Here is a 113027-nt window from a genome sequence, read left to right as displayed (position 1 = left end):
GCCCATTAAAACAAATGGCTGCCATAGCCAATGAGAGCGCAATTTTCAATTGCCCAATATCTGGATTCATTTTGGATATAATTTCCCGCTTGTTTGCAATAAAAAAGAAAGAAAAAAATGGCTTTCCCTTCTGAAATTTGCAATTTTCAACAAAAAACGCATTTACGGCGGCCATTTTGAACAAAATGGCTACCATGGCCGTTGAGGGCTCAATTTCCGATGGCCCAACATCTAGACTTATTTTGAATGTAATTAACATTTATGGGCAAAATCTTATTAATTTTTCCCTTCTGAAATTTGCAAAATCATCGAAAAAGTGGCACATTAGACAGCCATCTTGAAAAATGGCTGTCATGGACGTTGAGGGCGCAATTAACAATGGCCAAATATCTAAATTCATTTTAAATGTAATTTTCCACTTGCTTGCAAAATCTTACTGGCTTTCCATTCTGAAACTAGCAAATTTTTTGAAAAAATGACATTTATGGTGGCCATTTTGAAAAAATGGCTGCCATGGCCGTTGAGGGCGCTATTTCCGATGGCCCGTTATCTAGATTTAATTTGAATGTAATTTCCCATTTGTAACCAAAATCTTATTGACTTTTCTTTCCTAAAATTAGCAAATTTTACGAAAACATGGCATTTATGGCAACTATTTTGAAAAATGGCTGCCATGGACGTTGAGAGCGCTATTTACGATGGCCCAATATCTAAATTTAATCTGAACGTGATTGTCAACCTGTGTGCGAAATTTGGTGCTTTTATCACAAAATGCACAATTGTTCGGCTATGCCGCTCCACTAATATATATATATATATATATATATATATATATATATATAAAACATATATGACTGTTATGATAATGTGGGTGTGCACAATTCATCATTTGTTTACGTTGAACATTGAGTCGCTGTGGTAACAGTATACAAATTAATTGTTATTAATTGTTTGATGGGGGTATTAATCACATTGAGTGATAGTTTTAGTTTTGATTTGTACACATGTGGTTTGAGTTTTAGTTTTAGTTTTGATTGTACACATGTGGTAACAGTATACAAATTAATGAGTTTACATTCTCCGTGTTTGATGGGGTATTAATCACATTGAGTGATAGTTTTAGTTTTGATTTGTACACATGTGCTTCATTTTCATTTTTACGCTGACGACAATGATGATTATGTTCTAAGAGGTTAGAGGCTTAGGGTTGGGGGTCGGGTGGAAATCCAGGAATCTCCTACATTTATGTTGACGTATTTTTTTTTTTCAGTTTTTGAAATTAATGTATGAATATATTTATAAATGAAGTCAAGGGTTGGATGATTATATTAGATTTGTACAGTGTTTTTTATGTTTTGAAGTTTGATAAGGATTATGGAGTTAAAGGGGGGGGGGAATCAGGGGTTGAGTGATAATTTTTTAATGATTGTTAAATGTTTCTTAGGGGCAACATGTGTGGGTTCACATGCCTACGGGCAATAGTAAATGTATTTACTTTTGTGTGCCCCGACCCTCATGTAGTCTCCATTCATTTCATTTTCACATTGTGTAACGTGTACAGTACAGTGTATCCTTTGTAATGTTCATTCTGGTTTTTGTTTCATGTTTGTGATGTTAATGATAATTTTATGTATCCTATATTCTTTACTTGGTCGAATAAATAATGATAATAATAATAATAACTAAATTGAACATGGAATTTGTATCAATACTAGTGTAGTTAAACGTAGTTCTGAGAATGTCTGCGCTAAAATGTGGCAATGTGCATGTGCTATGTCTATGGTGCAACATAGGTAGCCATCTCTGTCAACTTACCATGAGACAAACACTCTCCCAGGCCCATCCCACCTCCATTGAACAAAATTACGCACAAACAAGCTCTGTCCACTTGGCCTGTCAATAAAATATTAAAGCAGCGATTGGTTGACCAAGGAGTTCTGGCTTGACATGGATAAAGTATGGATGTGCTGTGTGTATGGATAAAGTATGGATCGATGTGCTGTGTGTATACATGTATACATGTGTGTATTCGACATGAGTGCGGAGCGGAACGGTGAGTGTGCATGCTTACCTGCAGCAGGTCAGGGACGGGGTTCTGCGACATGCCGATTTTTTGTTCTCCTCTAAATGTAATAATGCCAGAGAAATCTTCTTCGACTCAAGTGATGTAAACTACGTGTAATTTGTACAAAAGGGACTGAATGTTTTACTTCGACACAGCCGAAATTCGACTCTCGTACTTCGGCTTATCCAAATATTTCTTAGAGAAAATGCATAGGGAAAAATCGGGACTTTTTATTTTGCTTCGTGTTTAGTGATATTCGACTCACTCGACGTCGACTTATCCGAGGTTTACTGTATATATATATTATATATTCTGTGTTTTATGGCAACCAAGAGCAAATAAAAAAAAAAAAAAAAATATTTATCAGGTAAAAAAAAAAAAAAAAAAAAAAAAAAAAAATTATCAAGTGACCAGTCCACCACATATTGTTTGCTGCATGGCGGTGCCCCCAAAGCGAAATGTACATATAATATATGTGTATTATTACGTCACAATCATCAACTGTCAGACACCGCGCCCTTTCTTTATGTTGCCCAAAGCTCATGCGCACCAGTGACCCAAACTTCGAGAAATTTAGCCGCCATAGAGTATACTCTTCGGCCGGCCACTATATGGAGGGACGAGCAAACTTCGCGAAGACTTCTCCGAGTTAAACTTCGCGATGTTTTGCCAGGTGTGAAAGAGAGAATGCTGTCAAGTGATGCATAATGTTTAGATATAGCTGATATGGTTATCATTTACCAAGTAAAACTGAATACAATCTCTCTTCCCCTCCTTCTGTCTGCTCTGCCATGATCGTTGGCGATCGTTGGCGATCGCTGATGCAGTATAGCCTCTTCTAGCTTCCTCTGTCGTCGCATGAGTGGAGCGATGTGGATGCTCTTTCTCCAGTTATCCCAGCCATTATGGACAGGAAAGTGAGGCGTTGTCGACCGCGTGATCTTTTGTGGTACTTTACAAATCCAGTCAGGACCACAACTCCGTTTGCTTTTCCATACAACTAGACGCAAAGTTCCCGGAACGCCGAAGGCGCCCCCATTCGTCGAAAACTCTATCGAAACACTGCAAATGCTTTCATAAGGAAATGACAGGTTATGACTTGGCCTGATGTGATAACACTATCGGCAATTTATAAGCGATGTATAAGCCATTGTCTATTTATAAGCCATTATCCCGAGTGCGATTTTTTGGCGAGTTATATCCCAAATAATACATGTATTTGTCTTAAGCATTACTTGGTGTGATTTGATAACGGTATTGGCGATTTATAAGAGACTTATAAGCCATTGGCAATTCATAGACCATTATTCTTTGTGCGATTTTTTGGCGATTTATAATATCTTGACTTTGTGCGATTTTCTGGTGATTTATAGGGCTCACACCTGTAAATAAAATGGAATGTCCCACACCCCTTCACAAATTCGTACCAAAGATGCCAAAATAAATGAAGACAAAAATTGATAATAAATCAATGATGCAGTTTGGCAAAAAACTGAATAGCTGTAGATATTGAGTATGAATACCATTCCTCTTCAAACTGCATTTTGGTTGGAAGATAAAGCTTTTCTGATGGAATTTGAGGGGACTATATTTCATTGGGTACGTGTACGGAAAATAGGTGATTTTTTGAGTGACAAGAACTCGTAGTCTGGTTTTGCGGACCCTTGGACAGATATGAGCAGAAGAACCCAGCCTGAAAATTTGATGGATGAAAGAGTATATCTCACTTATCCAGGTTAGTGAAGCTGAAACACCTCATTTCTCCCAGCTATTTTAAAGAATTTTTTGAAATTTGAATTTTAACACACGTCTCTATAAATGGGGAATTATTTACCCGTGTGAGCCCTATAGAGAATGCACGCAATGCACACAAGTCTAGATGGGAAGTATTCATCCCATACAAGCTCTGCTGGTTTCTGTTGATCTATTGTGTCAGATCTCTTCCTCCCTCCCCCTTCTCCTTCCTACCCCCCCCCCCCCTCCCTTCTCCTCTCCTCTACCCCCCCCCCCCCCCACTCTGCTTGGCTACAATTTGTTTTCTTATTATGTTGTTGTGGCATACTAGATCTTTGTACATAGCAGCCATCAGTATCACACAACTGTGAATGACTGTGTTATTTCAATGTATTCCTTTGTTTTGGCTACCACTGAAACAGCTCGAAATACATAAAGTTAGTCTATTTGACAAAACAAAGTCTTTAAAGTACTTTGTAGGCAGTAAGGTGATGATGACACCCCCATAATCAAGTATAACTGCCTGCATCTATGTATTCATCATATGAAGAACTGATCAACACTGCAAGATTTATTTTTGAAAAAAAAAAACCAAAAAAAAAAACCCCCAAAGGGCATGATTTTCAAAAGTGTCCCTTTGGGAAGCTTTGTAACCCTTGAATATGTAATTTCCCATATGATGTAGGGGCAAATATCATCAAAAACACATTTATGATGTTAAAAAGTCAAATGAGAAATATAACCTCCACTATATAGATAATGCACGCAATGCACACAAAACTATGGGAAGTATTCATCCCAGACAAGCTCTGCTGGTTTATGTTGATCTACTGTGTCAGATCTCTTCCTCCCTCCCCCTTCTCCTTCCTACCCCCCCCCCCTCTTCTACCCCTCTCCTCTACCCCCCCCCCCAAAAAAAAAAAACTCTGCTTGACTATACAATTTGTTTTCTTATTAAAATAAATAATAGTGAGACTCTTATAGAGCGCACATTTCTACCTAAAAAAAGATACTCAAGGCGCTATAGAACAGTTCATATTGTGTCACGTTACAACAGTATCACAGAAAATAATAAGATAATAAACCAACAAACAATAGTCCTATATACGTACACATACTATACATACAGATATACAATATTTTCAATTCAAATTAAAAATATATGTCTTGAGATTCTTTTTGAAACTATCAATGGAAGATGTTTCTCTAAGAGATTTTGGTAGGCCATTCCATAGTTTTGGGCCCATATATGAAAAAGCCCGATCCCCCCAATTATGCTTGATTCGAGGTACCTGTAATTTTAGCAAGTTTGATGAACGGAGATTACGTGGTGGTTGGTGAAGATGAAGAGTATTATGTTGTTGTGGCATACTAGATCTTTGTACATAGCAGCCATCAGTATCACACAACTGTAAATGACTGTGTTACTTTTAATGTATTCCTTTGTTTTGGCTACCACTGAAACAGCTCAAAATACATAAAGTTAGTCTGTTTGACAAAGCAGTCTTTTAAAGTACTTTGTAGGCAATAAGGTGATGATGACTCCCCCATAATCAAGGATAACTGCCTGCATCTATATGTATTAATTTAATCTTATGAAGAACTGATCAACACAGCAAGATTTATTTTTGAAAAAAAAAACCTCAAATGGCATGATTTTCAAAAGTGTCCCGTTGAGAAGCTTTATAACCCTTGAATGTGTAATTTCCCATATGATGTTGGGGCAAATATCATCAAAAACACATTTATGATGTTAAAAAGTCAAATGAGAAAATAATATGACCTCCACTATATAGAGAATGCACGCAATGCACACAAGTCTATGGGAAGTATTCATCCCAGACAAGCACTGCTGGTTTATATGTTGATCTATTGTGTCAGATCTCTTCCTCCCTCCCCCCTTCTCCTTCCTACCCCTCCCCCCAAAAAAACTCTGCTTGGCTACAATTTGTTTTCTTATTATGCTGTTGTGGTACTAGATCTTTGTACATAGCAGCCATCAGTATTTTACGTATTACACAACTTTGAATAACTGTGTTATTTTAATGTATTCCTTTGTTTTGGCTACCACTGAACCTGTAGCTCAAAATACATAAAGTTAGTCTGTTTGACAAGACAAAGTCTTTTAAAATACTTTGTAGGCAATAAGGTGATGATGACACCCCCATAATCAAGGATAACTGCATGCATTTATGTATTCATCTTATATCGAAGAACTGATAACGCTGCAAGATTTATTTTTGAAAAAAAAAACCCAAATGGCATGATTTTCAAAAGTGTCCTTTTGAGAAGCTTTATAACCCTTGAATGTGTAATTTCCCATATGATGTAGGGGCAGATATCATCAAAAACACATTTATGATGTTAAAAAGTCAAATGAGAATTATGACCTCCACTATAGGGCTCACACCTGTAAATAAAATGGAATGCCCCAAATTAAATGAAGAAAAAATAATAATTATAAATCAATGATGCAGTTTGGCAAAAAAAACTGAATAGCTGTAGATATTGAGTATGAATCCCTCTACAAACTGCATTTTGGTTGGAAGATGAAAGCTTTTCTGATGGAATTTGAGGGGACTATATATTTCATTGGGCATGTGTACGGAAAATAGGTGATTTTTTTTTTTGAGTGACAAGAACTCGTAGCAACTGGCTTTGCGGTACGGACCCTTGAACAGAATTTGAGCAGAAGAACCCACCCTAAAAATTTGATGGATGAAAGGGTATACATGGGCGTCACCAGGGGGGGGGGGGGTGCGTTGGGTGCGAACGCACCCCCCTTCAGACCCTTAAAAAAAAAAAAAAAAAAAAAAAAAAAAAAAAAGGAAGAAGAAAAAAAAAAAAACACTTCAGTCTGCGAGCGACCTCAACGCCGGACACTAAATGATTATTATTTTTTATCTATTTATTTTTTTTGTTGTTGAAATTTTGCATCAAGGACAAAAAAAAAAAAAAAAAAAAAAAAAAAAAGCAATTCGCACCCCTGGTTCTGGCAGCACTGATTTTATACATAATTATCTACTAATGCAAGTGTATTCTATACAGTGTTGACTATATACGTAGATTTTGGACATCCTTCCCATACTTGGTCACTTCGACGCCACCTCGCTGGTCATACCTCCCCCAGTCATGAACATAAACCGACACCCTTGACTACCAGTGGCGGATCCAGGGGGAGGGGCGCACCGGGCGTCCCCCCCCCCCCCGCCCCCTCTTAATTTCCAAAGCGAAAAAGTATAGCTACAAACGGCAGTTTTTGGACTGTAAAAATGTCAAAATTTTCAAGCTCGCTCGCTGGCATTTAGTCGTAATGCCATTCTCCTGAAGTTGCTGCCAGTAATTGCCGGCAGTTCCGCCCGGTGCGCCCCCCCCCCCCTTACTGCAAAAAATATAGCTACAAACGGCAGTTTTGGGACTGTAAAATGTCACAATTTTCAAGCTCGCTCGCATCTAAATTCTCATAATATTGCTGCCAGTAATTGCCAGCAGTTGCGCCCGGTGCGCCCCCTCAATTTCGAAAGCAAAAAAAGATATAGCATCAAACGGCAGTTTTGGGACTGTAAAATGTCAAAATTTTCAAGCTCGCTCGCATTTAATCGTTATGCAATTCACCTGATGTTGCTGCCACTAATTGCCAGCAGTTCCGCCCGGTGCGCCCCCTCCCTTAATTTCCAAAGCGAAAAAGTATGGCTAAGAACGGCAGTTTTTGGACTGTAAAATGTCAAAATTTTCAAGCTCGCTCGCATTTAATCGTTATGCAATTCACCTGATGTTGCTGCCAGTAATTGCCAGCAGTTCCGCCCGATGCGCCCCTCCCTTAATTTCCAAAGCGAAAAAGTATGGCTAAGAACGGCAGTTTTTGGACTGTAAAATGTAAAATTTTCAAGCTCGCTCGCATTTAATCTTTATGCAATTCCCCTGATATGTTACTGCCAGTAATTGTCTGCAGTTGCGCCAGGTGCGCCCCCCCCCTTAATTTCCAAAGCGAAAAAATATAGCTACAAACGGCAGTTTTTCTACTGTAAAATGTCAAAATTTTCAAGCTCGCTCTCTTCGCTCGCTCGCATTGAATCGTTATGCAATTCACCTGATGTTGCTGCCAGTAATTGCCAGCAGTTGCGCCCGGTGGCATGCGCTCCACCCCCTTAATTTCCAAAGCGAAAAAATATGGCTAAGAACGGCAGTTTTTGGACTGTAAAATGTAAAATTTTCAAGCTCGCTCGCATTTAATCGTTATGCAATTCACCTGATGTTGCTGCCAGTAATTGCCAGCAGTTCCGCCCGGTGCGCCCCCTCCCTTAATTTCCAAAGCGTAAAAAATATGGCTAAGAACGGCAGTTTTTGGACTGTAAAATGTACAATTTTCGAGCTCGCTCTCTTCGCTCGCTCGCATTTAATCTTTACGCAATCCCCCTGATGTTACTGCCAGTAATTGTCTGCAGTTGCGCCCGGTGCGCCCCCCCCCCCCCCTTAATTTCCAAAGCGAAAAAGTATTTCTACAAACGGCAGTTTTTCTACTGTAAAATGTCAAAATTTTCAAGCTCGCTCTCTTCGCTCGCTCGCATTGGATCGTTATGCAATTCACCTGATGTTGTTGCCAGTGCCAGTATAATTGCCAGCAGTTGCGCCCGGTGGCATGCGCCCCCCCCCCCCCCTTAAATTTCAAAGCGAAAAAATATGGCTAAGAACGGCAGTTTTTGGACTGTAAAATGTAAAATATTCAAGCTCGCTCGCATTTAATCGTTATGCAATTCACCTGATGTTGCTGCCAGTAATTGCCAGCAGTTCCGCCCGGTGCGCCCCCTCCCTTAATTTCCAAAGCGTAAAAAATATGGCTAAGAACGGCAGTTTTTGGACTGTAAAATGTACAATTTTCAAGCTCGCTCTCTTCGCTCGCTCGCATTTAATCTTTACGCAATCCCCCTGATGTAGTTACTGCCAGTAATTGTCTGCAGTTGCGCCCGGTGCGCCCCCCCCCCCTTAATTTCCAAAGCGAAAAAGTATTTCTACAAACGGCAGTTTTTCTACTGTAAAATGTCAAAATTTTCAAGCTCGCTCTCTTCGCTCGCTCGCATTGGATCGTTATGCAATTCACCTGATGTTGTTGCCAGTGCCAGTATAATTGCCAGCAGTTGCGCCCGGTGGCATGCGCCCCCCCCCCCCCTTAAATTTCAAAGCGAAAAAATATGGCTAAGAACGGCAGTTTTTGGACTGTAAAATGTAAAATATTCAAGCTCGCTCGCATTTAATCGTTATGCAATTCACCTGATGTTGCTGCCAGTAATTGCCAGCAGTTCCGCCCGGTGCGCCCCTCCCTTAATTTCCAAAGCGTAAAAAATATGGCTAAGAACGGCAGTTTTTGGACTGTAAAATGCAAAATTTTCAAGCTCGCTCTCTTCGCTCGATCGCATTTAATCTTTATGCAATTCCCCTGATGTTACTGCCAGTAATTGTCTGCAGTTGCGCCCGGTGCGCCCCCCCCCCCTTAATTTCCAAAGCGAAAAAATGTAGCTACAAACGGCAGTTTTTCTACTGTGAAATGTCAAAATTTTCAAGCTCGCTCTCTTCCCTCGCTCGCATTTAATCTTTATGCAATTCCCCTGATGTTACTGCCAGTATATTGTCTGCAGTTGCGCCCGGTGCACCCCCACCCCCTTAATTTCCAGAGCGATAAAATATTTCTACAAACGGCAGTTTTTCTACTGTAAAATGTCAAAATTTCAAGCTCGCTCTCTTCGCTCGCTCGCATTGAATCGTTATGCAATTCACCGGATGTTGCTGCCAGTAATTGCCAGCAGTTGCGCCCGGTGGCATGCGCTCCCCCCTTAATTTCCAAAGCGAAAAAATATGGCTAAGAACGGCAGCTTTTGGACTGTAAAATGTACAATTTTCAAGCTCGCTCGCATTTAATCGTTATGCAATTCACCTGATGTTGCTGCCAGTAATTGCCAGCAGTTCCGCCCGGTGCGCCCCCTGCCTTTATTTGCAAAGCGAAAAAATATAGCAACAAGCGGCAGGGTTTTTTTTTTTTTTTTTACTGTAAAATGTCAAAATATTCAAGCTCGCTCGCATTTAATTGTTACGCCTTTCTCCTGATGTTGCTGCCAGTAATTGCCGGCAGCTGCGCCCGGTGCGCCCTCCCCCTTTTATTTCCACAGCGAAAAAAATATAGCTCCAAATGGTAGTTGTTTTTTTTACTGTAAAAGATGAAATCCTAGCTACGCCGGTGCCCTTTCCCCGCTTGGTTTCCCTCAACAACAGTAAAAGTCTAGGGATTGAGAGCTTCCTGTATTCCAAATGTCTGTCAAAAAAAAAAATCTCGTTACATTAGGGTCATAACGCACCCCCCTTGAAAAAAAGCTGGTGACGTCCCTGGTATATCTCACTTATCCAGGTTAATGAAGCTGAAACACCTCATTTCTCCCAGCTATTTTAAAGAATTTTTTGAAATTTGAATTTTAACACACGTCTCTATGGGGAATTATTTACCCGAGTGAACCCTATACGCAAACGAATGTCAACTTGAACCAAGGAGGTACTATAGGGCTCACACCTGTAAATAAAATGGACTGTCCCAGACCCCTTCACAAATTCGTACCAAAGATACCAAAATAAATGAAGAAAAAAATTAATTAAAAATCAATGATGTAGTTTGGCAAAAAACTGAATAGCTGTAGATATTGAGTATGAATTCCTCTACAAACGGCATTTTGGTTGGAAGATGAAAGCTTTTCTGATGGAATTCGAGGGGACTATATTTCATTGGGTACGTGTACGGAAAATAGGTGATTTTTTGAGTGACAAGAACTCGTAGTCTGGCTTTGCGGACCCCTGGACAGAATTAGAGCAGAAGAACCCACCATGGAAATCTGATGGATGAAAGGTAATATCTCACTTATTCAGGTTAGTGAAGATCAAACACCTCATTTCTCCCAGCTATTTTACATAATTTTTTGAAATTCGAATTTTAACACACGTCTCTATGGGGAATTATTTACCCGTGTGAGCCCTATAGAGAATGCACAAGCTCTGCTGGTTTATGTTGATCTTGTATTGTGTCAGATCTCTCTTCCTCCCTCCCCCTTCTCCTCCCTACTCCCCCCCCCCCCCCCCCTCCCTCTACCTCTCTCCCCTACTCCCCCCCCCCCCCCAACTCTATCTTGCTACAATTTCTTTTCTTTTTTTATATTATGTTCTTGTGGTACTAGATCTTAGTAAATAACAGTCATCAGTATCACACAACTTTGAATGACTTCTTGTATTGTGTATCTTGTACTGTGTCAGATCTCTCTTCCTCCCTCCCCCTTCTCCTCCCTACTCCCCCCTCTACCTCTCTCCTCTACTCCCCCCCCCCCCCAACTCTATCTTGCTACAATTTCTTTTCTTTTTTTATATTATGTTCTTGTGGTACTAGATCTTAGTAAATAGCAGTCATCAGTATCACACAACTTTGAATGACTTCTTGTATTGTGTATCTTGTATTGTGTCAGATCTCTTCCTCCCTCCCCCCTTCTGCTCCCTACCCCCCTCTCTCTCTACCTCTCTCCTCTGCTCCCCCCCCCCACTCTCCCTTGCTACAATTTCTTTTCTTAATATTATGTTCTTGTGGTACTAGATCTTAGTAAATAGCAGTCATCAGTATCACAACTTTGAATGACTGTGTTAATCTTGTAGTGTGTATCTTGTATTGTGTCAGATCTCTTCCTCCCTCCCCTTCCCCTCCCTACCCCCCCCCCCCTCTCTCTCTACCTCTCTCCTCTACTCCCTCCTCCTCCCCTCCCCAACTCTGCCTTGCTACTATTTCTTTTCTTAATATTATGTTCTTGTCACTAGATCTTGGTACATAGCAGTCAGTCATCAGTATCACACAACTTTGAATGACTGTGTTATTTTAAATTTCATGTATTTCTTTGTTTTGGCTACCACTGAAACAGCTCAAAATAAAGTTAGTCTGTTTGACAAAACAAAGCCTTATCAAGTACTTTGTAGGCTATAAGGTGATGATGACACCCCCACAATCAAGGATAACTGCCTGGATCCATGTATTGATCTTATGAAGAACTGATCAAAACTGCAAGATTTATTTTAAAAAAACCTAAAGGGCATGATTTTCTAAAAGTGTCCCTTTGAGAAGCTTTATAAAACCTTGAAAGTGTAATTTCTCATATGATGTAGGGGCAAATATCATAAAAAACACATTTATGATGTTTAAAAGTCAAATAAGAAATATGACCTCCACTATAGTACCAGGTACCTCCTTGCTTGAACGCGCTTCAAGACCATCGATGCATGCCATCGCATCGCGTGTTAATCGTCATCGCATGTGTATCATGGACGTGGGACCTGCGTAGGTTCATGGTTACATGTACATTCGACAGGAATCCAGCAAGGACAAAGTTCATGAGCAGTGAGAAATGAAAGTAATCTGGTGTGTTTGTAAGTAAACTGAAGTTTTTTTTAATCATTATTTGTAATGTCACGCTGTCGCACATACACTATATACAGTACAAAATCAACGCCGATTTCGTGGTTTAGGTCCCCACTCGCTGAAAGTGAGAGCGCACGCCAGGCAGTCCTTTACAATTTGTGCTGCGTCCTACTACTGGTCCTACGGCTGTTGTCCCACACATAAACATCTGTGTTGCCTAGTAAGCGTTCAACTCTTTCAACCTGTACCGCTGTGGTTCTAGACCTAACTGTATTATCAACTCTTCTTCGTGGAAGCATGGCTTACGCTGGGCTCGACACTAACGGTGGCCCGGTGGCCCGGGGCCACCAAAAACGCACGTCGGGCCACCAAAAAAAGTCGGATGATTGCCTTTACTTTTGGAAATGGACAGCGGTAACAATCGGCTTCCTCCGTTAAGATGCTAAAAAAATAAATGTCAGATGTTTGCTTTTAATTTTGGAAATGAATAACGGTAATATTCGTCGGATGTCTGCTTATACTTTTGGAAATGAATAACGGTAAGATTCAGCTCCGTATGGAGCTAGAATTAATATCAGATATTTGATTTTGCGTTCGGAAATGAATATAAGGATAACAGTCGGCTCCGGAAGATGCTGAAATAAATGTCGAATGTTTGCTTTGACGTTCGGAAATGAAGACTAATAATATTCAACTCCGTACGATGATAAAATAAATGCCGGATGTTTGCTTTTACGTTCGAAAGTAAATAGCAATAAAATTCAGCTCCGGAAGATGCTAAAGTAAATGTCGAATGATCCCTTTTTTGACGTTCGGAAACGAATAAAAATAATATTCAACTCCGTACGATGATTAGATAGATGTCTGATGATTGCTTTTATTTTCGAATGTAAATAGCATTTTAGCAATAACATTCAGCTCCGGAAGATGCTAAAATAAATGTCGGATATTTGCTTTAACGTTCGGAAATGAATGATAATATTCAACTCCGTACGATGATAAAATAAATGCCGGATGTTCGCTTTCATATTCGAAAGTAAATACATGTACATTGTAGCAATAACATTCAGCTCCGGAAGATGCTAAAATGAATGTCGAATGATCCCTTTGACGTTCGGAAATGAATAACAATAATATTCAACTCCCTACGATGATTAAATAAATGTCGGATGTTTGCTTTTACTTTCAAAAGTAAATAGCAATAACATTCGGCTCCGGAAGATGCTAACATAACTGTCAGATGATTGCTTTTACGTTCGGAAGTGAATAGCAGTAATATTCTGCAGCATACGATGCTAAAATGAATGTCGGATATTTGCTATATTTCGAAATGAATAACAGTAACATTCAGCTGCGTTTGATGGTAAAGTAAATGTCTGATGTCCGCCTTGATGTTCAAAACTGAAAAACAGTAACATTCGGCTCCGTACGATGCTAAGATAATTGTCAGATGATTAATTTCACTTTCGGAAGTGGACAGCAATAACAGTCGGCTCCGTACGATAATAAAATAAATGTCGGATGTTTGCTTTTAAATTTGGAAATGAATAACGGTAATATTCTGCTCCGTACGATGCTAAAATAAATAACAGATTGTTGTCTACTACTTTTACATTTGGAAATGATTAACGGTATCAATCGGCTCAGATGCTAAAATAAATAGCGGATGCTTGCTTTCACGTTCGGAAATGAATAAAGATAACATTCAGCTCCGTAAGATGCTAAAATGAATGTCAGTTGTTTGCTTTTACATTTGAAAATGATTAATGGTAACATTCGGCTCCTAAGGTGTTAAAATACATGTACTAGTAAATGTTGAATGATTGCTTTTACAATCAGAAATGAATAACGGTAACTTTCGGCTCTTTAAAATGCCAAAACAAATGTCGGATGTTTACAAATGTCTGCAAATGCTCCCACTTTATCATTTCAAACGTAAGTTTTGACCACCTAAATAGGCATCAACTTTTATAATAACTCTATTCATTTATTTTAGACATGGGTACCTGTATCACGTCAGTAATACTTGATATTTATTTTTCTATGTTTAGTAGGACCGATTTAGTTTTTCTTATGTTTTACTTGATTTTTTTTTTTCGGGCCACCAGATTTTACTTTCGGGCCACCAAAAAATAAAAATCAGTGATTTCGGTGGCCGGATCGGGCCACCAAAAATAAAAGTTAGTGTGGAGCCCTGGCTAACGCAAAGTCAATGGAGGTGGATTGAAGTCCCCATTGCGTACACTGAATAAAGCGATAGTGTTAGTGTGCGAGGTGAGTGAGGGCGACCCAAGGCCTAAACCACGATTAGGGCCTAAGCCAAATCAACATGTTCATTAAAGTAATAGCCTAGTAACTTCACTCTAAAGTTATAATACCGAAGAAAGACTAAGGCTGAACGCTTTGGAAAAAAGGAGAGAGGAGACATAGTCTACTCTAATCATACAGAACATCGAACATGCAGAACATGGCAGAATATTCAAAAACATTGTCATTGACAATTCAAAACCTGAGATTGAGAACTATTTTGAACTTGCCACTCGTGGTTATCACAGAACAAGAGGCCATTCCATGAAACTAGCCAAAGCAAGGAGTCGCCTGGACATCAGGAAAAACTTTTATAGCCAAAGAGTATAGGCCTTGTAAATGAGTGGAACAAGCTTCCACAATCAGCTGTTGATGCCCCCACACTCATTAACCTGAAGAAGCCACTATCCAACTTGGGTTTTTAAATGGGCCCCATATACCCATATGGGACCCCCTTAACCCTGCCACACCGTGCTACATTTAGTGTTTATAGATGATATCCTATCGCCAAGAACGACTACATGTAGGTGTGGCCTTCAATAAAATTCAAGGTAGAAATTTTGTGTCACGTCGTAGCTGTAGCCACTCTGCACCACTTGCACTGTTTACCTCCCTCGCGAAGGGGCTTGGGCCAGGCTTGGGAAAGAGTTGCGTGCACGTGTATTTTCTTCAGCATTACTGCAGTTAGTACTTTTAAATGGAGTTTGGGGTTCCTTCAAAGTATATAAATATCTCCAGTTTAGTTAGGGGGCATAAATGGTACGAGTTCCAAATATTCTTCAGGTTAAAAAAAAAAAATTAAGTTTAACTTCACAGGAAACAAATGTCAATTTAAAAATTAAAATACTTGATTAGGGAGCCCAAAATAAATGCATGTTCGTAGCCCAGTGGAGGACAGTGAAATCTGGTTATTTTGAAATTATATCTGTCAGTACACAAAAATTTCCTATTGAATATTTTTCTAGTTTTTGTCAAATTTGGAATGGGATATGAAGGACTTAAAAAAAAAAACATATGGAAGTGGTATCACATGAAAGCTTGAAGAATGGGGATCATTTTCCAATCATTTATTTTACTGCTAGACTTGTTTTAGAGGGTCCGATTTTGCAGCAGAATTTTCAAATGTAATTTTTAAGTTAAAAGATCGTAACTTCACCAATTTTATATCGATTTAGCTGATTTTAACACCATTGTCTTTTCTCTTGGCAAGACCTTTCCAGTGATACCAAACTTGTCTGGTTTTTATAAAAGAAACCAAAAGTCATTGTCCTCCCTATTTTTGGCTTTTTGCTTTCCTGCCACCGTGTGGGCCATATATTGCCATAAGAAAAACTTTTTAAAATGTCCAGGAATACACTATTTCTAATCAAAAACAGGTATGAATACGAAAAAGGTTTTTTTTTTTTTTTCTTTAAATGAGTTCTTTATGCGGGAGCCTTCTCTGCTGCTCAAAAATTTTAAATGGATATTCAGGTCCCTTCAAACTCATCCCTCTCGTCCACACTATATTCTTATCATCTCCACATTAGAATTTCACATTGAACTTAGGAATATTTCTGGGTGGCTCCCACAAAAAGAATTTGTGCTGTTGCTGTATTACTTTTACCAGAATCTGGTAACTCTTATTAAAAAATACCCTAAAGAACAATGTGTCCACATCCGCCTATAATCGCAGTTTTACTGTTTCCAATAATTTCAAGTTTCAAGTCAATAGGTGAGAGGATGCATTTCCTTTGGGCAGCATTTCCGATGCTCATGTACACATTTGCAAATATCCAATCATTTCACATTTGAAGTCAATAGGTGAGAGGGTGCATTCCCTTAGGTAATGCATCCTCTCACCTCCAAACAACCAGGAACATAGTCATCCCCATGTTTCCAATTTTCAAATTGTCGAAAAGAAACATTCCCACATTCTGTGTAATTTTTAACTACATCATAGCAAGTTTCACTCTACCTCAAAGCCCACTGCAATATTCATCTTGTGCACCCATAACATACATTCATTTGAAGCCAATACCTCAATTTAAATTCAATTTGTTCACTTTTATAATTGCATGATTCTGGCATACAACTCGTCAACTGCCCTGCAGAAGGGCCTTACCTGATGCGTTATACACACAAAAAAAGTACTTTTTTAGATAATCACATTTTTGATTTTCGAATGTCTCTGTAAAATGGAGTTCTTAATTTTCTGGGCTAGAAATTTATCTCCATTTAGTCAATATTGTTGTACACTGTTCTTCAGAATTTGAATTAATAATCTTTGATAGTTTTTACGCTACACTCACTTTTATGCTAAGACCTTTCTACAGGGAACATTACCTAAGCTAAGGCCCTTCTGCAGGGCAACCGACGAACTGTGCCCGTCTCATTTAAAGTGCTCATTCAGAGCATACATGCTTTTCTTAGACAACATAAAAAAATGACAGCATCTATGACCACCAAAGACAGGAGATTTCTCATTGGCATTTGATTATATTAAACTCATTTCCACTAAAGATATATTATTACCTTTCACTTTCTAGCAATATCAGGATGGAACTTCACTAATGCAATTCAACTGTCTGAACATTTGGCCCAATAATCATTCTCATGAAATTTCATAGTCATTTAAATGCCCACTCACCTCAAAATTATTGTGCCATAACTGAGCAAGAACCAAGACGCAAACTAATGCGGTGTACTCAAAGCACTTTGTCGGAAACTTGAAAGGATATCTTCTTATCAGTCCACCAATCTACTCTCTTTATACCAATACCCAACCCTAGTTCCGACACCTCTGGATCAAAAATATGCGTCTGTCGTTTCCTGGCGGTCGAGAGCAGCATACGTGACGCCGATACCTTTACTAGCACTTGCGTTTGATATTCTTTCAATAAATAAAGCGAGCATCGGAGCCTATAGGAATATTAGACTAGCAAGTTCCTTTGTACTCGGGGCCAGTCAATGTCAAAAGTGTACCGACAGATATCAGTGTCACAGCAAGACACGTGCTTTTGCTAACAAAAAAAAAAAAGTCACGAAACCCACGAAGAATGCCCAAGTGTGCAAATGTGAAAGGCACAATGGATCTCGTTTTACACTATACAGTAGACGGTGAGCGAGACAAAGGTAATGTCATGTAATGCATGACGTCAGAAATCACTGACGGTAACCATGGCTGCAGGGTTACCAAAATGCAACGAGGCTCCACAAGTGTCGAAACTCGGAGGGAGGGTTAGGGGGTTTACCCCCCCCCCCCCCCCCCCTTACCAATTGGGCTGTAATGCGGTTATTTGTCGGTAGAACGATTTGCTTTTTCAGCCGGTTTGTAGAGAGAAGGGGCAGTAAACTATATGAAGTCAAAGAATTTAACTAAGTCAATCTTAACTTTTAAGTTGGACTTAAATTATTCGTGAAACACCCCAGGTCGCGAATTGTCGAACTCGACAATATAGTCCTTTATAACATTTAGGGCCTAAGTTTTGCGCTTACATTGTCGTTAGACCAGATACTGCCTAAGTAATTGAAGAATGAAGCCAAATTTGAATGATTATCTTTTATTTCATACGAATAGTATGTCCTCAGTACTCAGCAGTATAAGTAACACTCGGCTAACCTTCGTTCTGGCCACAAAAACGGAATTAAATCGAACATCGACCAAGTAACACTTACCTATAACACTGGCATTCCCTATCGATGAGGGCACATCTTTCTGTTGTTTCTATTCTTCATACGCATAATGACATACAGCACTCCATATTCATTTTCTCCCGTGGAAAGTATAAATGTAACCATTTTTAATGCGCAATTCTGATCATTCATTCATATTTGTTTTATTTTATCATTATCATTTTTTTTTTTTTTTGTGGGGGTAAAAACCTTAGCAGAGGCTTTCGCCGTCTTGTTTTTCCCACAATAAAGCTCGTCATCTGTAGGATACTGCTTGCATTATGTCCAAAGTTTGATTTTCTTATAGGGCGTATAGGTCTAATATAGCTAACCCTACAACTTTGTTTGTTTGACTTGAGTACATGTACTTTAAATTGAGTAATAGAATCTTTGATCGACAATAATCTGGACCAGTTAAAGTTAGTCTGAAAAGAACAGTAAATTATAGAATCACAATGGTGAAAGTTTAATCAAAATTGGATGAAAATTAAGAAAGTTAAAAAATTGAAATTGCTGTGAAGCTTCGCTAATTGTCACAAGACAGTTTTGGACAACAATAATTATGAATGTGCAAATAATAAGTTGATGATGTCATGGCATCGCCTCACAACTCAGGCCCGTAACTAGGATTTTTATGGGGGGGGGGGGTTCAAGATTTGAAATAGTGGACCTTTCTGAGGGAGTTAAGCAACCAAGCGGGATAGGGTCTCACTCTGGGAGGGGTATATTTTCAAACGTAAAAACAATCAATTCTTCACCTTTAATAGTTCGGTTTGACACATGTATCAGCTATGAAGAAAAGTCTCTGATCATCTCCGTGCCTATATACTGCGTTATCTATACCAAGTTCAGCATCATCCTTCTTGGATTTGTGTTGCTGAAGATATCAACCACCTCTTCCAGGTTGATCACTAAATCTTTGTGGTAGTGAAAATGGAGAAGCGCAAGAGACGTTAGTCGAGTTTGGGTCATGATGGCTCTCAAGTATGTGCAAGCGCGCCGGAACACTTTTAGTTTTTGTGTTTTTTGTGCTTGTTTGTTTGTTTTGTTTTGTTTTCTTTTCTTTTCTTTTCTTTTTCTTTTTTTTTTTTTTGGGGGGGGGGCAAAATCTCGACGGGGGCACATTATGTGATGGTATGATATCATTGGTGAGGGAGCGAAGCGACCGAGCGGGGGGTACCACGGTAGGGACTTTTTGTAAAAACAGAGTACAAAAGTCGCATTTATAGAGCATTTAAAAGCAAATTTCTAGGAAATTCCACATAGTGGAAAAATTTTAGTGCGAAGGACTATGATTATAACATACGAGGTTACATTTATGTGACGGTGTAAGATCCTCGGCGAGGGAGTGAAGCGACCGAGCAGGGGGACTCCTCCTACGGTGTATGGATTTTTGTAAAAACAGTACAAAAATCGCGTTTATAGAGCATTCAGAGCAAATTTCTTGGAAATTAAACATAGTGAAAAAATAGTGCGAAGGACTATGTTTGTAACATACGAGGGTACATTTACGTGACGGTGTGAGATCCTCGGCGAGGGTGTGGGAGGGGCGATACCCCCCTCCCACGGTAGGGACTTTTTGTAAAAACAGAGTACAAAAGTCGCGTTTATAGAGCATTTACAAGCAAATTTCTAGGGAATTAAACATGGTGAAAAAATGGTGTGAAGGACTACGATTATGACATACTGGGGTACATTAGGCGGTGTGAGATCCTCGGCGAGGGTGTTGGAGGGCGGTATCATGGTAGGGACTTTTGGTAAAAACAGAATGTAAAAGTCGCATTTACAGAACATTTTCATTCAAATTTCCAGGGAATTAAACGTAAAACAAACATCACTGCGAAAGACTATCATCATAACCCACGAAAACTGTTCATTTTGTTATATAGTATTGGCAGAGCGAGGGAGCCACTTTCACTTTGCCATTCGTCTGGAATGTATTAACGTGATCGCATACATTGTTCGAGCAATAAAAATTATTCTTATATTGCTAGAAAGCATAGAATAAAGGGAAAATGTAAGGATTACTAAAGATATGATTCAAGGGGCACACGAGGACGCGAGGCTACAATCTATACACTAAATTTACTTATTAGTAAATACTAGTGTATAGATATCATAATGTATATTAATAATGCATTATTATTTTCGCCCGTCCCGTTAGGGGCGAAAATTTTGAATTTTCAGTTATGAAATTGACAACTTTTAGACAAGTTCTGTTTTATCTTTAAAAATCATTCTTCTGTCGTATTTGGAGCTTTGGGAAGAAGTTTTCACCTTTTTTTTCGTTCAAGCGGACCCTGCTCACTAGCGGGGGGAGGGGGGGGGGGAGGGATTCGTTCGAACTCCCTGAACACCCCCCTAGTTACGGGCGTGGGTCCATCCGTTTAGCAAAAGCGCGATGAGGGACTATGCGTGACAATAGCACACGAACGATAAACGAACGATTACAGCAGACTAAATAAGAGATGCAAATTCAAGCAAATGACAGACGATTTTTCAATTCGTCGGGAAATTTTAAACATGTTCAAAAATCCCGTGCGAATTGGAATAATCGCAACTGTTAATTCAGAAGGTGTACGAACCCTTACATGAAGGGTAAATATGATTTACTATCAATTACCGTTGAAAACGATTTTTCAAAAAATGCCTTTCGCCAGCCATAGCAAGTCATATTTCAGGCAATTTGCTCAGGTGTGAGGGGGCCTTTAGCGATGCTGCAGCCACATGTCCACGCGCTTCCGCAATAGCGAGTCTTCCGTCGACTAATGAATGGCACATTACGATTTGCATGTGTGTGAAAAAAAAAAAATCGGAATCGCCTCAGCACAGACAGACGGACACTAACCACAAACAGGGGCACGCGCGCACACACACACACACACACATACAAAGAGAGCACACAGGCATATACGTGCTCACTATAACACATCCACTGATACACATAATTCATCTTTTCATGAAAAGAGCCATCTCACTATTAAAAGGGAGAATCCAATCCAAATAAAAGTTATTCTGATAACAGACAGTAAAATATGGGTTCAAATATTTTGCTCAAAATCTGGTGAAAAATAAGGAGGTCATGACATTTGAAGTTTCGCAAAGTTTTCAGGAAACAGTTCATGATCGGTCACTATGAATATGCAAATAGCAAAGTGAGCATGTCATGCCCTCACAAATTGTCATATAGTTTGTACATACACGTTTGAATTTTTTAATTTTTCATTCAAACGCAATTATGCCCGAGGCTCAAATTCTGGTATATCCACCAATCACTATTCTGAGGTTATTCAACCAGGAATAACATCATTTTCAGACTTCAATGACAAAAGCATTTTGAATTTTTGCCATTTTTTCGTACACGATCACTGGGAAATTGTGAGGTTTTGACAGGGTTAGCTCACTCATTTGCATAGTCATATCCACTGTACAAGAACTGTTTTGCAGAAATTAGCAAAACTTCCAAAGTGTCTTAACTTCCTTATTTTTCAGTTTTCAGTCAATTTTTTTTTTTTTTTTTGCCATTGGATTCGTAAGATTTTTTTTTCTAATCAAACTAACTTACATTCGGACTGCATTTTCCCCATTAAGAATCTTTTCGTGGCGAAACTTCTCACTTAAACTAGGAAAATTACCCAAATCTCCACCAATCTCGAAGTCTGTGGAGTCTGAACACTCGCAACTGAAAATACGCGAAGTTTGCAACGTGACCACCACCTGTTTGCGGCGCACTCGGTACCTCCGAAGCGCGCAGTCATTGGGATACTGTACCCTGTGCTCATTGTTACGTCACAATCGATCGTCAGCTGTCAGACGACGCGCGCTGCCTTACGTGAAATTGCGCGTGCGCTCCAGTGACCCAAACTTCGCGAATTGAAACTTCGAGAAGTTTGGCCGCCATTGTGAACGGACGAGCAAACTCCACGACATTGCTAGTGTGTTGCTATAGTATGACCGCCGCCAGAGAGAATGTCATATGCATGATGTCATAAATCACTGATGGTTACCATTTACAATATAAGCAAAAATAAAATCCGGTACAATGCCAATAAATGAAACCAGCATCGAAGCGTAGAAATAATATTAGACTGGCAAGTTCTTTTGTGCTCAGAGAAACCAATATCACACGTACTGGCAGATAGCCAAGGTCACATCGACGTATTGGTGAAACGTACTTAGTGTTTAAACAGAGGAAAGAAAGAAAGATCACGAAACAAATATGAGAATTAACGTCTTGGAATGATAGTACAGTTTCGGTTGAGATGGGACTTCAGGTTCCCAATGTTTTTTGATAATGATTTTTTTTTTTTTTAAGATAATGAGAAACCTGTCGTGAAATATAAAAGAGCATATATTCATTGTAAAAGGAATTCAAAGTTTGTGTTTGATGAAAATTGGTTTTGAAATAGCTGAGATATCCCAAACTAATAAAAGTTGGGACCCACCTTTTACTATAGGATTGCTTTGTTTTACTTTGTTTTGGGATATCTCGGTCATTTCAAAACTGATTTTCATCAAAAAAAAAAGTGTGAATTTCTCTAAGAATTGTAAGCGCTTTAACATTCATGAAGTGTATGGTTTCTAAACATCTCGCAAAAAGTTAAAAGCTGCTGAATCCGCACCATCCCTTTAAGCACAATGGATCTCATTTTACGTCAGAAGGTGAGCGAGACAGAAAAAAAAAATGTCATGTAATTCATAGTGACAAAAATTACTGACGGTTTACATTGCAGAGTTACCTTTTAATGCAACGGGGCTCTTATATTCACGAAGCCCGGTCACGAGGGTCACGAGGTTAATTTATGAATCCGGCAACACGCACACAATACAAATTTGTACTCGCACAGACAAAAAGACTACCCGGGCCGGTACCCTACGCAATACGTACGCTCAAGGGTTCACCCGACCGACTCTCAAGACTGAGAAGTCGATGTTCTGCTGTAACATATAACGACGACATCAAACGTCGGTTTCATACGTAGTACTTGTAGTTCCCATAGAGAAAAAAGTGCACATTTTTTTTTTCTTTTAGATCAATGCAAACTGTAACTTCTCGAGTGACTTGTCGGAAGAACACGGTGTCTCTACTATTAGAGGTGCAATGGAAGCACACAGGCCAGGAACCGAATGTACATCAGATACGGCTGAAGTCGTCTCCCAGCATGGTGCCCGAAAGTACTTCGTTCTGGCCGCGGCCTTCCTCGTTCTCCTGCTCGTTGCTGGATTCCTAAAAGGTATGGGAATCTTCATCTTGGAATGGCAGCAGTATTTCGACGTTGATGCTACCACTGCGAGCGGCATCACTGTTGGCATTTCCTTCGTTTTACCTTTCACGTGTAAGTAAAGACAAGATTGTGTTGTGTATTTATCTGCTTCGATGATAATTTTGAATTAATTTGGGCTTGTAATGATTTTGCTTCTCTGCTGCAAAACTTACTTTGTATTAAAAGCTAGCTAGCACATAAATTAATTTGAAATCACCATGTCGCCTAACATATTTTTATTACGACTTCAGAACCTGTCGATTTTCACATAAGAAATATGTGAAATAACACTATATATGATAACATGATTTCAGAGAGGGTAAAATGACAAAAAAAAAAACGCGAAATATTACCCGAAAAGGTACACCGGTTGCAGTCGCAGTTTCATAGCATTCCTGATCGTGGTTAACGACATGTTTTATAGTCGATTACATCGATTACAATGTATCGGACCACATATAGCAGCAGCAGTATCCGTTGCGAGAGAATGAATTGCATTTCACGCAGCTGGTTAGTTGCATGCGATTCAATACTTTATACATTGTAGCACGTTTTGATACCATGGTTGCGGGAACGAAACGTCGATCTTCCTATCCACATCTGAACGGGAATGGCGCTTTACAAATAAAAGTTGGGTGCACCGACTTTTATCGTTTCACAATTGTTATCTCAAAATACTCTAGAACGACCGGGCTCATTATCCTTGCAAAGGCCGTAAGCCATCGTCAAGCTTCTCTTTTATTTGAAGCGAATTCTAAATGTTGGAAGATGGTTTTGATACCCTTTTGAGATTTATGGTTTAGCTCATTCTTTTATTTCATTAAAAGATGGTTTCTTTTCCTTTTGTTTTCAGATGTATTAACTTCGTTTTAAGACAGGCTGTCGCTCGCTTGTGTTTCGCGACGATATGCATGAATACATCATTGATTATAATCTTAATTATTGCAAAATTGTTCGGTTTTATAGACCAATCCACTGCTACTGCGGTGTCCCACTCGGGCAGTATTTTTTTTTTTGACAAGATATTGAAAAAAAAAAAACGTTTTGCCATTAACAGTCAGCAGTCATAATCATGTAGGCTCCTAATTCTAGTTAGATACCAATCACAGAACCAACTCTGTTGCGTTTTGAAATCATAAGGTCGCTTTTAATCAAACACTTGAATACTGTCGAAGTTAACTGTAATTCTACTTTTTCTATGCAATCTGCATAAAACACTGTGACGTCAGAATTCTTGTTGATCTATACATGCGTATTGAAGAGGATTAAATGGAGCGTAGGCCTATAGTTTTGGTTGAGACCTAACTTCAGGTTTCTAATATTTTTGGTGAGATAATGAGAAATCTCTCATGAAATATGAAAAAAAAAAATGAAAAAGCATGTAATTCCGAGAGGGATTCAATGTTTATTTGACGAAAATTGGTTTTGAATTGGCTGAGATATCCCCCCCCCAAAAAAAAAAAAGAGTCTTCCTAATAAAAAGCGGGACCCATGTTTTATTAGGATTGCTTTGTTTTACTTTGTTTTTGGATGTCTCAGCAATTCCAAAACCGATTTTCATCTAATAAACTTTGAATTCCTCTTCAAATGGTATAGTCTGTACTATTTCATAGGTGGTTTCTTGGTATCTCACAAAAAGTTAAAAGCCCAAATCGCATCTCCACCAATACTGTACAATCCCTTTAAACTTGAAAGTCTCGTCTTAACTAGCAGTGATCACAGTACACAGTATAAGCAATTAGCCTACCAAATGACACAGACTGGATCCCAATCTGAGTTTGGCTTCCTTTCCACAAATTATGTGATGTATAGATGTAAACCTTCAAAAAACGAAACACTGTACAGAAGTGTGGTGTAGTGCATACATTGATTACATTTACGTCCATCCATTGGTCTTGCTTTCCAGCACCTATGGCCGGCGCGCTAACACATCGTTTTGGATGCCGGTGCATCGCCATTACTGGGGGCCTCATAACAGCAGTCACCATGCTCACAGCGTCTTTTATTTCCAGTATTGGAGTTCTTCTTCTCTTCCTTTGTATTATAGGTAAGTCCAGCTTTAATAATTTCACATTCCCGGCCAGGGTTTAGCGGGAAGAATGCTATTCAGCTCTTGGATCACAACGGAACGGAGCATAACATGACTAGAGAGTATAACTCTCTCATCATTTCTAATCTTCTGCTCTCCCGCTCCAGCTTGAATTTCGCCCTTTGTAGCTGTGTGTCTCCCGCTTAAGATGTACGTTTCCACTTAAAATTTACCTTTCTCCCCCGCCCAACTTGAGTTTGTCATAAGAGTACATGTTCAAAAAAGTTTTGGGCGGTTTAAAAAATATCTGCGATCAACGCAATCGCCACGACTGATGTCAAGATCTGATAAGATCTGATTAGATCACCATGATTACCATACGATCAAGACCACAAAATTCTACCATCAGCTTCTAAGGGCCGATAGTGGCTGTGTGGCGGATCGCACGACAATGGGAAGCCTGCATAATGTTGGAGATGTAGAAAAGAAAATCAAACCTGAAGGCATGGTATAGTATTGACTGAGATGAGGATTGAGCTTCTAACCGTTTTCCGAGATACCGAGAAACCACGTATGAAATATTACTGAGCATACAATTCTTAGCGGAATTAAAAGTTTATTTGATGAAAATCGGTTTTTGAATTACTAAAATATCTTAAAACAACGCGATCCTGACAAGAGGTGCGTCTTACCTTTTATTAGGATCCCTTTGTTTTGGATATCTCAGCCAATTCAAAACCCATTTTCATCAAATAAACTTTGAATCCCTCTTAGAATTAAACCCTCTTTCATATTTCTTTAGAACTTTCTCATTATCTCACAAAAGATGGAAACCTGAAGTCCCATGTCAACCAGACCATGATATTATAATCCCTTTAAACTTGAACTTGAATGTTTTTTTTTCTTTCCATTGTCCTTTGAAGTGCCAGAGGAAAAGTCTATATATCACTCTACTTGTGTAAAGATTCTTCTTTTTTCTTTTCTTTTCTTTTTTTTTGGAGGGGGGGGGGAGGGGACATTGGAGGGAGATTTCGATGAGACGTGTTTTCATAATGTGTCATCCAGACAGTCGAAACTACTCTAGAATTTTGTTCAGTTTCTAAGGTGACAGTCGGGACACATGGTGTATATTAGGACAGGTATCTTTAGAGTGCCACGTTAGATTGATTTCGAATTGTTGACTAATTTCAAGCGTGTAATTCAGTCACGAACTTGGTTACCTTTACGTCATTATACCAATGCGTATACAAGAAAGCTGTCAGTGCAGCGGCAGTAGAATATCAAAAGGGTGTGATTCTTCTTTGAATATTTATCCGGCATCCCAATGTTCCGTCCAGTGCGATCAACATATTTCCCTGACAGTCTTTTGTCCATCTGTTTTTTTATTCTCACGCAGGATTTGGACAGAGCCTTGCCTTCTCTCCTTGCGTTGTAATCGTTGGCTACTTCTTCGACCGCCATCTGTCTTTCGCCAGTGGCTTCGTAATGTCCGGTATTGGAGCGGGGATTCTAGTGATGCCACCACTGAGCCAGTGGTTGTGCGGCTTATACGGCTGGAGAGGCGCCTTTCTGGTATTGTCCGCTCTCTTCTCCAACGTGATCGTTTGTGGCATGATATTTGTACCCACACCTGCTGAGTTGGCGGCTATTGGTAGACGAAAAGCTGAACTTTCGACGGGTGCGCGGACAACGAGTGGACGCGATGGGAGTCCTTGTGAGCGAGTTGGCGACGACGATGCTCGCGCAACCTTCATAGGTGGCAGTACCCTGAAACGTCACGAGGAGCATACTCTAACAGACCGGCCGACAACGTCCCGCGACTCGAATAGTGAAAATCTGCAAGTCGTGAATGCCACATCAACTCTAACGCGCATCTGCGATGTAATCAAGTCAGTAGTTCTTTTCTTAAATCTTCGCCTGATCTGGACAAACAGGCGGATGGGCTGCATGTGCGTGGTAGGCACTTTTCAGGCATTGGGCTATTATTCAACACTACTGTATATCCCATCACGTGCTTTCCATGATCTTGGACTACCGAAGCAGACTGCGTCATTCATCATGTCAACAGTTGGCATCAGCAGCATGTTTGGCCGTGCTGTTCATGGACCGTTGATAGACAGTGGTATTATATCGGTCTTCACACTGGCACCCATTGCCTTAGTCATCAGCTCAGCCAGCTCACTGCTAAACCCACTTGCCAACACCTTTGTCCTCCAGGAAATTCTCGCTGTGACCTTTGGCTTTAGCACTGGGGTGTTCTTCGGGTTGCTTCCAATTAGCTGTAGGAAAATAGTGGGTGCAGACCTTGTAGCCTGTGGCTATGGACTCTTTGGCACGTTCTGCAGTTTTGGGCATCTCATCGGAGCGTTCCTGCTCGGTAATGTCGTAGCATCCGAACTGTTAAGACTATGAATGTTATAAAGATTATACAGTATGTGATATATCGGACACGAAATTGAGGTGTTAACGACGGCCATCAATATAGTATCCATGACTTCCAGCTAAAAGTGTAAATTAAGTTCGATCGTAGTTTTGTTCTAGTGGCGACCTATCCCTTCAGCAGTTGGTTGATAGATTGTTAGTAGTAAAGTATGTGATGATTGAATCGTGTCCAAGCAATAGTATTGAACCGCATGAAGCTTAATAAGGCTACCTTACGCTCTACAACATTCGGTCGCATAACTGACCAACTTCGGATCCGAAAGAAATCACAATAGCCTCAGAATAAACACACGTTTATTTCAGATCCAACGTCTGTCAGTCATTCGACGGAAATTCGTATAGTGTGCGGCGGCCCTCATGCGCCAGCTGCATGAGATTCAACCTAGCGCCTCGATAGTTACTGCTATAAGGTTCGACATTAGCGATGGACCGGGGGCCACTAAAACTTGATGTGGAGCCACCAAATTTCAAAAATGGTGATCTTTTGATGGCCCGATTTGTCAACTATAATTGAAACATCGAAGTGGATTTTTCACGTTTGCTTTTATTTTGGGCCTCTATATTTCTTCCGCGGGCCACCAAAATTTCAGAACTAAAGATTTTAGTGGCCCGAACAGAAAAAAAAAGATAGTGTCAAGCCCTACCTATATTATGGCCCGATGTATTGTAATTGTTGTAATCGAATATTAACATCACGAAGCAACCTTGATCGGGTATTCTCTAGGATAAAAATACTTGGGGTGTACCTTTTTGAGTAATATTTTCCATTTTCGTCATAACCAAACTGAAATCGTGTTATCACAGCATTATTCCACACATTGCGTATGCATATGTTTCAAGATAAGAGTGAAATTCAATGGTTTCTACGGACTTACGAGAAGTGTGTTTTGCCTTTAAATTAGTCTTACTCTATGCATAACAACGAAAGGTTGTGGTACATTTCTTTTGTCTCCCTCTACTGAACTTTGGCCCCATTTCATTAAAAAAAAAAGTTGATGTGATAACAACTCTTGCTGGAATAGCAGTTGTCATGGTAATTACAAGAATCCAGCTGCCTGGTTGGCTGTTGCTATGAGAAGTACAATGTAACTATTCCAGCAAAAGTTGCTATACATCCTAGCATCTTTTATGAAATGAAGCCATCCACAACATGTTGAATTTGCCATGATACATACTCATTCGTTGACAAAGTGTGTATACATGTGTTCTTAATGCGTTTCCCTCAAGCTTGCTTCTTATTTTTTTTTTTTTCATGACTGGCTTTCAGGCGCCCTCTACGATTCCACGGGAGATTATTCAGCGTCCTTCTTTGTTGCTGGGTCCTCAACTTTCGTCGGTGTTGTTGTGACTGGTATCATGGCCTTCTTTCCACCCCGAACGCCCCCACGCGGTCATCTGGAAGAAGTCGGTTGTGATGAAGAACTAGCGAATCTGCGCGGTTTGGAAACACCGGGTTCTTCAAGAGGAAACCCATCCTAAAAATCAATAAGCCTAAACCCCAAAAGAAAGAGGAAAAAAATTCCCTAGAAAGCGTTCCAAAAATGGCAAAAATCGGACAAGAAATAAGGAAAATATGACATTTTTTTGAAAAACCATTTCTTGACCAATATTATGAACATTCAACTGAGCGAGTTGATAATGTCATGCCCTTACAATTTTTCATGTATATTATTTATGAAATTCGGAAAAACTGGCATTTTTAGCTCGTACAGGCAAAAGCATACTCCCATTACACCAAGATATATCAGAGTTAACATTTGTTTGTTTGTTTTTATTTTGGGTGGGTTTTAAGGGAAGTTTTATATTTACACAGCTGAAATACCAGATTTTTGTCATTTCTGCACATGAAATAAATAAGAAATTGTGAGAGCAGGACACCATCAACTCACTAATTTGAAAATTCATAACGACTGGTCTAGAAGTGAATAAATTTATTTATGATCTTATTTGGAGAGGCCCAGATAGAATAAGGCGTGATGTTTTAGTAATAGATTATGAGGAGGGAGGTTTGAAAATGCGCTGTTTAAAGTCCATGATGCAAGCTCAAAAAAATGAAATGGGGGCAGAGGCCATTTGCGTCATGTTCAATAGGGTGGAAATGCATTCGTTAGAATTTTTTAGCATCTGTAGGAGCAGAATTTTTGTTCTTCTGCAACTTTGATGTTTCAAAGTTAATGATTGATGTTTCATGCTGGTTATTAGAGGTATTAGAAACGTGGTCCTTCCTTCAGAGAATTAAGCATACCCAATCAAATAATTTGGAATAATAACTATATTTTGTTTCATGGGAAGTCTATGTTTAATACACATGATAGTAGAAAAGTTTTTTTTTTAAGGTAATCGATATAGGCCATGGGCTGGTAGGGGTCAACGTGCACCCCCTCTGCACCTAACAATCATTGTTGTTTCCATGTAGCCCTTGGTCTGGAGAGTCAGAAAAGTGATGTGAACAAAAAAAAAAGTTGGGTCCCAAGACCCGCCCCGTGACGTTTTGTGACGTCACTTCCGGAAAGACCTCTTCGCGAATACTGAGTATGGGGGGAATAGCATTTGGGTATTATCCTAATAAAGTGGTTCCCATGCCTTTATTTTTTTAATGATAACCAAAGATTTTGGTATTTCCAGATTCCTCAGAAGATGGGAAATATGATGCAAAGCAAAGTTTGGCAATATAAGCCCTCAGTTTGTCGTCATCGACAACGAAATGGGCAACGATGTCGACAAAATGCAACAAAATTTTACAAAATTTGTGCAATTTTTCAAGTTTCACCCTTTAAGTTTGTATATTTTTGTGAAAAACTTGTTAAATGACTTGAAATTTGGTCTGGATATTAAATGAATATCCCTTTTTACGAAAACAAAAGATTTTGGCCTAATTTTAATCCGATCTTCTTCTGTAGACATTCAAGTGCGCATGCGCGGTGTCTGGAAATCAGCCTTCGAAATGCCTTTTTTTATGTCCAGTATAAAAAATGAGTTACAACGAATCTTTTTATCATGTAAATTCACAACTTTAATCAATTTTTGCAACCAGCAATCACCTGATTGAATAAAAAAGTTGCCTTAAAATGAGAAATCAAAGGTGACCATGGTTCTTTTTTATTATGACGTTGGTCACGACATCGAAGATGAAGACGACGTCAAAGACTAGAATTACGACATAGCAGATTATTTTAGATATCTTTTAATCTCTTTTAAAATTTCGTAAAATATTGTAAGTCATGTTTGGAATTGGGTCAGTCAAATATGTTCATTTCCTCGTTGGTAATGATTTTATCAACGTCAATATCTGATTGTTTATTCCGTTGATTTCACTGAATTGATATTCATTTGATTAATACGCAGTATGACCTAAACTATTTTGATTTTTTTTTTTACTATTTTCTTTCGAAAATTTGGAAATAGAGACTTGCAGGTCATCAACAACGAAATGGCCATTAGTGAGGTCGACAAACTAAGTCAGCACAAGTTCTTATGCTAATTTAGAAATTCATTACTTTGTGGTTAATTCACTATGTTAATTGGAATTTAGTCTGGATGTTAAAGGATAAGTACAGTTTCGTGTACATAGGTGAAGTAAATGCGGCAATATTCCACGTCAGTAAATGTTTGGGGAAAGCGGACAATCCATTCAAAAGTTTTGAATTTTTAAAGTATCTGCACTGTCACTGCTGGATGAGAAGACTACTACAGTGTGTAATGTCACATGCGTAGAACGATATATACAATGTAAGGAAAATATAAAGAGAATTATACAAAATCTTATTTTTTGAAAAACGTGCATATTTCTTCGACATGTCAGTGACTTATATTAAGGATATTATTCTTCCTGCCTTCTGACAGAGACAAGTCAAGTGTCCTTTATTTTGTAAGAAAAGTGAAAATATGTTGAATTTAATTTTTATTTTCTTTATATCGTTCTACACATGACAGTGACATCACAAGCTGTATTAGTCTTCTCATCCAGCAGTGAGCGAGCAGAAACTTAAAAAATTCATAACTTTTGAACAGATTGTCTGATTTTCCTCAAACTCTCACTGATGTGTTCTACTAATATTGCTGTATTCACTCAATCCACATGTCACATGTATGTCAAGTTGAACTTGTCTTTTACATGAACAGACATCTTTCATTAAAAAAAGAACAAATGAGCCATTATTGTAATCCTGGCCTCTTCTGTAGACTTTCAAGAGGGCAGGAGGAGTGCGAAATAAGAACCAACGAAATGTCCCCTTTGGTGACCAGTAAATTGATATATTAACTCGTATATTTCACGTAAAATCGGAACTTTAATCATTTACACCTGCTGAAATACATTTGACTTCAGTGATGACGGCAAAGACAGCGGCGTCGATGACAAAATTCACATTGGAGTTTCGTCTTAATACCAAATTCAACTGAATTTAGCAATTACTTTAAGACGACCCTTAAAGATTAACACCATTAGCTATGAGGAAAAGAAGATTTTGATTACATCTGCATTTTGCCTTCTCAACAAACTCGAATCCTTTAAAGAGAATGTAGTATTTTTTTATAATCCTGAAGTCTTTAAGATGTTTAGTGTGCATGCAAGGTGTGTGAAACAAGCCGCCGTAAGTTCTTTTCTGCTGTCTAGCAATCAGTTTCTCGTCAAAGATCAGAAATTTCAAGTATTGTAATTTGTATTAAAGAAAATATAAAAGAAAATAACTAAGAGAAATTTGGCTTAAAATGAGAAATTGGAGGCAAATATACAGTTCTCTTGTCGCCATTTCTGATGATCACAATGACAACATAATTCTATCATAATTTACCACGACAAATCATTTAATGTGACTGTAAAGGCATGTTTATCATAAGCAATTCCCCAATTCATGGGATATTATCTGAAATGGTTATTAGACAATGATAGTTCAGTAAAAAGAGTTTGATTTCAGATCATATGAGGCGTATAATACATTCATTCTTTGCTAAAAGTTGGTTGCTGTTAGATACTCAAATTGCAATAGCCTTTTTTTCAAGAGTATTTTTTTTAGTCAGGTTTCAATTCAATTTAATTCAATTCAATTCAATTTTATTGTCCGTTTCTGGAAATTTGTTTTGTTTGCATGCATATCCGATTACATCGATACCTTACACATATACAAAGCACACTATGCATTGTAACATAGATACATAGACATGATAGACGTACAAAAGATATACATCAATACAATATCACTATCATTGTCATAAATATATAACATCAACGAAGTATTAATCTGTATAAGTCAACATTGTATTGGATGTGGTGTGCATGATTGATATATACTGGTGTATAAATAATATGTGTCAATTGATAATTGGTATGTTTGCATGCATATCCGGTTACATCGATACATTATACATATTATACAAAGCACACACATACATTGTATAGCATAGATACATAGACATGATAGACGTACAAAAGATATACAGCGATACAATATCACTATCATTGTCATAGATATATAACATCAAAGAAGTACTAATCTGTATGAGTCAACATTGTATTGGATGTGGTGTGCACATAATATATGCCGGTGTATGAATATGTGTCAATTAGTAATAACTATATAAGAAATATAAACAATACAAATGAATGCATGTTTATATGTAAATAATGATTGTATAAAGATCTTGAAGGTTACATACGTAAGTGTGTGTGTGTGTGTGTGTGTGCATGTGTGTGAAGGTACACAAATATGGATCTATGTGTTTTTGACCCCCCCCCCCCCAAAAAAAAAAAAAAAAAAAATACACACATCACACCACGGTCATAATCATTCTATACTCCTGAATTAATATTTTCACTTGACTTTAACCTTTGGCCTTTGACCAAATAGACCAGAACTTGCCCTGCAAAATTTTTGTCGAATGACAAGATTATACACTGAATTTAAAACATAAGAGCAAACAAGCCACCCTTGGGGCAATTGATAAACACAGCTTCATCCACTCATACATAATAATGATACACATATATCTGATGTTTGATATGATACAGATTTGATTATAACACAAAAACACAATCAAAATATTAAAATCTGAGCAATGTCCCTCCGTTCAACATTCTAATGGAGCTAGGCACAAAGGAGTCCAGGAACCTACTTTTTCTACATCGAAGCGATCTCAGCCTGTTCCCTGACCTCAACACTACATAATTATCATTTAGAGGATGAAGCCCATTATCCATGATTGATTTGGCCTTTTCAACAATTTTACTCCTACAAAGATCTTCGAAATGTAATTGTACCCCTAGGATCTTCTCCGCCTGTCTGACTATCTTTTTGATCAAAGAGAAATCTACCTTTCGGCAGGAGGTTTCGTAACTTATGCTTTGAAAATATCATTAGCATTCATATACTTAGTCAACACTAACCAATATATTTGTGATACCTCTTTTTAAATTTTTTTTTATTCCATCTGAAAGTATAAAGAAACTTTTTAAATGTATTTATTGTTCAGAGTAGAATTGGTTATATGATGTTTCATGAAAATAATTTGCTAATTATCATATATTTTTTCCAGCATGATTTACTTCCGATGAAATTATTGAGGGTCCAACATCGAAATGCTTCAAATGATTACCACTGGCTTAATACCGATATGTCGAAATTGATGGAGTCATCTACCAGCTCTAAGTTATCCTTTCAAAGTCTGACACTCGTTTGCCCATGAACATTGTAAAATTCCGATGTCACTATCATTGTAACTCTGTGATTCTATTGGTTAAATGAATTCATTTTCACTACTTTCACTGTCACTATCAGTATCGGGCTACGATTCATAAGTCATGGTGCCTAATAAGATGTCCCCAAGCTGATGCGGAATCATCTCCCCATCCTGTCAGTGTCTGATATTCATTTGCGCATGAGCTCTTAACCAAATCAAATTCCAATGTCCATAATGGTCATTTTGTGAGTGCGGTATAAGTTGAATTAATCTATTTTTACTCATGTCACTGTTGCCATACCAGTATCTGCTCCGATTCATCAGCCACAGTGACTTCCAGGATGCATGTCCCCAGGCTGACGCGGCAGCACCTCCCTTGAGGTCCACAGAGGTCGCATTAGATCTTCATCCTTTGTCCATCCATGTCTTTCGTTTGGGTTTGTTGCTAGCTTTCATATTCTTGTTTGATAATTGCATAGGACATGCTGCTCTAAAACCTTTCAGCAGGGCGGTATCATAGCCAGATCAAATTTTTTTTGCCTTTGTGACATTAGCCATTTCACCGCACTTGGACTGTAAAGAGTTTGGAGGGCATTCACCTTCCTAATTCTTCTGTTACCATACAAGGCACAGGTAAATCGTTCCAGTTCATCATCTCAGCTATAACATTTCAAGATTCACCATGCTTCGGAAATACAGCATGAAATGACTCATCAGCCTCGACATTGTTTTTACCTTCCCCTTACCTATAAGGCACTAGTGGTATTGCAGTCAGTAAATACGTGGAGTCCTAGAAATTATGTACATACAAGGGCTGAATCATGAAATGGGACAGCTGAGGTGATGGATGAACTGAAAATATTTTGCTGTGCTTTGCATGGTAACAGAAGAATTCGGAGGTGAATGCTCTGCGATTCTTGACAATACAGTCTAAGTGCGGTAAAATGATTTATGTCACAAAGGCAAAAACTTTTGATCTGGCTTCTCAGAGACGTCTCTGAACAGCATGTCCTCCGTAGCAATTATCAAACTAAGAATATCGTGAATATGGAAGCTAGCAACGGACCAAAGATCATGGATAGACGAAGGATGAAGATCTAATGCGACCTCTATTGGTTTCACCTCAGGGGAGGTGATGCCGTATCAGTTTGTTGACGTTCTGAAGGCACCATGGCTGATGTATCAAAGCCCGATACTGGCATAGAAGCAGTGACAGGAGCAAAAATGAATTCATTAAACCTATACACTCAGAAAATGACAATGATGGTGAGATTGGAATTCGATTCAGAGCTCAAAACAATTTCAGACTTTGAAAGGATGGCAAAGTGATTCGTTGTCATCCCACGAGTTCGACATCCACAAATTATACAACAAACGAGTCGTACAGCCCATGACTTCGACAGCAGGCAAATAAGGCCCAGGAGTCCGACAGTATACAAACAAGGCCCGCAAGTTTGACACTAGGCAAACAAGGTCCACGAGTTTGACACTTTTCTAAGCAACAACCCCCAAACAAAAAACAAAAAACAAACAAACAAACAAACAAACCTCACCAGTTAAAAACGATCCACGAGTTCGATATTACATCGCAGGGCCGTAAATATATTTTTTTCTCGTGGGTCTTGTTTATTACGTGTCAAACTCGTGGGCCTGGCTTGCCTGGTGTCAGACTCAAGGGTGTCGAACTCATGGGCTGTAGGACTCACAGGCAGTGTTGCCAGATGGTGATTTCGGTAACCAAAAAGGGTGAAATTTGGTGATTTTTGAAGTTGTTTGGTGACAAAATTTTAGCCTGGTAACCAAATCAAAATTTTGTGATTTTTGGTAATTTTTGGTGATTTTTTAGACCAATGGAAAACAATCACTCCAATTGAAAACGAAAATGCATTTTGCCCAAAGGTTTTCCATTATTTCCTGTAGAAGCAGAACATGTGCCCCCTTTTTGTCACTCAGCACCACTGACCACACACAGATACTCATCCATACACATCGTGCACATTTTGCATTTAGTGTGTGTGACTACGGCACGCCGTAAATTGCACCGAGACTAGCGCAGAGTGTTTGATAAAGGTTTATTTACATCATTGAAACCTTACCTGGCGTTTCTGAATTTGGTGATCTTTTTATGGTTTTGGTGATTTTTCACAAGCCTTTTGGTGATTTTGCTCTGTTGGGACCTGGCAACGCTGCTCACAGGCTGTATATTTCGCGGGCTCTATGACTCATGGGTTGTATGATTCGTGGGTGTCGAACTCGTGAAGTGTACCCGGTGAATCAGCGTCAGCTTCTTGACATCCATAGGGCACCATGGCTGATCTAACAAAAGTGTTGACTTTAAGTTAAATGTCTACAGAAAATGCCTGAATTAAGATAATGCCTTATTTGTTTTTTGTTTTTTGTTGAATATGGTTATATATCTAATATCCAGACTAGATTTAATTTCATTCAATGATATTACCACAAATAATGGATATTTAGATGTTTTAGCGTGAGAACTTGCAAAAAACTGCGTGGACTTTTAAGTTTGTCAACCTCATGTATGCCAACTTCATTGTCGATGACCTGCAAGTCCATATTCCCAAATTTTCGAAATAAAATGAAAATGATGTTAATATAATCATTACCATCGAGAAATTGTACATCGTGATTGATTCGTGTCTCGAACTCGGGTCCTCCGATCGGGAGTCGAAAGTTTTACCCACTATGCCACAGAACCGCCGAGAACCCACAAGTTAGCATTCCCCTGTTAAAAAAACAAACAAACATCAAAGTAATTTAGGCCTCTAAAAGTCCATTGTCTCGATTATGCATCATGTATAGTGTCATTTCAGTGACAAGTTCAATGTAGATGCAATTTCTGAAGAAAATAGAGGAAATATCATGTCAAAATATTATCCATGCCTGATACAGTATTATAGAAATGTGCCAGTGAATGCAGCGTAGTTGAGATAAGTGTTTTAATTGTGAAACTAGTTATACGCCTTTATCTAAAGGGGAAATCCAGTCCAAATAAAAGTTAGTCCGATAAGAAAAAGTAAAATATTACTAGTTCAATGGTAAAATTGTGATCGAAATTGCATGAAAAATATGGAAGTTATATGACATTTTGAAGTTTCGCTATTTTTTTGAGGAAATAGCTCTTGAACGGTCAATATGAAATGACATGGTGAGCATGTCATCCCCTCACATCTTGCCATATAGTTTGTACATACAATTTTGACATTTCCAGTTTTTCATTCAAACGCAATTATGCTCGAGGCTCAAATCATGATATATGTAACATCACCATTACCAAGTTATGCAACCAGGAATTACATCATTTGTCAGACTTCAATGACTGAAACATTGATTTTTTTTTGTTATTTTTTGTACACGATCAATGGAAAATTGTGAGATTATGACATGGTCAGGTTACTCATTTGCATATTCTTATCCACTGTACAAGAAATGTTTTTGCAGAAATTAGCAAAAAATAGTAACTTCTTTATTTTTCATCAGATTACAGCCAAATTCTTACCGTTGATTTCGTAAGATTTTACTCTTTTTTATCAGACTAACTTATTTTTAGACTGGATTTCCCCTTTAAGCAGGATTTGAGTTTATTGCAAAAAAAAATGCCAGTAGAATTGAGAATTCATTATCTTGATTTCCTTTACTGTAAATTTATCACTAAAATCAATCAATTGAAAAGGAGATTTGTAAACGAATCCCTGCTATGTCGTATTTCTAGTCTTTGACGTCGTCTTCATCTTCGATGTCGTGACCAACGTCATCATCAAAAAGAACCATAGTCATCTTTGATTTCTCATTTTAAGGCAACTTTTATTCAATCAGGTGATTGCTGATTACAAAAATTGATTAAAGTTGTGAATTTACATGATAAAAAGATTCGTTGTAACTCATTTTTGATACTGGACATCAAAAAAAGGCATTTCGGAGGCTAATTTCCAGACAACGCGCATGCGCACTCGAATGTCTACAGAAGAAGATCGGATTACAATTAGGCCAAAATCTTTTGCTTTTGTTTTCGTAAAAAGAGATATTCATTTAATATCCAGACCAAATTTCAAGTCATTTAACAAATTTTTCACAAAATATACAGACTGCAGCATGTCGTTTCCCAGGTTTTGATGAAGTATCAGAGCAAGAGGTACTTCAGATTCTTTCAAAATCCCCAGGAAAGTGTTGTGATTTAGGCCCAGTTCCTGCATCATTGATGAAGAAGTGCGCCACTGCAGTAGTTCCAGCTATGACATCTATCATCAATAACTCTCTGAAATTGGGTGAGGTTCCTCCTGTGCTAAAGGTTGCTAAGATCTGCCCTGTGCTGAAGAAGGCAAATTTGGATTCAAATGTGATGAGCAATTTCCGTCCTGTGTCAAACCTCTGTTTTCTGAGCAAAACCTTAGAGAGAGTAGTATCCAAGCAGCTCACAACATTCTTACAAGAAAACAGCTTATATGATGATTTCCAGTCGGCTTATCGTGCTCACCACAGTGTGGAGACTGCTGTACTTAGAATTCAGAATGATCTCCTTCAAGCTATGAATGTTGGGAAAATATCTCTCCTGGTCCTTTTGGACATGTCTGCAGCCTTTGATACTGTAGATCATGGAGTTCTTCTTACTCGCTTGGAAAGCCTCTTTGGTGTAACTGAAATTGCGCTTCACTGGTTCCGTTCTTATCTCACTCAGAGAACACACTTTGTGAGCATGCATGGTGCTAGCTCTGACAGATTGCCTTTGCAATATGGACTTCCTCAAGAATCTGTCCTGGGCCCAGTGCTCTTCTGCATGTACTGCTTGCCACTTGGAGATATCATCAAGAGTCATGGCCTTAGTTATCATTGCTACGCTGATGATATCCAGATATATTTATCAGTGAATCCTGTCCATTCTGAAGTAATCCAAGCAATACAGCGTATTGAGGCTTGTGTTGATGAGTTGCATAAGTGGGTGATTTCAAACTTTCTGAAGCTTAATGAAGGGAAGACGGAGTTTATGATCATTGGGTCTAAGCATCAAAGACCAAAGGTAGGCCCTAAACGTCACTGGGATCAGAGTGGGTGGAAAATTCATCCCTCCTTCAGATACTGCCAGGAATCTTGGAATCATTTTTGACTCTAATCTTTCCATGGAAAGCCACATCTTGGCTGTATCCAGAGCAGCTTTCTTAGCTCTCAGAAACATTGGCTTGATCCACAAGTACATCAATAACCATGTTGCAGAACTTCTGGTGCATGCATACATCACATCGAGGCTTGACATGGGAAATTCAGTATTGTATTATCTGAATAAATCACAAATACACAGACTTCAGCGCCTGCAGAATAGCGCAGCTAGAGTTGTCACCATGTCCAGGAAGAGTACAAGCATCAACTCTCTTCTGAAAAAGCTACATTGGCTATGTGTTGAACAGAGGATTGAGTATAAGATCAGTTTGGTTGTGTACAAGGCACTGAATGGCAGTTCTGCATCATATATATGTGATCTACTAGAGCCGTATGTCCCAGCAAGAGAAAATCTACGTTCTGCAGACAAGTACCTGCTGGTGGAACACAGAGCACACAACTCTTGGGGAGCTCGTTCATTCCGCGAGGCTGCTGCAAAGATATGGAATGGCCTTCCACAGTCTATCCGCAGAGCTCTTACCACAGAATCTTTTAAAACAGCCCTCAAGACCCATCTCTTCAAATTGGAAAACTAGCCAATGTTTAAGAATGTATGTTTACACATTTGGAGACAATTGCTTCCTGGAACTATTTCTTTTTATTTTAACTGTCATATCACAAGCGGTGCACCCATGAAATCTAAGCTGAATTATGTATTTATTTTGGAGCAAGCGCTATGAGCGCCTGATTTGGCGGATACCGGCGCTATACAAGACTTCATCATTATCATTTACTTAAAGGGTGGAACTTGAAAAATTTCACAAATTTTGTAAAATTTTGTTGAATTTTGTCGACATCGTTGCCCATTTCGTTGTCGATGACAACAAACTGAGGGCTTATATTGCCAAACTTTGCCTTGCATCATATTTCCCAGCTTCTGAGGAAACTAGAAATACCAAAATCTTTGGTTATCAATGAAAAATAAAGGCATGGGGACCACTTTATGAGGATAATACCCAAATGCTATTCCCCCGTATTCGTGAAAAGGTCGTTCCGGAAGTGACGTCACAAAACGTCACTGGCATTGGATTTGACGATGTTCAATCTTTTTTCAAATTACCTGCCAGCCTGAGAATTGATACAAAATTAAGAATAACGCAATATAAGATATTGAATAATTTGATTCCCGTTAATTCGTGGCTTGTTCGAATACGGAAAAAAGATGACTCAAGATGTTCCTTTTTGTAAAAGTGAACCGGAAACAACATAACATTTATTTTTTGATTGCCGGAGGGTGTCAGTATTCTGGGAGTCATTGTTTAACGAGGAAAAAAGGAAAATTGATTCCTTGCAATTGCTTTCATGTAAAAAGGTGTTATTGTCCCCGCCGAACGAGTTCGAGCAGGGGACTATGAAACGGGCTCCGTACGTGTGTGTGTCCGTGTGTGTGTGTGTGTGTGTGTGCGTCTGTGTGTTATCAAAATGTTCAATTTGCTACTTCTCTGTCATTTATGAGCCAATCTTGATTCTGTTAGCTTTATATGATAGCACTACATGGGAGCTTGAAACATCTACACAGAATTTCAGTTGTGACCTTTGACCTTGACCTTTGACCTATATTGTACATTTTGCTACAAAATGCTACTCCTTCGCCATTTCTAACCCGATTTTGATTCCGTTTACTTTATATGATGGCACTAGGTGAGGGCTTCAAAACTTCTACACAGAATTTTGACCTTTGACTTCTTTGACCTTTGACCTTGATTTTTGACCTGTATTTTACATTTGCTACAAAATGCTACTCCTTCGCCATTTCTAACCCGATTTCGATTCCGTTTGCTTTATGTGATGGCACTAGATGAGGGCTTCAAAACCTCTACGCAGAATTTTGACCTTTGACTTCTTTGACCTTTGACCTTGATTTTTGACCAATATTGTACATATTGCTACAAAATGCTACTTCCGGCGGGGACATATATTACGCACCGCGTAATTTCTTCTTTTCCTTGTATTATGGTGTTATACATCCGAGGAACGGTTTTGTGTTTTCGTGCAATTAAGCTATAATTATATATATATATAACTATATAACTATATATAATCAAGTATAAAAGTTTATGTGCTCAACGGCAACATTTTGTGCAATATGTAAAAAAAATACAGTTTGATTGATGAAGAAATAGCTAAAAGCAAGAATAAATTTGATTTGTATGAGGCAAAGTGGAGGAAAATAGAACACATATCTCTATAGAAAATCAACTGCCCTTTCTCTCTCCTTTTCCTTGCTCAGATGGTCTTTTCTTCCTCACCGCGGATTATACTCTTTTTTTTTCTAATTACCTCCCTCTCTCTTTCTCTCTCTCTCTTGTTATAACGTTTCTTACATTTCATGTTTATGAAACAATTGTTCTGTTCTGCATTATTATCCCAAAGACTGTAGCATCGAATACCATCCCCCCCCCCCCGGGGGGGGGGGGGGGGGCAGGAGAGGGGACGTGAGACTTGGCATCTTCAGCCCAGGTTTGGGTGTATATATCATTGTAGAGTGAAAGTTACGGAGAGTGCATGAATGACCTTTTCTGTGTATACGATTCTAGAATTATTGGTGTTAACGTGTGATAGAGAGTATAGCCCAAAAAAGGATCAGACGCCGAGTAATTTTACTATCATTGGATGCTATTAAAATGTGTGTCTTGTGATGTTCAAAATGTATATGTCATATGATTTATTAAGTGATAATAATAATAATAGTAATAACCAACATTTATATAGCGCTTTTTCTACACATACACGAAGCGCTTAAACATAATGTGTAACAAAATAAAAAAAAGATCAACAGTATTGTAAAAAAGGACAATGTTTCTGTTCTGATCAATGAAATCAAGAAGTACCCCCAAAAAATGTTTTTTGAAAAAAAAATGACATTTCAAAACTGTGATAACTTCCTTATTTCCTATCCGATTTTGATCTTTCTTGCACTGTTTTGCAAGGATTTTTTTCTTTTTCTTATGAAATTGATTTTTTGGATTTTTTTCATCCAATGGACATTGGATGAGGCATCCAAGAACACACATACAATGTACCTATCTTCCTTGCTACAAGACACCATCACACATCATGCCATATCCCTCTCATGGATAAAGTTCTTGTTTTCATCTGATTTTGAGTTTTATATTTTGTGTTCTCTTGTTGTTGTTCTCTTTATCAGTATTGTTTAACTTTTTTGACTGGCATGTCTTTCGCACATATTGTTATTTGTTTGCTGTTTCATTTGATTTACGCTTTTCTTGTTCAGTTGTTTTTCAACTCTCCCCCCACCTAATGTTTGTTTTTGTTTTGTTTTGTTTTATGTGTCTGTTGGACTGCTTCTAAAAATAGCAATTTGCTAAGAGAGCTGTCCGTTCCATGAGTGGTGTATAAGTAAATTCAAATACAAATTCATGCTGAATGCGATGTTTCTGGGGATCATAAACCTCTCTTATTCCCGGTACTTACAATGTATTGCAAGGGTGTATCGATAATAGAGTGTATCATAATCAATGATGGAGTCGCAAATAACAATTAGTAATCATGAACGAAATCTAATTATATCCCCAGCTGAATGTACTTACAATGTATACTGCAAGGGTGTATCGATAATGGAGTATATAATCAATGATGGCGTCGCAAATAACAATCAGTAATCATGAACGAAATCTAATTATATCCCCAGCCGAATGTACTTACAATGTATACTGCAAGGGTGTATCGATAGTGGAGTACAGTATAATCAACGATGGCGTCGCAAATAGCAATCAGTAATCATGGTCGAAATCTGATTATATCCCCAGCCGAAATAGTAAAACGAGCTTTGATATCTATTTTGTCATGAAACAGCTGACGTATCGATATACTTGTAGTAAGGCGTGGTCTTCTAGTCGGTTTCACACACAAAAGAAAATGGATGCCTGTCAGCTTGTGTTTTAACCAAGGAGTTACTGTGTACAGCGATTGTAACTTCTTAATTATGCAACATAATCATCATACTTAATAGCCATGTAGCGCATTGCAGTATGCACGTGTATTTCAATTTGATTCCTTGGGCAAAAACCATGCTCGTTGTGACCAATACTGTTGGCTGGTCGCAGAGAGAAGTATTACTTCGTGAAAATACACAGATAGTGTAGCCTCTGTGGGATAACGTTCATCATGTTTAAAGATTATGAATTAAAGTCCTAAGTATAGATACACCGGGTACCTTTGACGTTTCTGTTCCACGGCTACATCATCGCAAATTTCGGCAAAATTAACTTGGGTGGAGACGTTTATGATGTCATCTTCCCTATGATAGTTTTAGAATTGCTGACTAAAATGACCAACGCAGAACGATTGTCTCATGTGTGTACTTTACCTGACAGTGATTTTATGTGCAATGCTTGTAAAGCTTCAGAGGCGAAATTAGAGATTACAAGCTGTACAAGCCGTTTATAATTATTTGCAGCATAATTTTTCTCCTTCAAAGGTTTGCTGAAAGGACGCGATCTCAGTACAAGGACACGTTGCTCTCGCTTCTCTCTCTGGTTTAATGTATACTTCAAAATTCTACAAAACTGCATGTATGAACACCTTCCGCGGAACGTTTGTTTGCCACTTTCTATATGTTTTTCTTCCGTTTAGTGCTGTTTACTGTCAACGTGAAATTGTGGAAATACATGTATTGTGCTGAGCTGTTCAAACAGGAAAAGATGAAATAATAAGATTCATTTCATTTTTTCTTGTTGCCCTTTGCACCGTTCAAAGTTGGTCAACTTGAATGTATGTATGTATGTATGTATGTATGTATGTATATATATATATATATATATATATATATATATATATATATATATAATCATTAACATACATACATACAAACATTTATGGGTGTGTGTGTGTGTTGTGTACATAAGTGTTAATGAATGTATATGTCTGCTGTCTATCAGAAAATTATTTGCACCGCAACGGTGAATCAAATACCGAAAAACGTATTTCTACTGAAAGGCACACGCAAAGTAACATGCACGATTCACTTTTGATGAAGATTTTTCTCCAAAAGCGCCTTAACGTACATGTACTAATGGAATGAAGTTCACATGGAGCTAGTATCATTTACTTCAAAATTCATAAATAGGATTTATTTCCTTTTAGACACAAACGAAGGTAATGAGATGTAAGAATACACAAGGTACAATGTGACATAAAGAGCAAAAACAAAATGATACGTTTGTTTCACGAAAAAAGGCTAAAAAATATTCAAAAGCCAAAATTCGGGATAAGCTTTATTTGAATCGTAGCACTGACTGGCTACTATTAGCAGGATAAGGATGTACTTATAATTATATTCTTTCTGACCAATGTGAAACACACTCATCGAAGAAACCTTTCGCACTTTTATTCAGAGTAGTGTCTACTATCGATGTACTAACATGAAAGACAGCAGATTACATAAAAACAGTCGTCATGCGCGTGTATACGATGTATTTTGCTCTTTCTTTTCAAGACTCGAGACATGCAAGCTGCAACAGTTGCTCGTGATGAACTACAAACTGCGAACACAACGAACTTGTATTGCGGATGGGCCAACTAATATATATAGCTGCGAAGTGTAAAGTAGGTATTTTTATATTTTCATAATGATAAATACGATTGCATGTTGTTCATTACGAGTTTGGAATTTTGTTCTAACCGACTGCCGACGATGTTCACATCCGGCTAAAGATATCGAGAGATGAAAAAAAGAAATCAAAATATAAACAGCATTAGTCTGCTTACTGGAGTTATAACAGGAGACGCATATTGTGTTATAACATTCTTCTATCAATTCGGTCAAAACGAAGCATTAAATATGACACACGGTGCCATGAGGAAAGAATTGTATTTCGTTATTGTGTATGTGAGGGAGGGGATAGGGGCTGACATCTAATTCATCTAAAAGCGCCTGTCAGTCGACTTATCCTCTTTTTTTCTATAAGATATTGTCTGAACTATCCATGTAATACACGTGTATAGATATATGAAAGTTGATAAACACCAATCAACCTGCGTTAACCCGTTCGTATTAAAAACGGGAAACTCGAACACAGAGGGAGAATCACGTAAAAGAAGAGGCCAATTTAAATACGGATAGATCGCCTGTTTCTGAACATTTTTTAAATCTACTATTAAACTCTCCTAAGCAAATGCTAAAAAGTGGGAGTGTACACACTAGCTATCAACATAGTACATGCGAATGGATTTGACTGCCATTCTCCATATTGTACCAATGAATATTGAAATGAAACTATAGGAAAGGGCGTTCAAAATTGCAGGAATTAATCAAAGAGAGACCGATAAAATACACAATGGCCAATGTCTGTTCAAGACACGTCCGTGATGTCTAGTGCTTTCGCACTGCTATATCACCACTAACAACCGATGACGTCATACATGACATCACGAACATTGTGACACATCATTATGATCCCATTTTCAGCAGTGTTGCCTTGATAGCAGAGAATGACTTCTGGCATATTATGGAATATAGAGTAAAAGACAATTTAACCCATCGACTCCTCATGAATTTTGCTGCTGCATTAACTATCATTTTGCCCTCCTTAAATTGGCAATTAATAGCCTTGATAAGACCAAAGACTGGATAGCACTGGTTAAATTTATTAGCTCTACACAAAATCATATCAAAGTCTAAAGATTGCAGATTTGAGGCAGAAAATGTATTTTAATCTTCTAATAGTGCGTTGTCGTTGAGGGATCAGTTTTGAATTTAATACTTTTGAAAGTCTCTGCAACTGAAGCAAACATTCCATACGAACGAATAAAATAAGACCTTTTAAACAAAACGACTCTACACGATGAGACATTAACAATAAATAGTCAAGATTATAATAAACACAGCCCAAAATCACAGAAACGTGGGTTTTGTGGTACTCGATGGGTTAATGCAAAGTACTGGTAAACAGGTATGCTCCACCTACATACGACAATAAACGCTATTACACAATTTACGCAGTTATACATCAGCTTTGTGTGCATCATGGAAATAAGCTGATGGCTAAAATTCACCTAGTTTGTCAACAGTGGGGATTAAGATCAAGCGTGCCCCCATCCCCGCCCCCACACAGACAGACACTAACCACAGACAGACACACACACCCACTCATACACAAATGAAAAGAATTCATCCATAAAGAACCATTTATTATACAATGTATCACTAAGTAAAAATAAAATATGATACGATGTCTATAAATGAAGCGGACATCGAAGGTTATAAATACAGCATTAAATTAGCAAATTCCTTTGTACTGGGAGCAACCCAATACTGTAGCCTTATCACAAGTACTGGATAGCCAATGTCACAGCAGGACCTATTGCTTGAATACGCCACCACGCGACGAAACGTTGTGTAGTCGGTTTTTTTTTTTCAAAGGAAAAAAATAAGAAAACGAAGAGTCGTCACGAAACCACGAAAAACGTCTTCTGCACAATGGATCTCATTTGACAGTAAAAGGTGAGCGAGACAGAGAGAATGCTGTTAAGTAATGCACAATGTCATTTAATCATCAGCGGTAACACGGTGCATTCTACAAGGTATGTAAAAATGTGTAATTTTAGCACTGTTGCATTTCATTCAGTCGGTGTCGGTTAATTAATGGATGAAGCATATTCCAACATGCAGTTGCAATTAATACACAGGAGATAGAACTTGAAGTACAATGTTACAACGCTTGATTCAGTTGATACAACTGTGACAACCATGCCACTGAAACTAAAGCAGAAATTCAGCAGGTGCACACGATATTGTCAGATTACAAATAGAGTATTCTAAGAACACCGACGCCAGATCCTATCGTTCATGGTGTGCATAGGGATCTATCAAAGGAAATGACGGGGGACCAACAACGTCCTTGTTAATCAGGAACTGATGGACATTGAGTCAAATAACCCTTAAATTCGTGTCTACATGATTAGATCACCGTCTTCAAAACTAGGCAAGTGCAAATGATAATGAAAATAATAATGATAATAATAATAATATGATGACGATGATGATAGTAATAGTAATAATGATAATAATGATAATAACAATAATAATAACAATAACAATAATAATAATAACAGTAATGATAGTAACAATAATAACAATAATAATAATAATAATAATAATAACAATAATAATAATGATAATAATAATACAATAACAATACAGATTCTAACCAGAAACCCTCTTTATTAATCTAGAGCTGTAACCAATAAGTCACGTTGCTCTCACAGATAATGAATAGAATTGTAATGCCTTTTTTACAATTTAAGACAGGATGTCATCAAAAGGAAAACAGATGTCAAGTTAAGAAATAATGAGTTTAAGAGAGCCGTCCCCGTGCTCCCAAGGTACGTGCAGAGTATATATATATATATATATATATATATATATATATATATATATGTATATATATGTATATATATATATTTCTTTCTCTTTCTTTCTCTTCTAGAGACAAGGGTAAATTTCTCGCATGTTTGCACCTTCCCGTAGGAATGTCGTCATAACGCTTGGCTGTGTATGCCTAAGCACGCGGCTGAATATTCATCTAGATATTTCATCACATTGATCGTGTTACATAGGACGTGGTGATGCAAGTTGAACTATTCCCTTTCTCTGCGAGAAACTTTGCATCGATTATTAGCATTTTAAGGTTGTCATATCCTATTACATTGACAGATGTCAGAATAACATTGGACCACGCCGTTCCAAACGTTAACCAGTCATCTTGGTATCGGTAACTAGAGAAAAAAAGAGAATAGACGTAAAGTGATCGTATGTCACGCAGATGTCATGATTAGGTCCGTGAGCTATATTTGATATTCAATCTTCTCGAAAATCCCCATTACATAATCAAAAAGTAGGTTAAAGTTACTGACTTCCTCACTCCAGTCATTAATACTCTTGCGCAAGAGGAATTGCCTTGTGGGATTTTCATCTATTTTTTTTTTCTTCAGCTATTTGCAACAACAAAAATGGAGAAGGGTTCTGCTGTCAAAAATATTCTCTCTTCACAACATCGTCCTATATTCAAAGACTTTTCTAGGTATCTAAACGACTTCATTTTATCGAAAAGAATAAATCAAAGATTCTTCTGCTTGTACGGTAATTTTTTACGACTAAATATATCATACAACTTTGAATTTAAATCCAAACTTACCTACGTGGTAAATACCTATGCCTGAACATTTTTTGAACTAAAACAAAATTAGGCGTGAAAACTGGTAGGAAAGTTGTTTATAGGGAAAGGCCGAAACAGAATGTGTTGTATGGCCAGCAGTTTCGGCACTTGCAGCTCTTGGCGTTTTTGTACAAGAACGTCCTGTTCACTCCCGGATCACAATCGTTCAGTTCGATGGCGACCGTCTCAACCTCTTGGTATGAGCACATCTGATGGTGTGAAGACTTGAAAGGGAATTCTAACTCGGGAATCTAAGAAACAGAGCATAAAAACAAAAGAAACGAGAGAGAAAAAAAGATAAGGTCTTGAACGCTAGAATGGCAGCATCAAGTTCCAGGGGCCGCGGAACATTTCTTGTGTGTGTGTGTGTGTGGTTTTTTTTTTTTTTTTTTTTTAGGGGGGGGGGGGTCAGGGGTCAATGTACAAGTTACTCCCACCCCATCCTTCCCCTGAACTCTGAAAAGTCGTTTGTGATTTTCTTATCATTATTTTTTTTTTATTACTTTTCCTTCGAGGGGAGCACAAAAATATGGGGGGGGGGGGGGGGGGAAGCGCACTAACCCTACTACCCTTTACCCGTCCCCTCGGTTCCGCGGCCCCTGCGTACCTGTTTTGAGCACCGGAAGATTAAAGTCCAACAAAGACCAACATAAAAACGTACGGAAAATACATAAATGTTACAAATGCAACATCAAAACGAACACCTTGGCTCTTAGTAGACAAAAGAGAAGTCAACAGGTCCTTCAAGACAAGCATCTACCTCACGAGTCTGTATCAGTTTTCAAATTCGGTTGATTCTCATATCGAGTGAAAAGTTAAGGCTTTGCAGTATACAAACTTTGCTTTTCAAGAGCATTTTATTTTTAGTTGTTGTGTTTCAAAACGAGCAATGACATTGACGATGCCGGACCTTCTAGCGATTGCTATGACTGTGACTAGATGCGCCCCATCGACGAACATTTTGCAAAACGTCGGTGAATAATACCAAAACGTACTTGTCAAATTTTAGAATTAGCGGTAATACACGATAACCAACACACATTTACACAAGTTCATATGCTGACTACAGTTCACTGACAATTTAAAATCAATCAGCCCTTTATCAATAAAATTCAGTCTCGACCGCTTCTGTCTGAAACTGACTTTTGACATGTTTCATACTGTACTCTTGTAAAATGATTGTAACTTTCTATATTGCAATATTTACAGATGATAACATCATATCCTGACAACTTGCAGAAACCTACATAATTGAATAAAAATAAAATGTGCGCTTGAGCTTTTCTTGAACACTGCCTGCTTCCAGATGCACACACAACTCCTTTCCCTCTCCCTTACCTCGTACGTGTCGCATCTGCCGAAACACGCGTCAACAACGATGTTCTGTGGTCGGCATCCGCTCTTCTCGGCGGTGTACTGCAAGTATTGCCTCACGTGGCAGCCAAGCCTTGCGTTTGCGGCGCCAACAGCCGTCGGACATAGCACGCAGTAAAGGACAAGCGCCGTGAGAACTGTCCAGGTCAGTACCGGATGCAGTTGGTATGTGTTCGTTGACACCGATGCAGCTTTCTCTCTCCCCTCTGACTTCATGGCTAGAGCTAGAGTGGCGAAGATTGAGAAAGGAGAGATTTTAAGCCATTTATCATATCATGTTATAGGGACGGCTCTTTTTTTTCGGGGGGGGGGGGAGAGAGGGGAGGGGTATGTTCCCGTCGAATGTGAGAGGAGACGTTCTTCCAGAAGACGTGAAAGAGTATTTTGCAACCTTGGTGGGGTAAGACACGATATTTGACTTCATACTTCTAGAATAGGTTGTTATCCTTTCCACTTCGATGCTGTACCAACTGGTTGATTAAGTTACATTCCTACCTAAAAATGCGAGACAGGCGATTACATCAACGGATTCCGGACACATTTAAACATAATACGATGGATGGACACTGAAGTGTAAGTATACACTGTTCATGATGAGACCACAGTTATAATATAACTCGATCACGCTGAGACGGTAAAGATGTAAGACAGAACTCCATCCTTGCAGTGATGATAATCATAACTTATTAGTGGGGAAGCATGCAGCCCCTTACCCAAGATGATGAAGAGATAGCCTTCTGAAGAAATGATCCTAACACCTGTTACAGATCCTACTACCTGTAGGCTATAAAACCCAGCCTCACAGCATGTCATTTTAGCTTCTTGTGGGCGAGCTACTTCGATCTCTGGACAGTATTTGTGTGTGTGCGTGCGTGTGTGTGTATGTGTCGGTTGTTGTTGTTGGTCGTAACCCTTTGTCAGTGTTTGTGTTGATGTATAGATGAGATACTGGGGGATGATCAGAGTCTTCTGACCTTTTGATATGTTGTATTTAATGAGTTGTAGGTGAGAGGGGGCGGTCGAAATTCGAGACCCATTGCCGTGAAGTGATCGAGATAGAGAATAAGAAGTGACAATATGACTTATAGATTTATTTACCACGCAAATGGTTCAGGAGGAGAAAAAACAGGTGGATGACCTTATGTTGGCGGGTGTACGCCAATATTTACTATTATGTCGTGAGATCGAGACGTTAAGCCATTCTGATGTTGGGCAGCGGACCTTTATTTTTTATGAGTTTTGATGGATCTAACACGGCCGTTAAAGTAGATTTTCTTCAGTGAAGGAATCTCTCCAATGTTGTTGGTTTGTTTAATCAATTTTATTGTTCCATGTTCCATGTTTTACGTTTTCCAAATAAACCATAAAACATAACAACAACAAAATTGAACGTGTGAATTATCTTATACAACATATAAGAAAAGAGTACAGTCTTACTGGGCTTTGAGTGATAATGAATAGCGCTGTCGTTGTAAAGCCTCCTCAGAATCACATAGAAAATGCCAGCTTTTGTGAGGAAATGACATTAGTTTTGCTCAGCATAGGCCTACAGCACAGTGGATGTCATGAATTCACCCAGAGTCACCATATTAGATGACTTGCTTGCATTGTTATGAGACGCGCAATTCTATTCTGATTGTTCTATCACAAAACAAACGCGAAAAAACAGAAACAAACGGAATTGTTTTGAGAGATCTGTAATGTAAGCTCCGTTTCCAAAAAAAAAAAGGTAATAACAATGAAAAAGCAGAATTGCTGGTAATACTGCTACGCCATGGAGCAAGACACCTAGGGTTTGCTTTCGATGGATTCCTCTTAAGGGATGGACAATAATGACTCTGTCAATCAGGAAGCAGGAGGAATATGTCAAGAGATATAAATTGTCCCTCTCACAAAATATTCCTGCGGGGGTAAACCGATAGTCAAAGCAGAAAGAGAGCGGGTGGCTCGGGAAGTCTCGACTCCACGTATCGCATAGGACGCCATCTTGAGCGCGGGAGATACTGACAGGCTTACATCACCAGGTTTCGATCATCAGTACGCACTAACGTTATCACATGAGCAGTGGTTATTACTCAGTAACAAGCCTTTCACTGCACGACAACAAAATGTGAATGACCAATATTACGATATTCCGCACCAATTTCGCTATATTTCTGTATCCGTCTCACTTCTTCTTCACGGTACCTTCCAAAATTAAACTGCGACAGCTCATAAGATAGCAGGTAAAGCCCATCCCGCTGACTCTGCGATTATTCCTTGCACCGTTTTTCTTCCCCTTCAATCATTACGCTTATCGCGCTTTTGTCAAGAAAACCTAGACACCATACGTGCGTGTTTCCTCTTAATTTACTGATTGCATCTTATCGGCCTTATATCCGATTAAGGCTGCGTGCATACGCTTCTGTACCTCTGAATCGGGTATTAAAAATCGATTATTTCTGGAACGCTCTGCCGTGTGTTTGAAGAATTTGGAGATTTTCTCACGCATGGATTTTTTTTTTTGTCTTCCTTTGGAAGGATTGCAGGTCGGTGTGTTTGAATGGCTTCCAAAATTTCGTCATTTATTCCCCAAATTTATGCGCTTCGTTTTTGCCTTCCCTTCCGTGGTGCATAATCAATGCGAATCGGGTCATATGTATTGAAGAGTTTATCAGATGCTTATTAGAAAGACCTTGTGTAATTCCAACCGTTACTGCGCCTGAATGCATCCACAGTACATCAGTCCTCTTCTTTTCCTGTTGTTGCAACTGTTTTGGATTTTCATTCTGAATGAAACCTTTCGGATTTGTCTTATTGTGTCCGTATTGTGAGCAATGTGTATTACTTTTAATGTTCCTTTGTTATAGTGTAATGTACGTGTTTATGTGTGTTTGTGTTTGTTTGTCTGTGTGGTTCTGCTCACTCAAGATACATTTGAGAGAACAAGTAATAAAGACGAGAAATGACAGCTGCTACAAGTTTAAAGCTTTTTCTTTCAAACAACAACCCCAGTGCAGACCTTATCATACATGATGTAGACATGCAGCTGTCTATATGGAAGAGCTCTATTAGAACTGTTTGAAAGGCGGCACACAAGTGTTGCCGTCTTTCAATGAGCGGAAAATCAGGAAATACTGCCAAGACCATACCAGGAGCACATTATAAAAGAGTCCAGTTGAAAGGTTTCAAATTTTGGACGCCACGTCCATCTGGGGCTGCCACAAGACCGAAAAAGAAGAGAGAAAAAAATCTAAACAGGAAAAGAGAAAAAGTTAAGAGCAGTTAACAATAATTTTCCAGTTTTAAGGCCTCTCAGGCTTCCAGGACATTTCAGAGCTGAAACACTTGTGGAAATAACAGTTGAATATGTCCTTTAATTGAATTTAAAAAAAAAAAAAACCCACACGAAATCATAGCTGTATAATGGCTAAAAGTGCTGGTAGATTCGTCTTCACTGTAGATCTTGCGGCCAGCTATTTTGTTAATCCCTGCTAAGCGACCATCAGTTTTATCTATGTATACACTTGTCTTGATACAATGTGTATGTATATATATATATATATTTATATATATATATATATATATATATACATATATATATAAATATATACATATATATATATATATATATATATATATATATATATACATATATATAAGTAAACTATCTCCCCATAGCCTTCCCGCTCTATTTTCAAGTAGGCCTTAATGAAAAGAGTAAATTTAAACAAAGATACGGGTAGAAATGTCATCAAATTCGAACAGGAAAAAAGAAATTTCAACAATCATGTTTACACGCAACTGTCAACTGCGATATTAGTCACAGCCTCCTATGCAAACATGCGCGTGATGATGCAAATTTCACCTCTCGGAATGATATGCACACATCAGGTTTTGCAATAAATGTAGTCTTCTTACATATGAAATTAGAAACAAAATTTTGTCCTTTAAGTCTAATAATTCTTGAGCTTCATCATTTACAGGCCAACAAGTAATAACCATGACCTTTATGGAGGAAAATCGGTTGTAGGTGCAAAGTGATCGGCCTAAAACGCCACCTCTTGTACAAACCGATGAGAAAGTTGTGAGGTGATGACATTATCATCTCATTTGATTTGCACACTGTGGTTTTGACCACTCTTAAAATCGATAACTCTGCAATGCCACACGTGATGAGGCATGTGCAATTCTATTTGATTTTGTTGTATAGGACAGCTAAAGGCTCGGTCACAAATGCCTTTAGGAACTGCTACGAACGCCGTAAAGAAGGATAGAGACCATTCTTCATAAGAAGACCGTACGAAACCAGCGTTCGTAGACCTTTCGTAAACCGTTCGTAAGTTCGCAGTCTGGTCGATGGACTTGTCAAGATTTTTTCCACATCGTACGAAACTCCCTCTTTCGTATTAAAGGCGGACGTACGAACGTCATAAGGACAACGTAAGAACCATGTAAGACTTTTGTAGATTTCGTAGGGTCGCGAGACAATTCTAGAAGCCTCAAATTGTTAAGATGATCGTAAGAACGCTTTAAGTTGGTCACAGAGGGCTATTACGGCGTTCGTAGGTAAGCGTTAACGCCCGGTCACACAGCTCTTTACGGCTTAATCACGGCCAAAACACGTCAAAAAGTGGTCTAACGTGAAGCAGACGATGTTGTTCGTGTTAATGTCGAGTTTAAGACGAGCTACGGTCGATTTATAGACGTGGCAGGACGCGGGGAAAAATCGGAACGGCGTCCGACGCGGTAAAAAGTTTTGAACTGCTCAAAATTTATTCCGCGGACAACTACGGGCGGCACACGTGGTAAAGACGTGCAACACACGTGAAACACACGTGATAATCCGTGTTCCGGCAGTGATTAAAACTTGGGGAGACGCGGTAAGACCCGAAAGTTTAGCGGTCTGTCGCGGGCAGAGCACGGTCATCTGACTCGTGTTACGCGTTGGTATCACGGGAAATAGCGTGTGTTTAGCGGCTTATCACTGACAAATGGATTTTCCACGTAGTTACATACACGTGGCTGGACGTGGTTAGCCGTGCTTATGCAGTGCTTCAGCAGTGGAACAGCCGCCAACGGCCATACCCCGTACAAAGCACGGCCAAATCAAAATTGACCAAAAAATTACCACTTACGACCACGTCCACCAGATTTTCATAACTTTTTGTACGTGATTTAGACGTGGAGTGCTGTGTGACCGGGGCTTTACTAACGGACACAATTTGTGCAATTGTTGAGTTTTAGGGAGCATAACGCCAAACGCGCGATGTTTAAATCGTCATTCTGTTCGTGGTGTTCGACGAAGAAGCATTTCCTGTCGAAGAAATATGGGACCAAAAGGAAAGTCTATTAAAGGGAAGAGAGCGAAGGGGAAAAAAGAAAGGGGGAGCTGCTACAACCGCTAGATCTTCTTCCTCTTCCAACTCTACTTGCAAATACAGCTGCAGTTGTAGCCTCCTTGGCACTCATGTCATTTTGACAGGATCGAACTTTCAACAGTCACAAAGGTTTTGGCAGTACACGGCAGCGCTTTTTTTCTTTTCTTTTCTTTTTTGCAACCTGACAAATTGTACAAAAATTCGTAAGATCTTCTTACGAATGACTTGAGAATGCCGTGAGGTACGAGTATCTTTCGACAACAAAAAATCGTAATGGCTCGGTCACAAATACCATTAAGAACTGTAACGAACGCCATACGAACGGTTTTTAGACAATTTCGTAAGATCTCCTTAAGAAGGCCGTACGAAACCAGCGTTCGTAGACCGTTCGTAGACCGTTCGCAAGTTCGTAGCCTGGTCGATGGTCTTGTCCAAGATTTTTTTTAACTTCGTACGAAACCCTCTCTTCGTAAGGCGAACTAAAGAATTCGTACGAACAGTGACATTCGTACGGACGCATCGTTCGTACAAACCTTTGTGACCGTAGCTTTAGATGGCGTAAAGGCTCGGTCACAAATGCCCTAAAGAACTGCTACGAACGCCGTAAGAACGATTTTTAGGCCATTTCGAAAGATCTTCTGAAGAAGGCCGTACGAAACCAGCGTTCGTAGACCTTTCTTAGGCCGTTCGTAACTTCGCAGCCTGGTCGATGGTCTTGTCCGAGATTTTTTTTTCCACATCATACGAAACACACGTTTTCGTAAGGTGGCTGTACGAACGTCATAAGAACAAGGAACAAATCACGGAAGATTTGTGTAGATTTCGTAGGGTCGCGAGACAATTCTAGAAGCCTTACATTCTTGAGATGATCGTAAGAACGCCTTAAGTTGTTCACAGAAGGCTCTCACGGCGTTCGTAAGAACGACACATAACCTTCATAAGACGTTCGTAAGCTGCTCGTAAGGAGTACGTCTACGAAGTGTGCAATTATTGGTCATTAGGGACTATGAAGCCAAACGCGCGAAGTTCAAATCGTCATTCTGTTCATGGTGTTCGACGAGGAATCATCTCCTGTCAAAGATATACGGGACTATGAATAGTCATATCATAATTGTGACCCTGCGTCACAAAACTAACAAAAAGTCGCCAGACATGGATTTTATAACCCCAAACTTAAGAATAATGTAGACGAAGAATAGCTCTTTCAGAGAATATGAAAAATTCAACATTGACTTTTTGGAGTCCTTACGTAAGGTGCGACTTTCTGTTCGTTTTCTGATGCAAGGTCATGCCTCGGTCACAACCCGCCGTACTTGCAAGTGCGTGCTGTCTACTCGCAAAAACGTGGGCAAAATTCGGGGATCCGTAGACAGTAAGTACAGCCCCGGTACGGATTTGGGAGCACGCAGACACGACGTAGCACTTTTAGTGCATGCAAAACTTTCGCTGCGTTCGAGCTGCGATCGGGCTACAAATTCACCCCCCCCCCCCCACAGGCGACTTGCACGCTCTTACAACATACGTGAGCAGCACGTGTAAGTACGTCCTTGGTACGACAACGTGCAGTCGCATGGAAATCGTACGTTGTAAGCACGTTGTAAGCACGTTCAACTTACCACGTGCGCTACGTGTGATGGACGCGACCGCTTATGGCACGTACTTACACCTTGCGCAACCGTACTCCCTTCCTGCTCTTGCCACTCCTTCCCCACGTTTTCAGAAAAAAAAAGAGTGGCCGCCGTGGCCTCCCCAAAACACGTACGGGCGATCGGTTGTGACCGAGGTTTCACAATTGTCGACTGTACTCGGCAGCGTTTGTTTGCTACCGGACAAACTATGGAAAAAAATCGTAAGATCTTCTTACGAATTACTTGAGAATGCTGTGAGCTGAACGTACGACTCTCTTGCGACTGCAAAAATCGTAAGATGGCCGTAATTATGACGCAATGAGAAGAACTCAGGCATTCTTGGGAAAAACGTACGAATTCTAAGGACATTGTAAACCCGATAATCATTTCGTTTCTCAAGAAGATCTCCAAGATGTTCTTGCGAATCAAACGGCGTTCTTACGAACTTCGTCAGAAGGCGGTAAAAATCTATGCCCCATCTACGAATCTCTACGATCTGTTGAACACATCCTTCGTACAAACCTTTGTGACCGTAGCTTAACTTGAACATGCAATGCAGATGCACTTTACGATCTTTCCATCATTGCGAGTTTCGTTCTTCTTCGTTTAGGATGTTACTATGCCAGTGAATCGAAAGCATCTTGTGTGGAATAAGAGCTTGTAATGCTTTGATTTGTATATAATCTAATATGTATGTGTTATTGTTTTATTTGTAGTGTATTATTTGAATGGAAATGAATAAAGACCACTGGAAAAAGTATGGGTGTGTTTGTATGTTTATGTGTTTGTGTGTGCGCGCGCGAATGTGTGTGTGTGTCTTTTTGTTTGCATGGATCTGCACGAACTCATTGTTTGAATTCCTTACATTGCGAAAACGATGGAGATATCGAAGGAAATTCGAATAAAAAATATTCTCAAAAAAGTGTGTGTTTGTGTGTTTGTGTGTGTGCGTGTATATAGCTTAATAATCAACTCAATACACACGCGCCTATGTGAAGACAAAGACAGCTGAGAGACCTACAAGCCATAGGCTTTACTGCTCACTCGGAAGGTGACAAATCGACAAACCAGTGCGTGATGGAGTCGATGCTAATATGGTTTCCTATACAGAGTCGTAATGTTTTAAGTGCCAAATAACGCCAACGTCTAACCGTCCCCTGAAGTAGCACTCGTGCATCAAGTGCTGCCGGCAAAGATACAGTCAAGGTAAACAGTGCCAAACCACTGTGACAAACCCAGGTTGAGGGGTATGGGCATAACTGAATGACGTCACCGCGACCTTTTAACTTCTCGTCCTACAGAACATCTCAAGACGTGAAGTATATAGCACACGTTAGAGATTTGAGCATTTGCACAGTGATTCCGTTTTACTCTCATGTTTATACGGTTACAATTCGCAGTTCTGAAGGTCCATTGTTCCGAAGATTCATTGATTCGAAAATCGCAATAAGGTTCATTATCATTATATAAACCTAACTGTTCGTTATTAGGCCCTACGCACCTCTATTTTGATATTTGGATTAACGAACCTTCGGAATAACGCCACAAATGTTCGAATCAATAAACGCTATTTCGTTTTCGGATTAGTGAATATCTAGGTACAGAAATTCGTGTGTTTCAGAATAACGAACCTTATTCCATTTTCGTATTAAAGAACCGTCGAAATATTAACCATTACCCGTTTAAACATTGCCATGGTCAAATTGTAAAACATTTAAGTTTGAGAAGACCTTTAGCAGTAGTCTTGGTTTTCAAATCATGACCTTCCCGACCTGATTGAGTTTGTCAGAATATGAATCTCGGACATTCATCATTGCAAATACATGACATTACAGCTGTATTTTAAAGAATAAAGAATATTTCTTGGTTCCGGAAATTTCTTACAAAATCTACTGACTAAAGGCAATCACAACCTGATTTTGTCACACTACTGTACCTTTCCGTCTGGGATTTTTCAATAAGAAGTTGTCTGGTAGACGCAGCAGCTCTGCTCTGTCATGGAGTGTAAGGCATCAATCTAATTTCCACAAGATTTCACCAGTTTTCTCTGTGCGGTTTCAGCACAAAGTCGATCAACCTCCGTACAAAACCACCACCTGACACAGCGAATTAGAGTTAAAAACATTACTTGGATTTCTCCTTATATTATGTGTGTGTGTGTGTGTGTGTGTGTGTGTGTGTGTGTGTGTGTGTGTGGTGTGTGTGTGTGTGTGTGTGTGTGGTGTGTGTGTGTGTGTGTATGTGTATGTGTATGTGTGTGTGTTTAATTTCACCAATCGTCCTGCCCCATAGCGTTCTTTCAGGAGAACCTCTACGAAGCCATGCACTGCTACATAACTATGGCTTACACGTAAGATGAGTCATACACTCTATGCTGAAATGAACACATTTCCTTCTCTCGAGACTCATGATATTGCGCAAATTAGGGGCTAATACAGGAGAGTTTACAACTGTCATTATGTGCTCGCTCTCCATACACACCCCTTTTCATCTTGTCCATCTCCCCTCGCCATCTCTCCTGGCCATCTGCGGACAAGAAGAGGAACTGGGAGGAAAACTGCATCTTTTGATGCCTGCATCAGCGACAGCTGCTGCGAGTAACGGTCTACTCCAGACGTCCTTTTTCACTCGTTTTTAGCAAAGTCCAATAGACGTCCTAAACTCGTTTGGCTTCATAAGTTAAACACACACACACACACACACACACACACACACACACAAACGCACACAAACTACTTCACAGGAAGTTTCAACGTCTGCGCCTTGAAGTGGATTTGCATCATCCTTTTTCCTTTCCCATTAAAGCAGGTCGAGATTACTTCGATTTCAACTCCCCTTCCCGCCATGCATCGTCCTCGATTCAAGGAAGTCAGATAATGTGGTCACAAGGAATGGAAAGGAGATAAAGGAAGAAGATAAGGAAAAAGGATTGGCGTAAAGCGAAAAAAGGAGATAGAGGAAGAGATCAAGACGGAGATAGGGCAAGACTTAAATATCAGAGGAAAAAAAGAATGAAAAACAGGGACAAAAGTACGAGAGAGAAAGGTCATCATTATTCAATTTTGTGTTTATCGCAAATGCATGTCTATGATTGTATGCACACACACAGACATACAAAATAGAAATATGTAATCATGTCTTCATATGATTATTCATAAAAGTAAAATATATACTATTTCTAGATGAACACGCACACTATAAGTCGAAGAGAAAACTTAGTATCGAAGGTAAAGAGTACGCGGAAAGTTATCCATGCTCTCAACAATCTTTGTATTCAATCTACTGCCACTTCCCTGCGAATGCAAGGAATATTATCGAGATGCTATGCCACGGCAATCCTCAAAATGCGATAATAAGTTAGATGAATCAGCGCGTTCTTCAGTCTTCATATGGAGCAACAGATACTTCGCATTGTAGTTCAGAAACTTAGGGGGAAAAGAACTCGAAGTAATCAATTTGTTGTTGTTGCTGTTGTTGTTGCAGGATGACAAACTTTTATTCACTTTCTCATCAACGACTAAAATGACACGCCTAAATTTCGCCGAAATTGATCTGAAATTCAACAAAGAAAAGCTAAAACATAACGGCGACAACAACGAAACTAAACAAAACAAAACAGACGTAGAAAATAAGCAGTGGGGAGATGGTCTCTTTTTTCCTACAAACCTTCATGACGTTCATTATGTAAAACAAGGGACACCTAGAAAATATCACCCCACAAGGTCTGCCCTAAATTCTACCGATGAATTGAGTCAAATGTGTATTTTCTGTAAAGGCATGCATTCTTTTCAAAGAGAGAGAGGGGAGAGGTGAAAGAGAAGGGGTGAGAAAAGAGATGGGGTTGGTAAGATGGCATATAATGATAGGTTCACACACATTTGCATCGCAGTGAGCTCCGGAGCAATAGCACTTAGTAAAAAACGTCCTTGGAACTACCTCTCATTTGCGATAATTAGTTCGCTTCCCAAACCTCAAGGATATATTATATTCGCCTGCTGGTGAGAAGATAGCTCCTTAAGATGGGTGGTATAGGGAAATTGTACCCGTTTGCGACTATTTTCGTGTTCGCGCGCGTCTATGTGTGAATTCTTGGTGTATAATGCATTAGGGCGTATCTGTGCCGCAACTGCAAGTATACTACTTTGGGGGGGGGGGGGAATGTTAGACGTTGCAGGCAAGCTAGACTTCCTACTTCGGGATCACTTTATCGCTGATTTGAATACAATATCCATATACATTATAGAGATTGTTCCGCAATTCATTCCGTCTGAACGTATTTACTGACATCTCATTGCGGGATTTAGAGGGGATCTAGAGGGAGATTTCTTTCAAGCGGTTAGGCTTCATTGAAAGTGATTCCCTTCTATAACGTCTTCACTGGCAAAAATTGATCAGATTGTGCTTGTTTTTTGGCTCTCCTGTCGCATGCGGCGACGCATATGCGAGCGTTGCTCTCTGCATGGAATAGTTTAGGAAGAATGAGAACGAACATATCGGACAGAAAGACAGCGGAACTGAATAGAAAGAGATGGGAATGAAAAAAAGACGTACTCGCAGGTTCACCCACAAAGACAGTCAGAGAGACCGAGGGACTGAGGGTGGGAAAGAGAGACAGATAGGAGGAAAAAGAGAAATGAGAAAGAGAGGAAAGGAAGAGAGATTCCGAGAGATGGAGTGGGGTGGAAGAGAAAGGGAAGGAGGCGGAGAGAGGGAGGAGAAGAGAGAAGAGAAGAGTATGTGTGTGTGTGTGTGTGTGTGTGTGTGTGTGTATGTGTGTGTTGTATGAACAGGGAGATGGAGTTCTCCCTACCTCCCTGGTATGAATGTATGTATGTACGTATGTGTGTGTGTGTGTGGGGGGGGGCTGTGAGTGTGTATATAGGCCTATGTATGTGTGTATGCATGTATGTCTGTATGTATGTATGTATGTATTGTGTAACTGTGAGAAAGACAAGAAAAAAGAAAGATAGGATTGTGTGTATGTGTAAGAGAGAGAGAGAGACATATACAGACAGACAGTCCATAGGAAAGGAAGAGGGCAAGAAGGAGAGAGAAAATAAAGAGAAAAAAAAGCGAGAAGAATAAGGAACTCCGATGATCAGGCGCAGCTGTCAAGGAGGAAGTTCATTGCATGAGATTAAGCGGCTTAATACGGATGATTCGCAACTTTCAAGCAAATGATTATTGTTCTCGCCCACTCTTCGTTTAACTTGTTGATACCTGTCATTTATGTTTTTGCAGAGGTTCAAAATTCATTTAAGTTTAAGTTGAATTATCACTGAAAAGTAATGACAAGGTTAAAAACGTTTGTCACTTCTTTGCATTGTACCGTCGATAACAATAATAGCAAAATCTGTTGGCCGTTTCAGACGATCTGCAGTATACTTGCTACTTGATGCTATAAGCTCATTTTTTCAATGTGTGGCAACACAATACATTATCTTCTCAAAGATGAAAAATCAAACAAAGGGGGTGTACTTGGCTTCGATGTAAAGTTTCGCATTCGTGTGCCTGAGATTTTTGTCATTTTAAATGCTTTCGTATACGTGCTTGTGCTAGGGCAGTGACAGTGGAATGAGTTGAGGCTTTTTTTTTTTTGGTAAATTTGTTTGCCCTTTGTTCATTCATCTCTCAATTCACAGAAGCATTAACGTACCAAACTATCAGTTTGGCAGAACAAATATCCTAAGAAGAAATATCAAAATTGTATTCTGAAGTGAGAGGCTGCAATTAGCGAATCAAAGATCAGAAACGTGCGAGGGAAAAATGACCACGTGAGCTATACAACGAAGACATCAGAACTAAACAACCGCTCCCAAAGAATGATGGAAGAAAGAAAAGGGAGGAAGGCAACTACGCACTTGTAATCATCTGCCAGTCAAATTCTTTCAGGGTCATAGAAGATGGGGAGGAAAAAGTAAGACTTATTACGACAAAATTAATTCAAATAAAAAAGTGGTATCTGCCTGCTCGCTTTTAAAGAGATGGTGTAGTTTTAATTGAGATGAGGATTCAGATTTTAACGTTTTGCAAGATGATTAGAAACCACTTTTGAAATATTAAAGAGCATACAATTCTAACAGGTATTCAAAGTTTATTTGATAAAAGTTGGTTTTGAAATGGCTGAAAAATCCGAAAACAAAGTCAATCAAAGTGGTCCAAATGATCTCTTATTAGGACCTCTTTGTTTCTGGAAAATATCTCAGCCATTTCAAAACCAATTTTCATCAAAGAAACTTTGAATTTCTCGAAGAACTGTGTGCTCTTTCATAATCATTTTATAAGAAACCCCATCTCAACCAAACCTATACCATCCCTTTAAGGTGAGGCTTCGCGTTGTCGAACACGACTTGGCTTTGACCACATCGTTCGACGACTGTGACTGAAGCACTAGCAGCAGAAGTGCTAATTGTTATAGAGGAACTTCTGTTTGTTCATATTCTCCTCGTATGGTTTATGTATGCATATAAATTATGGCTCGCCAAATAACCTTGAATCTCTTGCATTCTACAAAATATATCATTACTAAGCTTGTTATTGGATAAACTTGTCATAATAATTATCATGTATCATTACTAGGCTTGTTCATTGACCTATATGTACAATAAGAGGGAAATCGGTCAAACAGTTTGATCTACTGAATGAAAGAGGTTAAAGGCACTGTTTACCATTTGCAGATGGAACAAAAACCCAGCTTTAGGGCTTCAAAATAGTTCTAAAATGTGAGTTAGGATAGAAATAACCGATGAAAAATTGTTGCTCAGTATGGTCTGTGTTAAGTATTGTTGAATATAAAAATGTGAACAATAGTTTCACTAGAACTGTTTCAAGAATAAACCGTCTACAGTTATGGTTTATTGAGAAAAATAGTGATATCTCCTTATATTTCAGGCTTTATTGCCAAATTTTTATGTGGTAGGATGTTTTGTTTCAGGTTTTGTTTTGTTTTTCAAATCACTGCTCCCAATGGCAAGCAGGGCCTTTAATGAGAATCGTTTTGAATTAGGTCCGTTATACTCAATTTGATTGCATATATATAAGTACATCCGCATTAACGTCGGCTGTTTGTACTGGGGTATGCTGATGACGATAAAAGAAAAGTAACTTTTTTTTTTCCTCCGACCTAATTTGACATGCATGTAAACCAGCCAATATACACCTTATGAGAATCCGAATCGCACTCTTTCGATGCTTGTTTCAACAACCAGTAAAGTACATTCACACCTCTACCCTAAGTTTGACCGCCCTGTGTTGGCCCATCACAGTGTGAAAATCTGCGACGGCTAGTTTTGAGAATTTTCCGTATCCCTTTTGTAGCGACACTTGTTTTACACTTGTAGGACGCTTGCTCAGTACTTTCTCGAAAGACAGAGAGAAAAAGAACCAAAGCAAAACAAAACAAAGACAGACAGATCCCTGGACAGATTATTAGGTTTATCGCCCCATGGTGCATTACAACTGCCGCTGGGATGATAATAAAGTGAAATTAATGATGTGACAAAGAACGGAAGCTGATATCCCTCTGCGCATTGCACATGAAGACACGCACACACACACACACTCACGCACAAACACACGCACACACACACACATACACACACACACACAATCAATCAATCTTTGCACAAAATCACAACACACACGTACACATTCAGTAGCACAGACTTCTTTCCACTAACGTGACGAATGAAGTTACATAATTTATCATCCAGCTGTAGTGTCAGCTTTATACATTCTGACGGCAGGGCATTGACAATCAAAATCATATCCTCAATTTTCAATTGCAATTATATGAAATCCACGACAAAAAAATTACAGAAAAGCTCGCAAAATCCAACTTTATTTAGTTTCATTGTGTATTAAAAAAAATATAAACATCATTGAAGAATTGAATGAATATTTTTGTATTAGAAGCATAATTATCATTTGAGTTCACGATTTTTCTTCAACAGCAGTGTACCTGATTAGCAATTTTGTAAAATTGAGGTCTTTCTTTAAAAAAGACAACAAGTTTTTAGGCATTTCCCTTAAGTATCATGCAATTGAAGACACTTGGTACTAAATACCATAGTGCAGAATGTTAGCCTACTCAGAATAAATCGTTTTGTGAAACCATTTAATGACTTTGCCTTGTAAGTGCCCTCTTAAGTACCCATGACCTACGGCCGTGCACTTAAGCCTCGCTTACTAGCTTCCATCAAAATATTTGGCGCTACTGTGCCTGGGTTTAACACATCTCGATGACTTGGGCGGATAGCTGGCCCTATTTTAAATTTAATTGGTACCATAAATGCTCGCTCATTCCACACATCCAAATAGACCATCACTGCTGCTAACAAGCTTTACTCACCTTTGTAGCTGCTATACCGCCCCGAGACGCTTTTGCGATGGTAATCAAAGGTGATACGAACGACAAGGCAGAGTTTTTGCTCCTGCCTCACTCCGTTGCGGAATAATTTATAGCTTGATTTAACGTGCGTTAAAAGAAACGGCTGCCTACATCATATTATGTGCTATACAGACTTCAAAACAGCCGTTGTATGACACCATCACCAACACGAGCGTGTTGCTTGGCACGTATACAAGACGCTGATTAGACGATGTCTAATCTGTTGTTTTTGATTATAATAGCTGGCAGAGTTTTGCTGAGCGTCCGAGCTAAATATACAGCACTGAGATTCCGCGTGCATCCGCCTCAGGCGAACTAGCCAAGGCAATATTAGGTTTTATTCGATTTATAAGAAAACAAATAACAGCATGCCTCTGATAATTAGCACTTCAAGGATGCAATGCAGAAGACGGATATTAAGGATTGGTGGAGGAAGTTTGTTTTGACGTCTCTTATCTATTTGTTTTTCAAAGACTTCATTGTAATCTGTACTTTATGATATCGAGTATTGTTATAAGATTATAATTACGTTAAGCACACTGAGCTTCCCGCTGTACGATATTGGGCTCACATTAATGTATAACGACCGCACATTCTTCATTCACATTCTCCCATCATGCTCATGAGACCAGTTTTGGACTATCAAATTGCACCCTCTATCTATTTATCTAATATCCATACTTGGGCAATAATGTTTTAACACTGCAGCCTCTCTTTTCTCCCCAAGGATGGCCCATTTTGAATAAGGGGTCAATCCTTTAGACCATACATTACCCCTGGGGTAGGGTTCCTCCTTTCGCAAGGTTATTGTGCATAAATATCAAAACAAAAAAAAGTCATGTAATTATGTATTATTTGAACAAAATTATCAATACCTTTATGGCAGACATTTTACATTTCATTCCCAAAAAATGCATAAAAGTACACAACTGCATAACTGTACGACAGATAAACACTTTAAGTTACCGTGTTCTGAAAGCCATGTACAACATGAAACGTGAATCCCTTTGGGATCTCGAAAGAAAAAAAAAATCTATTCTTTGAATTGCATTGTAAAGAAAGGCCATGTACATTACGTTTAACGTTGGGATTAATTGTAAACGAAGAGCGGACAACCGTAAGAGCCGATGTCATGTTAGCTGCTATATGCGTACAAGTGTAAGCACTTCATGATATTGAGAGTAATAGCAATATACTTACATGTATGAGTTGTTATTGCGTATCCAACCGAAAGCATAAACCAGCTATATTTCGCCTCCTTTCTCCCTGGTGCCCGGCTTTATTGCCTCAGATTTAAGTCGACCAAGACAGGCCACGACAGCCCGTTGGTTAGGGCCGCTTTCTCGCCTTGTTTTAATGTCAAACCGCCGCCTTTTTTCTTCAGCAATGTGTTGCCCTCTCAGCTTTTCCCCCACAGCGGAGGCTTGTCCAATAACTTCTTGCTGGAGAGCTGAAACGGAAAAGGGATGAAACGAAGGGGGAAAGGGTTGAGTTCTCTATCCCTGATGCACGCCACGCTGGATATTTAATTCATGACTGTGAGCTTGAGAAAGAAGATCTTTCAATTTTTCGTGGTCATTTCGCGACACGGATCGGTTTTTAATGATAATGTATTCATCGCGTGTTATTCCATGCATGTACTCACATCGACTGCCCACGCCGAGAAAAAGAGACCCCTAATAGCGTACTGTGTTGCCGTATACACATATAGTGACGTCACACAGTAACGCTTATACTAGCGACGGCAGTCCTTGCGTCGAAGGGTGATATACTTCCGTTGTCTTGAAGATCGGCGCAGTTATAGGAAATTCTCGTGTTATGAACAAACTCGGCAGTAGTGTTCAGATTACACCCAGGGCGCTAGACAAACAGATTTTCCTCTCTTTTTTATTTCAGAGTCGAGACTTAGCTCATGAACTGGTACGTTCCACTTACATCTTGAGAGTGACTTTTAGGCAGATTCGATTTTTATGCGCTCATACAGTAAATGATAACATCATCACAGAAGGGAATGTGCTGAGACGAAAATAAACCAAAGATATGAGCAACTTGAATTTCTGAGGAGATGAATGAATTTAAGCGTCCCTATTAATGGACCTTAATGATATTTTATATAAGTATTCTTTTTAATGGGATGTAGCTGAAACTGAATATTGCGCTTTGTTGACTCGGCAGTTTTAACCAGTTCTTCATTTAAATCACATCTGCCAAGCGTTTGCTGTCAGTGTGAAACGAAAAATTTTGTTTCTTATCCTCTGTTTCAAGTGGTCATATAAAATCAACCACATGACATCCGAAATTGGAACCAACATGATCAGGCAATTCGAAACGATTCGGAACGTTTCGTAGTGGGAGGGAGAGTACTTGGGGTTAGTGGTCAAGGGTAATGCTCGTGGTTGGGTCAAGAGTCAGTGGAATCTCGCCCCACCCCCCCCCCCTCCACTGGAAGAATATCTGGGAATGTAATGGGTTTTCTTCTCATGATGGTTTGGTTTTGGTTTGGTTTTGTTTTTCTTAAGAACCGAAAGTGTGGCTGGCTTGAGCACCCAGCCTCCCCCTCCCTCCGTCCCGCGGCCCCTGAGTATCATTCAGCTACTTTTTATTCATCAACTTTGAATTTGACCTCATGAAATTAATATAAAAAGTCTTCCATGTAAGAGTTATACCGGCATGCATACAGAGGTGGGGGGGGGGGGGGTGACGATGCCGCTAATAATATTGTAATTTTGATCGGTGATTAGGATCATGTGATGAAGCAACCGCTGGGCACGTGATTTCTCCGCCAAATGAATGAACCCGCTGGAGCTACTACAGTGAATGGCACAGCGGGAAACGAAAGATGAGAAGGGGAGCCCCCCTGAAAGTAGAACCCTTTGTTAAACACCATCTTTTTCTCCCTCGTCTCCCTTCTGTCTATCTTTCTTTCATTCTTTCCTTCTTCCCATCATTCTTGCTTTCTTGACTACGCCTCCATCTCTATGTTATCTTGACTCATTCCACTAATATCTATTATACTGCAGCCTCTCTTGGCTCCTTGCTCTCTCTTTTCATTTTGGCGAGTAGAGTCACCCAAATTTTCCTCCTCTTATTCTTTTATACAGGCATCAGTCAATTAAGGTTCATTTACCAAACATACACAACGTTGTCTTCTAAGCGTTTTCGTTCTTTTAATCTATTTTTTTAATGTCAAAAAATGCTTATCCCTGAAAAGTAGGCCTAAATGTAGAGATCTCAGACATATGCGTCTGTATTGTATGCTTGTGAGTGATCACCAACATTTAATTTCATGTGTGTAAAAACAACAGTTATATACTTTGTATATATGTATATATATATATATATATATATATATATATATATATATATATATATAAGATTAGTGTGGGAGGAGTTGGATAACGGTGTCTCTTGCCAAAAACCTCGATCAGTCCTATTGTTCTTTACACCCACTGATGCATACCCTTTCACTTAATATCCCACGCATTTTCAAATCATAGAGACTGTCTCAACAAACCGTATACAGGTATAACCCAGTCTCTCCGAACGCCTTTGACCGCAAGACGCGACGTCAATGCTTCGACAATATTTGGGCCCACAGAGATCTGCACGAATACTGATTGATGTGTGCTCATGATTGTACTTGCCATTGAGCTGTATAGTATGATTTATTCATACAGGGGAAATATATTAGTAGACTTGGAACTGAAAAGAAATACTGCACACTAAAGACTGAATAGCTTTAGCATCTGCGTCCCCTGTCTGCACATCATAAGATTATGTAAAGTTTAGAAGTGAGAGAGCAGGAAAAATTATATATATATATATATATATATATATATATATATATATATATATATGATAGCAGGTAAGCAACTGGCTGTTTATATTGTATTATATCGCTTCCGCTTGGGGTCACTTGTCTCGAGCTGAATGTGTGGACTATGATGAACTCTTTCTTTACGGGGGCGAAAAAAACCCTGGTCATTTTACTTCAAAAAAATAGATAACATCTCTGTTTCCAAGAATAGGATAAACCTCACTGAATCCCTGTGATATATTGCTGTTGATGGAATCGAGTTTCAAAAACATTAAAAAAAATATAATCCTGAGACAGGAAAAGAGAGATTGCTATTAGTATAGATCGCAACATAACAACAACAACGGAAGCAATCTTCACATGGGAGGAAAAATATCAATAGAGGAAGTTGTTATTGCCATATAGATTTATTTACCCATTCAAAACTATTAACAATTTGTCATCCACTTTTATGGTGTCTTCTTTTTCATATAGAGCAATAATTTCTTTAGAAGTTATCATTTTCCCTGTACATGATTCTTGTTGTTGTTTTTTGACGTATGAATTGAATGAATTTAGATTCAAATAAGTCATACGGTGTTCTTTGCAAGAAATTACATTCAAAAGCTTTGAACGTGTTTTTTTTTTCAGGAAAAGACAATGATTCCTGGAATAAAATGATATTTCAAAATAAAGAGCCATGTAAATTTACCACATGTCGTCAACTTTCTAAAATCACATCAAATGCTTTGAGTAGGTTTTCTACAAATATTCGAAACATGATTGATGACAGATACAATGAAATTAGAACGTGGCAAAGTCGAATTAAGACCCTGATAACTAAACAATGTAATCTTGGCCAGTTTGTACTAGACTCCAATTCCAGCATTGCGCCGTTTGTTCCTACGCCATAAAGAGCTCCGCTGGCCAAATTCTGACCAGGGTAATAAAACAGTCCAATGGCCTAAACAACATTGAAATTAGTCAGACCAACACTTCGTTACCATGGTCACTACCAGGGAGGAGAGTCCAAAAGTCAGAAATCTCCCAAGTGTCAGGTAAGTGATTGCGGGTTTTTTTTTCCGGTTTTTTTTTTCACTCTTATTCCCCGGATACCGAATATGCATGTTGTTTAACCCGATGATTATAAGTACAGTGATGCAGGTCACTTTGTTAATCTGCCCATAAAGGCTGCGCGCGTTACTCTTTAATTTGTGCACGTTTCACTCATTGACACAGGTGGAGGTAACCTTCCAGCTTTTGCGATAGCTTTGAAATGAGCAGTAGTTTGTCTAGTGTCTGTATTTGCATCGACTTGATCCAGAGTTTGAATGAGGATGTAAACATAATCACTATCTGAAAACAACTCAATAAGAAAACATAGATTTTAAAAAAAAAAACTTTCAAGAACAGATAAGACATTTTTGTGCGTAGATATGTACAAAATTATCATTATCATGTAATTAACTAAAATGTTAAGCACATGAATAATTGCTTAGTGATGTAAGAGCTTTGATGACTGTCATCTTTTAGTCGTAACAACGAACAGGCATGCAAACAAATAAATCTTCTTGATATATTTTATATCTGATCTCTCTCTCCCCCCCCCCCCCTCTCTCTCTCTCTCCCTCTCATCGCGCACGTTAACAAGGATCTACATCTCCTCTCATAATCCGAGCAAATATAATACAAAGCCTGATGAATTGAAAGGGCACCGCCATTTTCACATCAAACAGAACATCTTTGAACGGGCGGTAAACATTTAAGGAGAGCGCAGGCGTCTAATCACTCCTATTACTCAAATTTCCCTCACTTTATCATCTTTTTCATTTATTTCCTCTTGTTCGAAATGTTAGCTAGGCGTAGCTAATCTGGGTCGGGTAAGAAGCGAGGGAGGGGGAAATTTAAGGTATAGTCACGGCAAATGGACCAGTTAGTCTTCATCACCAGCCGACATCAAGTCAAAATGGGTTACTCCTCTATTCGTCCATTGCACCGCCCCACTTCCAGCTCGAATCATCAGCAGATGATATCCACCGAGTGGCTGTCGTGTGAGACAAACGTCCCTTCCATTTTAATTGGCGTGAAGCGCATTAATTTGACGCATATCATTATGATTACAGCAACAGATAGCAACCATGCAGTGATCGGATGTAACATGAGAAGAATATCGGAAATGAAAAGTGAAAAGGATATTTCTCAGAAGCGATGATGTGGAGACAACAATTGGGACTTTCACTGGCCGGAAATCAGGCAAGCTGTGAAATTATTCGATGACGGACGAGTATAGGCTTGAGAGAAAATGAATACAGAATACCGGATGAGGGAGAGAATTATGAAATAACCAATTGCTGATGTTTCATTCATTTGATTTACAGGAATCGCTATAACTCGGAGAAAATTTGTTAACTTTTTTTGAAATGTTTACAGACAAGTACTTGGCCTTTCATGTAATATGTCAGTTCATTTCAGTTTGACTGCACAAATAAAAAAAGAAAAAGAAAAAGACCTAATTGAAATAGGAATTAAACAAGTATAGAGCACAAAACAGTTTGATAAAAACTGTTTAAAACTCACCGATGCCAAGTTTTGAGAATTTCATGAATAATTATAACCTGTTCAAACTGGATGAATAGAGGACAATATCCGCAAAGTCAACATTAATGCAACGGTCATAAAAATCAAATTACTCCGTTTACATAATTTGTTTCTACAATTGTCAGATGATGGCATCACGGATACATGACAGGAAGCGGTAGACCATCAGCCAAGTCATCCATTACGTTTTTGAAGGAAGATATTGCACATCATGCGATGACAAACAAAATGCCGTAAGGATCTTTTTTTTTTTTTTACATTTGCACTACATGCTCAAGAGAGACATAAATATATAGATGGAGAATAGAAAAAAAAAGAAAATAGAAATAGATAGAAAGAGAGAGAGAGAGAGAGAGAGAAAAAAAAAAGAGAAAGTGCGGTAAAGCGAATGCACGCAAGCGCTGACACTAGCGAGATCCTGACATGAATGAAATTATATGGGCAGAGATAGGCGGAGATATCATAATCATCAGCATCATATTGGTCCTAGTTTGACGAAAGTGATTACGTCATATCACGTTGTGTTTTTAAATCTTTTGATAAATGAATTGCGTGGGAATATGCCGGGAGAGAGAAAAAAAACATCAGTTTCCTTCCTATACACTACCCGTTAAAAAAATGAACCTATAAATGTCCTTCTCTGAAGAAATGATGAAACTTTTCCTGAAAAATGCCACTGTGCTTGTACACGAAAATTAGTAGTGCAGTTTCGTGTGAGTCAATATTTGACGTTCAGTTCAGTTCAATTTATTTTCATAGTCCCATACATCTTAAAGGAATTACTATTGCTTTGACATTGTTACAACAAATAAGAATACATATGAATATAACCACGTGTTTGGATTGCACATTGCAACAAAAAAAAAGTGCGTGCAGAACACAAATGTTCAAGGTCATTTTATGATACGATGGTGTCTCGAAGAATTGATAGAAATATGATGGGGGCCTACATAAAAGCTAGCTTGTAAAACTACAGATCCCACAATTGATGGGTGTGAACAATACGGGGAACTAAAATGAATGTCTCGACCAATTAGAATTATTCAAATAATGTTGAAGAATGATCTTCTATTGAGCACGTGTTGCTTCTACCTACATCTGTTGAATAATTAGGTGCAGTTCGTGATACATGGTAATAATTAGTACTACATTGTAGGAATCAATATTGCCATAAACGTAACTCAGAGAGGGTGCATTTGTACAAACAAATAACAAACAAAAACGTATATTATAGAAAAGGTGATGTACTTCCCATAAGAAATTATATTATACTACTGTGTTTCCCACAGTCGCTTTGTCGCTACAAACTTCTTTTCAAAGCTTGCAGGGTAAATGCGATAAGACGGATACAATGTATTTCCTTTTTGTCAGTCTAGTCCTGCAAATCTTACCAAGGTCTTTTTTAACCATCATATCTTATTCTTGTGCCTCTGTTTTCTCTTTCATTCATAATCTTTGCATTGCACATCAACGCGTCAGCGAAATCTAATCAGCTACGATAGTCAACATCTAGAGTCAATGTTCAAAGTCTTTGGAAGGCGTGTTCTTTATTCGTACTGATTTGCGTGAAGAACAGGAATGTAATACTTTCATTGCAACATCAATTATTAGTCTTCATCGATTTCTATAATTTCAAATCCAGATATACGTGATATTTTCTTCTTTATTTTCAGATGGAACATCTGGGGGCAGATGTTTTCTTTTCTGAGTTGAATTTACATCTCGTGGGCGGGACAGCCCTGCTGGGGGTAAAGAGAAAATATTTTCAGTTCATTTGAATTATTGAACGTCGTTGCTGGCACGAATTGGGACATTAAAGTACTTTACCTCAAGGTCTCCTTGGGTCATCTTCCTCCCACAATATCTTTTTACGTTCAGTTATCGATAATGAAGGCACAGGTGAAGTCTATTTAGGTATTCATCCGCGTTTGTTCATCGGGTCAATAAAATCCTGACAGCTATAGTCTATACTAAGGGAGTGACTTCCCATTTCACTGTCTGACTGACTGAGGCATTTTGTCACATGGCGTGTGGTGATTGGGTTTTACCCGCCACTGGTTTTTCGGTTTCTCAACCAGCATGCATGGCCGATTCCATGTGTAGGTAATATCCACTTAATGCTACTTGATATCGAACAACGGGGTCAGCGGTTTTCTTTTTCTTTTGTTTTTCTTTTTTTAGTGTCTTTCCATGCACACGCCAAAAGTGAAATGTCCCCATTACCTCATATATCACACTTATTGAGCGACACGCCTTGACATACGAACATAACGCTGCATTTCGTGGCGAAAGTTGGAACTATTTATCGTTCACATCCACTTTAAGTGTCACAATAATCATGTTTGTAGAAAATGTGTCCTTGTCTGATTTCAGGGACAAACTGATTTTGTTGTCCAGTGAATAATTGGTTAAAATGAGCCATAAAAACCTGTAATATCACTCCGCATAACTCATCACTCACATCTTAAAAGCATATTTCCATTTCTAGTAGCAATGGGCAACCAAGGCAAGAGAGTCAATGTAGGAATATCGTGATAGCTTGTGTTTACTCGGGGGGTGGGGTCAGAGTAACTTGTCAAATTCCTCTTCACTCGTTTGGACATTGTGAGATAATGAAATTATGGAACTGATACCTATTTACGTGGGTTTTTTTTTAATCATCTATTTGTTGATAGAAAATTACAAGGCTTCTGCACGGATGTGACCTAACCTGAAGTGGATAATTTCTTGTCCATAATATTTTGATTTGGCATGATTTATTTTGATTTAATATCTTGACTGTAGATATACCTTAATGCTCTGACGACATGATCGAATTTGCTTGTGCAGTTACATAACAATTCCAAAGTCAAAAGATGTAAATGTAAGGACGTCAAGTTTTCACAAAGACATAGATAAACAAACCAAAACACTATTGGTAAATGAATATATTTTGTTCGCTGTTTTCAAAAGTTGTCTATTTAGTGCAATATGTGCGTGCATATAATCTGCAACACATGTGTATTTAGCTCTTGCGGCAGAAAGAATATTGAGTCATTAGAGTTCAGAGTTCAGCGATTTGTTTTGAAAGTATAGAAAGAGATGGTGATTCAAAATTTATCGCAAATGACACAGATTCATCCTGGAAAATTGAATTGTCGTAATTCCACCTGTGTGTAATTGGTTCATCATATCTTAACTGTAATGCCTGCAAATGGTTTCCCCGATAATCCCATCATATTTTCCTGCTCTGATCCTCTTGTCGTGGACAGTTTGTTCATCCTTGATGGAAGTACCCCTGCTCCACTCATAATGGTACCCCCTCGCTCCGACGAATCTTTTTCGGATTCTTCGAAGGGGCGATGCACCTTGCGAACGACGGTTTAATCTTCCATTAAATCGATTTTTCCCCCTCGTCTTCTCAGCTGAAGATGGGGCGACGACTGCTAGAAATATCGATGCTCCCATAAGTTGAAAAAAAAAAGGAGAAGAAGAAGAAGATGTCAAGCATCGGTGATCCTAAATGGCGTTGATCACCCGTAGACAGATCGCATCATCATTTCTTTCAATTTTGCGCTCAGATAAGCTAGAAGGAAGTATTTTTTTCTTTTACAGTCTGTAGGATTCTCTTCGGGCTCCGTTTCATTGTACTTGGTCCAGATTTCGCCGCCCACCACTGCTAAATGTAGTGCGTTTTTATTCACAATGTATTGAATAATGTTAAGGTATATAATGACAGAGTTTTTATAGGAATGATATATAAACCTAATGGTAATATATAAATCAAATCTACTTACCATACTTTGCAAACTTTGGTGCATATACAAAAAGCAATGTGTATATTGATATTATGTCTTCATAACAAGCACGCTGGAAGGAGCCCCCAAAAATGAACGACTTTAGATATGAGCGACAAACCTCTGCAGTCCTCGATCACCGTCAAACTTTGAGGAAATGAGAAACATAATGAGACAAACTATGCCTGATGTAATGTGTACATGAATGTCTGTCATGATTGTGACCAGTTGCATCTTTGTATGTATGAAACCATCTTAATTTGAGCGGTTAAAATAAATAGATGATGTCAACATAACACACTATACATAAAAAATCATTCCTACCCTCAGTGGAAAGAATGACCTGCGTTTCTTAATATTGATATCCCCCCCCCCCCTTGTCCCCTTTGATTGATTCCAACATGAATAGACTCCTGACGTCCCCAGCGAACTCAATATATCTCGGATTTCCCTTAGATATAATGATTGTGACCAATGTGACGCACAAATCTTATGCCCTTACCAAGAATCAGCATAAAGTGTTGAATGGCTGTCTGGTCTACCTGCGGCGTTTATTGTGAAGGATTAGATCTTGTAAACAGAGGGGCTAATTTTAGACGGGCTTATATTCACCAGTTCCGTCCCGAGATTCGAGTATATATCTCAGCTCTAATGCAGCGCACATATCAACGCTTAGATTGCAGAATATCAATCATTCAATTCGAGGCTTCCTGCTGGGAGTGAATGATTTCATTTATTCATTCAAACTCTCCAGCTAAGCTGCAGTGAGAGAATGAAATACAGCACGGTTTCAGGAAGGGAAAAGGGTTTTTCTATCGCTAATAAATAAAGAATGGTGCATGTTGCGTTTTTCCGCTTCATCCGCTACCAACCTTTTCAAAATTAGACGTCACATCTACAAATCATTTTGGTATACTCCAAGCAAATCGATGTGCCTTTGAAACGTAAAATAAAAACCAACCAGCCCTTTACATATCCTTACAAGTTATAAAGAGATAGTGACATCGTTAACACACACAGGCCTCCTCCACAAACGTACACATACATACTGTACATAGTTTTTTAATTGTATGCACTTAGCTGTTTGTGTTGTTATTATGATTTCCATTAAGTGCGGAAGGCAATCCTTTCGAATTATGTATATTATATCTCTATAATCGATCTTCTCCATAATTTATCTTGATCTACATGTTTATATGCCTAGATATACATATATAAAGACAAATATTGATGAAGATAAATTTTATATATAGTTATGATGTAAACAAGAAAAAAAATGAAACAAAACTTTCCGACCTCGAGACCTCTTATTATTATAATTCAACGTTATATGATAACTGACGTTTGTTTGTTTGGTTTTTGGGGGTTTTTTTTCTTTGTTTTTTTTTATCTTTGCTTAGCCGTTTAACGTATCTTTGAACGTAGATGTGATTAGTCTACTCATACAAAAAGGAGAACAATTGCTTAGATTCTTCGGAAGGTATCGATCTGTTTTACAACGTTTACATTGCCTTTAAGAGGTGTAATGTAAGACTTGACATTCCCGCGGAAGTCAAAATTTTCCCAAGAGATAATATTTTCCTGGTGCATCGCTGAGGGAAAATATTGTCTCGAGCGGAAAATATAACTCCCAAAGGACTGTGAAGTGTTATTATTCATCATTTCATTCTAGCCCCGTCGGCAGCCAGTCAAACTTTAATATCATCTAAAGTGACGTCACTGCTCGCAATGTAACGATAGCGATCCTCGCTGCACTAGTCACGTGATTGTCATGTGACCAATCACCGACCAGTAATTACGCATCACATGATAGTGCAATCAAAGCATGAACCTCCTATTCCCTCCCTCCCCCCCCCCCCCCCTGCGAATATCCCTGATTGACACCTTGGTCATTAGTTATTTATGGCTGTTAATTAAGTTGCATTATATATCATGCAGTTGATATGTCTCATACTATACGGGTTAGTCGGAATTATGCAACACTCACCTGCCCAAAGAGTTTCCTATTGAGGTTACCCAGGATGCGGTCAATGCTTCGTCATACTTGCTTTGTGTATAGGTTGATGACAGTTACAATATTTACAGGATGAAAGGCAACTATGATCTATCTCCAAGGCCTGATGATACATATTTAATTCCCATTTTTTTTTTGTGCGTGTGTGTGTGTGTGTTTACGAAAGAGTAACGTTCAGGAAACGGACGTGGCAGAATCGACAGAAACCCGCGGAGTGTCGTCAGTGACTAAGAAATGACGATCGTTTTCAAGGCGCAGCAAGCTGCAGATAAGTGCTCGTTGAGAAACCATTAGAAGTATGTGTCAGAACACATAATCATCATTACGGCAGTACATTGACATCATTAAAGAGAAAAAGAAAAGAAATAAGACTTGACCATCATATGAAACATAATTTATGAATATATCTTTAATTGGTTATTAAATGTCTATTCACGTGAAAAAGGTTTCAGCGGTTATTACGAGTGCATGTTTGCCTGAAAATCCACATGCTTGTGAAAGGTGTTTTAGTAGCAGAAATCCTAGCCAATTGAGCCCGAATGAAACTGCGTCTTTTCCCCCATCCTGAAAAGCCTCTCACGTTTGTATGGAGTGAAGGCCAGTCAGCTTAGAATTCCTATCCAGCCTTTCTCCTCACGATTTCAGTGGGTGTAGGCTCCGAGGAGGATCTATAGAAACAGGTAGGAGGGTCCACCAACCTCGTCTCACGAGTCCGCCTAACACGTATAATCACCAACACAGGTTACAGAAGATGCTTGAATGTAAACAGCCATATCTTATGTCATGAAAAGCTGGATGATAAGACTGGGTTTTTAGCGAGGGTTAAAAGGTGTTTTTTTTTCCTCCCCTCCCACCTCCTTTCCAACCAGCCAAGTCAGAAAGGAGCTGAATTCAAAAGATGCATTTGATGAATGACCTACGTCTTTCAGCCACCCATTGTGCCACATGAAAGCAGATGCTTTTTCCCGTATAATACCGAACGTTATTTGCAAGCTTGTTTTCACTTTACAACACATGCATTCAGGGTATATAAAGTTTAGAATTCCTATTCGTATTTGTAAGTGATAATACTGTAAAGCATCTGTAGCCATCACAGTAGCTGGAATTGGTTTTGCAAAATGCTTCCACAGATGAAAAGTAGGAGCATACATGAAAGACATTCGTTAGGAGATTAAAGAGATAATGCCCGTGCCGGTAACCATGGCTACCGTCCTTCCATTCAGTCTCTACCTATAGCTGTCATGAGATCTTGAAAACGACCTACATATATATATATATATATATATATATATATATATATATATACATTCATTTCTCGCTAGCCGGTACTTGTCAAAGGCTGCCGAAAGACCGATTCCACTCGCATCCAATGATGGTATTAAACTCCTCAAAATAAGTTCTGCAATTAAAGTTTGATATATCATATTTCTCTTATACCTGCATTGTCTTCATTAAATATGACATTATAAGAAAGCCTGATTAATTGTCTTTAAAATGACATCTCACTTGCTATGATTGAGTGTTCTTGGAATGTGCAAAACAGCTGAGTATGGGGACAGATAAAACCCACAGGAATAAGCAATGCTGAAATGAGAGCACTTTCAAAAACTCCCATTTTCTAGACATTAGATGACTTTTGGTCAACCTTTATGTTTGATTTTGATCTGCAGATACTACTGCAGTGTTTAATTCATGGATGAATTAAAGCGTGGAATCTAATGATAATCTCACAATGCATTCTTTTCAAGCACATTCCTTCCCTGAAACGACAAAGCAAAGGGGAACTACACTGTTTGGCATAACAGGTTTGCTCCATTTTGCAACATTCACATTTGACCTTTCCTCATACTCAGTCATATATACTGTGCATTTCAGGAATGCATAATGTAAACAAGTGAGTTGTCGTTGTAAAGAAAATTAATCAGGCTTTCTTATGATGTCACATTTGAATGAAATGATGTAGTTTTAAGAGAAATATAATACATCAAATTGGACTTGCAGAACTTTTTGAGGAGTTAATTTTGTGAAACACGTCCATATCATAATACAGGCAACACTGGTCCTTGCAGTTTCTTCATTTTGGAGGAGTTTAGAGTGCAGGTAAAAGCAGCAACGGCAGCAGCAGCAGCAGCTTCAAGAAATGAAATCGTTGAAATCGGCTGCCAGTTACCTATGCTAGTTAAAGATAATATCAAATTTCGTGATTTTTGGAGAAAACAAATTGCCGACAGGAGGATCGGATATTGAGGTTTGACTTATGTACAATGAATATACAGAGCAGATAAAGTCGGTGGTTTGGTTTAGAAAAAATAAGCAAAAACGACATAGACGGAAAATCGATTTTTATTTTTTTATAAACAAGTATAGGGAGAAATATTGAAATGAAAGGGAAGCGGGAGAAAGAATTACATTGAAGCACCAAGAACAAATCATAGATACAAACATAAAGAAGGCATATTTAAGAGACAGACAGGCAGACAGTCTGTCCAATCAGAAAGACGGACGAACGGACAGACGGAAGTAGAAAAGAGTAGAGTGAAAATCCTGGCAGACAAATCAAGTTTACAAACTTCCCTTCTTAGCATAACTCTTCCAATAACCAGCCAATGTTACAGAATAATGAGGATGTACACAATATACTGAAAAAACAGAAATGCGTTAAGTGGAGAAAATAATCAAATGCAAGGAATCTTCTGATACTAGTGTCCACCCTTCACTGAATACATGTATATACTATAAGTGTATGTGCATAAATATTGATCTTACAGATATTTCCTCCTTGAAGGTGCCATGTGACAGGTTGATTTCCCACAAGAGATTACTATTTCCTGAAGTGCGCCGCGCCGGGAAAAAAAAATGTCCAGAGGAGAAAATGCAACTCCTAAGGAACTGCATGTCAAGTCTTTTGAGTGGGTACTTCCACTTTTTCGCAGAATGTATAAATATGTTTGTATGAAGAAAAATGCCTCCCTTTGTATAATGACTACTGACAAATACATGTTATTCTTTGCTATGTATGTATCATTCCTTCAAATGCATGTCGAATTTATACTTTTTGTACATTCTGTTGAAAGAAGTGAAAACAAAAGCTTTGAAATGAATTGAATTGAAGTGCAAAGTCTCAATAAAAGACAAGGCAATATTTGTTATATTTTGATGGTCAAGTGTTATCTCCATCAAGGATTATCATTCTATCACCGTCGGCAGGGAGTCAAATTCTTTGATTATATCACCTGACGTGACGTCACTAACTGCTCGCATTTAAACGATTATGATTCTCGCTGCATTGTAATTATTGTCGCATGATTGCACTATACCAATTACCCTTTAGTATTTATGTAATCTATTTTTCTCATACGTATGTATATAAAATATAAGAGAGAGAGAGGAAAAGAGCGATGAAGAGATATATGTGTGTGTGTTTGTGTTTAAGATTTCTACTTTTCTTTGTGATTGATCAAAATGTGCATTACTAATTAGTATGTCCTGCAGAAATTTGTCCTGTTTGTGACATCACAATTATTGCCCAATTAAATGCATATCCCTAATGCGAAGTGAAGAGGCATACTAAACCGCACCTACAATCACGATAATAGCATCAAAAGATCTGTCACCGTGTAACCAGGCAGAATCGTTATATGATAATTCGACAGATGCAAATGGTATTACTCGACATTTTGACATTCGCTTTGCAAGCTAATTCTCTTAATAGATGTACTTATCTTAATAGATGTCCTCTTAATAGATGTGCCTACATGTCCACGTTGCTTGGTTCATAATCCAAGTCTGCTGTGTATAATATTAATCGTTACTTATAGATCCTACTTTTTTCATTAAACCCTGCATGTACACTGTCATAACTCTTTGATGATGTCTTCAGCATAACGAGAAAACCGAAGTTGTGTGTGTGTGTGGGTGTGTGTGTGTGTGTGTGTGTGTGTGTTCACATAGGTCAACATCCCCTATATGTTCTCGAAGGTGGTGACCGTTTGATCCATTCCAAAAGCAAGAACTTATTTGACAAAGTAAGCATGCAAAATAAGACAAGGGCCACGTTTTAACAGAGCCCTGTTACCGCGACAACGTCAGGGTAGCATCCGGGTAAATTTTTCTTTTTTTTACCCTGCCTGTTAAAACGGTCCCCGCAAAATGTTGTTCGGACATTATCTCGGTAACTTTTGCTTATTGCTTTGTAATTTCCTGCTGTTTTATTGTCCGAGGCGAGGAAATTTGTTCTCCGGACGTTGTCGCGACGTTGCCGTGGTAAGGTCTGTTAAAAAGTAATCTACTTCTTCCAATACAGTGCAGAACTTCCTTAAAGGATACTCAAACAACTCATGATTATCATGGTTGTTTAAAAGAGAAATCGGCATAACTGAATTTTGTGACGTAGAGTTGCAGACACAGGCTTGATCCGCATATCACACAAATCTACAGGTCGGAATGCATAAACTGGAGTGATTCTAGTCAATAGATTATGTAAATTTTGATTGTGTATCAATGCGCATAACACATCACGTTCATCAACAAACATCCAATAATAAACCCATGTCGACACAGGCATTATTCCCAAGCGATCTATATGCCTTTGTCCAATTTCATCACTCGATCTCGTTCACAATATCATATGGATTTGTAAAATAAACTATTGGAAGCAGCATTAGCCCACGTGATTATGATATCGACTTACAGAACGAATACCACTTCAGAATAAATTTCCAGAATGTGAATTCATTTAGCAAGTGATTTCACTTGCTAAATAGTAGCATGTGCCCCTTATCGTCGAAGGACAGGTGTCATGGTGACGTCACTGTCAATATGTTTCAAAATTTTTGACCAATGAAATTGTCTGCTGGTATATCCTGTAACTCGAATATATTTCATTAAGAATTATTCAAGTTGCTGTCTGAACATGGTTCCGCTTCTGCGATACCCGTATGATACAGAGCAATATTATGGGAGACGATACTCTTACTTTCTTTTATTGTACAGATGTTTTACCTTGACTGCTATAATCAGAGTACTTTTGTGTGATTTCAGTCAGTCGGCAATATCGGTTGATTTATGGAGAAATACTGAAATATATAAATAATCGAATGACGCAGAAGGGATAATGTGGAGTACGCTAAAAAAAACGAAAAAAAAAAAAACGGAGAGAACAAAATTGATCAAAGGCAGTGTGTGTCTTTAATGTACGAAGTAAACATTATTTCTACCACACGTGCGTAGTCTGTAATAGATTTATATAGTCGAGTTAGCCTTTACTGAAACTCTGCCTCACATGATCTAAGAAATGACGCAATTGTAAGAGCGCCGTCATTGTTTGCTAAAAACTCTGCGACGCACGATTCTTATTCTTATGGTATCGTCACATCCATACATAGTCTTTCTAAGACTCTGTGACAGGTAATTATAATGCCTTGATAAGTAGAATCTTATCATCACAGATCGTTGTCAAACTGAATGCAAGGTCTAGTTTTATAATAATTGAGTTATAATCATAGTAACGTGAGCCTTTTCCCCGCAGCCATTAGACCATACTAGCTTATGGGAGGTGGAAGTATCGAGATGCTCAAACTAACCAAGCCTAACTTCTTCACCCCTCGTTTGGAATACTAATTCCCCGGGCATAGCGATATAGAATGTCGTGTCGCTAGCCATGATTCCATAGTAATCAATGGAGGGGAGGACGCTTTCACTGCCGTGCCAAGGCAAAATGTGCCCGCTGTTTGTAAATTTGCCTTAGGAAGCCTTGTAGGAGGAGTGCATGATATCTGTTAGGAGAAACCGGAGGGCGATACGTCGCTGAAGAACCTGGCGGGAATCCATCAGAAGAAAACGCGGGAAGGACCTGAGGGAAAAGGAAACGAGATTTACCTGATTACAATGAGCCATTCAAGAGGATAGGAGAGGAGAGTCAAGAAGTCCCTCCCCTCTCACCCCCCCCCCCCCCCATCTTACTATTTTTGTCAAGCAGGCCAGGGGCTCGTATGAAGCACGCTTTTTTTCAAGTAAAAGAAACGCCATATATAGAAAATGTATACATTTCGTCTTCCGCCGGATGTCTTGAAAACAGATAAAACAAGAGTGCGAATTACAGGCAGTATCATAGGGTCCTCGTGATACGCCTGCCTGTAAGATTTATCACCTTTATTAGACCATCATACAATATTGACCTCTTTCCAGGCTGGTTGCCATGGATACCATCAACTGCCTAGCGCCTTGCCGCAAGACAAAACTCCCTCAAGGTGGTGTCACGTGATGGAAATCTTAAATGATGAGACCAATAATAATTACTCACGTTTCTGTGAGTTGCATCAGCACGTTAATGTCGTAATAAAGAGTCAGCGAAGGAGCGGTTTCTCCACACCAATTATACCTAATAGCAGTAGCATATGCCGTATTAAGGTTCTATTTCGTTGTTTTTTGTTTTATTTCATTTTGTTTTAATGAAGATTGGAAAGCCATACACGACTAAGATAGTGTCCAAGCTTTGTCAAAACATGGAGCTGTAGCTTTATGGTCAGAACTCCGAGACTTTGATAATGAGCAAATGCATTTGACATCTCTCGACCGACATAAATGCCTTTCTACATTTACTCCAAAGACAAAGTCTAGAGCAAACTAGGAGAGGCTTACTATACACCAATTGTAATGTAGTCAACAAACACTGTTTTCTCGTATGGAGCATTCTAACATCAATATCTCGCTTTGAGACATGGTTTCTTTAATTTATAGTAAAGCTAGTTGTAAAGAGGCAGAGTAAACTATGTAATACGTTAGCAATGTGGAGATTATCTTGGAATTTCCTCTGGTATATAACTGCTTCCTTTATTAATGAGGATTAGAAATTAAAACATACTAAAGGTCGAGATGATAATGTTCAAACTTGTGGTTTGCAGTCTGATACCAAGAACAAAACGGAGGTGGAAAAGTATGTTTAAATGTTTATGTGTGTCTGCCTTTGCGCATGTGTGTGTTTTTTGCTTGATCTTTATGTCCATGTAAGCGTGTAATATATGTGTGTATGTGTGTTTGTTGATGCTAGCGTTTGCGATCAGTGTAATCTTGACTTCGCATTCCCTATACCAAAGACTGTTCGGATGAATTTGCCCTCTGGCGTGTCGCCACGGAGAGCATCAATAACACAAGAGTCCACACGAAATTAAATTTGACTCGTTTTATGTGCTCTAATGCAACGAAAACCTGCCCGGCTAAGGTGATGTCAATCCTGGTGGGATCTTTCAAATATTTGCAGTTGGACCTATTATGATATACGTACAAGGGTTTTTTTCCTCATCATTTCTATCCAAGGCTTCGTGGCTTTTATGAGGGCTTGGAGTGAACAATCACGAATCTCTTGTAGCAGCCTCGCCGTTACTATTTTCTTGTCTCAGATACATAATCCAGAGCCGACCCGGGGAACCCATAATTGCAGCAAACCGAGAAATGTGGATGATGTGTTTGAATAATTGGATCAAAGCTACCTTCTGTTGTGATGACGGTTCATAATATTTTCATTTTGGAATCTGTCAAATCAAATCTACCGTCAACTAAAGCAATATTTTGGCAAGCCTGATGATTAATGTGAATACGAAGTAATATATAAATCAAATGTATGAAATATGTGTATATACATATATGTATATATATATATATATATATATATATATATATATATAAAACAAACTTTTCTTTCATACAGTAAATTAACATCATTTTACGATTGTATTTCATTACACTATTTATTCCCTTTTACGAAATGACCCTCTTTAATTTCGTACAAGGATGCATTTGCAAATGTTATGCTGTAATCATACTTTGTTGAAGTGAAATAACTGAACTTGTCTTTTCAGTGGGTCCCTCCTTTTTTGCACGGTAAATATTGATATTTCACTTTATTTCATTTTACTTCAGTCTCATTCCAATGTATCGTTGCTGTAAGGTTACAAATATTGTTTTTCACTCTGTTCAATCCACATTGTTTTGTTTACATGATTTCGGTCACTAAAGAGATAGAGATGTATATTATTTTATTGTCGAAAACGGAAATAAATTTGAATTGAATTGAATTGAAATGAATATAGGGTTGCTGTTTGCAATATAGTGTTTTATGCCCTTGTCATGCAAGTGTTTGATTAAACATCTAATGAAGGGAAAAGTAAAAAGAATGAAGCGTTCAAGTAGATTTGGATCGTTCAGGGTGGAGCCTCGTATCATCATTAATGAGCATTCTTTCCAGGGTATTTTTTTCTTCATTTTTTAAATCTTATTTATTTCCATATCCAAATAATATAAGATTATTGCAAAGCAAGCTATTGACGATTCGTATACAAGAAAGTGAGGTGGGGCATAAAGCAAAAACAAAAACAAACAAAACTATAACACCCTGTTATATACACACCTGCACCTACATGCATATTCAGATTCACGTAATATTACAAATGTTTTGATCTTCATGAAATCCATGTGAGTTGGAATATATAGCAATAGGTAGTAAGAATACGGGGGAAACTTGCAACAACAAAAAAGCAGAGATTGAACAATTAGCAAGTCATCATCTAAAACACAAAGGTCAATATAGTAAAAGAGCCATTTCCAATCTTACTTTACGATGTACGAAAGCGGATTATGCTATCCTTGGAACTAAAGTCAATAAAGTGGTGTGTGCTGCCTCCCTCCCCCGATTCCTTTTTTTTTTTTCTTCTTCTTCTTCATCTTCTTCTTTTTTTCGTTCCCTACCCAGCATCCGGAAAAAAACAGGCGACAAAGCAAGATGTAATATTGAAGACTGCACATGTTTTCATAATGCTTCACTGTAAGGCGGTGACGGGTTTATTTGACTTCGTAGTCGACGATGCGGCTCAAAGACGCTCAGGCTGGAACTCCCGAGCAGCAGAAAATGATAGTTGCGAGGGGAAAGAAATAAAAAACAAAGAGAGAAAGGGAAAAATATAGGAGTAGTGAGACTCTTTTCCAGTGTACTTTCGATGTCTTTGCTCATATTTCGCCCGTTAATTTTGTCAACTATGTGGGTGTCCTCCGGAAACTGCCTGTGAACTTAGCACCGGTAGGCGCGAAACAATTTCAGGCGTTCAAACGTCAGGCGACAAATCAGTTGTTTCTTTCTTTTTTCCCCTACAGTTGGGTTTGAATATTACTGTCAATAAAGACTTGTGAAGGCAAAGAGAGAGAGAGAGAGAGAGAGAGAGAGAGAAAGAAAGAAGCCCATTGCAAATTATCCATTACAGATTTAGAATAAATGAAATGTGTAAGGGAATGAGACTTAGTTTTCGAGTTTGTTCTGAATTACTGAAAATGTATTACCTAATAGAAATAAAATCATTATGTCAAACTATGGTTGTTTAGACCTAGGACAGGAACAGCCTAATCTGAATCTATCAACATAAGCAACCTTTGATACCATTGGTGTTTTGTATGCTTTGATGGCGTATATTATACAAACCACATAATTTGATCTCTTTTAGTAGTGAGGTATCGATGTTTTGTTCGAATTTTAATTGCTGGATAATCTTAATGTTATCATCTCTTAAATCTAAGCCGTAGAATAGAAAAGTTGTTTGATTATATTTGATTTAGAGATTTTAGACATGATTAAACAATTTACAATAGTTCCAGTACAAGCATTACTTTTTATGGAGGGCGAGGGAAGGAGTATAAGTGGTTTTCAGGTAATTGAACTTGACAGTTTAGATCATCGTGGTATATACTTTAAGCCTGAGGTACGATGTATTGCATGGTGTAGTGATGTACCTAGAAGCAATTCAGGGTTACTTAATAACATTCACCATAATTACAGTACATATATATATATATATATAATGTATATGTATATATATATATATATATATATATATATATATATATTATGCTGTTATAAAATATAACATTATACTATCTTATCACGTGCATTATACATTAATATGTATTTGTCGTATCTCATAACGGAAAATGACTCTCTTTCTTTGTAAAAGAAAATTATGTTCGTATAATCCTAGTCCAAAATATCTACACAAATATATCTTAAGACCTAGTTTACATCAGAGTCCTTCTTTCATCGTTTATGGGTGCTTTTCAAAATCAAACTGCTCAACGAAGTTGATCCTTAGATCCACTAAAAATCATGACAAATCAAAAGAAAAAACTCGTTTTCAGGATTTCATTTCAGACCCTTTCAGACAAAAGCGGCTCTTTTTCATGTGGAAGCACTTCCTCAGGTTTCCAAAAATAGAACCTCTGAGATAATACTGACCTGGCAGATGCGATTTCCAGGGGACTTTACTGTTCATCTATAGCGGTAATGTAAGCTGCCGACATCGTGTTGCTACCAGATCTTGCCCCTTATTATAACGGCCCGCTGAAAATTTTCCTCATTACTCGCTTATGAGTGTGTCATCGAATCAACTGCACCCCGTGCGCTTTTTCTCTTCTTTACATTATACACTCACTTCTCGCACAAGTATTTCAGGATAAATCCCATTGAAACAGAACATTTTTGGAAGGAAAAAGAAAACTAGCCCACTCTAAGCGGAATTTTAACTTTTGCATTTAATTGTCGAAATCGGTGAATGCGCAACAACTTGATTCAATCATTTCGCAGTTTTGATGGTCATAGTCTTCATAATGGCTTAAATCCTCAATTTAATGTAATCTTGGGCTATGACTTACCTATTCCTGTTAGTTTGATTATTTTGTTTTCTTTTTTCACTTGTCTGTATGTTTTATTTCTCCACTTGCACTAAGTTAAATCATTATGACAAATCAACAATTTCACAAGAAAATATAAATAGTATATAAAAAGTATAAACTATAAAAAGTAGATGTGCATACACGAACGTATATTTTATCGCATCTTAGATGGAGATGAAACCCAAATATATGAAATAGGTCTACATGTGGACTGAGCGTAGTTAGTAATGTTATGATATATTAGAACACATCAGAAATCAAATTTGAGGAAAATTGGACAATCTGTTGAAAAGTTATGCATTTTTAAAGATTGGCAGGGCAGGGCCCTTTGGTAGAGCAGCGGAAACACTGAAGCTATACCCTGGATAGACAGACATTATTAAAGATTTGGTGCCGCCATCGTTGGATGAGAATGCTTACTACAGTTGGTGACGTCACTGCGGGACAGCGATATCAAGAAAACACAAAGATGTCTGGCTTGCATATATTTGACCTGTTAGACCAGTGTTGTGTATTTCAACCATTATTATAACCCGTACATAGAGTCGCCGAACATCGGTTTCTTAGATTAGGTTTTGGTATTTTCCAGGTGCAGGGCTTTTTTTTTTCATTGACTTGTTATGTGATTGGTCAAATAACAAGTCAATGAAAAAAAAAAGCAAACGAACACTTAAAGCAAGCACAAAAATAAAACCATCCTTCCATGATCATAGAGCAGGCAGGCAGTTGTAATACATTATGTTTTGAAGAAAACCAACTTTCAAGGTGTGGTGCGTTCAATTGATCAGATTTGTTAGTTACAAACACAAAGAATTATTCAGATCAAAGCCATCTTCGTTACCTGAAATACAGATATCAGAAGGTTGGGTTTTTTTTTCTTCGACAGGAAATACTTCAGACTTAAACTTTCCATTTATGACAAAATATCGTTATTTTTCAGATTTCTTGGATCTAATGTTTGCGACTGTGTGACAGGAACCTGGCGACAGTGAGTCATACAATGTCAATGATTATGCGAATGATTAGGCACATACTTTCATTAAGGGGACATTCCAGACGATTTTCATAATTCCACATCATGTAGTACATAAATCGACAACTCCATGTATAGATTGGTGGAATTTATTGTGGTGCTTGAGCAGAGAAACAATACTTTGAAAAACCTTAAACAAATTACACTGAACAAGGATAATGACATAGGAGGTTCACATATTTCAGAAATGTAGCAGTGTAATTCCATTACAATACCGCTTGCTTGCGAGTTCACCTGTGTATAATCTATGCATGCCCTCTTCTTTTGTTCTGCTTCGTTGAGCCCCAACTCATGCATTCTTATGGTGACTCTGCCATGTCATCATCCTTGTTCATCGCAATTTGTTCTAAATTTTGAAATGTATTCTTATTCTTCATCCGAATTATCATGAATTCAGAAACTCTGTCCTCAGTGTAAGTAATTTATAGTTGTTCAAATGTAAAAATCTGAAAATCATCCGGAGGTCTCCTTTAAAGCCAAGTGAAAAGCGGTAAAAAGAAATCGTTGAGTTTGTATGTGCAAAGTTAATGTAAAGCTCAATGGTGTGTTTGTCTAGCGTTTAGAATTCTTGCCATCTGATGTTGTGACTTATGAAATGCGAGTAACTGTGAGGGAACAAAGACAGTGTAGATTGTATAAGCTTCATCGTTCCTTTCCACGGCAAGCTTTTTTTTTAATTCCTGTGCTTGGATCAAAGGCTCTATTCTACAGTTGACTCTCAATACAGAACTTTGAACAAACTGGGAATCTCACTGTACCTATAACATCATCGAACAACCATGTCACATGTCATTATCAATGTTATCAGTCTGCTCCAAGACCGTCCATTTTCTGATGCAATTACCTTTTAAACATTAAAGCATTTGAGTTTGCCATGAACGTAGACATTTAGAAGAGAGAAAATAACGACAACAACAGAACATCCATATGCTGCCTACGCACATGCACTTGTAGTTGTGCGCACATGCAAGCCTTTCACACTCTGTGTGCCTTTGACAAGTCTGGATGATGAAGAAAATTATGTCACCAATGCCAACCATACTTTGAATAGTACCGTGCGGTGCCGGCAAACATGCCACGTAAAAATAAAAAAATGAAAGAAATGTCTTTAAAACGTTCTCCGTGCGTACTTCCGCCCCCCCCCCCCCCCCCGCCCCTTGGGGTTGGGAGTACTCCTCGGAAAATGAACATTATTAATCGATTTCAGATAACATCATACATGTCCACTCGTTTTTCACAAAGATTACGTTTATCCACATTCAAACACAAACAATCATTTTATGAATAGCATTTTCATTTTCAGTTATTTTCACCAACCACACAAGGTCAGATGTCTGACATCAAAGAACGGTAGAAGGGATACCGCCATCCTTTATATTGTGATGTGTTCAGCTTGCCCTTCTTCTAGTAGGGTGCCTGCAGCAGTTATACACCGACGGGGACAAATTTTCATTCATTGCCTACTGAAAAACAACTCATTTCATGAGCAAATAGTGTTAGCAAGCAATTTTCTTCATTCCACCTAGGAACACAGAACGAGGTAAGGCGGAAATGTACAAAACAATGGAGAAGAAGAAGACGAAGTAGACGGGAAAGGTCGAACGTGTTTCCTCACCACCTCTCATCATACGTCTGCCAAGTATACACAAATCTTCCTTCAGTGTCTTGACATAATCACAGTGGCGCCAAATCAAGTGGTATAACTTTGGCCACGATACCACTACGGAGATATCGATCATGTTTACATTGTCATGTTTTCGGCAATCGTGGCATGATCGCCTCTGGAATACACTGCATGATGTTATGAACTCGTTGATTAAGCAGATGAAAAGTAAGGGGAGAAGTATACCTTCTTGTTCTGCGGTGTTCCTTTCGCAATGAAAAGCTTGTATTTGAATGTCTTTTTATAAAACAACAGAGATTCGTGGTATGATATAACTTTACCATGACGTTACCTTTTGTGAATAAGAAAAAAAATAAACTTATAACATTATAGATTCTACCTTTGTGAACTTCTTTTAAATTTCCAGGAAAATGGATTATAATAATTGAAATGAAAAAAAAAACAAATTGATTTTAATTTCAAATTTTTATAATACCAGCTGTAAAATTTGGGAATGTAGAGATTTGTACACATTGATGCATAGGTGGTATTGCTGTTATTGGAATGCACCATAAATTGGGCAAACTATGATTTATCGAGGCGAGTAATATGAATTTACACCAGCACGTTTTTGTCATTATATAGGAAACATATATTTCAAGGTGACAAAAACAAAAATAATATCAAATGTTAATGATTTTTTTTTTTTGCTTTCAAAATATAAGGCATGCAAATGTGGCGCACCGGACGCCTTTCGAACAGAGCAAACGGTAAACAATGTAAAGCCAGCATGCCTGAACACATAGGCCTACCTTCTGTTACACACATATGCATGTTCACGTACGCAAACACACACACACACACACACACACACACACACACACACACACACACACACACACACACACACACACACACACACACACACACACACACATACACACGCAAGATGTATATAAAAAAAAACGCCGACCTCTATCCTCGGGCATATTACAACGCGAAGATATAAATCCTGATTATTTTAATACATTAGCCACTGTCATTACCTCAAGCATTGATTCGTCAACGGATGTGACAAAAATAATCGCCCTCAATTCATCTTCGTCACTTAATTTGAGGAAATGAAGCACTGACGACTCGTAGAAGAAGGAGGAAAGAAAATGAAGTTGTCAAAAAGTACACTGAAACACTTTTTCTTTCTTTTATCGGATTATAACAACACGATTTTAAAGAAGTCATCGCCCAATGTTGTCAATGCAAAATTGCCAATGCTTTTTTTGCCATAATTCCTATTTTTAATATTCACATTAATTTGTGGATTTGTTTGATATTGTCAAAGTGACGTCCAAACTTGCTTTTCAGGGAAAGTATTGTTTTGTGTGGCATATGGCTGTAAAAGTCAGGGAAAGATAATTGCTGTTGAGAACAGTCGTGATGATATTCAAAGAAAATAGGGTTATCGTTTTTCTTGAAACTCTTTGCTTTTTGATTTCTCTCTGAACTGTGTGTTGGTGTGTTTATACTGATGTGCTTAGAGGAATTTTTATCTATCCATTAACCATCCTTATTAACTTATGTCGCGATGAATAAGTATGTGCATTTGTGTATGTTTGTGTGTGTGTGTGTGTGTGTTTGTATTACAATCTGCTTTTCCTTGTTGGACAAAAATACGTGTACATGTATTTGACATTACTTGAAGAACCTAATTACATACAGACAATGTCCGAGAAAATGCTTAGATCAGAAAAGCCTTGAGGCTTGACACATCAAACAGATTGTGTCACGTGATCAAAGGTAAGACTGCAAACAAGAGGACATGCTTGTGAGAACTGCGTGTCACGTGATACAAGAAAGACTGGCTGTCCTATACTGCGCACCAATTACGATCGAATAAAGTCTCCTTCGTACATCCCTTCAAGCTAGCAGCTATCAAAACTAAGCTGCGATAATATTAGGGATAATAATGATTACAGATTGCACACATTCATTACCCACGTCCCTCGTAAAGCTCTAAACCAAGGGACTATGTAAGAGGAATTTAACAAGGGATCATTATTATGTATTAGATTTCTGTTCGAATATTCAACTATGTTCCTTGAAAAAGGTGACCTGGATGTCATAGACTTAACCTGGAGCGAGATCAGGACAACATCGGTGAAATCTAATTATGAAATGAAATAAAGAAAATCGAAAATGAAGTTGTTATCATTATTGAACGTAGGTCACTCATGGTAAGGTTGAAACATAAGAAGACATCCATCAATACACCTATCTGAGCAACCACTTGGTCACTTCTTTCTGAATTTACAGTGAATTTAGATTTGATTTACTCCTTACCTTTAACTCAAATAATATCATTTCGGTTACATTGTGTCCCTTGGCTTTGGCTTTTTGTTACGTTTTGTCTAGAGGGAAGGTTGCTCCTCTTTCTTGTTCGTTAATATCCATAGATACATTATTCACTGCAGATAGCAATGTAATGCGTTGAGTTAAGATAAAACTGAAATAGAATGAAAAGTGATTCCGGGGATATGATAGACATTTGTGGCGTGTTTCTGTAAGAGAAGAAATTATCTTCATAAATTCATTCACCCATGTCCAAGCTCTTATACGATGTGATTTCATTGACATCAGAAATGCGGTAAACTACAGATATACCCTTTTTTCCAAATCAGTTGTGAGCGAAAACGAACCCAGAAAATAAGAAAAGACGGAGTGTTTTTTAAATGATGTTATGCAGACAATAGAGAACGGCAGCAGGTGTGTGTGTGTGGTGTGTGTGTGGTGTGCGCGCCAGACTTTGCGTGTGTATAGAAGCCAAGGATGCGTACACGTTTACTTTCCACGACAGCTATCGATTTTGATGGTTTCGTGGGTGCACTATTGAAACGCTCGGTCCAAATTCAGCTCTCTTAACTCGATTCCATCGTGACCTGGAAGGAATTTTTATTCTTTACCTGTCATTGGCCTAGACTGAATGTCACCGTTGATGTCATCAGAAGGCAGGGATTCAGTTTTGCTAATTTTCAGATACAATCTTTTCGGCGTTATCGCCAGATGGAGCGCGTTTCCATGCTTTCCAGCCAGGAGTGAGGCCACATGTTCTGCGGTTTTCTGACAGCACATTACCTGCAGCTGTGTAATCCCTCCTTTCAATGTTCATATTAATGTAAGTACAGAATTATGCTATCAGCTTCTACGATCACCTTTTTCCAGTTGGATGTATAGAATACCATTGACAATGAAGTCCGTTTTGGCGTAACTGTAGACGTTGTTTGAGGAGAGATTAAGCATTTGGAGGTGTTTTAATGTGATAAAGGTCTTGACTTGAGGATCATAAGATTATTCTAAGCAGGGTACTTTGCAAGTCTAGATTGCCACAACTATTATGTTATTATTATTCATCAATGTAAATGCAGCTGTCATCATGCCCTAACTATGCACGGCCTCTGGGTGCCAGAAGCCTTACTATTTTTTTTTTAAAACTGTTCTCAATTCATCATGCTTTGATAACTTCATGCTTAGGCGTAACATCTCGGGGATGTGGGAGTTCGAAGTCGTGAATGATGTTGGTCACTAAGAGTGAACGAGCCGGCATTGCAGCGTATTTATTCTCTCGCTCACTTTGATGGATTTTTTGTAAACATTTCTCCAATGCCAGTAAACCACTGGTATGAACATTCCACTGTCGGGCTGTGTTGTTGTGTTTGTTATTGGTGGTTTTGTTTTTTTGTGTGTATATGAGTGGTAAAATTATGCAGGAGATTTATGTTTCTGTAAACCCCATTTTGCTATTTCTGACAATAACTACGGAGAAAGAGGGGTAGTAAAGGAGTAATTATTGATGTTTGCTTATATATACCAAAGATATTTGTCTCGTCCAGGTGAGAATTCGAATCGCATGCCCGGATTGATATGGGGTATCATTGCAAAATCGGGAGTGGATCTATGTGTGAGAAATATTTCGTGGAAGTCCCATCGAACCCTTTGTATTCCTAACCCTTCCACTGGGGAAAAATTTTCCGTGCCTGATACATCATCAATATGTCTCTTTGAATGTCATTAAGTTGTGTCAATGCTCTCATGGGTACTGGTATAATGGGCACGGGTATTATTTCTTGGCTAATGGACCAGAGGGGTTTTTTTCACCGCGCCAGGCAATTTTTCTTAATATCTTGAAGATAGGCAGTTGACAAAGAGAAAGAACCTTTCGTGAAGTGGGATGAACAGCACAAAAGCCATGATGCTTATAGAGTAACCCAATTCATTAGGGTGGGCGGAGAACAAATATACCATGCACTTTGCCATATTCCTGCGTCTAAAGTTGGATGTTTTACCAAGCTTTGATGGGTATATCGCCTGCGGGTAATCCTGAAAGCTGGAAGATTAAGTGTACTACTTCCATATTGCCCCCTTAAACTCATCTGTCTTCTGCGACATGGTATCAAGTACCTACATTAAGTGAACTTTGGTAGGTAGGTACCTCGCTTTCTCCGTGAACCCTTAGTCCATCAAGGCAATGTGCCCAAACCACGAATTTGACGATTTGAGTTCCGATGACTCACAACATTAATGTGAAAGAAGTTGAATACACCCATTACCACATCACGCACTCCCCTCGGGAAGAGGGCTTTTTACAGAAACCCACCCCCGTCCATATCCCATTAAAGTCATTGTTCGGATGGCAAAGTAAGCGCATTTGCAGCAGGTGCCTGGGTTTAGACCAGGCTGGAGGTAGCATTAGGCAATGAGACGGTAATTAACTGAAATATACGTATCATCTCACTTTCTGATAAAGTGCGATACGTATCTTCGCAGAAAGCGCTAAAGTAAAACAAAAACTCGCTATGCTGTTCCTTTACTTTGTGAAAGCCACCTCTGTAAATGCAAATTGATTACTGTGAGTTGTGACTTACAAATTATTTGTGATTTATATTGCGAGAGCGTAAATCACTGTTATTATAATGTCTTACTGCTTTCCTATTTATCATTGCAATGGCAAGTTTTACTGAAGGAAGAAACGTCCTTTGCTATAGACGATGAGCATTATCATTTGTACGCTGAAACCTTTTTAACATTGTATTTAATACCACTACTAAGTAATTTTGCTTCTCTTAAACTTGGAAATTGTTAAGGTAGGGATTTTACAGCATGCTTAATCAGCTCGTTCATTAGCATGTTTCATCTGGAACTGGCACGTTAATGACCGCGGGTTTTTTTATCTATGGGATAGGAAGTCAATCTGTATCATTCCTTCGCTGTGCCAATAAAATTTGTCTTTCATTTTATTGGCCATTAGAAGCTGCTAATAAATATATTATCTTGTAATTTAAAATTCCCTCCCCCCCAAAAAAAAAAAAAAAAATCTAAGGAATTTTTTTTTTTCAAAAGTATCGACGACCTATTTACCACATATTTATGTCTTTTTGGAGACACCCTTAATTTGAAATTATGGTTAGTAGGATGATCTCAGAAGAACGTGACACTGATAAATTGTCCTTCACAACTCAAATTCCTTAAAAGGTTTTTACGCTTTGTTCTCAATCGATATATAGTCTTGTACAGAACTCAACGAATAACACAACACACATCCATCATCATTTGAAGGGGGATCCTGTTGTAAGACGAGAAGTAAGCATAAATCATTGAATGTGTACAATTATCTCCGTGATGCCAATATTACAGTTATAATGTTTTATAAAATTTGCTGTCTGGCCTTCCCCTATTATTTTGAGTAAATATTACTTACCGTCGAATGCATTCTAAATCTAGAAAAAATGAGTAAGTGCGCTTCAATTAGTAACATTGTAAAAATCAAAACGCAAAGAATATTATACATAACATTGTTCGCTTTATTCATGATTGGTTGGTTGGTTGATTGATTGATTGGTTTAATGGCGTGCTGGGTAGATTGCTAATTATTGAAAGATACATCGATAATCATAATTTGTATTAATTTATTTATTTTTCATCTGACTTGTTTGTTATTACATGCAAAATTGATTGACTGATTGACCGACTGATTCGCTGACTTCGCCATCTTTTGCAACCAGATAAATTAGTCAGTATTGATCATTTCTCTCTCTCTCTCTCTCTCTCTCTCTCTCTCTCTCTCTCTTTCTCTTGGACATGTGTACGTATAACATAATTGATGCTATATACCACAATAACAAACCACTATGCATCATAATGTATGGAAAATATAAAAAAATGTTCGAAAGCTGCTCATCCTAGGACACTTCAATTTCACTGTTGTTACACATCATCGAATCATAGTAAGTATCATTCATGTTTTTTCGTTTGTTTGTTTGTTTCAGTTTTATTTCAACAGCTTAATCTCTTCAAGACTTACCGGTCCTACTTTTCCCGAGAGCCCTGCTTGCATGATAAAGATACATCAGCATTCATAATAGCTCAAAGTACAATTTGAGTATTGCATAATGGAACAGTAAAACATGAAAAAATCTACACATTTTAGTACAACCACCATTGTTAAAATGCATACAATCATTGTATCATGTCTATTTAAGTTAATGATTTTTAATTATTGATAAACAAATAGTAATGAAGAGTTGTGAAGACTATGAATGCTCTTTTTATTCCCCTGATTAATCTTAACCATTAAGACTACAACCAAACACTCCTTATGTGTTTGGCACAAAATGAAATCCTTGTTCGAATCACATTGATTTAAAGGGACTGTACAGTAGTGGTTGAGGTGAGGATTCAGGTTTATAACATTTTTGTGTGTGTGTGTGAGATAATGAAAAATCTCTTATGAAATATGAAAGAAAATGTAATTTCAAGAAGAATTCAACGTTTATTTGATGAAAATTGGCCTTGAAATGGCTGAGATATTAAAAAAAAAAACCCGATCCTTATAGAATTGACAGGCTACGACTTTTATTAGGATCTCTTTGTTTTACCTTGTTTTTAGTGTTTTTAGATATCTCAGTCATTTTAAAACCGATTTTCATCAAATAAACTTTTGATTCCCCTCAGAATTGTATGCTCTTTAACATTTTATAGAGTGGTTTCTAAATATCTCGCAAAACTTTACGAGCTGAATCCTCACCTTCACTGGTACTGTACAGTCCCTCTAATTCTTTATTTATGTTTGTAAGTAATATTTGATGACATTTTTGTTTTGTTTTGTTTTTGTTTGTTTGTTTGTTTCTTTTTTCTTTTAATTCCCCGTCATTCACCGCCTTCTTGATCGCCAGACTCACTTGCCGATTTCTGAAATCGATTAAATCGACTTCTTTGTCGTAAGCTACCTATTTTTGCTCTCCTTGATACGTACTTAATTCACATTTTAAGTGACATAATGAGTACCAGATGCTTGCTAATTAAGAACTTTACACAGATTGTTTTGTTTTCTTTTCTTTTTTAGTGTAACCATACAAAAACAGTATTGTTTACCAGAATGGTACAGTGCGCAAATCATTTTTCCTATACATAATATGATTCGAATTTTTATTTTCCGGTTGCGAGACAAAGGAGTCGCGTTAACGGGGGGGGGGGGGGGGGGTTCTTGCATGTTAAAGTTTATTTTTACTCGACATATTAATGATGTGAAGCAAAATGTCCCGATATTCTTGTCAGGTTGAAATTGTGACGTAAATGTGTACGAAAATTATACAATGTGACCATTAAAAAGAAAAAAAAAAGAAATTGGGCAATGACCTAAATTTGGAAGTCTATATTACGAGCTTTGATACTCCATACTTTCGCCGGTATATCTGAAGGAAATGAAGAACAGGCCTGCGATAAACAATTTCTTCCCGCGGTTTCATTATTCATGTCTCTGTGACGCCGAGAAAGGAAATTGGAGTTGCCGGGACGGTAAGAACTTGACTGCTTTCCATGGTCAGCAGCTGGACAGAATCTAGCCCCTGGCCATCTTAGTTGTCCATATTTACATGGTAGGATTCCAGCTGAGGTGTACGATTTCCGCCTACATTTCCTTCCGTTCTCAGCATTTCCATTACGTTTATTTTTTGGCCTTAAAGCTTAGACAAACAACGCCCATGAGGTTATGATAATGTTATCAAAAATGAAATATATCTGTGCCTCCACTCACCTCAGTAGACGAAACACAGAAATTTAAAGCAAACATTAGCAAGCACTATAGGAAATGATGCAATAATTACCTGAGGGAGGGGAGAGGATGTTCGCAGAGTATTGACTATCCTTTCATACTTTTTTTTTTCTCAATTTCATCTCAAAACGCAGAATGGAGGTCTTTCGTCATTCCATTATTAGGTCAATTTCTTACCCTTTGCTGAGCTCGGAAGTCAGTGTTAGCACAATGTCAATCAATGGCAGACTAATCTAAACTTTTCAAGTTCCCGACTTGGAAAGCACATTGATGAAAAAAAAATATATATATATGATAACAAAGATAAAATGAGGTTGTGTGACTTCCGATACAACTGGTTATACACTTAATTAACATTTGCTTAGTAGATTTCTGTTGGCAGTGGTTGCTTAATGTCATCCAAAGATTGCAAACAAAACCTTTCGATTTTCGCTCTCTCCCTCTCTATTTGATCGTCCAGAATGGGGTCAATCGTAAGGGAAGCGTTTCACTTCCGGTGATATTTGAACTCTCACTAAAACATAGCTGAAACCCAATACACATCTACCCAAGCAAATGTAGTTTCCTCTTTATTTGCCACACAATTGTGCAAGCGCTACGGAAATTGAATATTATCGTATATTATTCGACAGCAATCTCCCAAGATACTGTGGACTACGAGGATGAAAGTGGAAAGGGAGAGAGAAGAGAATACTCTGAGGGATAAAAAGAAGGAAATCATCTAACGCGTAGGATGCATTTGAAGCGAGGTGGGGGAGTAAACTGATGATAAGGGAAATGGCAAATTTACTGTGATTGGACTTATTTCATGTTTTGATAACCATGACCTACCAGATGGACTCAGAAGACAAAAAGATGTGTCATTTCCGTAGAAGAAGTAATTTCATTGATGTTACCCAACAAGTGTGATCTGATGAGACACCTAAACCACCTATATTCTCATGATGCCTTACCATTTCCCATCCAAGCGTGATTGCTGTTTACACTATTTAAGATATCAAGCTCTTCACATACTGATATCAAAATTTGCTGGTTTGTTCTACTGACTTCTTTCTACACCATTTAAGATTGGAATGTAGCACTATCACGTGCACTAATATAACTTACAAGTAAGCAAGTTGCTCTGCATTCTTGTTTTGTTTGATAGTCTAGAGAAATGACTGCCCTTCTGTATTGTTTTCAAGTAATTGTTTCGAAAACAAATCGGTGAAAGATTGCATAGTCTAATAACGGACTGTGCAGCTTGCCATTCTCTTCTCTCTTTCATTCATTCTTTTTTCGGTTGAAGTATCAAATAGGATGAGGTGAGCCTGTTGTAGGTTTGAGATGGTTGGGTGAAGGGACAAGCTGATGCGTCCTGTTGTTACTTGTCTCAGTCACGCCATTGCGTAAATATGTTATACAGGGACCCTGCATGGCACCCAGGGACTATGATAGAAGTGTTCCCGCTGAAGATTTGAAATGTATCCAAATTATCCTAAACGTATCTACCAAGATGTGACGGGGAGGTGTGATTGGTTTGAATAATGTTTTAATACACACCTGTTATAGTCTTTCGCGCCACTCGCTCTCTCAAGTAGTCAGGTATAGTCCCTGCTTCATCTAAAGTACGGATGTGCCCTTTTCACTACTCCCAGGGTTGATGCCTACTCGGAGAGAAAAGGAGCTGGTAAGAAATTCACTCTCCTCGTGTTTGTTTCGAGGGCACTCCGACTTGCAAATGCAAAGCTTAATAGGACAAGCTGTCGTGTCTAATGGCGAAAAACCTCGGGCGGTGTGACCTGCCGAGAAAGGGACCACTGACATTTTCATTGATACCTGGCGTTGTTGGCGCCAAGTCTCAACACCCTCTTTTTGCATTCACGCGTTCTGGCTTGAGGCCGGATCGGTCCATATTATACTTCTCAAAGGTGCCGTATGACAAGAGCTAGAGAGATAAAAAAAAAGAACAAGAACAAGAACAAGAATGATGTAACAATAAAAACAACTTAAGGAACTTCAGGCAGAAACATTTTGAAAGCTCGTGCTCGGAGTTAGACCCATATTGCATGTGCTCATCCATTTGTTGTTCCCTTTGGTTGTGTATAGTTGCCAGAAAAAAAAATCGTCTACGCACGGCCTAAAAATTGGGTTTATGCAAGCACAGGGGGCATCGGATATTACTCGAATATCCACATCTCCAGGGAAATGTTTAGTGCTATGCAAACAAAGCGCCTGGCGTTGAAAACCTAATATTCACATGCAATCACAAATAGACACGCACATGTGCACGCACATACTCGCACGCACGCACACACACACACACACACACATACACACACACACACACACACACACACACACACACACACACACACACACACACATACATTTATTATACAACAACAACAAAAAAACCCAACAAGTACATCGCATTTTGTGAACATGTAGATATATATATGTGACCGTGCACCTCAAAACGAACATAAAGTCGCACACACTGATTTTGCGTGAGGACTGAAAATAAGTGAAATGGGTCAACCTAGCCGAACTTGACTTTTTCATATTTTCTTCTTTTACATTATGCTAGAATTTGGTAGCATAAAACGGGCAGGAAAGTGTGTTTTTTAGCAGTTTATCTCGAACATATTTGGTAGAATAGTGTGATTAGGTGTGTCTTTAGAATCCCTTTTTCATTTCTGAAAAACCTTGTCCACACTCTTCACTTTCAACTCTAATAACTTTTGAAAGGATAGTGCTACTGCTTTGAAAGTTGGCATTAATTATGGACAGAATGTGTTAATGAGGCATGCTTAATTTCAGTGTAATTTGATAATCCCTTCATTGTTGTTACTCTGGTGGTTTACTTCCTGTTTTTTGTCCCATTCATCGCACAACCAGCTTGGCTTTGTAAAGATTAAGCGCTTGAATAGACACTGTACTTCAGAGCCTCTTTTCTCAGTTCACAATTTTCCTGAGTTTGTGCTTTCTTTCCAATATTTAGATAGGTTAGGAGAGTTCATTTGATTTGAGTTATACATCATTTTAAAGCTTAAAGTCTGCTCTTTCAGAATATGGTCTTAACTGAAAATTCATGTCTGGCGACTTTTTGTTTGTTTTGAGGAGCAGGGTCACATATATATATATATATAGATATATATATATATATACGTAGATATACATATAATATGTGTGTGTCTGTTATATACACTCACAAATAAACACGCACACACACACACACACACACACACACACACACACAACGGGCAAATACTAAACTATCAAAGAGTGTGCTGTAGCGAATGATATCTTGCTAGAGGGAACTCGTCACTCAAACTTCTTAATGAAACACGCAGTTCCGTCCTCGTTTTTCGTGTTCTGTGTTAGATCTCTCGACCTTCTGTTCTTTATTAAGTTTTAGGTCTCAAAATCAAGCCTGCAATTCATTTTGTTAGCATGTTATATAGTAACTGATATCCTGTTCAATTGTTCAAATTGTATATGTATCAAATTCCTTTAAAGAGACCAAGTGGAAAGAGGAAAATAGCAGAAAGGTGAGGAATGAAATATTTTCTTTGCTTTAAAAGTTGCAGAAACGTCTGCATGCTTCCTTCGTAATCAAAGCTGTTCTAGATTCAAGGTAATAGATGGTCTCGGATAAAACACTGATTGTGGGCAAAAATGGTAAGTTTTAGGAAGTTGAGCTCTCCGTGGATTCTCAAACTTGGTGTGGAATCCCAGCTCCTAAGAGGCTGCTGGGATAATCTCGGGATTCCGTGTGGAACTTGGATATACCTTTCATCTTTTATTACCCTTCCTCGCCCTTGCGATTTGCTCCGAGCAATATACCGGGAGATGATATCAGGTGACCGACTATCGAGACTAGCCATGATATCCAGTTTGGCTGCATCTGACATTTGCTCACATTCTGTCCGTCTTTTCTTCTGGTATATCCAGACTCCATTTCCTTTCTTTCATATTTTTCTTCCCCCTCCCTTTCTCTTCCCCCCCCCCCCCCCTCTCTCTCTCTCTCTCTCTCTCTCTCACTCTCTTTCCCTCTCTCCCCAATACATCTGGGCTTGTTTTTAAAGGTCCCAGTGGTTCGAAACGTTTATAACTTTGACATTCAAATGTTATAGACAAAGTAGAGGTCTCAAGAAAAACGTGGACAAAAATTTGTAGATTTGACGTCAACTAATGGTAAACCAAATTGATTTCGGATATGAGATACCGCTTTAAGCCTGTTCTTAAACATAAAGGAAAGAAGTTCTAAATTGTCTGTAATGGATTGACATTGCATTGGAAGGTAAAAAGAAATCATGATATTAAACCCGATTTGATAAGTAAATGTTATTTGTTCATTGTGCCCTGAGTGTACAAAGAATGTCTTCTTCCAATTGCCGTCAAACTAATTTTTGATCATTATTCTTTTTGATTATCAAGAACGATCAACCGAGTTCTAATACGGAGGACGAACGCAATCACGTTCGTGACAAGCCTCCCCATACCCCCCCCCCCCTTCTCAGAATCTGTGCGCAGCATTCCAGTTTATTCTTTTGGCACAATCTGTTCATGGGTGTCACGTCCTTGCAGTCGCGTCTTCAGAAGACCTAATATTTCTTTGATTCTTTGGAGGAAAAAAAACACCAAGAAAAATGTAAGTGCAAATTCGTGATGGGATCGTGTCACATCCCTTTCCTCCGTCAGTCATTATTATCATGATTATACACAAGGTCTGGTCTAATTACAATCGCCTTTTGACTACGGCGAATACCTCAGTCGCTTACAGTGCACTTCGTGTTTCAGTGAATGTCACGAAGCACATTTCCACCAGAAACCGGATCCAGTCAATTTAGCCCGCGACTTCCGCTCGGTTGTCAGGGCGCACCTTTAATCTGGTGGTGATTAAAATGGGTTCTGCCCCTAAGTGGACACGGCTGTGATCTATTTTGCATCTGTTTCTCAACTCCTTCCAGAAACTCTGATCAAATATGCCGTTATGATACTGAGGGAGGATGTGTACCTCCATCGCCGTGGCAGGGGATGGTTGTACTTACTGTCATCATGCGACGGAACCATTCTTCGACACCGTGTTACGGCACATTTTTGGTAAATTGCACATTTTGGTAAATTACCAAAATGTGCAGTTACCAAAATGTGCCGTAACTATGTTACGGCACATTTTGGTAAATTTACCAAAATGTGCAGGACATTGACGGCACATTTTGGTAACTTTCTGCTCCTCCACAATCATCACAAAAACAAATTGTAAGTGCAGTTGATTTTTGTTCCCACCGAATGAGCTCGGCAGCCTAAAGGCCATGTCACACCTTTCTGGGCAAGCTACGCGGGCTTGTTGCGAGTAAGGTTTTTCCAGCACGCAGGAAAATTATCTCGCCCGTAGTGGCCCGGAGCTGCGCACGCAAGTCCGATTTACCCGCAGCCAAGTTTTGAGCAGCACCTCGCCGGCAACTCCCACGCAGGTATTTCGCAGTCCCCGTATGCGGTCAGCGCGGCCAATATAATGACATTCTGTCATTTCTGTTGGACTTCTGCCATTCCTTCATATGAATTTTGAGTTGTCAGCCCCCACGCGCCTGGCACGCAGGTCACACAGAAAACCCGCAAGAAGAACATAAGCAGCACGCATCCAGCAAAAAAGACACATGCACAACTCGCCCAAATCCTTGTCCGCCGTCAGAAATTGTCCGGTATGCTGGAAAATCCTCACACGCAACAAGCCCGCGTAGCTTGCCCGGAAAGGTGTGACAAGGCCTTAACATGGTTACGGGTAAAAAAGATTTGCATGCGCACCTCCGGGCGACTACGGGTGAGATACGTGCTAGGTACTGTTACGTGCAGGTCATCTGCGGGGACCTCCGGGTAGTAAAAATTGTAAATCGCAAGTCGCACTCAAGACTTGCCCGGAAAGATGTGACACGGTCTGTAAGGCCGTGTCACACCTTTCCGGGCAAGCTACGCGGGCTTGTTGCGAGTAGGGATTTTTCAGCACGCAGGAAAATTTTCTGCGGGCGGACAAGAATGTTTGCGAGTTTTGCACTTGTGTCTTATTTGCTAGACGCGTGCTACTTACCTTATACTTACGTGTATTCCGTTTGACCTGCGTGAGATTTTTGAAACCGATCAGTTTTCTGTTACGAGTGACTTACGGGTACTGTGAAGTGCCAGCGTTGGAGTTGTCTGCAAGGTGCTGCCGGTAAGGGTCTCCTACTGGTGTTCTCCGTGTACCCCCGCAACTCACTCGGAACATATTTTGAACATGCTCAAGGCCTTGTCATACCGTATCTGGGGAAATTTGACTTGCGGGGAAGCAAATTTGCTATATACCCGGAGCTCACCGTAGTTGGTCCGCACCTGACAGTACCTAGCGCGTATCTCGCCTGTATTGGCCCGGAGGTGCGCACGCAAGTCCGACTTACCCGCAGCTAAGTTTACAGCACGACCAAAATTTTTCCGGTGAGTCATGGAAATTGCCCGCAGAGGTACACGCAGAACACCAGTAGGAGGCCCTTAGCGGCAGCACCTCGCAGGCAACTCCCACGCATGTATTTCGCAGTATCCGTATGCGGCCAAATTAATGACATTCTCTGGTACTTCTGCCATTCCTTCAGTGGAATTCCTTCACTGAGTTGTCAGCCCCACGCATCTGGCATGCAGGTCACACAGCATCCCCTCACGAAAGGCAATCGCAATAGCTTACTCGAGCCTTCAGCTCTGGTAGAGCTAAATAATTGTCTTGCCTGTCTTTACGGCAGGACATATCACCTGAACTCCTTGACCGTATTATAAATCTCAAGCCCATCCAGGGGTTTTTAGTTCAGTTACCAAAATGTGCAGATTGTCCAAAATGTGCAGGCAAATCCACTTTTAACTGTACATTTTGGTAACAGTTGATCCCGTCAGGTATAGGTGCACTATCGGCACATTTTGGTAAATTACCAAAATGTGCAGTTACCAAAATGTGCCGTATCACACCGCGATTCACAAGTTTGTGATTGAAATATTTAGAACTAGATTTCTAGGGATTATTCTTTGACGTTAAGGTTGGTAGAATGCATACTTTATGAGAAAGTGACCCATATTCATCATTATTGTTATCATCTCTATGTGTATGTGTTGAGATGCCGTATATGACGAAGAAGATTCAATCATCAATTTGATGATCGAAAGCGATCAAAGAAGATCAGAATGTCACAAGTGTGCGTCAAAAGTTTGTATCAACATTATCTATTCGTTAGAGTAATATTGTGATTTATACAAATTTATAATCTATTCAGCTGCACAGAAATAAGAATTTAACATGTCAATGAAAACATACTCAAAATACGTGCTTAACAGCTTTCAGAACTCTTTAATTATACATTATTGAGGCTTTTAAATGTCATCGCAATCTAAATCTATGTGACTGATATTACTCTTTTAATGATTTTTTTTTTTATGATGCAGAAAAATGTAGAAAAATGTAGAAAAAACGAATACTGCCAATACTGGAAAGACATGCAACGTCACTAAAAAATAATGATCATTCTTCACAATACATATAGCCGCAGATGTGTGTTTTGTGTTTGTTTGGTTTGGTTGTTTTTTGTTTGTTTGTTTTTTTGGGGGGGTGGTTCTGTACTGTTTAGTGCTTTGATGTCTTCTGCATCTTTGCAGACATCAATTCACAATGATTTCGAGGACTCAATAAACACTCTCACTTGTTACCTCATGGTGGTGTGCTTGTGTTCCCGTGAGATAGTCTGTTTACCAAGGGTGTTCTCGGAATAACTTTCATGTCAACTTAAGATACTGCGTCGTACGTTTATGATTATTGGGCATGATGAATACGCGCCCCCGCGTTTGCGCGTGTTGTTGTGTTTTTCCACCACACTTTGAATAGTGATGTTGAAATGAAAAGACAGCGTATTTCCCCCGTCAACGGGAAAATGGCAACCGAAATACGATCGCTCTCAGCTACTCCCATATTTTTCCCCTTTCATGATTTCGTCTTTGTTTTTTTCTAGGCAAGGAGAGAAAAAAAAATCGACAGAGACCTCTTTATTTTGCTACATCCGCCATTGCTTGTATTGAACAATCATACAAGATGCTGCTCACCTGTCCTCATTACAGGCACAAGCAAACTATCTCGACTGGCTTGCCGGAAATGGTTCTTGTTTTGAGATAACCGTCCTTCATCATTCACTAATATTGACCCCCTTTTTCCCATCATCCTCGCTAGAGCGGTGACATGCGATACGACCCTTCTGAGATTGGCACTCACCAGGCCCTGTTATTTCCCTTGATTGTAACTCACTCATCTGCTTTGATTTAATAGTTACACTGTCGTTAACAATGAAAAAACATACACTTGACGTATAGGGATTCATTTGGAAAGCTCATTAGAGATTGATTCGGAAAGCTCAAAATTGTAGTAATTGTAGACATCAGTGTAAAGATCAGAATACATGGAATATTATGAAATGTTGTTCTATCATGTTAGCAATATTAGATGGATGCTTATTGATACACGATAAAGATACTTAATGGAAAACGCTCATCAAAGAACAGTGTCTTTGGTGGCTTTTCGCTGACCACAACAGTGTCGTTGGCATGTTTCACATTAGACGTCACGAACGGGTTTTGCGAAATCTGCATGCTCGTTAGATATGTGTACATGTAAAAAGAAGTACCACGTGTCTCTTTTACTTTATATTTTTTATTCAAAGTTCGAATGGAGTCATCCTTGACTTCTTCTACATTCTAAAAAGGCACGTATTGATTTCTAGGAAGTAAATGTAATTAGATTATGGTATAGAAATATATATAATTCAATTGGAGGTCTGCGATTAGCAGTGGGTAAAAATCTATTCAAGTGAATCAATTTTCGCGTTATATGTATATACAACAAGTACAAGATTAAAGACTAGTTAGATTTAGAGGGCGTCCAAGAAACCTTAGTTGCAATGCCATTGATATGGGGGATTTGCAGGTGATTGCAACTCTTGTGCAATACCCCCTTACAACTGTCCTCCCTAAACGCTCACAGTAACTGTAACAACGATGACAGTAACAGCAACAGTCGAGAATTCAGCAACATACACATAGAAACCAGAAGGAAACAAATGGAAAAATACCAACGTTAGTGCTGCTGATAACTCAGATTGCTCTGTACCAGTTATTGCTTTCCCAACATTCAGGATCTGTACCCTGTCGAAGAGCGTTGCCATCGTTTACAATGTGATATTCTCTCTGGAAAGGTTCCTGACAGTAAAGCAGCGGGACTTCAATCGATACCTCCCTCCCCCTCCCCCCCCCCCACCCCACTGCTGTACGTCCTCTAATTTGTGGAGCGTCCTTTTTTTCTCCAACTTTTTCATTTTTCCAACGCCCTCCTCCCTTCATCCTCGAAACTTCTCTCGCCTTTACTGTCAATGTTTTCCTCGTCCACTGTAGGAGCTCACAGGATTCTCAAGTCATTCGGAAGAAGATCTTATGAATTTGTGTACATTTTATCCGGTTGCTGCTGTATACTGTCGAAAACTGCCTGTTGACTGTTTTGATACTGTCAAAATGACATTTCGTACTTGCTGTTAGCTATCGTTGACTTCCTTTATTATAAAACCATTCATTGTCATTTTAAAAAAAGTCAAAAAGCTTTTGTTTCGTGGTGGCATCAAATTCATATTTCTCTCTTACGGACTTTTTATGAACTCATTGTAATAATCGCTATCACTTTGCTTTCCTCCTCTTCGTCATCGTCCATCGCCTCCTCCTCGTCTCTTCCGATGTCCATCATTTCTTAATGAAGAGGCTGTTGCTGCAGCTCCTCCTTTCCTTCTTCCTCATCTCTCTCCTTTCTTTTCTTCCCCTTCGCTCTCTTCCCTTTTATAGACTTCCTCCGGTGCCATGTTTCTTCGACAGGAGATGCTTCCTCGTCAAGCACTGCGAACAGAATGAGGAATTCAGCTCCACGAGTTTGGTTTTGTACTCCCTAAAAATCAGCAATTGCACGTCGTAAGAGCACTCTGTGAACAACTTATGGCGTTCTTACGATCATTTTTGACCATACGAAATCTGCAAAAATCTAGCGTGGTTCCTACGTTATTGTTCTTACGACGTTCGTATGGCCGCCTAATGAAAATGGGGTTTCGTACCATGTGGAAAAAAATCTTGGATAAGACCATCGACCAGGCTGCGAACTTACGAACAGTTTAAGAAAGGTTTCCGAACGATGGTTTCGTACGGCCTTCCTAAGAAGATATTACGAAATGGTCTAAAAATCGTTCTTACAGCGTTCGTAGCAGTTCGTGCAGGTATTTTTGACCGAGCCTTAAATTGATCGATTGCTGTGCATGGATTTGTTCTTTGACACTATATCGATCACTGGTCTTTATTAAAATTCTCTTTTGTATCTCTTCGTATTTCATAAAAGCCAACGAAATTGGCCCCTGGTCGGACGTCTATGCAAGCACTTGACGACAAACACAAGACAAGACGAAGGAATTTTAAAGAACAAGAAATCCTGGGGGAGAAAAAAAGAAAGAGGAAATTCTCTCTTTGGGGAATATAACCCGTGATGAGGCCAGAGGTGTTGGTGTTCTACGCGTCCTTCCTGGCGTATGCGATGTCCCCATCAGCCGTGGCAAGGAAGACCATGTCCTGGCAGCGGCCGGGTTGCCATCTCGTAGGTGAGTGACTATCTGAGGGTAGACTGCTTGGTTACAGTTTGTTATTCCGAAGGTTCATTATTCCGAAGGTTCGTTCATTCGAAAATGAAATAAGGTTCTTTATTCCGAAGGATCGCTTATCCGAAAACGAAATAAGGTTCATCAGTACGCACCTTCTTTCATATTTGGATCAAGAAACCTTCGCAATAACGAGCCTTATCTATTTTCAAATTTTAGGGAATTTGGATGTTTCGGAACAACGAACCTTCGGAATAACGAATTTTCGGAATAATGAACCTTATTACATTTTTGGATTAACGAACCTTTGAAATAACGAACATCACCTGGCTGTTTTGTGTGCCATTCTCCATAGTCGTGGCAGAATTGTTGATGAGTCAACGACTGTATGGACCGGCAAAACATAATATCATCTCTATTCATCCGTGCATCACTAAACAAATGAAGACTAGTTTTAAACTTCGGATCGTCAACATGTCTACAAAAAAGCCAGCATGTCCTTCTTTCTTTGTTGATGTTTTTGTTTTTGTTATTTAAGAGAGATTCTAAGTGCATTTATGTTTATGTGAACGATGTGTTTTCCCCTGACCAATGTACTAGGATAACACTGTCCTTCGCGAGAATTGATGTAAGATAGTAGTACTTAACGCATGCAGATTGGGGGAATCCCTTCTCATGGGACCCCTATTTCATGCCCTATCCAAGGGGAAAGTGTTTTCGTATATAAGCAAAGACAAAATATTTTTGGCTCAAAGGTCCCTCTGGAAATCAAACACGGTATCAGGCATACTTGAGTCAAAAGCGCTGTCCACTGCTGCACCATTTCGCCATCCGCTAAACTATTTACCAATAAGCCCATATCTCTCGTGAGGGACATTCTTCAGAAGGCAAAACGCCATGCTCCAGTGTCGGTTCCATCACTCTTCAGCGTCAACATTTGGGTTCATCGTCCCCTTTTGTCTTCAATTTAAGAGATATTTTACAACTGTTTTACAGCATAAACTGTAGGATGCTTAATTCAAACCAGCATTTAGCAATTAAGATTGATGATATTGCAGAGAAAACAGGAAATCAACCAAACTAGATAATACAGTTTGTGCCTTTGCCACAGTGGCCGTAGTCTCGGCTTCCGCGTTCAAGACGCTGAGATTCCCTTGTTTGCAGATGCTCCTTTGAACTCCAATTGAGCAACACTTTATGAGAAGATAAATTGAACGAGAGGGGACGGGCACAAGAAATGAATGCAGGCCTCCTCTACCTCCTCCTTCTCCTCTTCTCCCCAGTCGGATATTGCGTGGTCTCCGCCCCTCCCTCCTGGCCTTATTCATTCATGATTACCTACACATCTGGAGTATCGATATCAGCCATAACTTCGCGATTCTGGCGCCGCAAGATCCGTACCTTTATCACCTCGCTTTTAAAGGGTCGCGTATAGCACGCTAACGCACAGACACAAACATACATAATTATACACAATCATACACATACACACACGCGCCATTTTGTCCGTCGTCTGCGGCTGACGGTCGATAAAATCCTTACATTTTTACCAAGCCTGAGTATATGCACAGCGGATGTCGATTGATAAACTTAACATAAAACCAGTCCCGAGTTTGTGCACACGAGGCAGAAACCATTCTGAGGGACAGTGTTGCTGAAATGATACATTGGAGGGCCTTAAGGGCATACATTTTGTAACCTTCAACCCTCTTCCAATCTAGATCAAGAAGAATTAGGCAGTCGGGTTGTTCTCAAATATGTTTGGACACGTTCCCTTCACTAAGACTTTTTAAAATTAATTATTTGATGGGTTTTTGCGAATATCATCTCACCAAGAGATGGATGCACATATAACAAACACATCTACTCTAGATCGAGAACTGGTACACCTAAAATGCATTGCTTGTTGGTCCCTTTGTAGGTAAAATCTAAAAGTTGTTATCTCGCATGACCCGGAATTTTTTCTTTTTAAAGATCAGGAGAAAAATAAAACAGAAGGAAAAACCTTTTTTTCCAGGGTACAATTAATCAGATTTATGTAACCTTAGCCGGAATCATCAGATAGGGAATGCAGGATTTTGTGTTGTTTTCGTTGCTGTTTTTTTTTTTCAAAAGGTACATGACATTCTCAAGACATCGTCTTTGGGCAAGGTTCCATCGAGAGGGAAAAATACCTACCTGTAATGCATGATCTTCTCTCTAACCACAAGTAGGACAGGTAGTTTATGCAGTGTCGATAACTTAATAGGTAAAGAACATTGGTTGTTAGTCTGGCTCCCTGAGAAGATGGCTGAAATTGGGTTAATGACAGACCCCCGAGGGCCACTCCAGGAAGGCTGCACCTGGTTTTGAGTTCGACCTGAAGCTCCAACCCCTATCATTTGGGGAAACGTTTTCTTTTCATTCATGTTGCCTCTCTAGCATCCTTGTCTACCTCTTTTTTCTACCAAATGGAGTATCTCTCTTCTGAAAAGCTATCTTTCCCCTCATCAAAATGGTTAAGCCCTGCCGAAAAGGAAACCCAAAACAAAACGGGACATGCACTTCTTCTTCGTTTCTGTTAATGAAATGCAATTCAAATTCCATATGATATTAGCCGCAGATGTGGAATGTAAATCTACCAAGGTAATAAAAAATAATCATGCTCATAAGAACTCAGAAATCAATTGTGGTGATGCACTGAGTAATATTATTTCCGTCGTATTTTGAAGAAAAAAAATGAATTTGAGAGTTTTTTTCTTGAAAGTGGTAATCTCAGAAATTTGATTGTTATTCGTGCTCGAGCCACCCATGGCTCATTAAAAGAATAGATATTAATGGTTACTTTTGTGCCCCGCCTCCTCCCGAAAGACATGATTCCATCGTACCGTATTCCAGGTGTTATTTTTTTTCCATACCAGGACATGTCACATTTGTAAAATTACAGAAACGTGGTTTGAAAAGCAATGATGCTATTTCATGAATTTTTCAGAAACCGACACCAAATTACCACTTTAAGGACAAGCACAAACAACAGCAACAACAAAATT

At 38.8% G+C, this 113027-nt stretch overlaps 3 protein-coding genes across 3 annotated transcripts in view; 2 read left to right on the top strand and 1 right to left on the bottom strand.

Annotated features, from left to right (window-relative positions):
• Positions 1-12163: 12163 nt before the first annotated feature.
• Positions 12164-29405, top strand: LOC139736587 (monocarboxylate transporter 13-like). The gene is made up of 5 exons (XM_071647334.1): positions 12164-12238; positions 23224-23527; positions 25362-25502; positions 26881-27861; positions 29194-29405. The coding sequence occupies exons 2-5, from the start codon at positions 23293-23295 to the stop codon at positions 29403-29405; spliced, it is 1569 nt and encodes a 522-aa protein (XP_071503435.1). The 5' UTR covers positions 12164-12238; positions 23224-23292.
• An 18825-nt stretch (positions 29406-48230) lies between these two features.
• Positions 48231-67328, bottom strand: LOC139736602 (glycoprotein hormone beta-5-like). The gene is made up of 3 exons (XM_071647349.1): positions 66901-67328; positions 50288-50547; positions 48231-49200 (listed from the first exon to the last, which is right to left on the bottom strand). Exons 1-3 carry the CDS (start codon positions 66935-66937, stop codon positions 49006-49008), a joined length of 492 nt encoding a protein of 163 aa, XP_071503450.1. The 5' UTR covers positions 66938-67328; the 3' UTR covers positions 48231-49005.
• A 42561-nt stretch (positions 67329-109889) lies between these two features.
• LOC139736601 (thyrostimulin alpha-2 subunit-like) overlaps positions 109890-113027 on the top strand; it is a 6798-nt gene continuing 3660 nt past the window's right edge. Inside the window, exon 1 of the mRNA XM_071647348.1 lies at positions 109890-110001. Coding sequence (XP_071503449.1) covers positions 109890-110001 — 112 coding nt within the window. The remainder of the gene's footprint in view (positions 110002-113027) is intronic.

Source organism: Diadema antillarum, unplaced genomic scaffold (genome assembly GCF_040938485.1).
Source record: "Diadema antillarum isolate AM-2024a unplaced genomic scaffold, OU_Dant_1.0 seq00000657_RagTag, whole genome shotgun sequence".
Taxonomy (NCBI): Eukaryota; Metazoa; Echinodermata; class Echinoidea; order Diadematoida; family Diadematidae; genus Diadema; species Diadema antillarum.
The sequence above is the reverse complement of the archived record's forward strand: the minus strand, read 5'-3'. Positions and strand labels throughout refer to the sequence as shown.

Bases quoted from the DNA above. Each gene is read 5' to 3' on its own strand.
- LOC139736587 (XM_071647334.1), top strand. From the start codon at position 23,293: ATGGAAGCACACAGGCCAGGAACCGAATGTACATCAGATACGGCTGAA. The intron at 23,528-25,361 runs GTAAGTAAAGAC...CTTGCTTTCCAG, and splicing joins CTTCGTTTTACCTTTCACGT to CACCTATGGCCGGCGCGCTA. The intron at 25,503-26,880 runs GTAAGTCCAGCT...ATTCTCACGCAG, and splicing joins TCTCTTCCTTTGTATTATAG to GATTTGGACAGAGCCTTGCC.
- LOC139736602 (XM_071647349.1), bottom strand. From the start codon at position 66,937: ATGCTTTCGGTTGGATACGCAATAACAACTCATACAT. The intron at 50,548-66,900 runs GTAAGTATATTG...TCGCCACTCTAG, and splicing joins CGCAATAACAACTCATACAT to CTCTAGCCATGAAGTCAGAG. The intron at 49,201-50,287 runs GTAAGGGAGAGG...TCTGTTTCTTAG, and splicing joins GCAGATGCGACACGTACGAG to ATTCCCGAGTTAGAATTCCC.